The sequence below is a fragment of the Sinohyriopsis cumingii genome, chromosome 15 (genome assembly GCF_028554795.1).
Source record: "Sinohyriopsis cumingii isolate HCF-2022 chromosome 15, ASM2855479v2, whole genome shotgun sequence".
NCBI lineage: Eukaryota > Metazoa > Mollusca > Bivalvia > Unionida > Unionidae > Sinohyriopsis > Sinohyriopsis cumingii.
Window position 1 is genome coordinate 23868760 of NC_142975.1, and position 121896 is coordinate 23990655.

At 37.5% G+C, this 121896-nt stretch overlaps 1 protein-coding gene and 1 long non-coding RNA gene across 3 annotated transcripts; one reads left to right on the forward strand and one right to left on the reverse strand.

The window, feature by feature from the left end:
- Window positions 1-56290: 56290 nt before the first annotated feature.
- Window positions 56291-107027, reverse strand: LOC149781410 (cationic amino acid transporter 4-like). 2 transcript variants are annotated; one of them, XM_089935502.1, is made up of 7 exons: window positions 106807-107027; window positions 78211-78346; window positions 71109-71294; window positions 64661-66102; window positions 63115-63223; window positions 60297-60505; window positions 56291-58006 (listed from the first exon to the last, which is right to left on the reverse strand). In XM_089935502.1, exons 3-6 carry the CDS (start codon window positions 71287-71289, stop codon window positions 60315-60317), a joined length of 1923 nt encoding a protein of 640 aa, XP_089791628.1. In that variant the 5' UTR covers window positions 71290-71294; window positions 78211-78346; window positions 106807-107027; the 3' UTR covers window positions 56291-58006; window positions 60297-60314. The 2 variants fall into 2 exon arrangements, with proteins under 2 accessions (XP_089791628.1, XP_089791627.1); XM_089935501.1 differs by lacking the exon at window positions 78211-78346.
- LOC149781411 (uncharacterized) lies at window positions 106009-116696 on the forward strand. Its single transcript, XR_016414491.1, has 5 exons — window positions 106009-106017; window positions 107098-107169; window positions 109277-109432; window positions 111689-111791; window positions 112991-116696. It is a non-coding gene; the product is annotated as an uncharacterized LOC149781411 (long non-coding RNA).
- Window positions 116697-121896: the final 5200 nt, after the last annotated feature.

Below are 121896 nucleotides of genomic sequence, written 5' to 3' on the forward strand. Positions count from 1 at the left end.
AAAAATGTGTCCATTTTCTCTTAGGGTGGTTGTGTGGTCACGGAATAAGGAAAGAAAATGACTTGATAATGCCTTAGAACGATTCTACGTAATAGCGTATAACTTTTCCTCAGTGGTTTTTAATTTTATTTTCCTCCAGTGGTGACCGTGTAATACATTCGTCTAGTCGTAAGTCGTTCGCAGCGAGACGCTCATATATCACGACGTGCAATGGTTCTTTACCCCTGGTTCTTGCACTTTTTTTAGTTGTGATAGGAGGCGTGTTGATGTGATGTGATGTGATTTGGATTTTTAACGTAGCTTTAACAATTTTTCAGTCATATCGCTACGATGTCTGCAATGTGGCAGTTTATAGTGATGTCTAGCACTGGGGTGTCGTGCCGCAGACGTGTAGCATGATGTCCCACCCAGTCACATTATCCTGCCACCGGGCCGATCAGTCCTAACACTAACCTCTTAATGCTGAGCGCCAAGCGAGACAGCTGTTAGTACCATTTCTTGTAAGTCTTTGGTATGACTCGGCCGGGGATCGAACCCAGTACCTCTCGCATCCGAGGCGGACGATCTAACCACTAGGCCACCGCTCCGGTGGCATGTTGATAATGTACTGGCACAGTTATCGCCTAGGTCTTGACAGGGTGTGTCTATAGTAGACAACTTATAACAACCATAGGGATTACATAAGTCATTTTGTTTATTGTGTCTGCATTGGGAATATCAATTTTTCAAGTATTCTTGAGGTTTACAATTCTGAAAAAAATTAAACAGTGATTGGGTATAGAAATTTGTCGGTTTGATGTAATTCACCGTTGAGGGCTTTATATTGACAAGGAAAATTAATGGCATCATGTATTTTATGGATTTTATTTTGCAATGCTTAGTGTATTTCTATATGTTGGTTACGAATAAGGAGATGTGTATATTTTATTATTAATAACGTTTATTCAATCCAATTCGGTGGCCTATTTATAGTTGGAAGATCTGGAACGCCTGGCAGCATAGATTATAGAGATGACAACATTGGTAGCATATATCAAATTGGGCTGGCAACGTGGCATCATATCAGTGAAAAGAGTTGTGCAGTGTGGGATCGTATAGCATATAAAGTGGTAGCATGACCTGCAGTGTGGCAGCGGAGCTATTGTTATATGAGTTTAGCCAGCAGTGTCACAGCGTAGCTGTTAAATGTAGCAGCATAACTGGCCGTGTGACAAGTTAGTTGGCAGTGCGGCAGCGTAATTTACTTTCATTTCCTTAAAGCATATGGTTATATGAACGGTGGTCATTGTTGTTTTCTGCACATTATATATATATATATATATATATATATATATATATATATATATATATATATATATATATATATATATATATATATATATATATATATATATATATAGGTATATGGTAGTATTATCCATGATACTGATGTATCTGTATGGGAGTATTACAAGGTTCAATGGATCTATTTACGTCCATTGAATTGTCAGTGTGAGGTAACACTTTAACAGGGTCTACGTCTTTATTTGCTGTAGAATTTTTTTTATTTTCGTTTCATAATTTCTTTATTGTTGGCATAAATCGTTATTAGGTAGTTTTGCTTGATTTTCTTTATCATTCGCATACATTGTGTTAGGTGTAATCATGCAGTTCTAATTCCAATCATCCGATTGCACTCTCGTAAATCCAAACATTCAATCGCCTGTCGTAATTATTAGCAATCTACTACGATTTCCTAAATTGCAATCTTTGAGCTGCGCTCTTGTCAAAGAGTCAAATAAATACTTTTAATTTGCAAACATTCAACACAAATCTCGCAATCCAAACTTACAACTGCAATCTCGCAATTTCAAACACTGATTTGCATTCTCGTACTTATATATTCATATGTAACCTCTTAATTCAAAATATTCAACTGCATTGTCGTAAATTTCTAACATTTAGTTGCATTCTTCTAATTCTTAACATTCAAACTCCAATCTCGCAATATCGAAATTTTCCTTTGCAATTTGAAACATTGAACTCCAATCTCATATTTCCAAACATTCAATTGCATTCTTGTAATTACAATCATTCAATTGCATTCTCGTATTTCCAGCTTCGATTGCAATCTCGTAAATCAAAGCATTCAATTCAGTCTCGTAGTTCAAAGTATTCTATTCAATCTAGTAATACTAATTAAATGTACAATTCCATCACGTAATTCCAAAACATTAAAACCCGTTCTCCTATTCCATGAATGCAACTGTATTTCGGGGAATTTCGAAGCATTCCGTTGCAATCTCTTAATTCGTATCATTCAACTGCATTCTTGTAATTAAATTCAACTGCAATATCGTAATTCGAAATTTTCAATTCCAATATCGTAAAATACAGACGCGTGTTTGGTTGTAGATACTACTTGTGGACTTGTTTCGGCAGCAACTGTTAGCCTTGGTGTGCTTGGAATCAGGACAACATCCAACATTGCAGTGCACAAATTGGTATTGTTGTCGGAGCTATATCAATAGTAACTGGTGTCTCTGGTGGTGCGAGCAAATTAATTTCGATGCGACTACATTCCGAATATGCGTCTATTCCGAATTGCTTGGGACCACACAGAACTGATGTCAAGTTGGTTACTTATTCCTTAGTCCCGATTAATAAGGAATAAGTAACCAGTTACCGATTGAATAAGGAATAAGTAACCAGTTACTTATTCCCGATTCAACTATTTATACATACATTTGGTTACTGATTCCTTATTCACATCCAGCTGGGTATTCATTATTTATTTATAGTTCCAAAAATAATTGGTTATAACTTCTTGAAGATTAAAAGCCCTTCAGGGCATGCATTGGTGTTATTCTAACCCATTTAGAGAAATAAGAGTGCTCTTTGGTGCCAGCTATATATAGCTGACTAGAGACAAATCACGGACTATGTGGCGGAGGGGGTTAGGATATTGATAGGTATACATAAATTACTAATTTCAAATAGGATTAATTAGTTGTGTTAGATGTTGAGGTCGCGTCCTGTTTTGCATGGGGCGAAATATTTGTATTTGTGTTCGAAAGCTTGCTAATGGCTCAAGTAAACGTGAAACTACAAAAAACCATACAAGTGTGAAATTGGAGATTTCTCTTATGTGGTCATAATGTGGTTAGAGAAGAATTATTTCAAGTATCTACGGGTTTAGGAAGCCCTCAGTTGACATCGAATGTTGTCCTGAAGCCCTTGGAACTGGATAAACAAGCATACGGGTAGGTGTATGAAACACGCTCAGTGTGAGGCAAATCTAATAATACTTAGTGCGAATTAAACCCGTACCTAAACGATTTCGATTGCAACTTCTGATGAACAGTTTCTATTCAGGAATCTGTTCCAACATAAGCCAAAGTCATTGAAAGAATTTGTTTAACCGATTTCCAGAAATTGGAGCTACATAAAGGGGGTGGGTGGGTACAGCAAATGCGGCAAGCAGATAAACAGCAGAGAGGGCGAACAGACCACTGTGGGGAATGATCACCCTTTTCTTACCAAAAAAAAAAAAAATAACCAAATAAACCTTTCTCCGTGATGAGAAAAACAATGATTAATATATATTGACCAAAAAATGAGGTCCCCCGCCCTCTCTGCTGCTATAATTTAATCATTCTGAATCTTCCTGAAGTTTATCTTCATCTGTTTCATCTTCAGCTGTCTCATCTTCATCTTTATTTGTTTTATGTTTCAAGTAATACTCCATTTCTGATGGTGGTTTTTCTATTTTTGGATTTATGTTCTTTCTGTGTTTATAATATACCATTAAACTTCGATATCTATCTCCACCGCAATTTGCACAAATCTGATATAATCCTCTAACGCCGTTGTTACAACCAGCACAACTTCGTGGACCAGTATGAGGGTTTTTCTTTAAAATATAATTGTGATTTTTACAATATTCTCCACGGCATCTTTTATCACATTTGTTAGTGGTTCCTTGACGCAGCCACGCACAGTTATTCATTATATTAATGATATCTTTTTAATTAAATTTAATTTTATCATCACCCCTCTATCCAAAAATTTTATCAAGTCCAATACGATATCTTGTTCTGGGATCATGTAAATTTATTGTTATAAACCCGTGCTGGGTTGATTGTGCATGTGAAAAGAAATTTCTGAATTTAATTATATCCATGTCATCGCTACACCAAGTTTGATGAATATTTCGCAACGTATGCGTATCTCTGATCACTTTTGGTATTTGTATGTATCGCTGAGTAACATAAATCACATCAGTGTTTTTATGTCTGCCGCGTGAAAAAATTCTGGCAGGGTTTGATTGTTTGTCCAGCATCACATCATCGTATACAATTAAATTATTAATAAATCCATCTATATCATCCACGGACGGCGCTTCATCAATATCGGTTATAAACTCTATAACATCGTCCAGCAATCTTGCGTTTTCATTGAAATCTTTAAGCACATCATAACATCGTTGATCATCAACTGATGGTGCTACCAAATACAACTTATCCCATTTTAGCCATCTCATTATCAGATTAAGTAATAATTGCGTCTTACCCGATCCAGATGGACCTATTATTATCATTCTGATCGAATTTGGCAACGCAGGATGGTGTTTAACTGGCTCTTGTTTTCTTGTCGCTGAGAAATCAGTAATATCCATATATATATATGATATGAATCTATATTGTTTACGTTGCAAAGTTAAAACTCCAACTAATGATCTATCTACGGTTACAACAAAAAATGCGAGAATAGCGTATGGTGGAAGATGTGCAGTATGTAACAGAGAAAAGTTTTCGTTTTTACCCATGAAAGATGGTGGTGATATTGCCAAATTAATGTCAAAATTCCCAGGCACTCCATGGGCTAAATATCCTGGAGAAAAACATCTGCCAGGATATAATTATTGTGGTCCTGGTACTCGACTTGATATCAGGCTTGACAATCAGGATCAACCAAAACCAGGTGAGTATCCCATAAATGATATTGATCGAGCATGTCACGTTCATGATGTGGCTTATAAAAATAAAGATCTACAACATAGGCATATTGCAGATGTGAAGTTGATTCATTTGCTAGATTCCGTAAAAAATAAAAATATCAGAGAATCATTAGCTAATTGGTTAGTAAAATCTGCAATGAAAGGTAAACTCGTATTAGGGGCTGGTAATTAATAAATGGAATCAATTTATTATAGTCCAGGGGGATATTGGAGGGGTAAAGCAGCAATTAGTAAACTCGCTGATGCAGCAAAAGTCAAGCAATCTACTGCTAAAGCGTGGTTATCCAAACAAGCAATATGGCAAATTTACCTACCATCACCGAAACGAATTCAGCACGCTTATTTCGATGTTAGTGTTCCTAATGAAGTTCATCAAGCAGATATTCTGTTTTTACCACATGATACTGTACGTAGAAAAACATACAAATACGCGTTAACTGTCATTGACGTCGCAAGTAGATATAAAGAGGCAGAACCATTATCAACGAAAACATCATCTGAAGTAGCCGATGCGTTTAAACGAATTTATCAACGAGGACCATTACGATGGCCAAATTTATTACAAGTTGACCCTGGCAAAGAATTTCTTGGTCCAGTATCATCGTTGATGAAGCAACATAATGTCAAAATCAGACGAGGACACACTGCAATTCATCGTGATCAGGCAATTGTTGAACGATTTAATCGAACACTTGCTGAGCGGTTATTTGGATATCAATACGCGAAGGAATTCATTCAAGATAAAAGATCTCGCGAATGGGTGGCAAGATTACCAAGTGTGATAGCTGCATTAAATAATGAGATTACTCGAACGACCAACATGAAACCTATTAACGCAATTACCAAAAAAATATACCTGTACAACGAAGTGATTTTTCAACACAGCCAGTACTGGGTAATGTGACCGTAAGATAATTATATGAACCAGGTGAACTTGAAGGTGGTAAAAAAAGAGCGACTGATCCTATTTGGAGTATTACGGCACACAAGATATCCACCGTGACAAGATCCACTGGCAGACCAGCAATCTACAGACTAGATTCAACTGCTCCTCAACGTGGATTTGTGCGTGAACAACTACAAATAATTCCAGAGGACACTCAATTACCACCCAAATCACTTAACTAGCACCCCTGCGTCTATTACACTCAAGACAGGTCAACATCGTGTTTTCTCGTGTATGGCCAAGATGGTTATCTTTCCTATCTACGGTAAATTGTCTTGGATCATTTTTCAGATACCGCCATAACATTATACAATTACAACTCGCACAATGATTATTCTGCTGTTGTTTCAGCGCATTAATAAATCCAGCGTCAAGATCAAAGTTGCGTTTATTTTTTTATCACACTGTTTATAACCAGCTAATTTTTTTCTTATTATATCACCGTCAACATCATCATAATTAATCACTGACTCGTTCATGATAATCCTTCGTAGTTGAGATATTCTTCTAACTCTAGATAATGCGAGATAAACTAAGTTTGACCACTCGATACGATCATCGACGATCCAAACAACTGTATCAGAGATAGTTAATCCCTGAGATGAATGAATCGTCATCGCGTATCCTAGCGTCCACGTGGATTTATTTGTTTTTAGCGCATCTTCAACAACATTGATATCAACTGCGACAATATCATTCATTACTAAATTCTGTTTCTCGGTCTGTCCTGGTATATCAACGTCAATATTTTGCTGCCGTGTATCTGCTGGTCGATAACATAATGGAACTGGGAACGTTGGAAAATTTTCTTTATGTAACTGAAACAACCGCTGCTGAAGTGTGTCTCTGGCTATCTTTCTGCTTGCAACTATCAGATCATTTGGTCGCCATGTTTGTAGAGAGTCGTTCATGGGTGTTTCTGAAATCACTTCAAGCATTACTTCACATTGAATTTTATTCGACTGTAATCTGATTACTTTTTTAAACTCCCTTAATTCTGGATCAAGTGCTCTGTAATCATCAGACGCTTCTTCATAATAATCGACAAAATCTTTCAGCCATCCATGTGGAGATGGTCCAACAAAAGGTGGTGGTTGACCGTGATCGCCACACATTATCACAGCAGTATTTCTTGTTAATAACCAATCAAGAAACGTTTTTAATGTTTCTAACGGCACCGTGCACATCTCATCCCAAATGATGATCCGAGGGATATATTTCTCACCCATCCTCGAAGAAGTACATGCGTCACCCTTCCATCGAAAGAAGCTGTGATAAGTACACGATTGTACTCCTCGTTGTTTCATCTCTCGTGCGAGTCTATGTGTAGGAGTTAAAACGATCATATCTGAATTCTGAAATAATTCAATTGCTCGGGTCGTCTTACCAGACCCTCCCGGTCCGTTCAGATAAACAGTTTTATTTCTGGTTATTGGATCGTACACCGATGGTGCAGAAGAATTTTTCAGTGTTTGATATCTTTTACAATAAATATCTTTGATCGTAACATCAGCGGATTCGGAATAATCGATTATGTTTTCTTTTTTTATTCTCCACGAACCCCACTGTGCACAAGTATCGATATGTAGTTGTTCTAACAATCCTGAGTGTTTTTTATTGACATAAAACGAGTCCGTGGCAACTCTGACAGCAAACTTAGAAACTGTATTCATCATCGATAATAGATTTATCGAAACATGTGCGAGCATCGATGATCTTAAATGAGTGTACTGGGGTGACTCACCGTCAATGTAGCTCACAATTGTACCTAGTTTAGTTCCATTTGACAAGAAAGCTATTTCTCGATTTATAAACGTGTTTTTCTTCGTTGTATCAGCGATCATAAAATCTAACTCGGCATCGTCCATGATCAGTCTTGCACAACGTCGTTTATGATCGTATGATCCTCCTTGAGTGAACTTGTCAATTATTTTTCTGCCAAGATCTTTCGTAATTTTATTCTCGTAATCTGTTTTATCCGGGTTTTCATCATCAGAATACTGTTTTTGTTGTGGTAACCAAACTTCGGTTTGTTTCCGATATGATATAATTGCTTCGCTGATCGTCAACCGTGTTAACATCGCACAATCAAGCATGAACCGTAACAGTACTATTGGTGCCCACATTTTTTCTGAAAATTTTTTTCCAAACCAAATATAACAAATTGGATGAAGTCCCATAGCAAACTCGAATGACTCAATACGAGCGAATCCAGTCAGATTAAAATCCGGTAATGGTCCATTTATTGATACTCGTGTCATTTCATGCGTCGGATGACCGAATCGCTCAAAATACACAGAACAATTTCCGTACCCGAGAAAACTTCCGGGATAACACGCGACCATATCAACAGAAATAACATCTTTATAATTATATTTTGTGTTCCATAATCCACCGTGTCCGTATTCGACACAACTGGATACTATGTCATTGAGAAAATCAAATCTAGTTGGCTTCCACGAATTTTTCTTTCTGGCAAAATGAGCCGCAACTGACGGAACAGTAAAACAGTTGCTCAATAGTTCGTCAGTATCATCAGTATATTGTAGTGCAAGATTTTGCATTTTCTCGTGAAGAAGATCTTCTCGATAAATAACGCCATTAGGTCGTACAAACTGATCAAATTTTCCTTCCTCGTATGAACTCTGAAATAACCATACTGACACAGGATCGTCTTTACTTATTTCGTTAATAAAATCAAACATATCTTCGGGGTAAATTTTAACAGTTCGATTTCGTGGAAACACCGTTACTGCGCTGGTCCATGCGTGTGCGTTATGATCAATAATTTCGATCGAAGCACCTTTTGATTTATATTTTGATTCACACAATATTTCTCCTGTTATCGTCGCCAAAGCAGTTTATCTATAAATTTAGAGACGGGTGAAGAGAGAATATTTCAATCGATGTATGCAGCTGGCAAATATTTTGATATTGAAAGGTTTTCAGTACATTCTGTCGCGGAAATATAACGAGATCCGCTTTTTCTAAAATAATATGATCAAAGAATTATCTTCCAATATCAATGATGGAGATAAATCGTGAAGTTCGCCGTGATAGGCGGGAAGAAGTTGGAAGCGCAGTTGAAATTACTGCAACTAATATTTATATGAGGTTTGTGTTATAATGACCGGGTTCTGGCGTGAATGTTGAATGAGTAGCCTCCGAATCCCAATCTTCCGTAGATGGTATAACCGTAGAATCTTCCGTCGCTGTTAAATCTTCTGCCGGTACAACCTTTTTTCTGTCACTGTTAGTTTATTCAGTATTAATTTCGCGTATTCCAGGTGAAGTGAGGATCTGTTAATTTCGCCAGCAACACAATCAACAATAAATACATTTTCTTTTTGTGTTATTGCGGCCCAGTCAGCGTAGATTATTTCTTCATCGATATATAAGTAATTATTTTATATTTAAATCGTAAAATTATACCTGTAATTGAATTACCTCGAAACATATTTTGGGTCTGATAAGGGGGATAACTCCGTTGAGCATAACCATGTAATTGAGTTACTTCCCTTTGACCGTGTTTACGATCGTAAGCGGAAGTTTACTGTAATACATCTATTAGCGATGTATTTTAACTATCTACTTCGTAATTATTACTTGCACAAGGATATTTATGGTTTCTAACTTACAAATAGAGAAAAATAACTGCAGTTACATTACATACACTGCAGAGATACATTTATCATTTTGATGAAATGCGGAAAAACCCCAGAAAAATCCCCAATTATGGTTTTTTCCGGGTTCCTCCACTATATATACTGGCCTCTGCGGTGGCAAATTGAACCTTTCTGACCAACTACCCACATATAGTTTTTGGCACTATATATAGGGGGAAGTGATTTTGGGGTCCTATCGCCTCTAAACGTGCTAGAATGCGGTGGCAATCTAGCAAGTTATGGGGCCGCCTCCAAACTTACTAGAATGCGATGGCAATCTAGGAGTTATGGGGTTGTCCTGTCTTTATATGTATCCTTGAACTTGCTAGGCTGCGGTGGCAGACTAGGAGTTATGGTATTTGGGTATGTATTCTCTAAACTTGCGGTGGCAAGCTACGAGTTTATATGAGGATTGTGCTGTCCTTAATTAAGATTATATGTATCCTCTAAACTTAGTAGATTGCGGTGGCAAGCTACGAGTTTATATGAGGATTGTGCTGTCCTTAATTAAAATTATATGTTCCGTGTATCCTCTAAACTTAGTAGATTGCGGTGGCAAGCTACGAGTTTATATGAGGATTGTCTTCACCAAACGCACCCTCTTGAGCCTCTAGGCCGTTGTTTGACGGGTTAGGGGCTCTCATAGGAGGTTGTTGTTTCGTGTGCCCACTCAACTCGTAGAATGCGATGGCAAGCTACGAGTTCTGGGTTGTGTTGTCCTTAACTAGAAGTTTATTTTGTTTTGTTAATATAAAAATAGAATTATCAGAATAAAAAAAATTTCTGAATATATAAGCACCTCATCAGTTTCTGAATAAATAAAATATTTCAGATTAAAATAATTATTTCAGAATAAAATATTTCAGACTATAATAATTATTGCACAGCACGTCATCAATTTCTAAATAAATAAAATATTTCAGATTAAAATAATTATTTCAGAATAAAATATTTCAGATTATAATAATTATTGCACAGCACCTCATCAATTTACATAATTTTGAGTACCAACCACCCAATCAGAATTAACAAACTGATCAATTTACATGATTTTGAGCACCAACCACACCATCAGAATTAACAAACCGATCGATTTACATGATTTTGAGTACCAAACACCCTATCAATTTCTGAATAAATAAAATATTTCTGAATAAAATATTTCAGATTATAATAATTATTTCTGAATAAATAAATTATTTCTGAAAAATCATTAAGATTTCACATACAGATTCACTATCAATTCTTCTCCCCTCAGGTCAATTAAGTATCCAAGGTGGTCAGTTAGTTTAAAATTTATTCGTGTTAGTGCATCGTTATGACACCGCAGATAAACAGGATTGTTTGGTACCTGCACGATTAAATCCCCAGGGGGACTTGTGGTGTGAACGTGTATAAAATGTATCCTTGTTGAGCCTGATTTGATTTTCCAAGATCTATGCTATAGCTACCATCGATCACATCACAAACGAGATTAACTGCGATTGTCGATGTTATATTAACAATTCCTGGTGATACATGTCTGCCGCCGCCATGTATATCATTGTTATGTCTGAAAACAGTTGCTGGCGGGGCTATTTTTCTCCATGATTCGATGATTTTAGGAAAGTTCTCATTGATAAGATCGTTGAGTGATTTTTTTTAGTTCATCGATTTTAAATTCTGGTATTACAAATGTTGGTAATTGTTGTTCAGTTATTTTGTAATGATTGAGAAACCATGGTTTAGCTTTATAATTATCAATAATTTTATCACCGTGGTGAATCATATTCCAAATGATAGTTTTATTGGCGTATCTAAGATCTGATAATACCTGATTTAGATGTTTTATCATCTCAATGATTTGCTGTTTCATATCATCGCTGTAGCTGTCAGAAAAGAAATTTCGCAGTTTGTTGATTGATTGTTTAAATTCAAATTTAACAGGTTCCAAATATGATTTAATAAATCCTTCATCGACGAGTGGATTTGCTCTAACATCTTCGATAGTACGCACATTATTTATTATTTGAGGAAGACTTTCACCGTCAGGAGCAGAAAAATGAAGGCTAATTCCAGTCCACCTCCACGGGTATTTGCCTCGGTATTTTGGAGTTGTTATAAATTTCTTTTCATCTGTAATAAAATCACCCCGACGTGGTTCTGGTGGTCCATGATATTCTGGCGGGATTTCAGGCCAACCTAATACTGATCTTATCGATGATTGATAAATATCAACGGCGTAATCAGGTGAATGTATCTCAACTGTAGAAGATAGCGTCGGCTCATGAACATCGATTGATATTTTTGCTTCTTTTCCCGTTATTGATTTTATTCTACGTTGAAATTCTTCATTTATCTCAGTAATTTCATAACTACCAGTCGGCAATCCAACAACAATCCAGTCAGGTGTTCCATCATCTTTATTTTTATTAGCAAATACGAGCGAATTATTTGCCAGTGTTCCATTAAATGATTTCGATCTGATATTTGGCCAACTGTAATACACTCGCAATTGTGCTAGTGCAATTTCTTTTACTGGAATCGCAGTTGGAAAACTGACGTTAAATTCAGGATTAATCGAACTTACCGAGATCATCGTGGTCTTGTGCGGAGTTGTGTTTGTCACGATTTGCTGAAGTAGCTCTAATGATGTCATTATTTAATATACTTGTGTCTTTAATACCAGCACAGTTGTATACGCTAATCATCGCTGCAAACTCAGAATCAGATATAATTCCATCATTAAGACCTGCTGATAACAACGAAGATAACTTTGTGTATGCTACCGTCGCCGTGTGCAACTTTATTATGTAATCGGATAATTTTTTATTCGTACAAGTATTTATCTTTTTTGTAATGATATTTAACACACCTGCAATTGATGTTGTAGCTGAAATACAGATTGTTACAGCTACTGGCGCCATCATTGTTATCGTTGATAATAACACGCCTGTGGACACAGCAGCAGCGGATACTGAATAAACGATTACGTCAACGATAACTAATCGTCGTCGATATTTCTTTATTTTTACCGTATATTGTTCGACTCGATATTTTAAGTTCGCTTGCCATTCACGTGCCTGATTATACATGTACACGCCTGAGGTATTCATTATATCTTATGCAGTAACCAATTGAGGTGTTTCAGCTACAAATTCTAAACACCACCAGAAAGATACTGCGGTTAATTTCTTATCAGCTGTTTCCAGAATAAAAACTTCTTCGTTTCCGTTATTTAATACTATAGACACAACTCCAGAAAACCTGTCGTTGGAATGACGCCATGGGTACGTTGTAAAAATCTCGAATTTTGCAGCACTAAACACAGACAGCCTGTACACACCAGTGACTGTTGCGGTATATTTGATAGTTTTATTTTGCTGTGACCATGTTGCGAATCCAGATGACACCGTGCATACGATATTGGTAATATGCCCGGGAGTTATTTCGGCTGCAATTTTAATCAGACTAATTTTGTTAACAATAACAGGAATTCCACTTACGACATCTTCTAATGTTTTTTTAGTTGCATCTAGGTTACTTTTGATATCAACGAGTTTTATGTCAACGGCGTGCGGAGTGCCGAAGAATTTATCGATGGCTTCATCGGTTTTTTGAAAATTTCTTCGAAATCTTCCAAAAGCGCCTACGTGCACATCATACTCTGCCCGCAACGTGGATAATTTACTATCTACGGTGCTGTGCTCGGCTTGAAACGTGTATAATTTACCGTCAACGATATTGTAGTTGACGTCGACGTATTTTTTCGTCGCGGCATCTTCGTCGGATGTTGGATCTCTTAACACTACTATCTTGTTTCCGTTCATGCTGAGTTCACCTGTCATTGTGTCGCCTGTGCTTCTTACACGATTACCAACGCTTTTTGTAATTTCATCTCTGATGGTTTTAAATGATATACTTAAATCCCTGATTCTACCGCCGTCAGTAAACACAGGAATGTTATCCGTGACCGCACCGAGTACTCGTCGAATTATATCATTCCATTTGATATTACTCGTTTTTAGTTTTCCGTATCGGTCCTGAAAAAGAACAACCTCATCTGGGTCAACTCCAGCCAGGTTCATAATATCAGCGAGCTCATCTTTAGTCGCGTACTTCGACAGATCAATGTCGGATTTTTTTTCTTACTGGTAGAAGAAGATCTTCCATAAATATCAACCATTATAATAAGACCTGTTGTTTAAAACGAAGCGGTTACTTGTATAATCATGCACGACTTTATGTGGCGGTTTGGATGACTTTGATATAGCGTCGAGTACATTAATTACTTCACTGCCGCATATTGGCGGATCCGTCATTGTTTGTGTTGGTAGCGTTGAATACCAAACCGCTGTGTGAAGTGGTGCGACATACTTGATAAACTCACGAGATGGAGCTAGCTCGTACGAATCAAAATAAACGATTACACGTGGATCAATTGCGTATGCGGTCCAGTGAGTACCAGGTCCAGAACGTTCATCGAATTTAATAATACCTGTTTCAGCGCTGTTTGGTCGGTTTGGTAATTGATCTCGCATAAAAACACCTCTGAAGTTTTTATTTTTAGTTGTTTGGCGGAATCAAGTAAATCAAAATTTGATGCTGAAATTAACGAATAGATCCTGGAAGCCTCAGACCTCTTCCCCAACGAGACTCCGGTAATCTTAATCCGGTCCCTCTTTTTTTAATCCTCGCCCTGTTGCTTTCTTCAGAGCCATTCCAGCAGCGGTTCCAACAGCACCTAATGCGGCTGCTTTTGCTACGGCAGATGCCGCTGCGGCAATTAATGCTGGAATAGCCGTGAGAAGTGGAAAAATACCGCCTGTTTTAATTTAATCTTTAACCGCACCCACAGAGAGATTAAGTTTGACGCCTGTCTTTGATTGTTTAGCGACATTGAAATGTTGACGTTCTGATAATGATAATTTATTTTGACCGCCCGTGATCTGATCTCGCTTTAGTGATAATTTCATACCGCATCTTTTTGCTGAATTTGATTGAAGGTTTTTAATCTGACCAGGAGTCAGACTGACACTATCGTGATGATATGGCATTTTATAATAATACTTGTGTTTAATAACGTGATTAAAGATTTTCCACTGGTACATCAACGACTCTCATTCGACCACTACCACCTTCAAGTAACATGGCTTTGTCACTGAGTATGACAGCGATTGCTCTGTAGAAGGCACCACCAGCTGGCGGGTCAGTAACACGAGCTCGAAAGTGTATATCAACGACAGATTGCTTGGATAAATCAAGATGCTCCAGCGAAAAGTAATAAATCGGATACAGCTTTGTAAATTCATATTGTGATATTTGCAACCCAGTATCTACATTTTGATCACGTCCCATGAATGACATCAAACGATGATATGCACGAGCTACATGGTTTTGAGTGAAATTTAATAATATATCTTCTGATGGTTCCTGGTGCCCATTTATTCTTAACGAAACCTCGCTAACCCCAAGTTTATCAAATATCATATGTGAATGTAATTGGTTATTCAGTTGATTATCATTTTGCAACGCAATAAAAATATGTCGTGGTGCAGAAACACCCTGTTGTGATGCTATATTCCATGTGAATAAACCATTAACATTACTTTGAGCAGCATCTGTAGTTACTGTTAACCAATGATAACAATGACTTACCGCCTTGATCCGCAAAAGAGAGTAATTTTTGTTCTTCAGCAATAGATGGAATCATTACTGGCATCCACATATTTACTTTACCAGCATCAGCAGCACCAGCACCTCGCCAGATTGCATCATTATCATCACCTTTTCTAAATAACACAACTGTGTGCTTAGCTCCGAAGATAACTTTTCTAACATTTCTGCAAAATCCAAAGATGCGAGATAATGGAATCGCACACGAAAAACTTCCATCATCTTCTTTTAACATCAATCGGCATGTTGCAAAACCTAGGTTGTAATTACCATCAACCTTTTTTATGATTTCAAAAGGATCAGCTGGTCTAGCTTCACGGTCGGGGTTGTCAGCAACTCCAGTAACTACTGGCGTAAGTAATTTAGTATATTGATTATGGTTGGCGTTGTCGGTGATATCTTTAGCAAACATCATTGTTGGACCAGCTGATCTTGTGTAATCATCAGGATATCTCGCTAGACCAATTATTGTTGTAGCAACATCAACATCATTCTGAATTGATTCAATATTTCTTCCATCAATCATGTATGTGGCGCTGCTAAACAGTGCCATAATCCCGTTGTTGACAAAACCAACTCGCAAATTGGCATCATATGGCGTATCATCCGCCTTTACAAGTTCACCTTCTACTTCAATAAATGCGGGCAAGAAATATCTACTTGTATCCTGAACCTGTAATTCGATTCTCCCCCGCTGATTTGGTTGTCTTGCGTCATAGGAATAAAATTGATAATCACGTACTGATTCATCTTTGAGGACCGGTGCATCCATGTCAAATGCTGGGTCAGACATACGCTTGAACATTTTATTATAATTATCAATTTCCAAATGGTGATCTAAAGACCGCTTCCTGCTATTAAGTTTGCTGTTATATTTCTTTCTGCTTCTTCAGATAATTCCGCTAGTTTTTGATTTGCGGCTTGATTTATTATTTTACTGACATTTGCGGGCATAACTTCAGTGCTGGCCAGTTTTATTGGTTGCTGTTGATTTTTTCGTACTAATCGAGCTAGTCTGTCCTTGACAGTCGAGAACGCTTTACTGGCAAGATTACCAATGGCGCCAGGAATTTTATCACGAACAGCCTTAATAGCCTTCATCCCTAATTGTTTTGCAATCGGTATTGCTTTTGGAGCCATCCTTCTAAATAAACCCTGAACAACATCACCAAGTCCATCTCCGTAAATTATTTTGTAATTTGGCAGTCGTGAGTTTACTACCCTGACCATGATTAGTCCACGTTGAGCAGTGTGTATAATCATTTTTATATACTGATTAATTAATTGTTTAGTCGCTGTGATAATCATCGGCAATTTCATCAATAAAAAAAACGATAAATACTGCGATCCATAATACCGCCTTGAAATAATCTTCGACAAATATCAGATATTTCATTGATTATTTCTGAAGAATTGTTTCCTGCACGTTTTCCTCCAATTAGTATTTCTAGTCGTTCTACGTCAGAAAGAACACTGTTAGGACAATCAATAAGACCACTCCCCAGACCGCTTCCAGTAGCGCCAGGAGGATCATCATCAAGATCTTTTTCCTTAAATAATCTTAAGGGTGATCTTTCTTCTTTCCCTTTTGATTTTTTAAGCAGCTCCTTAGCCTTTTAAATTCCGACGTCAACCTTTGCTGCGGTGAAGAAGATTGTTGTTGTTCTATCTGTTGCAGAGGTTGAGAAAGCTGATAGGAAGGCTCTTGCTGGGGGGATTGCGGTGGAGAAGATTGTTGTTGTTCTGCATCATATTCGTTTATTTTTTCAAGAAATTTAATATATCTTTTATCTTTAAGAGCAGCTTGATTTTCTCCGTAATATATACGAAAAATCCATTTGTACCAGATTTTATAATGTATTTTACTCTTAGGTTTATATTCATGTTTTAAATATTTATGTTTTACTTCAAGGTTATCCACGGCAAACTTTGCTAATGCACCGACGTCTTTAATTTTTTGTATATAATTAATGCTTTCAAGGGTAAATTTTTCACCCAGTATAATTTGTTCACCCTCTTCCTCTTGTCTTAGTTTTGATTCAGGACTTTTCATTTCATCTATGTCAGCACGAACTCTGCCAATACCTTTAAGTACTTCATCATAAGGTTGTACCGCAGCTATTTCGGTTGGGAGATCTCGTAAAATCTATTTTGTTTGTTTAGTTCGTTTTGCTATTTTTTCAGTTTGTTCTGCGGTTTGTTTTAATACTGGAAAAATACCCTTTTTCCTCTCCTTATCCTCCTCCTCAACATCTCCCCATATAGTTTTTTCAGCAGCCGCTGCAGCTTTTTCAGTAGCTGTAGTGACGGGTTTAAATAACTTTTTAGTGTCTTCTTCGTACTCAACTTGTGATTGTTGCTGTGCTTGCAGGTTTTCTCTAAATGAATCTCTAACAGGAAGAAATTTCTTTATTGCTTCTAATCTTTCTCGAGCTAATCTAGCGGTGTGTGATTCCTTGGCTGGTGGCATTTATTAATACGATAATTTTTTAATTGATAGCAGCAGAGGGGGCGGGGACCTAATTTTTTGGTCAATATGTATTAATCATTTTTTTTGTAAAAAAAAGGGTGACCATTCCCCACAGTGGTCTGTTCGCCCCCTCTGCTGCTAGATAATATCTTAATTATACAAGTGGGCCAATACGTCTCCTCTTTAAAGAGTTTTGACATGGACTTTTCACTGACATTTTATCTCTAGGTGGTAGTGTCGAGCCACGAAAGAAGTCCTGATGAATCTCATCGAGAGGAATCAGCAAATAAAGGGGACAACCTGTGGGCACCGGGTATGAAAAAGACGCACAATCTGGATCGATTGAAAAGATTGTTATTATGGAACCCCTAACTAGAATATATCGATTTCAACGTCTCTCTGAGAATAGCTAGTTAGGGATCTCTTCCAACTGTATGAAAAGTTTAAAGAAAATTCGTCGGCCCGATTTCTTGGAATCCGGAGATGAATATATGATAGTTGTAACAAAGTCCATTAGCAAATTACCTCTTCAGTCCATATCTGGTTCCTATAGTTCGCCAATAAAACGACATAGACATTTATTATTGCACAATATCTTTTAAACAAATATATATTTGACTCCCAAAAGCATTTTTGACTGTATTTGTCTAATGCAAGCGGAAAACGTAAGAGGGTCTTTACGGATAAAAGCAGTTATTAAAACCGTTATAATCTATGAACTGATTGCAACCAAACTTTGCGATACTTGAACCCTTACTCGGAGAATTTTGATTTCAACCCCTGTTTGACAGTCGGTAAAGAGTAACCAATCCCAACAGTAGGAAACCTTAGAAGAAAATTAGTCGAGACGACTTCAACGAATTCGTGGTTAAATAAAAGAGGTCGAGGACACCACATGCGATCAGAATATTATACCTTACGTTTACAGTTGGGCGGGCCTCTACGTCTCCTCTTTAGAGAGTTCTGACAATGGACCTTCCTTGATATTTTATATCTGTGCGACAGAGTCCACCCACGAAGGAAGTCCTGACGAATATCGTCGATAGGAAACAACGATGGGTACCGGGTATAAACAAACACTAAAATGTTCATAGATTGTATCAGACTTTTGCGCTAACTGAACTTCTACTAATAGAATTTTGATCACATGGTTGATTTCGGGAAGTCAAAGATGCTTAAAGAGGGGACGTAAGGGACCCACTTGATACGTAAAATGAGACATTCTAACGGCATGTGCTGTACCGGCCACATTTCTCTAGCCGAGAATTTCTTGACAGTGGCTCGACAAATTATTTTTATGTTTCCCTACTGTTGCAACAGATCCCGAGCTAGATATTGTCCAACAGGCGTTGAAATCAAAATCCCTTAAGTAGTCGTCAAATTACTACAAATTATTGATATATTAGATCAGAGTTCTCAAACACGCGACCCGCAAGGCCTTATCCTGTGCCCGGAAAATGATTGGTGTCACAAGGTGTCATGAGAGATAACAAAAATGGTAAGGCCCTTCGGCCATCAAAAATCCCCTAATGCGGCCATCAGGGTGGTTAGAGTATGATATCCCTGTATTAGATGTACATTGAGCGTGTTTTTCAAACCAGGTACTCACAGGGTACCCCTTAATTAGCTGATTCCTCTGGAACAAATTCGTGGTGGGTCGACGCTGACCCATAGAGATTAAGTGTCAAAGAAGTGTCTATGTAAAAAATTTATTTAAAAAATCTTTTTACTGCATGCATTGTATCCAACCCCTTGATCTAGCGGACAATTTCGTGAAATCGGTTCAATAAATATTCATCAGACTTTTCCTACAGTTGGAACACATACATAGCTAGGCATTCCCGAAGAGACGTTGAAATAAATAGTTTATAAGTAGAAGTTCAGTTGGTAAACATATATTGATACAATTGATGCGTGTTTCTGGTGCTTGCACCCGCAAGACGATCCTTATTTCACCAATTCCTCTTCACGAAATTTATTAGGACTTCCTTGGTAGGTAGACTTCCTCCATTGTAAATAGGGGACGTAATGTCTAAACTGTATACATCGAATAAAATCTTCCAACGGTATGTGTTGTATGCGACAAATTCTCTACAAACATTTCCTACTGTGGGAACTGACTCCAAACTAGATGAAATCAAAGTCCTCTAAGTCATTTTATAATTAGATCAAGTTTTAGCTCAATTTGATCCACATTTTGCGTGTTTTTCACAGATGGTACCTCCTAAGGCGCCCCTTTATTCGCAGTTTCATCTCCACGAAATTCGTCAGGACTTCCTTCGTAAAGATCTCTATCTCCTAGAGATAAAATATCCATGGAGGGTTCATGTCAAGACTATATAAAGAGTGGATGTAATGTGGCCCACATGTATATAATCTTACGGCATGTGATCTGCTCGACTTCCTTTCTTTAGTTTCTCGAAATCTGCTTGACTAATTTTCTTTACACTTTTTCTGCTGTTAAAAAGGGTTCTTATTTCGAAACAGTATATGAGGCGTTGAAATCAAGATCCTCTAAGTAAGGGTCCCATAAGTACAAACTATAGATACAGTTTATACACATTTGCGTGTTATTCATACCCGTTACCCCCTAAGGCGCCCTTTATTTTGCTATTTCGGCTCCACGAAATTCGTCAGGACTTCCTTTGTAGGTGGACTCTATTTCCTAGAGATAAAATATCAATGAAGGGTCCATGTCAAAACTCTGTAATGGGGGTACATAATTTCCCAATTGTATACGTAATGTAAAATCTTCTTACAGCATAAGTTGGTATATATATATATATATATATATATATATATATATATATAAGTATAGACGGTACAACAAAGCGCTCTAACACTTAAAATTAAACGTAAACGTTAATGAAACGAAAATTACTTCTTGGATCGCCTCTACCACCTCTATATAACATGTCAAAGAAAAGTAAATGTCAGAATTCTTTAGGAGGGTACGTAATATCCAAACTTTACTTGTATGATATGATATCCTTACGGCATGTGTGATACCGAACTTCTTTTTCTAGCCGAGAAAATCTCAAAATCGGCTGTACGAATTTTCTTTAAACTTTTCCTCATGTTGGAAACGATACCGGGTTAGATATAGCTGAAGATGCGTTGAAATCAAATTCCTTTTAGAAAGGGTTTAAATATTACAAATATTCAACGAATCTGTCCATATTTGCGTGAGTTTTGATACCCAATAATCATAGGAACCCGCTAATTTCGCTGATTCTTGTCGACGAAATTCGTCAGGGCGTCTTTCTTAGGTCGCCTCTATCCAACAGAGATAAAATCGTAAGGAAGGGTCCCTTTAAAAACTCTTCAAAGAGTGAACGTAATGTCCCAACTGTATACGTAAAATATAATCTTCTTACGGCAGGCAGTGTACCCAAATCCGTTACACAGCCAAACGTTTCTCGGAATCGGCTCGACTAGTTTTCTTTAACATTTTCCCACTGTTGGAGCACTGTTGTTTATATTTGACTTAATTTATATCTTATTTAATTATTTGTCAGCTTTAAAATCTTTTTATTTTTTAATGTCATTATATGTCAAAATAATGTAGTTTCGTTTACTAGGAAATATTATTTTTTCCAGAAAATAGTTTGACCTTGAGTCTTCATTTTTGTAAACATAAAGCTGACCTGTTTCTCGACCTTAATTCAAAATTAGTAACAGTGACGCGAACAAGTTATTTTTTATTTATTTTTATTGTGGGAATAATAAGGTTGAGATCGTGGCTGTTTTGGATATATGACCCTCGACTTGTAAATAGCTTTTAGTGAAGCAAACAACTTTTATTCTCGGAGTAAGAAGGATACAGGGGCTACGTGATATTTTATATATAAACATAATCACGTGATCCTCTATTTTGCAATTAGACATTTCCAAAATTGCGCATTACTTAGATTTAATAGTGATGGTTAGAGATCGATCTCACAGTCTGGGCTTAAAAACGCTTGATGTCAAGTCGTTTCCTTCTGTTGTAGCCAGTTTTTGAATTATATGTTAATTTTTCTTCAGATTATTTGGATTCTTAAAGATTAATTCGTTTCTCTGGAAATATTTTGTTGTGCTCATACAGAATTCTTGAAATAAGACATTTCGTAAAAATATTTTTGGGATTTCAAAAACCTGAGGACAATTTCTTGTGTTTCTACAAGGAACTGTAGACAACAACATTGAACAGGATACAGCATACGTCATCGCCTTCCATCTTGGATTCTTCGTCGGGTCGGGACTGGAACTTGAAATCATTAGAAAATTTTATTATTAGGACTTCTAAACTTTTATTCGTGGATTATTCTTGGAGTTTCTTTTTGGCTTTGATTCTTAAAACCGTAAGTTCTTATTCTTTTATTTTTACAGCCTTTTCCCAGGGAAATAAATTATTTGTTAAATGTTTCAAAACTTGTTGTTTTCACTCTTTCTTGCGTTGCTGTTTATTCGAGCCTAAACATGTAACATAAGAATTGGGGGCTCATCCGGGATTTTTATTTTGGCTAAGATATTTTAGTAAACTCTGTTGTCTTTTTTTTATTTGAATTCCCTATGTTTTTGAAGTCTTAGTGAAATTGACAAACATTTTCTACAACGTCAAAAAAAGTGGAAATCTTTCTTTTAAATCCTACCCTAGAACAATAAGATCTTTTCAAAAAAGATGAATTTTTCAACTTTCCAGAAAATACGATATTTCTGAGGTAAAGGCTTCCTTAACGAAACAAGAAATAAGAAATATTTTGGTTCAGCATTTGGCAGAAAAGAATTTTTTTGGTTAAAAATGCTTTGCTTTCGATCAGTAAGTGTGTATCAGACTCTGACATAAAAGTGAAGGAATTAGAATTAAAGTACAATATGGAATTGGAGTTGAGGAAGCTGGAGCTTCAGAAAGAAGAAAGAGAAAAACAAACGCAATTACAAGAGGGAAAAAGAGAAAGAAAGACAAATGCAGTTACAAGAAAGAACAAATGCAGTTACAATATGAGAGAGAGAGAGAGAGAGAGAGAGAGAGAGGAAAAAATTGGAGGCGTTGTGCATAGACAACCCGATCTATGAACTTACGATTGGCAATGTTCAAGGATCTAGGCTCCCGACCTGTCATACTTCCGATTCCCGATCATCCAAGCATTGTAAACTTGGGCTCAGGTAAAGGAAGATAACAAACCTTTACGTAAATTAAAATTACCGGAAGCCATTACAGATATCTTCCGCGAAGAATTTCAGAATGAGCAAAAATGTGACGCGTCTCTACGTGCAAACGCGAAGAAAGCATTATCGGGTACCGTGAGGAAGTGTAAGAACGGGGGTTCCTCTAAATTCCTTACTCGAAAAGGTTTAATGTATAGGGAATACTCTACACTTTATAGGAAGTTTATAGGAAGTTCTTGCAACTGGTGGTCCCCCATAAATCCAGGTCGCATGTACTCGAGGTCGCTCAGGAGTCGAGTATGGCGGGTCATTTAGGCATGAAGAAAACAACAGAGAGGGTATTAAGAGAATTGTATTGGCCTGGTGTCAATAGCGACGTAGCGCGGTTCTGTCGCTTGTGCGAAGCTTGCCAGAAAACTGTCTCTAAGGGCAGGGTAACTAGAGTACAGTTACGATATTGCGCTACCAGATACACCGAAGCCATAGCTTTGCTATCGATTGAAACCGAACGTGTATCCGAAGCGCTCGAGGACATGTTCAGCAGGGTCGGAGTGCCCGAAGAGGTTCTTACGGATTGTGGAGCGCAATTCACCTCAGATCTCATGGCAGAAATTAGAAGGTTGTCGTCCCTTAAACAGTTGCGCACGACACCCTACCACCCTATGCGCAATGGTTTGGTCGAGAAATTCAACGGGACGTTGAAGCAAATGTTGCGACGGAACAAACTTAAAGACCTAATAAAGTTTCCTACCTTAAATAAACTCAGCATGTTTTTCTTTTCTTCTATGTTTTCTAATTTCATGGTGTTTGTGTTCGTAATCTTATCATTATATATGTTTTTTTATCTTGTAGGTGTTGTCTAATGTTGTGAACGCTTAGTAAAGATTAGGCGCTATGCAAAGTCCTCATTATTATTATTAGTATGTGTGCGGAAAGACCTAAGGATTGGGATATGTATCTGAACGCAATTCTATTCGCGTATCGTGAGGTTCCTCATGAAAGCTTAGGCTTCTCAGCGTTTGAACTATTGTACGGTAGGACAGTTCGTGGTCCTATGCGCATTTTACGCGAACTATGGTCAGACGAAGTCGCGGACGAAGAAGTCAAGACTACTTACCAATACGCACTAGATTTGCTCGAACGATTAGAGAGTACATGTCGAATGACGCAAGACAAACTCGCGAAATCTAGTCGTAGGTACGCGAAGTACTACAAGCGAGGAACACGGAGTAAAGCGTTTGATGTAGGCAATCAAGTGTTCGTGCTTCTCCCAACGAATAAAAATAAGCTGCTATTCCAATGGAAAGGGCCATACGAAGTCAAACAGGTGAAAGGTGAAATGGACTATATCATTGACGTGGAGGGTAAGTCCAAGATATTTCACGCCAATATGCTTAAACTCTACCTAGAAAGACCTAGACAAACAATAGATAAAGGGGTCTTGAATGTAGTATGTATGCGTAGCGGTGATAAAGGATAAGTCGTGTGACGAATCGGAATCGTCTCCAGTACAGAAATGCCCCTTGAATACCCCATTGACGTAGGGAAAGAAGGTATTGACAGATCAATGTATGCCCGGATTTATCAGTGGGTCAGCGTACACAGATATTGGAGGTTTTGTCCCAATACCCTGACGTGTTTACGGACAAACCGGGTCGTACTGGATTGATTCAACCCGAGATCAAGTTGAATACCTCTGAGCCGATTAGGATTAAAGGATATCCAATACCCTTTAATGCGCGGGAGACAATCAACGAAGAAGAGGGGAAAATGTTAGACAAGGAAGTGATCGAACCTTCCAGTTCCCCGTACTCGTCCCCTGTTGTGTTAGTCAGAAGGAAAGACGGGAAAAACCGTTTTTGAATTGATTTTCGGCAATAGAAAAAAATCACCGTGTTCGACGCAGAACCAATGCCAGATATGGAAAGTTTATTTTCGAACTTGGCAGGTCATGAATACATTCCCAAATTAGACCTTACCAAGGGGTATTGGCAGATACCAATCGCTGTAATGCCCGCGAGTTAACGGCATTCGCGAATCCGAAAGGTCTTTATCAATTTAAAGTTATGTCTTTCGGTTTAGTCAACGCCGGTGCGTCATGCGTTCGTCTCATGCGCAAACTGTTAAACGGTATGGAAAACGTCGACAGTTTTGTAGATGATATCTTTGTTGATACACATACATGGGATGAACATGTTAAGGTATTACGGGATCTGTTCGATAGACTTCACACTGCAAATCTTACAGCTAAGCCCACCAAATGTAGTACAGGGTATTTTAGCCTAGAGTGTTTATAACATTTCGTGAGTGGATTAGGTCAGTTGAAACCTCACCCAGATAAAATAGGACCAATCAAAGATGCACCTAGACCAGAAACTAAAAAACAAGTACGATCTTTCCTATGTTTGATTGGGTTTTACAGGAAATGAGTCCCCAATTTTGCGGCTATTGCCAGCTCAATAACAGACTTGGATAGGAAAGGGCAACCGAATAAAGTTCCCTGGGGTGTGTGCCAGGAAAAAGGATTTAATGTTTTAAAACAGAAACTGGTAAGTGCACCAGTCTTAAAGTTGCCAGAATATACAAAACTTTTGTGCTGAGGACTGATGCGTCCGATACGGGTCTTGGGGCTGTTTTGGTACAGGAGCAAGAAGGGATGCAATTGCCCGTTGCTTATGCAAGTAGGAAATTGCTCCCTAGGGAGCAAAACTGCTCCGTGATTGAGAAGGAGTGCATAGCCTTAGTATAGGGGATAGGAAAATTCCATACATACCTTTTCGGGAGGGAGTTTACCTTACAAACGGACCATCAGCCGCTCTTATACTTGAACAAAGCAAAGGTCGCCAATGCAAAATTGGTGCATTGGGCGTTGTCTTTGCAACCGTATTGTTTCCGGATCGAGGCGATTCGAGGATCGGAAAATGTGGATGCTGAATTTTTAAGTAGGGTGTAATTAGCAGATCATTTTCGTTCAGTATTCAAATTGGAAGTTTTAACAATTGTTTAAGTTCACATTCCGTGATTTTTCTAAAAGTGTTACCACTTTATTTTAGGGAGGAGGTATTGTCACGGAATTAAATTATTTTATTTATTGAATACATGTACTCGGGTTTCGTTTTTTGTTACAACGATACCCGAGGATGATTTATGTGTATTGTGTCGTATTTCGAAATAGTGAGTTCGGTTCATCCCATGCCGCACGTGCGAAGTGCTCTCGATGGGACGAACCAATGCATATAATGCACAGACTATGTTTGTGTATAAATACTTCACCGTACGTAAGTTCCTTTACAATACAGAATAGTTTTGTCAGCCGGCAGTCTGCTTCAAAAACTTGCACGTCTTCAGCTGTCGAGGTATGTAAGTTTATTAATTTCTAGTTTATAAGCTATAACTACTGTATTACCACGTTTATTTTTTAATCTTTGCTAAGTAGCTTTGGTTTACGCAGTATAATGCACATATTTCTATTCTCGTTTTCTACTTAGCAAGGGATTTATATTAGTATTGAAAAGCTACATTTTTCAAAAACACTGTTTAATATAGTAGGATTCTTATCGAGCAAGATTAGGTTTATTTTTGAACCTGTCATTTTGTATTTATTGTGCTGATAATGTAAATATATATAACTTACCGTGTATAACGTCATTACGTTATTATGCCCGTATCATGTATAGTAAACGGTATTGGATATATTTTCAGCTGTCTGTGACTGGAGCGTCTGTGACCGAAGTGTCTGTGTCTGTGACCGGAGTGTCTGTGTCTCTCTCTGTGACGGAGTGTCTGTGTCTGGAGTGACCAGAGTGTCTGTGTCTGGAGTGACCGGAGTGTATGTGTCTCTGTCTGTGACCGGAGTGTCTGTGTCTGGAGTGACCAGAGTGTCTAATGTCCTCCGTGTCCGGAGTGTCTAATGTCCGGAGGGTCTAATGTTCGGAGTGTTCCGAGTGTTTCGAAGTGTTCCGAGTGTCCAGAGTCTGTAGCAGCTGTGAAGCTGAACTGTAGCAGCCGTGGAGCTGAAACAAAGTGTGCTGATGACGGAGTGTGTCTCCGTACATGTAATTTGTTAGCCGTGGGCTAATTTTGGGGTTCGTAAAACCCAGTGTATCTTTCGGGACTGTAAAGATAAGTTGTATATCTGTCCCTCTTTTTCATCACCATAATTTTGCTACCTGAGTGAATGTATTTTACTACTTGAGTAAAATTTTACATCGTTTGCTACCTGAGTAAACTATATCCATCGTTTCATTGCCAAATCGTTGTGAACCATTCACCCCTTGTCTTTGTATTTGCTAAATTAATTTTTTGTATTTTTCATCAAGTCTGTGCGTTCTTATGTTAATTAAATCCAATATTCGGATTATATATACACGCTCATATTCATAATTAATTGCTTATGCAAGTCATCCATTATTAAACCTAGTAGTTATATCATCGTCAAAAGTGTTCTGTTGTGACTCCGAAAATCCCACCCGGTTATCTTGTTACACCATGGTGCGCCCTTATTTCGCTGTTTTCTCTCGACGAAATGTCAGGACGTCCTTGGTTAGTGGACTTTATACCCTAGGATTAAAATATCAAAGAAGGGTCCATGTAAAAATCTAATAAAGAGGGGACGTAATGGCTCAAATGGAAACGTAAGATATAATCTTACAGCATCTGTAGAGTTCTGATTGCTTTATCTACCCGCGATGTTCTAGAAATAGCCTGGAAAAAAGTTTTTTTCTAATTTTCCTACTGTTAGAACGAATCACTACTTTCGTACTGTTCAACAGGCGTTGAAATCAAAATCCTCTAATCAGAAGTTCAGTTAGTACAAACTCTTTGATTCAGTCTTTTAATCTGTGCGTGTTTATCATACCTGGTATCCGTCGGACGCACCTTATATCGCGGCTTGCTATCGACGAAATTCGTCAGGACTTGGTTTGAGAGTTGACTCTATCCCCTAGAGATAAAATATAAAAGAAGGTTCCATGTCAAAACGGTATAAAGATATAATGTTCTCACGCCATGTGTCTTACTCGACTTTCATCTAGCAGTAGATTTCTCGAAATCGCCTCGACGATTTTTTTTTTAATAAAAAAAACTTTTAGAACGTGTACCTAGTTAGATAATATGCAGGAAACGTTGAAATCAAAATCCTCTTAGCAGGTGTTCAATTAGTACAAACTATCGATGCAGTATATTAATATTTGCGTGCTGTTGTTTTTGTTGGTTTTTTTTCGGGGGTGGGGTGGGGGAATACCAGATACCCATAGGGCGTCCCTTATTATGCTGTTTCCTGTCGACGAAATTCGTTAGGACATTTTTCGTGGACGGATCTCTATCCCCTAGAGATAAAATGTCAAAGAAGGGTCTATGTTATAATCTTACGGTATGTGTCGTACGAGACCTCCGTCATCTAGCTGATTTCTCGAAATCGGCTCAACGAAATTTCTCAGGACTTCTTTCGTTACTACACTATCTTCTAGAGATAACATCTCGAGAAGGGTCCTTGTAAATTCTCTTTAAAGATGATACTTAACGACCAGTAAGGTATCATCTTCTTGCGTCATGTGCTTTACCTGCCCTCCACTCCCCTTTATAACCCCAATTTCTGGAAATCGGTTACAAGTATGCTAAGTTCCCCAGTTCCAAGGACTTCAAGACAATATTCAAGTCAACTGAAGGCTTCTTAAACTCGTAAATACTCCACATAATTCTCCTCTAAGGACATGACGACCACACACGAGAAATCTCCAAGTTCACACTTGTATGGTTTTTTGTGGTTTCCCTTTTACTTGAGTCATTAGTAAGCTTTTCGAACCCGAATACTAATATTTAACGTTATGCAACACAAGACACGACCCAAATGCCTAATACAACTAATTAATCCTCTATCAAATTACAAAACACGTATTCCTATTAATATCCTAAACGATTACTACATATAGTCCGTGATCTGTCTATATTTAGCTTCATATAGCACTCTCCAATCAGGTTAGAATTACACCACTGCATGTCCTAAAAAGCTTTCATCTGCATTAACTAAGTGGCAACCAATTACACGCTGAATTGGGAATAATGAATAAATAAAAAAAACTGTGTGAATAAGGAATAAGTATTAAAATGTATGTGAAAATATTTGAATCGGGAATAAGTAACTGGTTACTTATTCCTTATTGAATCGGGAGTAAGGAATGAGGAATAAGTAACCAACCTGATTTTGCTCCACACAGAGTAGTCTCAATACGATCAGTAGGTTGCAGTACTCAGTACTCGGTTGCAATCGAGGATAAAATAATCAGTGCCGCTTGTGCTGGCAGAAAACCGAGTGTGATTACTGATCATTACCATAGATTTGACTGTCCGAATGTATCATCACTTACTCTCTCTCTGCTGGATTTTCGTTTCTACAATCACTGCATAATAGAGCAGTAAGAATATTCGACTGTTTGACCTAGCAGCAGGGAGGGCGAACCATACAAATTTTAGAAGGTTCCAAATGTCGAAATAACGTCTCTACAAGGAGGGGTTTCAACTAGAAATAACGTCGACTACGTTTCAAGAGGAACTCTCATAGAGATGAGCCTCTTTGGGAGGTCCTCCTGAATTAGTCCAAATGTGGTTTCTGGTTGAAAAACCCATTAATGGCGCTTCGATTACAAAAACTGAACCAACTCGTTGTCGTCGCCTTCCCTGCTGCTATGAATTAAAAAATTGTTATGCCAAATAATGGTACACCCGGAATCTTACACAGCTAGACTAGCCAGAGAGCGAGAAGAAGCACTTAAGAAATATATCCCTGTAAAAGATGAGTTCAAAAAAAATTACAATTACAACAAGAAGCTAAGGAAGGTTTTGCAGAATCAACTGTACTATTGTTTAAGCCTGTTACCACATCATTATCGCGTACTGCTCAACAACAAAATGTTGCGACAAGACGACTAGCAGCCGCAGCTGAACGATTCACTGAAGCAGCTGCTAAGGCGGCCACTATCAGGGAAGTTGCAGCAAGACCGCCCGGAGAAGTTTTTGTAGATGCGTCAGAAACGCTACCTGGAGCCGAAGCTCCGCCGGAATACAAACCTGGTAAAGCAAAAATCAGCGAGGATGTGGAAAAAAATATTAAGATGAAAAATTACGATAACGCGGCTGATCTTGTAGGTGAATTTAATAATCATGAACACTACCTGGAGCCGGGTTAGCCATCATTAAAGTATGACCAATGGCAAGGGTTGGTGTTTACTACACATAAAGGTATTCAGCGGGTCACGGCAAAATACGAAAATGAGATTGAACAATTTAAGAAAGATGTTGAAGCAAGGGTCGCTGCGAGCCCTTTAGTGACCGCAGATCTGTCAACACCGTTAAAAACGCCATTAAAAACAACACCGATAACAACACAGCCGACTAGCATAAAAAAACCGGATCAGGAATAGTAACACCATGTCCTGGAAACATAGTACAAGATGTGCAACGGTTAGAAGTTCTCATAGGAGGAAAACGAGCTGGAAATAACTCACCAGAAATAATTAATGAAGCAGCTGATATCTGTCGGCGATTATTTCAAGGCGGTGTCATGGACACTATTAAATACCGAGAGCTTATTGATGAACTCGTTGATGACTACAGCGATTAAACAATAGCAAATAGCATAACATGGTCATATACAACAGACACTATACGCCTATGCAGGTCAGAGTAGTAAACGCACGATTACCAGTCTATAGAGCAACCTACGGAGATGGACTTGGCGACGTGGTTCAGGGGTTATTTGCGGGGTTAGCACCAAAAGTGGGTCCTCTTGCAAAACAATTATCGATGAAAGCCATTAATGTTGTTGGTGAAAAAGCTCCTGGTGAAATTGTTAGTGCTGCTGGTAAGGCGCTCACGGCAATCAAAGAAAGACTAGCACGGTTAATAAGACGAAAATCATCACCGGTGAAATTACCAAGCACGGAAATTATGCCCGCGGATGTCAGTAAGGTGATAAATCAAGCTGCAAATCAGAAACTAGCAGTGTTGATGGATCAAGAATCTGACGCACAAAGAAATATAACAGCGAATTTGATAGCAGGAAGTGGACTTCGTGTCCGACGACGATAATCACCATTTGAAAAATAGGCAATTGTATAAAATTTCAAACGCATATCCGACCCAGCATTTGACATAGATGCGCCGGTCGAGCGAGACAACTCAGTGAGTGATTATCAATTTTATTCCTATGATGCAGTCAAACCAGATCAACGGGGGCGTATCGAACTTCAAGTTCATGATACAAGTAGATATTTCTTGCCCTGTGAGGCGTTTATTGAAGTAGAAGGTGAACTTGTAAAGGCGGATGGTACTAACTACGGCGTCAATAACCGAGTTGGTTTTGTCAATAATGGAATTATGGCATTGTTTAGTAGCGCCACATACATGATTGATGGAAAAAATATCAAATCTATCCAGAATGATGTCGATTTTGCTACCACAATAATTGGTCTAGCAAGATATTCTGACTTTACAAGATCATCTGGGCCATCGATGATGTTTGCTAAGGATATTACCGACAGCGCCGATCATATTCAGTATATCAAGTTACTTACACCAGCGGGTACTGTAAATCTTGATCAGCTAGAAGCTGCCAACCCCGACCGCGAAACTAAACCAGCTGCTAATTTTGATATTATAAGAAGTGTTAGCGGGACTTACAACTTAGGATTTGCAACACGCCGAACAATGTTAAAGTCAGACGGGAATAAATGTTTTTCGTGCGCGATTCCATTAACTCACATCTTCGGATTTTGCAGAGATGTTAGAAAGGTCATCTTTGGAGCTAGACACACAATTGTGCTTTTTAGAAAAAATAGTGACAATGATGCAATCTGGCGAGGAGCTGGTATTGATGGTGATGCTGCTGCTGGCAGAGTAAATATAACAAAACTTTCACTGTGGATGCCGGTATTAACTCCGTCGGTCACGGAAGAGCCGCGATTACTCTCTTTTATGAATCAAGGTGGTAAATCATTGCTATCGTGGTTAACAGTGACTACAGACGCCATCCAAAGTTCCGTCAAAGGTTTATTTACTTGGCATATAGCATCACAGCAGGGTGTTTCTGAGCCACGACATATTTTTATTGCGCTGCAAGATAAAGCCCGATTGAATAACCAGAAACGATCTCATATGATATTTGACAAACTTGACGTCACCGATGTTTCGTTGAGGATAAATGGACAACAAGAACCATCCGAAGATATATCATTAAAATTTGCAAATAATCATGTAGCGCGCATATTATTGCTGGCTGACGTTCCTGGCGCATAACATAAATATAGATACTGGGACGTTAATATCACATTTTGATTTTACAAATCTGTATCCGATTTATTACTTTCCTCTGGAGCATCTTGATTTATCCAAGCAATCTGTCGCTGATATACACTTTCGAGCTCATGTTGGTGAGCCGCCAGCTGGTGGTGTTGACCCTAGTTACGAGCAATCGCGGTCATACTCAGCGACAAGGCAATGTTACTTGAAGGTATTAGTGGTCGAATGAGAGTCGTTGATGCCCCAGTAGAAAACATGTAGACAATTAGATCAATCACGTCAGGCGAAAAAATTACAATCAAAAAACGCGAGCGCATGTGGGGCAACGATAACACTAAAACAAGATCAAATCGCTAGTGGTGGCCCAAACAAATTATCGCTGACTAAAACCCAACTAAAACATTTAAATAAAGCAAAGCAAGCAAGCGCCGGTGTTCAACTTGATTTCGCTCCCAAAGCCACCAAGGATATGATTAAAACTGGTGGCATATTTCCACTCCTTGCCGCATTGCCAGGGATAATAGCTGCTGCTGCCCCAGCTGTCGCAAAAGCAGCCGCGTTAGGAGCTGTTGGAACAGCTGCCGGAATGGCTTTAAAGAAAGCAACTGGTAAAGGATACCAAAAAAAAAGTACGGGGTCTAAGACTCCCAGGAACCCCTCCTTCATGGTACCCCAAACGCCGTTGACAGACGCAGCGCGTCTCGTACCGATGTCAAATTTTGATTTGCTCGATGCTGCTAAACAACTTAAAATAAAAAATTTCAGAGGCGTCTTCATGCGAGATCAATTACCACAACAACCGAATAATCCAGAAACTGGAATTATTAATCTCGATAACAGCGATGGTCCAGGAACTCACTGGGTTGCTTACGCGATACATCCACGTGGAATTATCTATTTCGATTCGTACGGGTTAGTACCGCCAGTTGAATTTTTAAAATACGCACATAGAGTACGAAGTACTCCCACTTCCATTCCAGTTTGGTACTCAACGCTACCAACACAAACACTAACAGATCCACCAATATGTGGTCGTGAAGTATTAAATGTGCTTGACGCGTTATCAAATTCAACCAGACCGCCCCACAAAGTCATGCACGAGTATACCGCGGGCCGATTTAACATTTTAAACAATCCCTAAAGAATAATGGTTGATATTTACGGAAGATCTCTCATCGAAACAAAGACAAAAAAAAAAACGCGATATAGATTTATCAAAATATGCGACCAAAGATGAAATTGACAATCTTTTAACGTTATCCGGGATAGATCCAGATGAGGTTGTTATTTTTCAGGACCGATACGGAAAACTAAAAACCAGCAATATCAAATGGAATGACATAGTTCGCAGTGTTCTTGGAGCTACCCCGGATAACATCCCTGTGTTTACTGACAGCGGAAAAATCAGAGACTCAAGTATATCGTTTACAACAATCAGAGATCAAATCGCAGCAAGTGTTACTAATCGCTTAAAAAATACCGGTGACACAATAACAGGTGAACTCAACATGAACGGGAACAAAATAGTGGTTTTAAGAGATCCAACATCCGACGAAGATGCTGCAACGAAAAAATACGTAGACGTTAACTACGGTGTCGTTGACTATAAAATATCCACGTTGCGGAACGAGTATGACGTTCACGTGAACGCGTTTGCAAATCTCCATAGAAATTTTAGAAAAATTAATGAAACCGCAGAGGAATTCTTTGGCACTCCGCTCACCGTTGATGCAAAACTTTCTGATATCAAAACCAACATTGACACGATCAAACAAACACAGCAAGATATCGTAAGTGGGATTCCTGAAATGGTTAATAAAACCAGTTTGATTAAAGTCCCACCTGGAGTTACTCCCGGGCATATTACCAACATAGTATACACGGTATCATCTGGATTTGCAACATGGTCTAAACAAAATAATACTATCAAATACACCGCAACAGCCACTGGAGTGTATAGGTTTTCTGTGTTCAGTGCTGCAAACTTTTTCCGGGGTTGTGACTATCATATTAAACAAGGGAACCGAAGAAGAGTTCATACTGGAAGCCGCCGACAAGACATTAAACGCAACATCTTACTGGTGGTGTTTGGAATTTGTAGCTGAAACTACTCAACTGGTTACTGCGTAAGATAATAAATGACATCCTTAACAGAGTTTACGACGACAACATTAGATGCTCAGCAATATAGATACGATCAAGTACGCGAATGGCAATCAGAGTTAAAAACCCTCATCGACAAATACACAACGCGAGTAGAGAAATATAAACGACGAGCAGTCATCCTGGATGCTCTAGTATACTTAGTACCCGCGTTAGTTGCATCCACCGGAGTAGTATTATCAGCGCTAACAACTGCAATCGCAGTAACAATATGCGTTTCATCAACAGCGGCAATTGCAGGTGTTTTTAATATAATCGCGAAAAAAATATCCTCATGCACGAGCACAAAATTGCACGATTATGTCATACAACTAAACACAGCAACAGCAGCATACTCAAAATTATCGTCGCTGATATCATCAAGCCTCAACGACGAAACAATATCAGATTCCGAATTCGCGCTAATGGTTAAAATATACGAAGACTGAACCCGCTATTTGAAAACAACAAAGATAAATAATGACGGAATTACTTCAACAGATAGCCGAAAATACAAGCCCCAAAAGAACTTCAATGATAACAGTAAGCTCGACTAAACCAGAATTTAGTATTAATTTTCCAACTGCGATTCCCGTGAATGAAATCGCACTAGCACAATTACGAGTATATCATAGTTGGCCCAATATCAGATCAAAATCATTTGGTGGATTACCCGCAAATAGTTCGTGTGTGTTTGCAAATAAAAACCGACCCGATGGCACTCCCGACTGGAACGTCATTGGGATACCAACTGGGAGCTATCAGATCGAAGAAATAAATGAGGAATTACAACGTCGAATAAAAAATATAACAGGAAAAGAATCCAAAATAACAATAACTGTTCATGAACCAACGCTGTCTTCTGCAATTGAGATAAGCACCCCCGACTACGCCGTGGATATATATCAGAGTTCGATCAGAACAGTGTTAGGATGGCCTGAAATCCCACCCGAGGCACTACCGATACCACCAGAACCAAAAAATCTAATTATACCACGGACAATAAATCATACCACGGAGTTTTACGAGGAAAATTTAATGCAGCTAAAAAACGCAACGTTGGGTAGTATATTTGAATTTCACAGTAAGGATAATATTAAATGGGTTTTTACTTATGAACGAGCTCTCCAAAGAGGAACAGCTAAATACATGACTATACGCCTAGATGAGATCAATGATTACTTCAAATTCATTGATCAAGAGCATAAAAGACAACAACAGCGACTACGGCAACTTTTCCAAGAACATCTTTTTGATAAAACTTTACGCAGCGAAATTATTAAACAAACTGAGATATTAAATCACCTCGCATACGATATGGAATATTTTAACCAGCGATTAATTCAGGCGATAATCGATCATGTTGACGGCGTAACCAAATATAAGCAACAATTTTTAGACTTCTTTAGAATACCAGAGGCGAATCTACTGAATTTTAAATTTCCCTGGTATAACGCAACTGAGCTAAGAAAATCAGTCAATGATATCATTGATGAGTTCTTTCCCGATATACTCGCAGAATGGGGAAAAACACTACCACCGGCAACTATTCTCCGGCACAACAATGGCTCGGAAGGGACTGTATGACATGTATCCCCGGAAATCGTAAATATAACTTCTGTGGTCGTGGTCAATCTTGTGTGTGATGTCATTGATGGCAGCTACAGCACAGACACAACATTATCAAATCAAGCCCAGCAAGGATTTGTTCTTTATTCATTCACCCCGAAAGAACCACCTGGATTTCTGATTGTGCAAGAGCCGATCAATCCGGTCTACTTGCAGTGTTATAATCCACTGTTATAAAAAATAAATTTCAAACTAACAGATCAATCAGGTCACCTTCTGGGTGTAAGGAATGAAATAGTTAATATTAATTTACTTGTAAAGTCTTAAGACTTTTATCCTAAAAATCTACTATTTTCAAGGATCTCATTCAAGAAAACAGTAAAAAAAATAATTCTCCTGACAGTCAAGGTGGATATTTTTTTTTACTGTCGCTCAGAATTATAAAAAATTTATTTTTTACTGAAATTCTGTCAATTTTTTCAATTCGGAAAGGTAATTAACTAGTCAAAATCATGGAAATCGACCGATTTGCTAATTTTGATAGGGTATTTACTAGTAAAAATCATGGAAATCGTTGGACTTGCTAATTCTGAAAGGTAATTAACTAGTAAATATCATGGAAATCGACTGAAATTCACAAGCAAGTATAATAATTTTATTTTTGTGCACGAGCAATAGTAAAAATATTTTATTTATATATATTTTGTGCACATCGACTGATTTGCTAATTCTGAAGGGTACTTAGCTAGTCAAAATCATGAAAATCGTCCGATTTGCTAATTCTGATTGGGTGTTTACTAGTCAAAATCATGCGAATACAACGTTTTTCAGTAAAAAGCAACAAAAAAAAATATTTGCAAGAAATTTATTTTTTACTGACAGACCCTGATTTCTAATTAATCAAGCGAGTATTATATAATGTACCAACATGTGAAGGTTTTCATACACGACAAGCAAGTACTTGAAAACTACATCAAAAAAGTGTTTACACAGTTTCTAGTCGGCCCAGTTGACTTGGTTATTGATGTGTACAGCAACGAGGATTTTTTATTGAAACAATCGCAGCTGGATAAACTACAGCAAGAACGTATTTCTATGGTCACGTGTGATAAAGATAAGATTCTAAATTACGCGCACTCTTGCATTAAATCTGTATCAGATTGATGCAGTCAGATTGATATAAGTGAAAATAACTCATCAGATTGATACAAGTAAAAAAAAATATTATCTAACTCATCAGATTGATGCAGGTAAAAAATATTTTTTTTTTTTACTTTCGATTTCATTTTCACGTACTTGACTTCATTTCCAAGTATCCTTGATGAAATCGCCTTGATAAAATCACCTAACTTTCGATCGTTTCACAATCTGATATAAATTTTTTTAGTTGCCTTACGCGAGTATTAATTATTTTTTTGATTCGTATTCTTGAGATAATGCTGATATAATTTTTTCAATTGCACGAGACAACGAAATAAATTCATTTATTGTGCTTTTTCTACCGTAGCTAGCGATTTATATAACTCCGTCTGGATTTTCTTTATAAATCTGTACTGAGCCGGCAAAATATACCGTCCTTCGCATTTAGCCTCATACAGTGTTTCAAAATCAAACATGATTTTTTTCAGGATTTAATTCATCAGATATATTAATTCCGTTTCTTCTAATTTTTTAATAGCAGAAATTACATCATTGATATTTTCGTAATTCATATTATTATATATACCGTATATTTAAAAGAAAAATATTTTAAACCAAAAATAAACAGTAGCGGGGGGGGGGGGACTCTGAGAGAAACATGTTTGATTTTATTAAGCAGATAGGTGAAAACGATCCTGTGTCAGTGTGGTTATTTTCGAGTTCAGATAATGAAAAATATGATCAGTTTGTACGCGTTAACGGTGAAATATACCGTAAAGAATCTCTTCATGAAACAATGAGAAAACTTGCTCAGAGATACTCAAAAGATACTGACTGATTACTAACTAATTGTTTCACTGTTCCATCAGTTGTAGCCCACGCTGCCAGAGAAAAAAATTCGTGGAAGCCAACCCGAAGTGAGTTTCTTGAAGATGTACAATTAAATTGTTGTGAATACGGACATGGCGGATTGTGGAATACCAAGTATAATTACAAGGAAATGATATCAGTTGATATGGTTGCGTGTTATCCAGGAAGTTTTCTCGGGATGGGAGAGTGTTCTGGATACTTTAAAAGATTTGGACACCCCACGAACTCGATGACGCGAGTGGCCATTAATGGACCATTACCCGATTTTGACCTGACAGGATTCGCTCGTGTAGTGTCATTTGAATTCGCTAAGAGTCTTCATGTTATTTGTTATGTTTGGTTTGGTCGGCACTTTAGTGAAAAGCACTGGGCACCAATAGTGTTGTTACGATATATCCTTGATTGTAAAATACTGATATCGTTGACGGTCAGTGAGGCAATTATATCATATCGGGCACAGACTGAAGTTTGGTTACCAACACCTGAACTGGTTGATTGCGAAAGTGATGATTGCGATACATTAATCGCCAACCTCGAAGAGAAAAGAAACGCGAAGGATCTTGGTAGAAGAATAATTGGCAAGTTTACTCATGGCGGTGCATATGATCATAAACGACATTATGCACGACTAATTATGGACGATACTGAATACGATTTTATAATCGCTGATGCAACTGTGAGAGATATATTTGTAAGTCGAGAAAACGCTTATTTATCTGACGGAACTCGACTGGGTACGATCGTAAGTTATTCTGATGGCGAGTCACCTCAGTATACTCATTTAAGATCTTCAGTGCTAGCTTATGTTTCCATCAATTTGCTATCGATGATAAATAGATTCCCTGACACTGCAGTTAGAGTTGTACGGATTCGTTTTACATCAACAAGAACTACCTGAATTCGATAACTCGTTTTACAACTGATGATGCATCATGGGGTTCGTGGAGAATAAAAGAAGAAATGGTATATGATTATTGTCAGTCCGCAGACTTGAGATCAAAGACAGTTATTATAATTCAGAATTATTAGAAATGTCGAGTGCACCATCTGTATACGATCCAGTATCCAGACACAAGACTGTTTATCTCAATGGGCCGGGAGGGTCTGGTAAGACGACTCGAGCGATTGAATTATTTCGGAATTCAGATATGATCATGTTAACACCTACACACAGACTCGCGCGAGAGATGAGACAACGAGGGGTTAACTCATGCACTTATCACAGCTTTTTCAGATACAAGGGCGACGCATGGACCCCTGATCGAATGAGAGAGAAATATATTCCAAGGATTATAATTTGGGACGAAATATGTACGGTACCGTTAGAAACATTAAAAACATTTCTCGATTGGTTATTAACAAAAAATACAGCTGTGATAATGTGTGGCCATCATGGCCAGCCACCACCTTTTGTTGGTCCATCTCCACATTTGCGGTTAAAAGATTTTGTTGACCACTACAAAGCAGTGGCTGATGATTATAGAGCGCTATATGCAGTATTAAACGAGTTTAAGAAATTAATCAGACTACAACCGAAAAAAATTCAATGTGAAATAATGCGTAAAATAATTTCAGAGACTTCAATGAGCGACTTTCTGCAAACGTGGAGACCAAACGACTTGATAGTGGCAAGTAGAAAGATAGTCAGAGACACACTTCAACAGCGGTTGTTTCAATTACACAAAGAGAAGTTTCCAACGTTGCCAGTGCCGTTGTGTTATCGACCAGCTGATACGCGACGGCAAAATATTGACGTTGATATACCAGGACAGACCGAGAAACAAAATCTCGTATTAAATGATGTTGTTGCAGTTGATATCAATGTTGTTGAAGATGCATTGCGCGCTGATAAGTCCCCGTGGACGCTAGGATACGCAATGACGATACATTCATCTCAAGGACTGACTATCTCTGATACAGTTGTTTGGATCCTTGATGATCGTATCGAGTGGTCAAACTTAGTTTTCTTGGCTGTGTCCAGAGTCAGAAGAATATCTTAACTGCGAAGGATTGTTTTGGATGAGTCAATGGCTGATGAAATTAATAATGAAAACAACAATGATATAATAAGAAAAAAATTAGCTGGTTGCAAACAGTGACAAAAAAATAATCGAGAATTTGATCTAGATGCTGAATTTATCATGACACTGAAACAACAACAGAATAATCACTGTGCAAGCTGTAATTGTATAATGTTGTGGCAGTATTTGAGTAATAATCCAAGACAATTCACCGTAGATAGAAAAGATAATCGTCTTGGTCATGCACGGGAGAATGTGATGCTGACCTGTCTTGAGTGCAACCGGCGTAGGGGTGCTAGTTAAGTGATCTGGGCGGTAATTGTGTGTCCTCGGGAAGTACTTGTAATTGTTCACATGTCAATCCACGTTGAGGAGCAGTTGAATCCAGCCTATGCTCCAGATAGGATCAGTCGCTCTTTTTTTACCACCTTCAAGTTCACCTGGTTCATATAAATATCTCACAGTGACATTACCCAGTATTGGTTGTGCTGAAAAATCAAGTCGTTGTGGTATATTTTTTTGGGGTAATTGCGTTAATAGGTTTCATGTTGGTTGTTCGAGTTATTTCATTATTTAATGCAGCTATCACACCTGGCAATCTTGCAACCCATTTACGAGATCTCTTGTCCTGAATGAATTCCTTCGCGTATTGATATTCAAATAACCGCTCAGCAAGTGTTCGATTAAATCGCTCAACAATTGCCTGATCACGGTGAATTGCAGTATGTCCTCGTCTGATGATGACATTATTTTTTTTTCATCAGCGATGATACAGCACCTTGAAATTCTTTGCCAGGATCAACTTGTAACAACTGTGACCATCGTTGATAAATTCGTTTAAACGCATCGGCTACTTCAGTTACTGTCTTTGTTGACAACGGTTCTGCATCTTTGTATCTACTTGCAACATCAACTACAGCTAACGCGTATTTATTTTATTTGACGTCTTTGGATTTTAACTGTATCATGTGGTAGAAATAATATATCAGCTTGATGAACTTCGTTAGGAACACTAACATTGAAATATGCAAAGTGAATTTGTTCAGGCGGTGGTTGGTAAATTTGCCATATTGCCTGTTTGGATAACCACTTTTTAGCAGTAACGCGTGTAACTTTTGCTGCTTCAGCGAGTTTACTAATTGCTGCGCTACCCCTCCAGTATCCTCTTGGGGAATAATAAATCGACTCCATTTATAATTAATTACCAGCACCTAGCGCTAATTTACCTTTCATTGCGGATTTTATTAACCAACTAGCTAACCTCTCCTTGAAAGATTTATCAGTGATGGAATTTAGCGCGTGAATTAATTTCACATCTACGAGATGCCTATCTTGTAGATTTTTACTTTTATAAGCTACATCATTAGCATGACACGCCTTATCAATAGCGTTTATCGGATACTCACCTGGTTTTGGTTGATCTTGGTCATCAAGTCTGATATCAAGTCTGGTTCCAGGGCCGCAGTAATTATATCCTGGAAGATGTTTTTCTCCTGGGTATTTAGCCCACGGAGTCCCGGGTAGTTTTGTTAATTTTGCTGCAATATCACCCCCGTGTTGCTTTTTTTTTTTAACCTGACATTGGCTTTGACTTTGGCGTTGGCTTTGGCTTTGACTTTGGTTTTGGTTTTGGCTTTTGCTTTGGTTTTTCACCTGACTGCGTGGAGATAAACTTAAATTTCTTTGTACCGCATCGTTCGCACTTGCCCGTAACCGCAGATCTGTTATTTTTTGTTGTAATGGTTGTTAGATCACTTGTTGGCGTGCGCGCCCTGCATTTCACACAATATAAATCCATATTTATTTTATATTATTCTAATGGAGATCACTGACTTTTCGGCTACAAGGAAACGAGAACCAGTTAAGCATCACGCAGCGCTACCAAATTCTGTTCGTATGATTATTATAGGTCCATCTGGGAGTGGTAAAATACAATTACTGTTGAATTTAATAATGAAGTGGATGAAGTGGGATAAATTGTATCTGGTAGCTCCATCTGTGGACGATCAACGACACTACGAAGTGCTAAAAGATTTTAATGAAAGTGCAAAATCGTTAAATGAGAACAGAGACGATGTTGTTGAATTTATTACTGATGTTAATGAAGCACCATCTGTAGAAGATCTTGACGGATTTATTAATAATTTAGTTGTTTACGATGATGTAATGCTGGATAAGAAGTCCAATCCTGCCAGGATATTTTCCAGAGGCAGACACAAAAACACATGTGATTTATGTAACCCAGCGGTATACACAAATTCCTAAAGTGATCAGGGATAACTGTAATATTATTACTGTCTTTAACGGAGTTGATACTCACACGTTACGAAATATTCATCAGACCTGGTGTAGCGGTGATATGGACATGAATAAATTTAAAAATTTCTTTAGTCGTGCTCAATCAACCCCACACGGATTTATAACAATAAAATTACACGATCCTAGAACATGGTATCGAGTTGGTCTTGATAAAATTTTTTAATTTATAGCAGCAGGGAGGGCGACGACAATGAGCTGGTTCATTTTTTTAATCGAAGCGCCATTAATGGGTTTTCAACCATAAACCACATTTGGACTAACTCAGGAGGACCTCCCAAAGAGGCTCATCTCTATGAGAGTTCCTCTTAAAACGTAGTCGACGTTATTTGTAGTTGAAACCCCTCCTTGTGGAGACCTTATTTCGACATTAGGAACCTTCTAAAATTTGTATGGTTCGCCCTCCCTGCTGCTGACCTTATTCGCTACCATATGGGGACACAGACAGCAGTACGAGACTCTAACCCCCCATGACTGGCTCACCTGCGTCACGTGTGTCCACACCTATCGCCTGAAAAAATTAAAGTAATCAAACATATGTGGGTCGCGTGGGGTATAGCTTGTTATGGATGTTAAAGGAAAGGGCAGGTGTCAGTGGACCCATAGGGGGTAGCAAATAAGGCAAAACACCCAATTTCGTACTAAGAGTTATCTCCTTTTTATTATACTTACGCTTCCAGCTATAGGGGTACATGTTCTCTCCGCATATGTTTACGGCGTGTAAAACACTTGGAAAAATTATTTTTGAAGCTTGCTTGAGACACAAATATTAAGTGGTGACCAGACAAAAACCATGTATAGCGGTTAGCTCCAAGACAAATATTCAAAATATGCAAAAATATTCTAGAGAGATTTAGCAGCTGCTTCTCTCCTTCGAGGCATTTTGGAATTGACACACATGTTTAGAGTTTTTTTTACTGAAGAAATAAATTACTGCTTTTTCTAACATTATATTTAAATGTAATGAACAGATGCACGAAAATTGCTTCTAGTCCATGGCTTATGAATCACTTTATAATTACATTTTATATTTTGCGTAAGGTTAGATTTTTAAAGAAAAATAATTTCAAAAGATTTCTTCCTCATCTGATGTTTACAAAAAATTATATATCCTAAGTACCATTAAAATAACTTTCAACTCCCTTTATTCTGAGTATGATTGATGGGTGTAATTTGGGTCATAGATTATACAGCCTGACCTTGCTTTAGATATGCACCTATCAAAATCCCGCATTTTCCGTTTGCCATTTTCTATGGAGGGGGATTACCGCCATAATTCTATGCATGTATTTTCTAATCTTCCTTGATGCATTATTGTAAATAGCTGCTTGCAAGTGTTACTTTCATAATTCTATCAATGTATATTGTATTTTCATTGAAGCAAGCTGTAAATGGCTGCTTGAAAGTGCCTAGATCTACTTTCCATTTTCATTCTTGTATCTTGCAATATGCCAACTATTGAATTGATTCTGTAGTTTGTCATATGGCAAATGTTATGTCAGTTATTACAAGTTTTAAAATTCTATTTATAAACAATTTATAAGCTATATCACAAGTTACACAAATTGCATTATCCAAAATCATTTTTTTTTACATGTATCTTCTACAAATGTGATTGTTTTCTGTTAGAAGAATAAGACACCCCCTACATAATTTTCTAAAAAACTTCTAAAGTTTTTAAGGCTAGTCACAGCTCAGGCTGTTGTAGCATCCACCACCCCACATAAACATCTTCATTTGTCTGTGATTTTATCAGTATATTATCCTGTTTAAAATATAAGTTAATATTGTCATGACACAAAAAATATCAGCACAATACAACTATGCAATAAAGCAAAATAAATAAAAACAACGTACAGTCCTATGTTTAAATTTTCATAGGAAATATCATAAAAAAGTTCAATTTAAACCGGCATTCATAATAAAATATTGTTAGATGAATTAGTCTGAAACAAAAATTATCTTACAGGTAGGCAGTTATAAGGGACAAATACCTGGATTGTTTTGTTACAATTGTTCTTATAGATTTATTTGCCAATCCCTTTTGTTTTTCACTTTCACGTGAATAAAACATGAATGAAGACAAGCTTTTCACACAATCTGGCTTTTGGATTGGACATACACTCATCATTGCCAATTCTGTGGAATTAAAACTGCAAATTCTGGATTGGCCAAGACAAATTACCTTTTGTATACCACATACATTTGTATATTATGACTCAAGAACAGTCAGGTTATATTCCCTAGTGTCTGTTTCAAAAATTAATCCCCAAAAACATTCCATTACAGGATCTGTATTCAATATAAATATAATGTACAAAAATGCTCACTTTTTGGAGAATTTATTTTGTGGGCAATACAAAAAAAAAGTTGTTTGCACATGCTATGAGTAAAAAAAAACATGAAAAGGATTAGATTTTATTTGCTAATTTGTTATTTCTGATACTTTGACCTTCACAAAACATTTATCTTTATGAACCTGAGATGAAATTTTAAATTTGGCCTCTTATCCCTAATGTATATGCCTTTGAATAAAGGATAAGGTAAATTCCATAATTTAAATGTCTTAATCACTCAGCAGAGAGAGAGAGAGAGAGAGAGAGAGAGAGAGAGATTCATAAGTAAATTAGTTTCTTCACAGAATAATAGAAACCACTAGCCAATTTCTGACTACAGTTGTAAGATATCTGAGCAGAAAGTAACAACTGCTTTATAAGCATGCAAGTCATTATAATGTGAGTTATAGGCCCCCAAGTACTATTCCTCAGAGAAGACACAAGACTGGGTTTTAGAAATTAAAGCCACACAAGTACCAGTTTGTTACTATGTGAAAAATGGTGTCATTATGAGAAAATGGAGACACTTGATGTACCTGCTGGTGATGAGTGGTCAGTGAGCAATCAAATGTTGGTGTCAGTAAGACTTATCACAAGATCCTGAATCAATTTTATTTGCTGAAAATTAAAAGTGATTATTTATAAGTACCATAGATCTTGTCACACTTGCCATATGGTAGGAAATCCCAATCAGAAGATATCTAAGGCACGTCTGCAACATATTCCTGCATTTGACCATTTGACAAGCCATTTAACAGAAAAATGGTAGACTGTCGGTTCCTTACCTAATACCAAGTCAAGCAACCAATACTTATTGACCATAAGGTGTGCGTCCGCAAGATTTCCATAGTCTATTCCTTTGAAGAATATTATAGCAAAAACTGTTCTAAAAGTTTAGGCAATGTTTTTAACACTTGTTTGCCTCCCCAGATCGCTCCAGCAAATTTTATATTTGATTATTTCCAACAAACTTATGCATGCATTAGACATCCAACAGTTTATCTATCTGTCACCTTGAAAGTAAGAGGGCTAGCTCAAGACTCTCTGAAAACACTCTCACCTACCCAGGATACATTTATACCATTATAATGAATCAAACCTTTTTTTTTAAAAAAAAAAAAAACAGTGATCTCTAAAATTCTACCCTGTGTAATTATCGAGTAAGATCAGTAGAGTTTATTCTTTTATTGATACTTGCTGAAGACTGGAACATTTTTGTTTTTACTTTTACTATCAATATTTTTCGAATCGATTGCCCAAATGCCATGGAGAAAAAGGTCACTTCTGTCGAATATGGCCAATTTACTGCATAGGGGCTCATTACAAATAATAGTAAGGGTATCGAGCAATGAGGACTGGGGGTGGGGGTGGGCTTGCAACATGGACCTCATACAAATTGTAATTCTGGTCAAATACAAAAATCGTCCCCCAATCCCTTTCCTTTCAGAAATGGATCATACAACTTTGTAAGTCCTATCCAGGACCGCGGACAGAGTAGGACAAATTCATCGGGACTACAACGGTCAGGGGGTCCACCGTTGTTTCAATTTGTGATTCATTGGGACCTATTGGATAATTTTTCCTTAGGCCCACAAATCCCTTCCGCTGCCCTGGTCCTCTCTGATGCTTTTTGCGCTCGTATCTCCTTTTCTGTTTTACTGTATCTACTTTTCTGTTTTACTGTATCTACTTTTCTGTTTTAGGCAGGTTAATGAACTATTTACTCATGATTTTTAAATAAACTATTTCTGTGACGGGTGTACAGATGTTAACCATTTAAACATTTGTCTGCAACTTTCTTCACGAACATACACTATGTTCATGACAATCGCTTAAAAGTTGCCCTATGTTGATTGCGCATGCGTTAAATATTGGAGTGGAAAACCCCCAGATTCGACTTCCTGAAAAAGGTCTATGTCTACCGTACTGTTTCAAATCAAATAATGCAAATATCCGGTCTCAGATATATTAAATCTAGATTCAAGCATCCAATAATCATCCTTTCATATGAATATTCATCAAGTGGAATAAATTGGAGTGGAATCGAAATACTTTAGCTGTTAACATTGTAAATATTAGTCCGAATCTCCTCTGACCCTTGTCACCCCATTTTTGATATTGGGACATTCATTTTTGGGGGTGTAGGGTCAGAGTCCATTCCCCATCGAAAAGTTGGAATTCGCCAACACCATTTGGTGTCGGCATGGGGTAACCGCTTACTAGCCGGCCCAGCAAACTTGAACGAACTTTCATCGAGATATACATGCATGAAATCGACAGGAATATGATTTATTTTCTCAAAAATCGTTAGAATAGCATTCGTCATGTCTTTAAATTGCTGACAGATGAGACGAAAGTAATTCGTTGCTTAAATTTGACTTGGATCTGGCCCTTTGCATCCCGAGTCACATGACTATACAAATCTCGCAACCTACATGTCCTTAGCGGTTACTAGTGGTGGTGTGGTATTATGAGGTTGTACCTTCTTACAAAGTATCCGCTTTATTTGGCTATCGTTATCTTGGGGGTGATCGCCCTCGGTATTTTTGCCCGGATCGAGTAAATTTTAAAATAAAGTGTGAAATTATAGATGGAATAAATATAGATCTGGCAAATATATAGAACAGAATTACACGAGTACCCCCCCCCCCATTCCCCCCGTTCATGGAAAAACACAAATTTAATCAATTACATAAACAACTGTGATAATACATTACATTAGGAAGATACACTATATTTTGGAATAAATCTTTCATCGAATTTCAAACACAAATATATTTATCTAAATAACCGATCTATTTAAATGATAGAATGTGTTCGTCATTAAACCGAGTGAACGATCGAAGTCATTGCCTTGTACAACTTCATAACCTGCTTGTTCCGGTCCACTCAAACTTCGCTATGGTGGTTCTCCTATGTCCTTTCGCTTTTTTCCTTTTCCGACCTCCTTACTGTTTCGCCTCCTTTCGGCCCTCAAACTTTGTGTGGGTAGGTGGATACGTAAGTACGTAGATACGTAGATGCTTGGATAAGTAGGTACATGGTTACGTCCCCTTACAAAATAAACAGAGACAACCTAAATATTCCTACTGGGAACAGATCATTACTCCCTCTCGTTATGTCAGATATCGTTCTATCGGAATTCAAACAGACCAAAGACTGTATGGTCAAGCTAAACATGGCAGACAATAAACAAACATAGTATCACGAGATTAATGTACTTCCTAATGGCTATTTCATTACTGATTCCCATTAACATTACACGAGACATAACGGTTCCGTTCTCGTCTCAATTACACAAATGAATGAATGAAATTGATTATATAATTTAACTACGTTATTTTCAGCGAATACACACATTCAAGTCTCCAGCATAGACGAAATCATCTAAGATCGGTGAATTCAAACGGATTCTTGTAACTCATATCAACTAAAGTAATGCATGAAATTTTAGAATACCCAATTCCTGTACAAACAAGACAAAAAATTCAAACAATTTGTCAAACTTATATAAAGATCATTGTACAAATTCAGATACCTGAACTCAACTGTCTATACGCATATCATGAATATTGATATACGAAATTAAACCAATAAAATCATGCAAAGATAAACAAGTAAATTCAAGCAAATCATTATATTGGTATCAACGAATTACATGAAATTGCCGCAAATACATTGTGCTTCAAACCTTGATCGCCTCTACGGCCAAAATTGTGTCAGTTATCTTTCCAGACATCCGGTCCCTTTGACCAATATTTTACGAGAGAATCTCTTCCAAATCCAGTCTCGGAGTCCCTTATGTTTTCACTCTTGCAGGGAAATTGCAGACTGACTAGATTTCTTTCGATGAGGGCAATTTAACCCAAAGGAATTTTCGTGTGGGAACCACGCCCCTTATTTAGCGTAACCAATCAGGATTAAATATATTTACCGCTTTTTATAACAAGGCGCCAAAATTGCGGTCAGCATGACTTAAAAAATTCCAAACAGATCTGGAAAAACTCAGCTTCTGACAGTTCCCATATACATTCTAACTTAACTGTCCCTTTTCTAGTCATCCAACGACTAAGTAAACGAAATTTTAATTAAGAATCACTTCCTCTCTCGACACAGACATTAGAAATCATTGCAGTATAGCGATTTAACAAGCACCTGTCCCTTTCCCCACAAACCTAATTAATTGTTCTCCTTCCCCAAGTTAATGCACTCTTTATAGATCGACAGAAATTTGCATCATTACATATAGGCCCCCTTGAAGAGTAAAATCAGGGATTTTTTTACTCTCCAAATTTAGGAGATCTAACCTGCTTCATTTACACGTCCTCAGGAGAACCTTCACTTCAGACGTACCTAGTCTACTTAATCATTCAGCCCCTACATTCTCGTTGCCCTTAATATAATGTACCTGGACCTGGTACTGTTGTAGAAATAATGACCATCTCATTAATCGTCCATTTGTTAACTTAGCTTGAGCTAAATAGGCGATTGGTTGGTGGTCAGTTTCCAAAATAAATTTTCATCCATACAGGAAAGGTTGAAATTTAGATATCCCAAAGATAATTGCCACGCATTCTTTCTCAGAGCTCGAATAATTGCTTTCTGCAGTTTACAATTCCTGCTACTGTATGCAACTGGGAATAAGGTTCCGTCATGCTCTTGTAATAGCACTGCCCCACAACCTCTATCACAAGCGTCAGTACGTAAGACAAAATCTCCTCTCACATCAGGCAATTTCACTATTGCGTCTGACGTCAGTCTGTCCTTCAAAGTCTCAAATGCTCGTCCACATGTGTCTGTCCATATAGCTTACGTCGGAGCCATTCTCCGAGTCACGTCAGACAATGGCCTAGCAATAGCGCCGAAGTTAGCAACATATCAACGATAATACCCTGCCAGTCCTAAGAAAGATCGAACTTCCGTCTTAGTAATCGGTCTTAGGGTGTCATTAAGTTTGTCGACCTTTGAACTATCTAGGGTTAACGTGTTTGTACTGAGGATATGACCTAGGTAGGTTAGTTTCCTAAACCCTACATGGCACTTAGATGGTCGTGCGGTCAGTAAATCGTCCATAAAGTTTGAAACTCCAGTCCCCCTTAAAGGTTCAAGCAATTTTCGCATCACACGCGTGAAGACAATCGGCGCATTCTGGACCCAGAATGGCATGACTACCCACTGGTAGGTCCCATCTGGAGTGGCGATCGCAACTTTTGATCTGTCTTCATTTCGGACTGGAATTTGCCAGTATCCGTTGGACAGATCGATTTTCGAAAAATACTTCGCGTTGGTCACCCCGAAAAATATACAAATATGGACTTAGGATCAGGTAACATTTCTACCTGGAATTCCGTGATCCTGTTCAACTTCCTGTAATCGACTCAAAATATGTGTGTATCGTCTTTCTTCTGTACCAACACGACATGAGAGCTATACGCCGACTCAGTTCGTTCTATAATTCCCAAGTCTATCATAGCTTGAATTTCATTCGGACAGTTTCGAATTTCGCATAGAGTAGCGGATAAGGTTTGAACTCGACTGGCTTCTCATCCAGAAACTTCAGGGTGAACTCCTCCAACTCCGTCTTGCCCGGTCGTTCTGTCAACATGCTTGAGAAGTCTTGGAGTAACGAATCCACTTCCTTTCGTTGCTCTGACATTAAGGTCCCGTCAAGGATAACGTCCATGTAGGTTTCTTCCCTCGTCAAAGGACAACTAGGGAATACTTCCGCCTCTCCTCCGTTTTCGTCGGGTTCTTCAGTCACAACTATAGCAGCCACGGACTAAGTGGGTGTCCAGCTTTCATGGTAACCTTTCAGGAGATTTACGTGGTACAGCTTCTTCTTGTCTCCTACCCGGATACGGTAGTTCTTCCCACCCTTTTTAACGTTACCATGAATGGTCTCATCCATGAGACTTGAAATATGTTGTGCTCTAACGGCAGCAGAAACAACACCTTGTCACCCACTTCGAAGTGATGTTCTTTCGTCCTGCTTCTTTCTACCGACGGCTTTATCGGACCTATTAGAGAAAGGTTCGTCAATCAGTGGGGTGGTTCCTAGTGGCACTGTGCGATGGGAGGTCTTAGGTGCCACCCGTTGACACTTGTCACACGACAAACAAAACCTCCTAACCTTCGCGTACACAACTGACCAGTAGAACTCCCTCACTAACCTATCTCTGGTCTTCGCCACGCCCATGTGGCTTCCAAGTAGAACCTGATGTGCCAGCCTAAGCACTTCTGCTCGCTTCGCTATGGGAACAACAACTTGTTTAAACGTATCGGTCCCTTTCCTGGCGTACCGGTACAAAATATCGCGTTTCGTCGCGAACTTCACCTCGCCATCTGGCAATTTCCGTATGGAATTATCCTTTGCGTACCTGCATACCTTATTGAGACAAATCTTCCTTCTGTAGTTTCCTAAACTCGAGAGGTAGCAAACTGTCTATGAGCGAAGTCGTGGGACTTAGCGGCTTTGATCCTGACTTCCGCTTCATAGCCCTCGTCTCAACGGACATCACGTGTACAGGTGTACACGTCATAGGGTTAGGCTCTGGCAACACATACGCAAACCCTAATATTACGTCAGGAGACAGTCACGTCAAAAACGCTACTTGAATTCGTCGCTTTACATACGGCGAATCAAGATCAATGTTAACGACCGTGATCGAATCTTTCGTCTTGTCAGCAAACTGGACTTCAACCGTCTCGCCTGTGTATTCACCAAGCTTGAAATATATACTATCTACCAAGGCCGGATAACTACAACCGGTATCATATAGCACGGTTGTTATCTCACCATTAACCGTAGCTACCCCTGTGTTAGTCAATTCCACTATTTTCTGTTTCTCAACATTCGGAGTTACCGAATTAATCCTTGTCGGACGATACTTCCTACAATCCTTAACGACACGGGCTGGTCTGTTTCAGCCGTAACACACCAGCTCACCTTTCCTCCCTGTGGTATCCTTCTGTCCCCCCCCCCCCGAGTCTTCACCGACCCACGGAAATGTTCTCGGCAGGGATTTCCGGCCCCTGGCCTCCCACCATTCTGACCATTCCGTATTTGGGGTACCGCCTCAGTGGTCTTTCTATACTCGCCGATGCTAGGTCGGTCCTTGCCACCCCAGGTGTGCGCTCTCATATAGCTCGGCCATCACGCTTATATCTTTCAAGGTTGAGAATTCACGCTCCATTAAGAACACTATTAAATCTTTTCTGTATGTACTTAAGACGTGCCCTTTCAAAATGTCCTCGCTTATGCCTTTATACGTTAGCGCGGCACCAGACATTTTCATACTTTTATTAAAAATTACGCGTAAGCGGCTATGGAATTATGCGTGCGTTTTGGTAGTTCTCTTAGGCGAATCTCTGAAGAGTTTTCGAAACGTTTCCGCCAACAGCTCATAGTGGCGTAGTAGCGCTTTCTTCAGAGCGACGTTGTAGTCGTCTACCTTTTCGGTGTCATATTATGGTAGACGTCTTTCGCGGCTCCCTGTAAGTATGCCGAAACATTGATATCCCACTGGTCTTTCGATAACTGAAGAACCAGTGCCAACTTCTCGAACTGTGTCAAAAAGTTATCAATGATTTCGTCCTTGTCATTGAATATGGACATGGTGATCTGTATTGGTCGTCTGTCTTCATATCGCCTACTTGTGGGTCTCGTTCACGCTAGTCTGCTTGTCTTTCTCTCTTCCAGCTGCTTGTTTAGCTGCTTGTCTGTCTTTCTCGCGTTCGCGCGCGGCTGCTAGCTGCTCCTTGTGTTCTCTAACACTCCACTCAACAAATTCAGCTAACTGGATCCCTTCGGAAGTCAAGTTCGTCCTTACCAATCGACTCAGATTCTCTAATTGTCTGTGTCGCCATCCTGGTCTACTTATATGGTTACACAAGAATGCAGTCCTTTACCTGCACTTAAGTTTAACTGCCCTACTCGAAAATAGCCCCACACGTATTTATCCTACTTCTAGTATGGCCTACTAAATTAAACCAAACTATTCTTGCACCAACAATTAATAAACGGGCAGTACACAGCGGGAATATCTCCCCGAAATCGGCGTAACGCTTACACACTGAAAGCGTAATTACTACTGCAGGACTGGCCTGATTATTTCTTCTCTCAAGAGAATACAAAGGTAATTCATCACTTTACTTCACAAATTTAGAATACGACCCAAACCGCAAGGAATTTGCCTCAATCTCTTACAATATTTTCATCACAATATGAAAAGAAATGGTAAGAAAAATTCATGCACAGAATTTTATATTAAGAAAATAAGCAGACAATGATTCGATTCACTCTGATCGCTATTTCTTGACAAGAACTATTGAAATTATCACAGTTTAGATACTTATTCTATTTATATTTGCTCAGACTCTTTACTCGAATAAAATGTTCTGATTCCTAGATGAGCGTTCACTTTGTAGCAGTTGTTACTGGTGGTGTAGTATTATGAAGTTGTACCTTCTTAAAATGTGTACCTTCTTAAAATGTGTCCAAAATTGTGAACGTTGACTTTCCAGACTCCCGTTCCATTTGACCAAATTCAGTCTCAGAGTCCCTTATATTTTCACTCCTGCAGGAAAACTGCAGACTGACTAGATTTCTTTCTATAAGGGCAATTTAACCCTAAGGAATCTTCGTGTTGGAACCACGCCCCTTATTTAGCGTAACAAATCAGGATTAAATATATTTACCACCTTTTATAACTAGGTGCCAAAACTGCGGTCAGCATGACTTAGAATTCCAAACAGATCTAGAAAAACTTCTGACAGTTCCAATATAAAATCGAAGTTAACTGTCCCTTTTCTAGTCATCTAACGGCTATGTAAACGTAAGCTTAATTAAGAATCACTTCCTCTTCCGATACAGACATTAGATATCACTGCAATATAGCGATTTAACAAGCACCTGTCCACATAAACCTAATTGTTCTCTGGCCCCAACATAATGCACTCTTCATAGATCGTCAGAAATTTGCATCCTTACAATGTCAATGATATCAGAGGTCATACTGTCATGTGATATCAACAATAAACAAATTTTCATAGTTGTTGTACAGAGAATTTTGACATATTATATAGAAGTCACTTATCTGGGCATTTGTTTTGTGTAAAATTCAAGCTTTAAATCATTGTTTAGAGAAATAATATCAATTGGGCTTCAAAACACTGAGACGTAAAGGTGTCTCTTTTGTTGTGCCATTCTGGGAATTACATTTTAATGTTTATTCAGATTATTTGGATTCAAAAGGATTAATTTGTTTCTCTGGAAATCTTTTGAGTGCTCATACAGAATTCTTGAAAAAAGACATTTCTTAAAAATTTTATTCAGATTTCCAAAGCCGGAGTGATATTTCTTGTTTCTACAAGGAACTGTAGACTTCAACACAGTACAGGTTACAGGATATGTCATTGCCTTCCATCTTCATCAGGACTTGAACTTGAATTCATTAGAGCATTTTATTATTAGTACTTCTCAAAATTTATTCGTTGATTATTCTTGAATTATTTTTGGATCCGATTCTTGAAACCATAAATTCTTATTCTTTTTATTTTTATAGTATTTTTCCAGGGAAATAAATAATTTGTCAAATTTTTCGAAGCTTGTTGTTTTCACTCTTTCTTGTGCTTTTCTTTATTCGAGCGTAACCACATAAGACTTGTAATATGAAACTGTATCAGAGTTTCCATGGAAACAGAATGCCAAAAAGAGATGATCTGTATCAAAGGTTATCTTGATTTGGAAGGACAGTTGGTCTTTTTCAATTAAAATTTGGTTTAAAACAATTACATTTTTAAATGTTACTGGTTATAGAACTACTCACTATTAATTGAATTAGTGTCTGGGAATATTTTTTAAGTGCAACAATGAATGAAATTATATTGTCTTTTTACTCTCTCGATTATTTCCATGAGTAATTATTTAATAATGCATTTATGAAATGAATTGAATAATGTCCAGCTTTTGCAAACCTTGATAAATATACACGTCATTGCAACTAAGCATATATTAATGGATGTATCCATCCATCCTCCTGTCCATCCCATACATTATTATGTACATTTAATTCATATTGTGTGATTAGCTTCTTGTAGTATGGGCCTATACATCTGTCTTTTTTTGTAAACACCATATTACATAGCTAAGTTTGGTCTATGATTGTAGATAATAATTTGAGATAAATATTAGTTGTAGAAACAAGTTTACATGTATTTGAGTGCAGGTCATTTGTTTTCCATTTGGGAAATCCTATTCTACCTGATGTTTGCAATGATCTGTACTTAATTTTTAGTAATGCACTTGATCTTGTTTACAACTTAGAATGCTCTGGAAATGAACTTTAGACCATCATTCAGGTCCTTTTATTGTATATTAGATATTATAATAAGGCTGTTTATATTAGAATTGCTCAATTCCTATCTTCTCACCTGAAGTGGAATTAGTCTTTTAGTCATGTTCACTTTTAATGTGGGAGGATTTATGTATTAAAATTATTCATTGAAATTACAATGTGCCCATTAAATCACTATTTTGGGGCAAAATCACTATTTGGGGATTATTGTGAATTTCTGGTGAGACATTTTGGATTACAGCATTGGGATGTATCAATACTGTTACCAAATCAACACTATTCCAGATTATTGGTACATCAGCACATTCAAGATTTGAATTCATTCGGAACAGCACTGGAGGTAATTTTGAATACTCTATATGTTTGGACGTGTAATAAAACTTTTAGGGTTATGTAGGATTTAATGCACAATACTATAAGTTCTTTTTAAATTTTAAATCTGTATGCTAGGCATAAAAATAATATGTTGAATTTGGCAAAACTTGTTGGTTTTCTCTCTTTTCTATTACATAGTTTAAGACCACAGAGTCGTAACAATTTTCAAACATAAATATCACTTTTGTTATGGCATATACCATAACATTTACAATTAAGAAAAGGAAACCATTTCTTTTTATAATAGAATTCTTTCCTTCAGTAAATTTGAACATTACGATTTGCAGTGCATCGAAAAATGATTTATTTTCAATGGCATAAATTCTGAGATATGGTTAAGAGAGAGGGAAATACAAGACAGATTCCTACTAAAGACACCTGAAATCCTGCCATTTATAAAATACTATTCAATACATTCTTGCATACAGTTTTTATTTGGCAAATCAAATATGACTATATTTTTTGGAAAAATATTTAACAAGAATATACATTTTAAACAAAACTACCAAAATATTTAATCTATATACAACAACAATTCAAGGAAAAAATAAACCATGTACAATATAACACATATACAATATAGACTTCTCACACTTGTGTCTATGCTAGAGATAATCAAATTGTATCATAAATACAATTTAAGTCAGTAAAATATGAAATATTATATATATAGTGTAGTTCTTAAGTAGTTAAAAACATTAGTCATCAAGTGTACTTGTTAAGTAGTGAAGAAATTAGAGTCATCAAGTGTACTTGTTAAGTAGTGAAGAAATTAGAGTCATCAAGTGTACTTGTTAAGTAGTGAAGAAATTAGAGTCATCAAGTGTACTTGTTAAGTAGTGAAGAAATTAGAGTCATCAAGTGTACTTGTTAGGTAGTGAAAATATCATGGCCATCAATGGTACTTGTTCAGCACTGAAAACATCCTTGCAACGTAAATTAAATGTTGAGAGAGCTTGAAACCAAAAGAAAGAAAAAGTAGCATCAAAGAATTAGACCTTCTTTATTACATTCAGTAGTGTCAATTTATAATGTGAAATGGGATAATTGATCATGATTCTGATGTAAATTTTGTGTACAGCACAATTATATCTAGCTGTACCTCTGACAATATCCAGATCTAAATTATGTACATAAAGTTATCCATATCTAAAATATATACCTGACAGTATCCATATCTCCATTATATACATGGCAGTATCCATATCTCCATTATATACCTGACATTATCCATATCTAACTTATATAACTGACATTATCAATATATACATTATACCCATGACAGTATCCATATCTACATTATGTTCATGACATTATCTATATCTAAATTATGTAACTGACATTATCTATATCTAAATTATATACCTGACATTATCCATATCTCCATTATATACCTGACAGTATCCATATGTACATTATATACCTGACATTATCCATATCTACATTATATACCTGACATTATCCATATCTACATTATGTACCTAACATTATCCACATCTACACTATATACCTGACATTATCCATATCTTCATTATATACCTGACATTATCCATATCTACACTATATACCTGACATTATCCACATCAACACTATATACCTGACATTATCCATATCAATATTACATACCTGACATTATCCATATCTCCATTATATACATGACAGTATCCATATCTACATCATATACCTGACATTATCCATATCTTCATTATATACCTGACATTATCCATATCTACACTATATACCTGACATTATCCATATGTAAATTATGTACCTGCTGTTATCCATATCTATATTATATACCTGACATTAACCATATCTAAATTATGTACCTAACATTATCCATATCCAAATTATGTACCTAACATTATCCATATCCAAATTATGTACCTGACATTATCCATATCCAAATTATGTACCTGACATTATCTATATCTATATTATATACCTGATATTATCCATATTTTACATGACAATATCAGCATCTATATTATAAACCTATTATCATATCTATACTACATACCTGATATTATCCATATCTAAATTATGCACCGGACATTAACCATATCTATATTATGTAACTGACATTATCTATATCTACATTATGTACCTGACATTATCCATATCTAAATTATGCAACTGACATTATCCATATCTAAATTATGTGCCTGACATTCTCTATATCCAAATTATGTACATGACATTATCCATACCCAAATTATGTAACTGACATTATCTATATCTAAATTATATACCTGACATTATCCATATCTACATTATGTACCTGACATTATCCATATCTAAATCATATACTTAATATTAACTACATCTAAATTATGAGCCTGACAGTTTCATGTCTAAATTATGTATCTGACATTTTTGATATCTAAATTATGTACCTGACATTGTTCATTATCTAAATTAGGTACCTGATAAAATTTGGTTTGAAAATGTTGTACAAGATGTTATGTGGATTGTCGGGATGGGCTGAGAAGTGCTTGTTTTCATACAACCTTTTATAATGAAATAATATTCACAGTATATATCATCATAAACTGGACAAAAGCATATTCCAAATATAAATAAAACTAACCTCTTAAAATTTAAATTAAAATGTAATCTCCAAAGTAGCGATGTTATAAACAGCAGTGGGCACAGACTGATCCAGTTATCATATATCTTGTTTCCAGAAGCCCGTTTACTGCCTAAAATATAAAACAATAAAAGAGTCTATGTTATTGCCAATATGATGTCACAGGATACCAATAATACCAATAATGAAACACTGACAAACAAGAAAACAACGACATGAACAAAATCGAGAAAAAAACGTTCAAAAGAAAAATTAGATGAAAGGAGAGGCCCACTGCATTTTCTTGGACTACAAACCCCAATAGGAGGTGAATAAAATTCAAAATACCAATGCTTATCCCCAAGTCCACAATATGGTATCTAAAATTCACAATATCATATGCAAAGATTTAAAATCAATATCCATATGAATGTTTTAGACTCATTTTCGGTGATGCCCTTAGCTAATTATTAGTCTTATTGAAAAACACACATATAAGGTACAAAACTTGTTCCAGTCAGAGTCCTATCCACACAGCATGCAAAATAACAATGCTGATTAGATAATTGTGTTTAAAGTTTTAATCTGTAATCCACATCCAGTAAATAAGCAGTGTTTTACAAATTAAGGTGAATGATAATGCCTCAACAAAAGTCCTTGATTATGTTAAATTACTAGTCATTATTTCACCCATCATGATTACTGTCTGGTATCATTCATTTGTATGTAGCTTTTGAAATTATCTTTCAATACCTAATGTACTTTTTATTCTGCATAATGTAAATTAGAAACCACCTTCTATATATATATATATATATATATATATATATATATATATATATATATATATATATGCCTTGTTTATCTGGTAGGTATAATGGTTGTACCTAATTTGCATTATCTCCAAGCAAATATATATTGCCTGAATTTTTCGCTTGCCATCATGATACTGTAATGACCATGGCTTGAGTCACAATGACTTGGATAATACTTTCAGTCTTTGCTTCTATTAAGTTTGCTTTTATAAGTATGGTGCATATGAATATGAATTAGAATGCTCACTTACAAAGCATAGCAATTATATTTATCTCTAATGTCTATCGACTGTCAAACTAGCTGCCTATCCTGGCAACCGATCTTAACATGTGTAACCAATTTTCGAGGTAGAGGTTCTTTCGGTAAAACGTCTTTGAAAGTCTGTCATAAAGTTTTCAGAGTGTACTGTTTAGCTTATCTGCTACAAATAGTATGCTCTTATGCTATTACTATTTGTAATCTATGTAAAATACCTGCAAAATCATGACTAGGAAAGTCCATGTATATCCTTATATCACGATGTCCGCCATTTTGGATTAGCATGAGTGTTTCGTATTTAGAGATTCTATACTTTCGCATTCGCAATTATTCTCTCTAATGATAGTAGGGTACTGTAAGAAGGTAATTTGCATGTTTTAGTGATAACCTTATTGCAATACAGTTGTACTGATGTATGCATTTCATGTTTTGATGTGACAGTACCGGTCGTCTGCATCAAGTGTAAAACCCGCGTCTACATGAATTGATTAAATTATTCAAGACTTAAGTTATCATCATAAAGTTTAATTTTACATAAGCTTGATCTCATAAAATGTTCTTATTCATTTCATAGACAAGTCATACAGTATTGAAATAATTCTTGTTATGTAATTTATGTATTTGTAATGTTGACATGGTATACCATGCAAAACTGTATTGTTTACAATGCAATACACGGCACACCATACAAGACACTGATTGGTTGCATCGGTTGCTGTCCATTCATCGATTGGTTGAATTGTGTCATGTGGTGTCTGGGAGAAGGTTATAAATAGGGGAGTGCTGTCATTGTTGGTCAGACAACTGACGAGTACAGTCGGCGCCAAAATCCAAAGTGACAAAAAGAAACAGCAAAGTGTCAAGTTAGTACATTTTGGAGCTTTATAAATAGCACGTTTTGCAATATCGAATAAACAAGAATAATATATTTATTATAACAAAAATAGATTGTAATAGTTGTCTCCCACCACACCTGACAGTCCCCCCCTCCCCCTTTTCAGTTTGTTATATTAGAATTACATAATCTGGTTGTACACAGTAACTATAGCTCTTATTTATTATTTATTTATTTTCACAATTCATTAAACATTGTCAAATTGTTCTCGATTTTATGTTGATGATATAACCCCTCTTCCATCGCCCCAAACCCAAGCTTTTGATCTTTTCTTACATAACTCTATCAGTTCCTATGTACAAAAATATCTAGCACCCTTAAGGACCAAAAAGGGCCTTACAATACTATCAAGCCAGCCATACATGCTTATTTTTATTGCTTAACATATCCTCCTCGTCTCTTCTTTTATATGAAAATACCGATATCTGCTGAGAAAGAGATCACTCTATTTTACCTAGAATGTAACACTGTATCAGTACTGTTCGGGGATACTTTGCTCCTTGGCATTCAGTTGCAGCTGGACAACCTCCTCTTCCAGTTTGCCAAGAGTATTAGGAGACATTTCTCCTTCTCCACTGTATGAGACAACGTGACTGTATGCCATATGCTGGTTCTGGAGCTCCCAACTGTGATGCCGTCCGTAAGCAAAGTATAAAACCAGCCCTGAAGGAGTTAAATATACACTCTTATATGACAGTGAGACTTCATGATGCACAGTTTACTTTTGGTGAATTTAGGTCAGAGCCACATGACTGTCCATACAGCTCAGTAGCTCCTATTAAAACCTAATTGTGTGGATTGATTGTGTGAGTCCAATTGCAGTATTTATGATTGGAGACTGGTAAATTATACAACGGAATAAAAAAGAAGGGGTCTGTCCCGTCGTCGGCAGGTGCCGTTTGCTGTTGCTATGTTGGTAAATATGGTGTAGAGTTACGGGTGAAATGTGTCTTAAAATGAAGATTTGACTGGCCTAAGGTGGTATGGTGAAAATAGTTCCTGTATTAAGTTGCTAAGTTAAATAGTTTCAAGGCATGACATACTGGCGCTACATTACGGAAAGTTAATGAGGAGAAACCATGCAATTGGTGGTTGACAGGCAACTGGGAAGTTGTGAGATCTGTGGTCATGTATGAATTAGAGTAAAATTATTTATACTTTGGACGCTTTGGTATTTCCACGTTACAACAGTAGTTGTATGGAAGTCTTTGGAATCAGAAAAACATGAATTTTAGCGGAGTTCACGCCAGGGTTTGACATCTCTTGGTCAAGAATCCCCTTTGACTTGTTACAGTATGTGTGTGTATGTATGCACGTGTGATTATGCAAGTATATATATATATATATATATATATATATATAATACTATCATACAGGTTAGAGAATTTTTGCACCTGAGTGTATATAACACTGATCTGGTGACATTTGATGATGTGTGCTTAGTCGTGAGGGAATATGGGCTCGTGTGTGCAGGCAAGGCAATGGGTGTTACCCGCGGACCTGGGTTCGAATCTCCATAGAGTACAAAATTAAAAATTCTCTAACCTGTATGATAGTACTATTTTTATTAAAATATTAATTCTGCCTATTTATAATCAAGCATTCTTCTATAGGAATCCAGGGATTGCACTTTCCGTTATGTTTGGTGTATATTTATAATTCTCTCTCTCTCTCTCTCTCTCTATATATATATATATATAATACTGCATGCAGTTTTTGTTCTCCATAATCACATAACCTTTACAAAGGGGTGGAAGATAGAAGTCAAATTATGAAAATGTATCCTAGATATCTACCTTCATCCAAATAATGAAGAACTTACGGTAGTAATTCAGTTCCCATAGTAAACCTATGCAAACAACATGATATTACAAACTTTTAAGTTCAGAGTGATGGTGATCAAACCTATATTTATCAGTATAGATGAAACCTGGATGAGAACTTCTGGGTAGAGAAAAGGATATGAGCCATGGCATTTTTTTTAGACTTGCATGTGTTTAAAGTCATGTGACCAAAGAGTCAGGTGCTAATTTCAGTAATGAGTGTTCCCAGCTCAAGACTGTCAAAGGACTGAAATTACATCAAGAAAACAAAATGTCTCTATTTTTTCAGTTACAACTAGGATAAGCTCTTAAAAGATTCTTTTTCCTCCAAAATAACTTTCATTATAAACCAATTAGTATCATGTGTCCTGAAAGTGTCCACTAAGTCTGATTTCACTGTTTGTTATACGATGTTTATTCTCTCTGTCTCTCTCCCACACACACACCCACACACTAAAAACACTCACTGTGAATACAATGAGCCATATGTGTATGCACGCTAATATGTTGAATGGCACATCAACATAACTGTGGCATTATGGTGTCAATCAAAAGTAATGTTTGAAAAATGTACACAGGACAAAAACTGCACATAACCTTCAGGAAGTAAAGACTTCCAAATTGACGTAAATACGAAGTACTACAACAAGAAAAAAAGGTAAAAAAATAAAATTATTGTACAATGTATATCAAATAAAACAGCACCACTCCAGTGGCCTAGTGGTTAGAGCGTCTGCCCCGGATGTGGGAGTTTGTGGGTTTGAACCCTGGCCCAGTCATACCAAAGACTTCTAAAAATGGTACTAACAGCTGCCTCACTTGGTGCTCAGCATTAAAAAGTTAGTGTTAGAACTGGTCAGCCTGGTGTCAGGACTTGGTGGGACATCATGCTACATGTCTGCGTCATGATGCCCCAGTGCTAGACATCACTTTAAAACTGTCACACTGCAGACATCGTAGTGATATGACTGGAAAATTGTTAAAGCTACGTTAAAAATCTAAATCACACACATCACACTCAAATAAAATATAAAGGCACCACTGTACCAGGATCTCTATCTAGATACCACAATAAAGTCACCTGCTATGCATGATTGCCATCATGGTCTGAATTTTCTGAGCTGTCAAATGTAAGTATCGATGACTATCACTTATATTAAGAAGTTTTCTCCAAGTTTTCTGTTTCCTCCTCCTCGAAGACCATCCCATATTTCAGCTTCTATTTAAATACATGACTCTGTGCAAGTCAAACCAGCTACTTTTTAAAAAAATACAGGTGGTGAAATCTTGAACAATTCAAATCAGAAAAAGAAACTATAAAGAATAAACCTCATCATTCCGTTTACCTAAGTATAGGATGAGAAAACTCGTACAACTGAAATCATATGAAGAAAAAAATTAGATTTCAAAATAAAAAAAGTTAAAAAAATATCCTTGTTAAAAACTCACCGATGATAAGCCAAATTCCAAGACGAATCCATGTAAGGTACGAGAGTTTCATCATCAGGGCAATATTGCACAAGATGCTGGTTGTCGGTATTAGTGGAACAAAAGGAATCTGAAAAAAATGGAATCATATAAGAAAGAACACATAATCAACATTTTGTTAGAATTTGTCCAATTTTATGATGTACTATATAAACACAGCTTTCTGCCTTAAAATTCACATTGCAAATTGCATCACGACTGCAAAAGCAGATAATACATTAAAAATAGCACAATGTTGTCTTTCACGAGATTGCCTAAACAATAGTTTTGTGTCATTTTGGTTTTATTTCATATGCATTAAATTATGTGAATTACAGTTACCTGTTAATGTCAATGTCTGGGTTTTCCCGATTTAATAATTTTTAACTTAATGATTTTAACTGTCTCAAAGCAAATATTCTTTTTGCATTTGCCAAACAAGACATGGTTTTAACTCAAAGCTGTAATACTCCTCATGAAACATTTACATACCAGGTAGTGTGCCTCTGCACGCAATAGTGTTTAAAACAAAAGCATCTTGCAATACTGCTAAAAAGGAAGTTTAGTATAAATGTTCATACAATAAGAAATATTGATAAAAGAAAGTGTGAAATAATTAGACAAGTAAATTTCTTATACCTTGCATAAATAAGCCTAGTCATAGAAACAACTAGTTAGAGTATTCTCACCCATCTCGCGCTGTTTATGGCCCCCACCCTTTTAAAAAATCAGGCATCAAGTATATAAAAAAGGCACATAACTTAGTAATTTCATTCACTAATTTTTCAATTAGATTTTAAAACTGGACACAGATGACACGTTTCTTTTTGCTGAAATGGACCAATCTAGAAGCCAGAAAAGGACAGTAAGCAGTCTGTCCACTTGTTTACATCTAACCCATTTGTTGCCATGGGTTCCAGGCACTTTCAACTTGGCATTTTGAATCTTTTCTTTAGTAACATGGTCGCCATATTTTTATGGTGAGCATATGTTTCCAAGCAAAACATGTGATGTAGTTCTTTGATAATCTCAGTAATTTCGTAAATACTGGAGATAACTATATTTAAAAACAGTAAATAGCAGTTCCTCCATTTTTTGGCTTAAATTGTTTTAGAAATATTAAAAGCAGATAACTGCAAATACTGGATGCAGATGACACATTTCTTTGAACTGAAATGGACTGTTCTAGGAGCCAGAAAAGCACAGTCAGCAGTCTGTCTACTTTTTTACATCAAGAGCTTCCATTAGCTTTGACACACCAAGTTAGTCGACAGTGATATGGACCCCTTGGCAACAGTCAGGTTAGAAATTATAAATCAGTAAATGAAATTACTAATTTTTGTGCATTGTTTTATATCATTGATGTTTTTTCATTTATAAAATCGGTAAAGTAAGGGGTACAAATAAACAGGATGGTGTGCGAATAATATAGTTTCTCTTTTGTATCATGACTATGTAATGACAAATATCATGTGTGTAATGACAAATATCTCTGTAATGACAAAGTCCTTAGGCTATAAACCAATACCTGAAATGTTAAGAATGCGTCGTTCTTTTCGTGAGCGATGAGAACTAAAAAGCAAAGGATGATGAGTGACCCAAAAATTGTAACAAGGATGATGGACCACCATGTTCCAGAAGCAAGGTATGTGTATCCAAATATCACCGTGGCATTGAAACAAACAATTCCCACAATCAACAGAAAAACAGCCAGTAGTGCAGCATTCCCAGGTTGGAATGATTTTAAAATAGGCAAAAACCTAAATCTCTGCTTTAATTTTCCAAAATCATCATGACTCCTGGATTTCTTGATGATGGAACTATCTTCAGTCATGGCATTTTCATCTCTAGTACTTACATCCTCTTCTGGTTTGAGTTTGAACTGACATTTGTCAACAGGGAGATAGCGTAGGATAATAACACTTGCAGAGACGATTGTGTATGCAGTAAGTGTTCCAATTGACATGAATTCCACTAGAGTTGTAATTTCAAACAAGAGTGCCATTATTGCTGAAAGCAAGCCGAAAATGAAAATAGCCACAATGGGAGTCTGAAAATGAGGGTGAACATATGCAAAGAATCGGAAAAGTAATCCATCAGAGGCCATGGAGTAAACTGCTCTTGGCAAAGAATATGCAGATCCAAGAAGAGAAGTGGTTATACCAAACAAGGTACCTATTGCTACAATGTACTTGGCCCATTCTGCACCCCGTGTAGCAAAAGCGATGGGAAAGGCCGCATTGGGGTCTACTAAATAATACGGAAGCATTAAAGTTAAAGAAGTGGTCGCTAGGACATACATACAAGTAACTAATAATAATGCAACAATAGTTGCAACAGGAATCGATTTTTCTGGATTTCTCGCCTCTTCACCAGATACTGCTATTCCTTCAAAGCCAATGTAAGCATAAAAACATGTTGCTGCTCCTGCTAATGTCCCACCAAATCCAAAAGGCATGAAACCACCATGTTCACTCCAGTTTTTGGTATCAGCAAAATAAAATCCAATGCACACCAAGAATATAATAACTACAGTATTAATAACAGTGAAGAGACTATTAAAGTTGAGAGTAAATTTGGCCCCTGTTGCAATAATTGCAAAAATAATTACTGTTGCTGTGAATGCAACAAAATCGGGATATTCAGATAACCAAGGGCTCCCATGACTCAAGTATCCAACATTTCGCAACGTGCTATTCCGAATGGCACCGTTAAAAAGAGAATCCAATGCACCGCTCCATGCTCTTCCTACAGATGAAGCCCCGAGAAGGTGTTCCAATATGATATTCCAACCAATAATGAAGCCCCATATCTCTCCGATTGTTACATAGGTATATGTGTAGGCTGAACCAGCCTTTGGTACTCTGGCCCCGAACTCAGCATAGCAAAGTGCTGATAAAATGGCGGCAAATCCGGCAAAAACATAGGAAAGAACAGTACTTGGCCCTGCCATCTCTCTTACAACGGTACCTGAAAATAATTATTCCCATTTTATTGTTTTGCGGTTACAATTGGTATATTTTATTTTTATAGGACTATTTATTGTGTGAGATACTAAACCATAGAACTGTGTAGCTGAGGACAAACAGTCAAGAAATATGTTAAGAGGTACAGATGGAACTTTATTTTGACAACCCATAATACATGGTCCATTGTTAGTTAGATAATAATCTGCATGTCTTACGAAAAAATAGCTGGGCCTTACAGGTTTGGATAGCACATAGTTTCGACAGGCGTTTAATTAAATATGAAGGTGAAAGGTATGCCAGTAAAAAAATAAGCATGATGGCAATACATAATACTGTCTGGAGACCATTTTCATTCCTGAAACGATATATAATGGAAAGAATCTATTTATCCCAGACATTTTTCCAATTATAAATATGGTTTAGTTTTGTGGGGTTTAACACAAATTTTCAGCCCATGATAGGGTCATACATGTCAGTCTATATATTTTAGAATCCCCATAAAGATTCATGAAACAAGCACCAACCTACAGGAAACTACTGTAAATATTTCTCAAATATCCACACTGGTCGAGCTGAGAATCGAACTGACACAGACAGAGGTGAGATGTGTGAGTGACTTTTAAAAGCAAGTGCTTTAGACCTCTCAGCCAGCTGAGGCCCCTTGTCCAATTACAGATTCCCATGATTTACACATATATTTGGAACAATTTAAATACTTTTCTTTTATGAACAAAGGGACAAAGGGATTGGCTGCGTATACATTAATTCTTCATTAACCAAATGATACACTGACTTCATATACATGGCAAGCAGAGACGGAACACACAATTCATACTATACAAATTCATTTTTTTCAGAGGGGTGGGCGAGACGGTACTTCATGGTATGCATTTTTATATCTTATAAAACTCAAAAATTTAAAGCTCCGTCAATTTACCTTATTATTGTTTATACCTTTTAAACAATTCTGAACAGGATCTATCTTGTTTGGAAATTTCTGCTGTTACAGATTTAGCTTTTTTAACATGCACTATATCCATCATTATAAAGACGTGTTGTTAATCCTTATACATACATACATGCATGCATGCATGCATGCATACATACATACATATATACATGCATGTATACATACAAGGTTCTATCAAATTTTTAATTCATGGACAGTGACAGCAAAATATGTGCATGTTGACTAACTCCTGGTAATTATAAAATATTTCATATTATACAAAATGTATGCTATATCAAATTAGTTTTTTTCCCCAACAAGGTTCAAAATACGAAGGAGGTTTTGTATTTATTATATATCCCATTTCCACGCATTTTAAAAATGTTCAGCTTTACTGTATGAACAGAAATTGTAAATGAAGTTGGATTTTTAAAAGTTCAATTCACATCTAAAAATATCTACAGGCGGACATCAAAGAAGGTACCTAAGTTGTGTGGATATAGGAATATGGATTAAACGATAGAGTTTATCCAAGCCAAATGTGCAGACGTTCTGACCTAAAATGCAAGTCTGAGAAGGACACAATTCAACTGAAATGGCTTTCACTGACTTGGTTATCCAAATGTCAGACACACACACACACACACACACACACACACACATATATATATATATATATATATATATATATATATATATAAACCTCCACAGAAATACATAAATGTAACAAAGATCAACTGATGAAACTACTGCGAGTATTATCAAACAGTCAGAGAGAAGAAAGAGGGAAACAACAAATAATATTTAAATGTGTGAATTTTGTAGATTTTCTCACAACACATTTGCGAAGTCAGTGTGACAAGTAACATTAAATTGATGAACATGTCTATGTGCCATGTTAAATTACTAGAATGCAGTGGTTCTAATATCCGTATTTGGGGAATGATTGATTTTTAATTAGGATTCAATAATTATGGTCAGACACAAAGACGAGGCAAGATGAATTTGGGGTCCAAGAATAGGAAAATTACAGTTGAAATGATGCAGAGACAATTTTTGTACCAGCAGAAAAAAGTGTCATAAAATGAGACTTTTCAGAAATCGCTTTATTAAGAAAGCGCAAAATTATGAGGAATTTTTCAAACCTGGATAGGTGTTTGCTAATTGTCAGTGGTTAGATAAATTTAACCCTGACTGGCTAAGCTAAATAAGGGGTGTAGGTTCCCCTGATGAAATTCAATGTTTTAAGTATACCCCATCATAAGTTTAGACAGCCTAAGTTTCTGTGGGAGGTAATAAGTTCTTAGCTCCAGGAGAGTAGCAAGTATTGTCTTGTAAAAACTGTCCAAGAGACAGTTATCTGGAAGTTAGAGGGACACTGAACCTTAAAAGTAAAGAGAGGTTCTGCTATAAGTGAGGCTTGAAAACATAAGGTATTCGTCTCAATCTCATGCAATTTGTTCTTTGACACGAGTTGGTAAGTATTTGTTTGTATTTATTTGTTTTAAATTCATACATCAATTTTTCTTTGATATTAGTTTGGAAGATAATTGTTTGTATTCTTTTGTCTTGAATGTTATATGACTCATTTATTCTAAGAATTTCATACATTATTTTCTTGAAAGACTCTTTAAATAATTGTTGAATATATTGTGAATCATGTAGACAGTTGGAAAGGAATTAAATTTTACTATGTCTGTAAATGTAGTGTTAATAAATTGTTAGTTAGCAAATTGTGTAGTTAAGACAAGAAGTGAATTTCATTTATTAATTTGTATAATCAAGATGTGAAATCTTTTAACAGAGAACTCGAGTGTCTGTCGGAGGATAATTAATCAAGTTTACAATTTATAGTTCACCTAGGGGCGAGTAATGCGAAAAGAGGTAATGTTCCATTTTAAAAATTAAAGGCTGGAAAATATTTAGGATGCCTATTTATTTTATTTTAAAATGGAAATAGCTCCATATATGCACCATCCAGAGAGGGCAGAGAAGAGACAACCAACTTATGGTTGATGGCCCAAAAGAGGCTGGAGAGAGAAGAGCAAAAGGAATATCTCAAGAGTCAACTCTAACCTGTCACAAACGTTGAGTTCTGGAGTGACTGGCAAGCAACCGGGTCATTTGGGAATGCTGGATAACTGAGTTCAATTGCTCATTCTATATCTTGATGAAATTTTTCTGAGCAATATAAATAGAATGGCTAATTGCATTTTATATAAACTTGGTAATTATTTCTAAAAGATCCTTCCAATGTCATGTTCAATTTCATTTTGTTTATATAAGGGATTAAATTCTTATGTTCTGCGTAAGGGGACTTGTGTTGTTAAGTTCTGTATCTCTACTCAGGTCTCCATTTATTCCATGTATAAATTTTCTATTTTATTTTAGTATTTACTTGATCCGGGAAAAAACACTGTGGTCGATCGTCTTATTGTCTTATTGATAACGATAACCACCACCACCACATTACACAATAGATGTATTGTCGGAACACAAATGCTCCAGAGCAGTGCCTGAGAATCTGACTATAAGACAAAATCGAGACCCACAGATGTAAGGATGAATGGACAAGGATAACACTATATGCCTCAACCATAATCTTGGTGAAGTATGATAAAAAGACTTAGCATGATGTGCTGGCGAAAACAAACCGATAATTTTTAAAATGAATTTTTCTGTGAGGACTACTGGCAACAATAATCAAACAGAACTCAGCAAATATAGTAAAAGCCACTAGGTTCATGATGAATTAAACAAAAAAGCCTGTTTCTATTAGCACACTGATGTTACTGCCAGGATAGAGAGGACAAAATCAACACAAGCTTGGTTAAGCAAAGCAATATAATCCATCTACCAAAAGAACTATCCATAATACAATGAAACAATGACACTGTGACCTATAATCAATTGTTTCTTTGATTCCAAATGATATATTGGATATCCTAAACATGACTGGACATGGTTAAATGGCGAGTAATATGGGCGGGCAAAGGTGGTGGTGGGGGGTAAGCCTTTTGGCGGTTTCTTTTATGTTTAATGGTAAAGGAATAAATTACAATTCATATCATGCCAAGGACATCAGAATAAAATGCTTCAAAAACGATGAACGACAAGGGGTGTGTTGGCCAGGATTCAAACCAGATCCCCTTACCCTGATTCCTATATATATATTATTTTGCATCTCTCTACTGCATTTACAACAGTTGCTGTCTTCGTGAATTTATGCTGCCATTCAAAATATTATTTCTTTAGTATTCAAAGTTTCCCTCATTTTCATCTCTTTTTTTTCCCAATAAATGAATACATAACTGAAAGAGGGTATGTTGGGAGATCCTAATGTGATGATTTTAGAGATACAATCTTTCAGTGATTATTATTAAAGCATGTTGACAAACAAATTATTCACATACCAATGTATAGATATTTTATCCTACTCTTATTATTAGAAGAGAGTTCTATTTATGTATTTGAGGATTAAACATGTTTTACATCATTCATGAAGATATAAAGCTTAATACTCGATTATATCCTTAGTGAACAGATTCATGAAGTCACGAAGTTTCATGATTTCATCACTCTTCACATTCTTGAAGATATAAAGCTTAATACTCGATAATATCCTGCATGAATGAAAAAATGAATAGATTCATGAAGTTACAAAATTTCATGATTTCATCATTCCTGATAATGATTTTCAATATTTTATAATAAAATATATTTATAAAAATTAATAACAAGTCATCAAAAATAACAAAGCTATATGGTAACAAATGATTAAAAATATTGGAGAAAGGCACAAGGGTGCATGAATACATAAATAGTCCATTTCGATTGCTATGAAGCAATAACTTATAGTTTTCTATGTGACATGATGCGATTTTAACCAGTCTAAATGACTGCTTTAAAGGCTAAATACATTTTTTAATTGCATAGTAACCAACGTGAATTAAAATACTAACTGGTCTAGCACAGTCATTTTTTTGTTTTTGTTTGGTTTTTGTTTACAAATGTATAAAAATATCTATCATATTTTCCACACGGTTCAATGTCTATACCTGTAAGGATGAAGAGCCCTGCTCCTACCATTTGCCCTATTCCAAGAAGAGTAATATCCCAAGTCGTCAAGCATTTTCTGAGCGGCGTATCAGTAAAATCGTCTCCTAAAGTTTTTTTCCGGTTCAGAGTGCTCCAGAAACTGGTGATCTTGTGTAAAACTAAAGAAAACGGCGTTGACATTTTGTCTGAAAAGAACCAACAGAGACCCCAAACCTGTAAATTATGTATGTATCCCAGAAAATAAAAACCCAGCAACAGAAAATATTCCCTTAGAATGCTAAATATAACATGATTAGATGTCATATATATATATATATATATATATATATATATATATATATATATATATATATATATATATATATATATATATATATATAAAGAAATAAATATAAGATTTTAAATCACAATCAGTAAGTAAAAACATACAAAAAAGGAACTTTTGACATATGCATAAAAATTATTACGAAAAGAGTATGAATCTTCCCAGTACACCTGCAAATCATATTTATAAGAATAACCATATTACTTTTAAAGGTGACAACGAAAAAGTGATTCAATTTTGACAAAACACACATATATGTCCAAACATTGCATCTCACCTGTCTTGCTATGACGATTAACATATGGCTGTTAATACGCTTTTAATTCAGATGCATATTTTTACGATTACTATGCCGCCTCACAGCGTCTCGTGATCTTCTAAAACTGTTTTCGAGATGATATTGGTGAACGTTGCTACTGCCTACTTAAACTGTTTGAAACTGGGGTCAGCCTCATTTTGAGTTGTCACTGATATCATCTCTTGACCAAAAACAGTTTACAAATAAAAAATCACATTATCTAACCTTCTGATTTAATCTATATTTTTTAAATATTTTTTTTTACCTTGTGCAAATTCTTAAGGAAACGATGTAAAACTATAATCAAACCTGCTGATTTTAATCTATACTTTAAAAATAGCTTATGTTACTTTGTGCAAATTCTTAAGAAAATTATGTAAACACTACAACAGACATTTCTTCAAAATGCGTGCAGGCATGTGTGGACACTAGCATTTCGAGAGAATCAAGAGTGTCACATGAAGAGTAGACTTTTTGCTATCACATGTAGTCACTCAAAAGAGGTAAAATGGCACTGGATCTACGTTACTAAACTGCCAGAAGTTCTAGCGTTCAAAATGCAGTCTAAGGCATTCTTTTGAGATGGTACGAACTTGCCGAGTGTGCATTACAGGATGCGATTATTGGATGTTATATGAAGAGATTACCACCAGAACGTTATGAAAATCTAAACATTGCTTTCTTGCTTTCTACGCAAATGATGATTAGAGGAAAACAAATTACGTACTGAACCTTCGACTTACCACGACTAGATAGTAATGTATGCTGACCGAATATGCGAAATGATGAACATTTAAAATTTAATTAAAGTAAGTTATTTATCTGCAAGCTAGAAAATGGACGACATATCAGAAAAATAAAGATAAACTTTCAGGTAATATCAGCTATTAAGGTGCTGCATAATTTGCCAAGAAAGCAGCGTTTACATTTTCATCCGACTATTATGATTATGAGTTATATTTACGTACTTAAGACATAAACATCTTGTATGAATAAGAGTGAACTGATTCATAAAGTCACTACGTTTCATGATTTCATCACTCCTGTAAAATATGATGTTCAATGTTTTATAATTACAAATAGTTATAAAAATTAATAACGAATCATAAGAAATAAATAACAGAACTATATGTTAACCATTGCTTACATATAGTGGGAATACATTATTCATTCCCATAACGTCAAGTTTGAAAACTATCTCTCAATTTGCTTGATTTGTTTACTGTGTAAAACCGGCTTGGTATATAATTTTAAAAGTTCTACTGAGTGCGGCCACCACCATCACCAATTAAAATAGAATAAAGGAACAGGAAAACAAGAGCAAAGAAATAATACCAAGAAGAGGAAACGATTAGCAAACCGCCAAGCCGTGAACAAAGGAATTGCACAGAACAAAGGAACTCTCAAACAAAGGAACGATAGGAACACGTAACAGAAAACAAAGGAAAACAAAGGAACAAATTAAAGGACAGACTTCTAGCGGAGGAGCAGACTGGGTTAGGACAAAAACAAAAGATAAGTCATCATTCAATGCTATACGCAATTTAAGTAGAAGAATGCAAACTAGGTCCAAACAAATGGCTCTATTCAATCCAAACATGCGAACACACAAACCACCAAACAAAACTCTCATTAAATCAGTAAAAATATTGGATGTATCACAACTCCAAACAGCACCAATAAAGCATGTAAAACAAGCAAGATTAACGCAAGTCGTACCAACCACAGCAAACTCGAATTCAACCAACATCACACTGGGACCCCAAATTCTGGTCACAAACACAGACCAAACAAACCACAAACCAGCAGACATAACTAACACACCCCCACCCCACCAATAGAAACTACCAGAAATACAAAACTACACTCCAGGGAACAATATAAATACAATGCCAATACTATCGCCAATCCTCTTCAAGGAAACGGAAAAACCAAACACAAATGAAGATATAGACACCACTATTCCAAACCTAACAAATGAATTTGACAGTAACCGACATACCTTAAACTCCCCACAATTAGACCACATAACCATAACCAGCACCCCAAAATTCACCAAAAATGAAATAACCAATTCTAGAAACATGCAAACAAACCAACACAGGAAATCAAGCAAACAACAATAAATCAAAACATTAGGAGAGAAACTATACACTCAAGCCAAACTCCTGGACCATCTGGGATAATAACAGCAAGGGAACCACAAACCTATGGGAACAAATCCAATGAATTAGACACTACAAAACTACCCAGCAGCATCACTAATATGGCAACCCAAAGACCCCAAACAACCCAAAACACCCAAAACACATACCTAGGTAATGGCAAGGGCCCACTAAAACCCCAAAACAACCAAAAAAAACCCCCACAAGTAAGGTTAAATCAAAACAGGAAATAAAACAACAACATAACCCCCAAAACAAAATTTACAATTATCATTCCATCGAACACACCATACACATAAGCAGCAGGTGCAACAGAATTACTAGTCTAAGTACCAATAGTATTATGACAGCACTGGCCAAAATTCACACTGGACAATTCAAACTGATAAGACCAAGGCGAAACTACCTGATTGTCCAATGCAGCACAATTCAACAGGTGGAAAAATTCATCCAAACTGAAACTATAGGCCCAATAAAGATCAAAGTAGAGAGACACCATAGCACTCAGAGGAAAACACGAGTCACTTCGAACTCCAAACACAGTGAAACCACAACTAATCTGGCTGAACCCACTAAAACCACTATCTTTAAAAAAGTAATAGCACTAAACGGATACAACAAGGACATAAGCAATGAACTCCTACTTCATAAACTCACAGCAAATGGAACACAGACCACCAAAGTATATCGTCTTAAAAATCACAAGGGACAAGGAACAAACAAAGCAGTTATAAAGGCTACCGAGCCAATACCCTCAATAATAAAACTAGGACAGTCAGGAGTGTGTCATAAGCTGGAAAATTACATAAATAGGCCAAGATTTTGCACCAAATGCCTGCACTGGGGACACTATGCCCTCAAATGTAGATTCAAACCAAGATGTAAGTACTGCGGAGGTCAACACAAAGGAGAATGCCACACAATTAAACAAAAATGTGCTAACTGTAAAGAAAACCATTATCCTAGATTGGCAGAATGCAGATTTGCAATAAAAGAGAAACAAATAGTGGACTTAATGAACGAAAAACACCTCAACTACCATTCTGCCAAAAACATTATTTGTAAAAACAACCCCAACACACCAAAATCTACCTCTGAAACAATCAATGAGCACCAAAACTCTCCATGCAGATTCAGAAGGGAAAACATTGCACCGCAAAACATACCCTCGAATCAGGAAACAAAAGAACAAAAAACTACAACCCACATTGTAACAAACCATGACCACCCTGATAACACTCCAAATACAAACAAAACTGTCGCCCCAAACATCCCCAAACCTAACACACACCCCAACACAGAATTAATACAGGAAGTAATGAACCTAACAACAGGAACCCTAATGCAAGATCTCAGTAGCATAATGAGAACCCTCAAAACCATTTTCACCATACTAGCTGATTGGACCACAAGACTAACAGATAAAGACAACGTCAAAAATGAATAGTACAAAAAATAATAAAATCACCATCTGGCAATGGAACTGCAGAGGAATCTTTAAAAACCTATCAGAACTGCAGAACAAACTGAATAATACGGCCGTAAAACCAGACGTAATCTGCCTACAGGAAACCCTCATAACACAAGAACACAAACGCCTGCCCAAACTACAAGGCTATACCCAGGGAATCTTTAAAAACAGACCCATGGGGCAGAAAGGGGGTGGACTAGCAATCTTTTTAATAGATACACTAATCTACTATGAAGTAACAGAAGTACCCCCTAACCTAAACATCAACAATAGCATCGAAATAATGTCAGTAATGATAAATATAGGAACCACAAACATTCAAATAATAAATGCATACGACCCAGGGGGTACCTTCTGCCCTACCAACCTAATCTCACTAAAGGCAATCACTAATAACAACAACAACAATCTAATGATCTGTGGCGACTTCAACGCACACAGTGAATTATGGGGAGGTAAAAAGAAAGATCAAAGAGGGAAAATGGTTGAAAAATGGATAACTGAGAACAATCTGGTCATCTTAAATGACGGGTCGAACACTAGATTAAACCCTGAGGATGGCACTCTCTCAGCCATAGACATAACCATCACTACCCCAAAATTGGCTCAAATCACAAATTGGTGGGTGGATCAGGAAGATACATTAGGAAGTGACCATTTTGACATCACAATCAATATTCAAACAAAACCTCAACACATTCAAACGAAACCCCACCTAAATGGAGGTACCAACAGGCAGACTGGGACCAATTCCAATTATTACTAGCTAGAGTAAATCCAGATAACTTAGAAAGCCCTAGTATTGACATGTATTATGATAACATAACAGACACATTTATAGAAGCAGCTAACCGATGCATACCAAAGACAACTAATATCCAAAATAAAAACCCTGTACCATGGTGGATTAAACAGTGCACTAGAGCACATAAAGACAAAAAAAGGGCCTTAAATATAAACGCACCAAAAATTATATCTACTTCCAGCAATATAAAGATAAAGAAAAAGCACTAAAACAAACTATAAAAACTGCTAAAATTAATCTATGGCAAACCTTTTGCTCTAAACTGAGTCTAAAATCAAACTCAAAACAAATATGGGGCAAGATAAAAGCCATCAAAGGGAAAGCAACTACCTCAGCCCCAAAAATTAAAAATGCCATAACAAATAAAGATAAGGCAACAGTAGTAAAATTCCTAGGAATGTTCTTTGACAACCACCTCACATGGAAACAGCACATTGAACAACTCACCCAGAATTGTAACAAAGATCTCAATTTACTCAGGAACATCACAGGGACTGACTGGGGATCCAACCAGGAAACCCTCCTCACGATATATAAAAGCCTAATTAGATCAAAACTGGATTACGGTTGCCAAGCATAAAACTCGGCTAAGCAACCTGTACTACAAAAACTTGACACTATCCAAAGCCTTACTATTATGCACAGGAACACTCCCCTCAACATCATTAGAAGAACTACAAACACTAACAGGAGAACTACCCTTAAAATGATGTAGGCAAGAACTGCTCATCTGATACTCCATTCGATTAGATACCCACCCAGACAACCATGACACCAAAAAAGCTATAAATAAGTGTAAAGTTGTCTTCAAACCCAAAATCATACCCATCACACCAAGTGACAAAGTAATCCTTGAACTAAGAGAAAAGATACCTCTACTAAAAAAACAGGTAACAAACAATACAGACCAGAACAAATCACCATGGTTACAAAAACCACCAAAGATTAACACTGAAGCTACCAAATTAGGCAATAAAGAAGGACAAGAAAACTTACTAAAACCTGTACTGGTAAATGAAATCAACCAAAAATACCTGGACTATGTTAAAATATATACCGATGGATCAAAAACAAACAACCCACCAAGAACAGCAGCAGCAATAGTCATCCCTCAATTCAATATACAAACGGGATCCAGATTACTTGACTATTGCTCCATTTACACCACTGAATTCTGGGCTATACTTGAATCACTACAATGGATCAAAGACAACCAAATACCTAAAGCAGTCATTATAAGCGATTCCCTAAACGTTATCAAATCGATCCAAAATCGCAATACACACTCTAGGGAACAATTCCTCGACAGAGCATGCCAATTAATCGACGATATCACCACAGCACATCAATTAGTCGAGCTCATGTGGATACCGTCGCACACTGGAATCTCTGGCAACGAAACAGCAGACAATGTTGCAAAAACCAAACTAGGAGATCAAAACTCTATCGAGCTCAACTATAGCTCTACAGAAGTAATAAGCTTCGCACAAACATATATAGACCAAACATGGCAAGATTTTTGGAACTCCTCCACAAAAGGTAAAAAGCACCATGAAACCCAAAAAAACGTAGATAGGAACATACAGCTACCTAAGGGTACCTATTTAGAACAGAAAACCATAAACAGGATAATAACTGGAAAAACTAAACTAGCAAGCAGTTTTGGAAGGTTTATAGGACCCAAACCAGCAACCATTAACTGCTTTAACTGCCATATCACCGAAGATCTACACCACGTATTCAATATATGCCCAAAATATCAACCCGCTCGGAAAATATTTATCAAAAACCAAAAAGAGATTGGATCACCACACACATAACCAGAGTTACTTATGGACTTTAATAAAAATAAACAATCAGCATATCAAAATAGAAATCAATTCATAGACTCAGCAGGACTTAGGAACAAAATATAATTACTATCCCCACAAAACCAAAAGACCCAGTAACTAGCTAAATAAATTTAGAAGCCACCACATAAAACCCCATAACATATCATTCAATTTTATAAAAGTATTAAATAAAGAATTCACTTACGAAGCACCTATAAAAAACTAAGGAAACCGCAAAATCGGATGTCCTAGATGTCCTTAACGAACCGAGTAATCAGCTAGGATTCCGGTCCTAGATGTCCTTAACGAACCGTGTAATCGGCTAGGACTCCGGTCTCTTGCTAAATAAAGTATAAATAATATTCAATCTCTAAAAACATTAATCAATAAATAACTTAAAGAGGTAATATCTAAAAACTTATAAATAGCATAACGTAGGAAACACACCCTAAACACCTCGACTAGTAATACCATAATAACCTTGAAAATCTCTCTTCATACATGATTTCTACTAAGAACCTCTATAAACAGCATAGAACATCCCTCCTCCTTTTAGAACATTTTGAAGAAGAAAAAAAAAATCCCGTTCCCGAGCTCTCCTTCCCACTAATGACAGCCAACCATTCAACTGTAGGGACCTTTATGGACCCACAGATTGAGGCCACACTATCAGGGTTCCTTGAATCCATAAAAGCCTGGGGGAGGTGGCACCATCCCCTTCCCCAGGAACAACTAGCAGACTGCGGTGCAGTCAGAAAAAAGTGGCACATGCACAATTGTGCGCACGCCACTATAATTAAACTCAACAACAATAGTGGGAATACACACCATTAATTATCGGGGTCATTAGATTTAAACATGTGGGACCAAAACTTAAAAAAGCTTTTGCGCAGGATAAAGCCCTTTGAAACAAATTATAATTTGAGAAGTTTAGGATATATAACTAATTAAATTTTGGCACTGAAGGGAAAAACAAAATAATGGAAATGAGTATGTATGTATGTATGTATGTATGCAATATTCATAGCTCTTATCGTACCCTTGAAACACCAGTTAAACTAATGCAAATGCTGGTAGCCTTCTAGATTAAACAATAATTGCTAGTAAGAAACTTCACATAACCTTGCTGATCACTAAAATTTCAATGTAAGTTTAAAATAATTTACAGTTTTATGAATATCGGACATCTAATGGAAATTCAGCTGTTACCTGTTTGGACAAAAATGATTCATTACAAAATAGGGAAAAAAACAAGACTGCTCCATTAAATACATTACTTAGAGAACCGAGATGTTTTAGGTTATCTAGGTTTTATATTTCAAAACGGAGAATGCACAAGCAAAAGATCGGTATGCAGCCAGCAATTCAAATGTTATCTCAATGACGTGGCATAACGGCCGCTGGTGTTCATGTTTGCACACTGATCTACAATATTGTCTAGTTCATTCTCCTATAGTATCAGAATAAAAGAAAAGTTTGCCTATTCCGGAATATTAAACTATGCCAAGGGTAAATTTTCCTCCTGTTCGCCACATTTTGCAATAGTATTTGTTAGTCGTCAATTCTGAAGTTAGGTGCTCTCTCTCTTCTTTTGCCGGGAGGGCTACTTAAGATAAGAAATGTTATTCAGCGTTTGATAAATAGTGGGTTTTGCATAAATCCTCATTTGAAATTAAATTTATAAACAGGTCTAATTTATTGGATGAGTTTCATGCATTTTATTTGAAATGAATTCTAATGCATCATTCTATTGATTGCGGTACGAGAAATACTGTGTTTTTACGTCTTATGAAGTGATGCGACTTTCAAATACATTCGAATGCCTCCGTCGTTGTGCATGACTCGATTTTACAAGCCCTGTAACACAATGGAAGCGAATCAGCCTTGAGACAGCCAGTATAATTGAAAAATCAATGTATCGTGAAATGACTAGTTCCGTTGACCTCATCTGTTTGAGAGAAGTAGAAGCATACTGCACATGTAGAAAATAGCTTTCTCATATAATGCTCAATATCATTGTATACAAGTCTTTCACTGTTTCTACATGTTTTGAGTGATCATGTACATGTTGACTCTTTATCGATTCGTACCATATGGCGGTTTGTGGAACGAAAACCTTTTTCTGTTCATGTGATTTGTACTTACTGACATTTAATTTTAAAAAAGCAAAATGCGACAAGCTTATACTTTGCATCTGAAAAATGCATACCTACTGTACTTAGCGCTTGAACGTAATCCTACAGCGAATCAGACGAATGCTTTCATGCAGACATATTTAACACATTAGTCAAATCGTGAATAAATGAAAACATTGCCCACAGTACATATGTAGAAATTATGTTGATGATATCCGTTGTCATAGTGACCGTAACTGAGTATGTCTTATCTGTAGTACTACATTGTAAAGGCTATTGATTTTATAGTGCTTAACAGAACTGAACTTCCTTCAGTAATTGAAGACTACACTCTTGGAAGACACAATATAAGTAGGGAAAAACTGTCTGGGTTAAGCTACATAAGTCATTGCGTATAAAGGAATGGAAAAATCACAAAAAATATTATTTTACTAAAGCGTCCATTAAGATTTTAAACAATTGTTATTGTGGGTATTCGTCTATCGTTGGTGCATGCTTCTCTCTCGGGGAAAATGACTTGCCTATGGTGAATAAATCTTCAAATCTCCCCATAACAAGGGCTATACATGGATACTATCATCCTCACGAGCGCACGCGACGGTAATAAAAGATTGCAAAGGCTCTCTTGACGGTGTAGTCTGAGTGTGAAACATCATTTCTCCTTTTGGAAGTCAGAGTAAGAACAAAGTCACAGATTCTTCACAACAGACGACAAACACGTTCTGCTTAGAGTATGTACTTAGGTGTGCATCAGCCCTCACTGATACGTGATGGAATGTTTTTTTGGTCTGTTGTTTTTTCTTCTTGTTTGTACCTCTGTTCTAACTCGTGTCCTTTGCAATGATCTTCATTACCATTTTCTGGAAATATTCTGTCACTGAGTGGAACGTTCCATTCTAGATGATTCAGAGGTTAGAGTCAAGACTGTATTTTGTAACTCAAATTAAAGAAAACATGTTTACTTTAATAATGCTTTGAATACTTAATCCACACTCAGAATGAAATATTAACTGTTTATTATTTGTTTACAAAATAAACATTACTGGTACACAAAGAACTTGATTTTGGAGAAGGCCAAGTTCAAACTACAACTGTACATAACATATACTGATGGAGAAAAAACTGACAAGCAATACAACAATAAATGTGCATAACAATATAATATTCATTGCGGCCAGAATAACTAGTCGAGGAAGAACCCGGGAAAATAAACGTAAGAACCACCGACTCACGGGAAGCTACTGGCATCTTTCTCACATACCCTCACTTGCAAAGCACGAGACTCTAACCCACACGGGCATATGCGAGATGTCAGTGATCGGTAAAGGCGAGCTCTTTAGACCACTTGTCCACCTGGTGCCCCTGCCAACTTTGAGAACTAAACCTATGATACTTAAGAAATTGTTTGAAATTTAAAGAACCATATTCCTCCAAATCCAGAGTTCACATCACAATGTTAAAACCTTTGCGCCCATCAGCAGAACATTTCCAATTATTTCTCAAAGTTTCAAGTCAGTAGTTTCAACGATGTAGCACAGTATAAGCTTCATTACCAACGAAGAGACGATAGACGGATGGACAAGCAGCAGTAGAGACGGACAGGACGACATAATCACTACCTTTTCCCACAATGTGGGGTAATAATAATATTAATATCAATAATAATAATAGTTCACTAAACACAGTACTAACTGCAGAAAGTAATTCTGTATTGGAAAAATTTCTCTAGTTACAGTATCCTTACATTATTATATGTTTAAGATATTAATGTACAAACTCCGTGTTTTGGGTTTGTTTGTTAGACGAGGCACCTATAGGACTCATGGTACTAAGTCAGTTCCCATAGTAAACCTATACGAACACAACTGATATTAAAATTCAATAATTTTAAATATCTGAGTGCTCGTGATCACACCTATATTTATCAGTATAGATACATCCTGGATGACAGCTTCTGTGTAGAGAAAAAGCTTGAGCCGCTGTATTTTCGAGACCTACATGTGTTTGAAATATATGCTTTCAAAGGCAGGTGCTAAGTTTAGTAATGAGTCACTATGAGTGTTCCAAACTCAAGACTGTTAAAGGACTGAAATTCCATCAATAAAACAATGTCTCTGAACTTCTTTCTTCTTCAGTTACAACTAGGATAAGCTCTTATAAGATTCTTTTTACCAACATCTAACTTTCATTACCAACAAATCCTGGTCATCCAAACTCACAAAAACCTTTTTTTTATATAAATATTTATCTTTACCCATTTACAGACTGGTTCCTATTTTTCCTTACAATTAGTACCGCGTGTCCGTCAGGAAAAACCGATTTGGATCTCAGTTCAGAAATCATGGATATCATCTGATACTTGATGCTGGTATCAGTTTAATGCCACCCTTTCAGCACATGAAATGCTATACATGGTGGCCAGTCAATTTGATGATGGATGAACCCAGGAAAACAGCGGACCTTCTGGAATCGACTGGCAAGCTTTATTACATACTCGAGACTCGCGGTGTTACGAAACACCCAAATCCACCCCAAATCGCATTGTGTCTCTCAAAATTGCAACGCTCCCCTCCCTCCCCGATTTATAATAAACCTGTGATTTACTGATACGTAATGAGTCAAGTAGGATTATAATTAAGATTAAAACATTTTGTTTTAATTTTTAAACAATTATTTTTCCACAAACCCATTTTTTGCCAAATAAAAAACAATCAACCTACACCTTACTTACCAAATTCGGTAAATGTTTAAGATTAATGTGAGTTATTTGACTTTATGAATACGTACTTATATAAAGACATTAGGTGTAGGGACAGAGACAAATGAAGACGTAATCAACAAGACATATATACATATCATATACTGTTGTATAGTTTTAATTTTATACTTCAAATATATAGTGATAGCTTCGAAATATGTGGCACCATCGTAAAATGGCAAGGGTAGAAGCATATAGCAAGGATGTGAAGTTTGGTAAAGTCGCAAGTGATAATGAACAAAAACAAACAACTTTTTTAGTTTGCATTTTTACACAGTTCTATTGGATTAGATCGATTTAGACTGATGAGAAAGCTATAAATTGATATCAAATTTGTCAAAATCGGTGGTTGTTTAAGATTGTTACGACTTATTTGCCTATATGAAAAACATTCGTATATGCAGGCATTAGGCGCACGGACTGACACAAATGAAAACATACTTAATAAGATATATACACATATTAAATACTGGTGTATAGTTTTAATTCTATGCTTTAATTCTTCACTGTTATATTTCTATACAAAATCAGAGCCACGTGTTTAACAAAATCTCTATTCAGCCAAATTCAATTTTACGTGATCATCACGTATCAGTTCCGACACTGTATTGATCAAAAACCAAACATTACTGAGTTAATTACAAACAACTAAATCCAAGGTATATAATCTTAATGTTTCATGAGCTCGTCTCTCATTTTGAAACAAAGCTTAAATACTGCACATTTCTTGTTTTCATTTGTGATTTTTTTAAAAGGGAATCATGGCAGATTTCAGTATAAAAAAACGCATAGCCAGGTTTACATGTGGTGGATGCAAATCAAATTTGTTCAATTGACTGTTAAATGTTCACTGTGTAAGAATTGGTATCATAGAAAATGTCGGACGATGAACTGAAAATGTGGGGAAAGACTGATCTGGACTATGTGCGTTTCGTGTCGTACATTGGATGGTAAAGAGTTTGACTACCTGATGGGCATGCATCGTCTGCAGAATGTAATTATCAGTAATTATTTATAATTTGTAACTACATGCACGAATTTACATATTTTAATTTGTCTAATATCTATATTTTTTAAAACAACATTTGTGCGATAATTATGATACAACCTGATCACACGACATTGCAAATCAATCACACCAGGTGAATTTCATAACATGATGTAAGTTAGTCTTCACATCAGATGGGACAAGAATGCATTCACGTGTATATAGTGTATTGCACTTTCTGTGTGAATACTGTTGTTAAATGATTCAATTACTAGAATGTTATATGGCCCACGTGTTTTTTTTTTTTCAATGTCTATTTCCACTCACTGCTGTATTAAGTTATTGTCAATCAAAATTTGGAATCTTTTTATTATTAATTGTAATATATTATATTTCATTTAATAATAATGCAGTAAGTAGTGAATAGGGATACCGTAGGGTCTGTGGGACTTATTAAAAACACCCCTGGGACACTATAGGGTCTATGTAAATTTAACATTAACACCCCTGGGACTGTATAGGGTCTATGTAAATTTAACATGGACAAAAAACCCTGGGACACTATAGGGTCTATGGGGAATTAGCATTACAGACCTTTCCTGGGACTGTATAGGGTCTATGTAAATTTAACATTAACACCCCTGGGACTGTATAGGGTCTATGTAAAATTGAAACGGGGAGGGTTTCTATTTTTTTTTTTAAAAATAGAAAAAAATTAAACAAATAAAAAATAAAAAAAGGGGTAGGCAATTAAAAGTCGATCTCTTTTCGAGAAATGTGGGTGGCCCTGAAAAGGGCCTTTGGGTTTATGTTAATGTATCCCTTAACATAAAGGGCATATGTGCAGGGCCATAAATCAGAGTCCTCTTGAGGCATCCTTGTCTTTCCACATAGACTCTTCGTATCCACAGACTGGTGTCTGACTTGTGGACAACTGTCCACTTGGATCGGACATACATTAGCATGTCCGTCCTAAGCATCATTGAAGACACAAGGGTGGATGATTCAACTGTGGTCCACATCTTGAGGCGCCGAGAACAGGTGAATCAATGCAGTGAACTGCGCTTATTTTATAGGGGCTGGAAGGATTGAAACGGATTGAGTTCATTCACCAATCCAAACACGCGTTACAAAATTCAGTTAACCCGCATCCAATCCGAAGAGAGCAGTCTGTGACGTCACGTGGTCTATATAGATTCGCTAGCACCTGTGTGCAGTCAATCGATGCGACAGTGATTCAACATGACGGAAACTCAGAAAACGATCCATTGGGGTGCACCAGCAGTGGAGACCGCCCAAGGGAACCCGGACTTACGTTCAGAAGAGGTAAATTGGGATTTTGTGGATTTTCTTACCTCGCAAGAATTTGTTCCGGAACCTTCGTCACCTTCATTACCGCAAGTGGAGAATTTTAGACAGAGACAGAAAGAAGAATTGGAGAAATTTATACAACGACAAAAGGAAGCGGAACAAGCTTTTCTCCTACAGCAACAGCAGCAAGAAGAAGAGGTAAGAAAAAAAAAACAAGAAGAAGAAGAAGTAGCAGCAAAGAAACAAGAGGGTGAAAATCAAACAGTTACGGTACTGTTGGACATTTTAGCGGAGTTAAGAAGTCTGAAACAAATGTATCAGACTTCTTTATTACGACCGAAGAGAATACGACCTTCCCGAGCTAAACACGTCAACCCTGTGACTAAGCCTGCCGTACCACCCTTAGTGATTTCAACCCAATCATCATCATCAACAGTACGCAGTCCAGAAGTAGGCCTTGGCCGTGGCAAAGGTTTAAGGCAGTTAAAGTTGATTGCTTAAACTCACCCCTACACCAAAGAAAAAGGCCCTTTTCAGGGCCACCCACATTCCTCGAAAAGAGATACACTTTCAATTGCCAATAACTAAAAAAAAGCCCCATTTTACCCCTATAGTATGTGTATATGAGTGCGTGAGTGTAGCTTCTTATTTTAAAATCAAAACCCAAAGACACTTACCTTGTATAATTAATTTATTCTTTAATCAATAGTTACAATCCAATTCACAATTCACAACAGAGCACTTTAAAAAGTTCATACACTTCTTCTGTTTCTTTGTTTACTCTCTCTGTTTTTTCAATTTCTTCACCGTCACAGTCTTTTCCTCCTCCTCCTCCTCTCTTCCCTTCTTCTTTTCTTCTCCTGTTTCTTTTTCTTCACCTGTCTGCTTTCTTCCTCTTTGTCTTCTTTCTCTAAAGAATCCCTCTCTTCTTCTGACTTCTCTTGTTTCTTTTTTGGGCAATTTGGAGACCAATGTCCTTTTTCTTGACAATAATAACAGGTATCTTGACTTTTGTCTCTTTTAACCCCTGTTTTTCTTTTTTGACGGTCTGGACACTCTGAAGACCAATGCCCTTTCTTCTGACAGATATAGCAAGTATCTTGACTTTTATCTCGAAAGGAAGGAGAGTAGTCCGTCGGCTGGTCTGAAGAAAATTTTCTAATGACCCCTCGCAAAGCTCTGATGAAACGTTCGATTTGGCTAGTCTCTTCCATCGTTGTGCTCGGTTAGAGAGTGAAATGAATAGTGAAAGGACAAGACACACACCCTTTTATATACGCTGGTCTGCCATGACTATAAATTAGCCTATGGTGTTTAAACTTTAGTCATTTGACGTTTTGCACTCAAGATGAAACGATCCAATTCATTTGAGAAGAAAGAAGAAGAAAGTAAGAGGCAGAAACGTGATCTATCGCCTCGTACCAGAGCTGAAGTCTTGGCACAAATTCATGCCAGTGATTTTGAAGAGGACATGAGTGAACCAGAATTCAAACCCTCTAAACAAAGTTCACCACCCTTAGTCAACCCTGAAAAGTACTATTCCATTCGAGAGACGGAAAAGCGCTCCTCTAGAGCTTACAAATACACGGTGAAGTTTAAAGATTTCAAGTCCGAAGTACCGTTAGAGAAAGCAGAAGGGTTCATCACCGGGGTGTGGGATTCTTTGCTCACCACACTCAAGCGACAATGTCAACCCAAAGAAGAAGATCGCTTGAGACTCTCCATACAACACGACGGTTTGAAATCCCCTGTTTGGATCGAGTTTAGCAGACCCGCAGAACTAACCGCTTCCAAAGTCATGGACAAGATTCAACACGTGCAACAATCCAATGACCAGTTTGACATCACCGATGGAAAAGCCACACTGGACATGACTCACGTCTCTTCTCCTCAAGGGACTGGACGCAATAAGGTGTTACTGGTGAACGACCTTCGCAGCATTAAGCGTAGCCTCGTCCAAATTCACAATTCTCAAGACCAGATGTGTTTAGCCCGAGCCATCGTGGTGGGACGAACCGACGCCAACAAGAACGACACGACAGAATGGAAAAAAGCCTGGGAGAACATTCGACAATCGGACCGAGCCAAACAACGAAGTGAAGCAGAACTCCTGTTACAACAAGCTGGCCTATCCAAAGACACACCCTGCGGCATTCCTGAGATGCAAAAATTGCAAGATGCCCTAGCTCCACGATACACCTTGAAAGTGCACCCTCAAGAAGTGCGCGGACCTCTGTTGTTTCGAGGCCAAGACGTTAAGGACGGAAAATACATTCATGTCTATTATCACGATGACCATTTCGATACCATTACCAGTATCACTGCATTCCTGGGATACGGTTATTACTGTGAGAAATGTGACTATGGCTATAACAATCGAGAACTACACAAGCATTGTGGATGGAAATGCTCAGGATGTTTGGCCTCTCCACCCTGTCTGGACGAAGGACAAGAAAGAGTACATTGTCCTGCTTGTCTGCGCACGTCAGCCCTGCCTGTTACCAACAACATCTCAAGACGCAAGGTTCACAGCAGAAATGTGCTTGTCAACTCCTGAGAGTGTGCCCTACGTGTGGACAAGGCCTATGTACCAATACTGTCAAGGCACACGTATGTCGAGGAAAGAAAAAATGTCACATTTGTCATCACATCGTGGACTTGGAACACCAATGCTACGTGCAAAAATACCAACCCCCACCAGAGAAAGAGGATGGTCACAAGAAGAAAGGCAATTTCATCTTTTTCGATTTCGAATGCATGCAAGAGACCGGCATTCACATTCCTAATTTCTGCGTGGCTCATCGAGCGTGCGAGAAGTGCATTCAAGAACCTATCTTCAGTCATTGCCCTCACTGCAGCAAGATTCCTGGAGGACGTGAAAAAATCTTTCGGGGACCGAACACGCTAGCCGATTTCGCTCGATGGGTCTTAGACCCCATCGACAAGACGTGGAGCCAAGAGGACATCGAACGTTACGGAGATTGTCATCGTCATGCCACAGTGATGGCTCACAATTTCTCCGGATACGATGGACAGTTTCTTTTGAGATACTATACGGAACATGGCACCGAACGTCCTAAAGTCACTTTGAACGGAGCCAAAATCATTTTCATGCAAGTGGGACAAGTACAGTTTAAAGATTCGATGAGCTATTTGGCCATGCCTTTGAGTCGAATGCCTAAAACGTTTGGAATGACAGAAATGGCTAAAGGGTATTTTCCTCACTTTTTCAATACCGAAGCCAATCAACATGCTGTTCTACCCCATTTGCCTGAGGCTCACTATTACGACCCCGACAACATGCGTACTGAACAACGAGAAGCTTTCTACGCTTGGTACCAGACTCATGCCTCCGACCCTTTTGACTTTCAGGAAGAAATGTTAAAGTATTGTCGTTCCGACGTGGACATTTTACGGCGTTGCTGTGGAAAATTTCGAGAACTGTTCATGGAACACGGAGGGGTCGATCCTTTGAAAGAAGCTTGCACCATTGCCAAAGCGTGTTCCTTAGTGTACCGGCAACGATTCATGCCTGAAAACACAGTGGCTGTCATCAGCCCTCAAACGACCAACTTTGTCAAACGTCAATACTCGGTCAAAGCCCTACGTTGGTTACATTACTTGTGCGACAAGGAAGACAAGTGGATTCAGCATGCCCGCAAAGGAGGGGGCGAAAAGACCATCGGAACGTATTCGGTCGATGGCTGGGACTTAGAAAACCCGAAGATCGTGTACGAGTTTAACGGTTGCTTATTTCACGGATGTCCCGTCTGTTATCCTGACCGCGGCAATAAAAATCAGTTTTTACAACGAACCATGGAAGACTTGTACCAGGCCACTTGTCAGCAACGCCTAAAGTTAGAACAGGAAGGATACGAAGTGGTGGAAATGTGGGAACACGAATACGATCACCGTTTGAAAACCGATCCCGAGTTTAAAGGCCTCGTGGAAAGTTACCAGTTCATGGACCCCCTGAACCCGAGGGATAGTTTGTACGGAGGAAGGACCAATGCCACCTGTTTGCTGTACCAAGCCGACGAAGAGAAAGGAGAAGAAATCAAATACTTGGCCGTGTGCTCGCTGTATCCCTACGTGTGCAAATATTGTCGCTTTCCTGCAGGGCACCCGCAATTGTTCACGGAACACATCGACCTGAAAAACATTCCACAATACGAAGGCTTGATCAAGTGCAAAGTTTTGCCTCCCACGAACCTATACCATCCCGTCTTACCTCACCATTGTCATGGCAAACTGATGTTTCCTTTGTGCCGTACTTGTGCTGAAACGTGCAACCAAGATCAGCCTTGTCAGCACACCCAGGAAAAACGGGCCTTGACGGGGACGTGGGTCAGCGTGGAATTGTTCAAAGCTCTGGACATGGGATACCAACTGTTAGAAGTGTACGAAATTTGTCACTTTCCCAAGACACAACAATACCACAAGGGTGACCCCACTCAGAAAGGCATTTTCACCGACTACGTGGATGCCTTTTTGAAACTGAAGCAAGAAGCCAGCGGCTATCCGTCCTGGTGTCACATTCCAGAAGACCAAAAGACATTCAAAGAGAAATACTATGAACAAGAAGGTATTCCTTTAGATCACATCGAGAAAAACGAAGGCAGGCGATCGTTTGCCAAAGTGATGTTAAATTGCTTGTGGGGCAAAATGGCACAACGACCGTGTTTACCCAAGACGGAGTATTTGACAGAACCTTCCCGCTACTTCCAGATGATTCACGACAAAACCAAATACATGAAACACGCGGACGTCGTTCGCGAGGATTTGATCTTGGTCAATTACGAAGAAGATCTGGACTTTGTACAAGACGACCCTTTTGGAAATGTCATCATTGCGGCTTACGTGACAGCTCATGCTCGCTTAAAATTGTACGAAGCTTTAGAACTGTTAGGGGAACGCGTCCTGTACTTTGACACGGACAGTTGCATTTACATCCATCACCCGAGTCAACAGCACCCTGACATCGAAGGAGACCGTTTAGGAGCCTGGACAGACGAGCATCCCGACGACAAGATTCTAAGTTTCGTCAGTGGCGGTCCCAAAAATTACGGCTACGAATACCGGGACCCACAAGGAGAAGTGCACACGACGTGTAAAGTGAAAGGATTGACACTGAATTATCGTACCAGTCGTGTGGTCAACTTTGGGGTATTGAAAGAAGCCTTGCAATCTGGAGAGGATGAACACTTTAAAGTGACCACCTATCAACCCATCAAGATTGTACGTTTACCCACTCACCACATCGTCAGTCGACCCTTGGAAAAAGTCTATCAAATCGTGTACCAGAAGCGAGTGCGACTTCCCAATCATTTCACCTTACCGTATGGACACGTCGGTATTGGTCTGTATATAAAAAGGAACCCTAGGCAAGATCGATAGTTCATTGTGACTACCAAGACCAAGCGAACAAGATGAATTCTTTCAAAGAAACAGAAAACAAGTTTAGAAAGGCACAATTCAAGTGTGGGGCTTCTGAAGTGGAATGCGATTGTGAGCCTTGCGATGGGTACGATGCTGTACGTTGTGACCTTAGCGATGCCGTAAAGCATCATGGGAACTTTGTTCTCACTACCCCTATCATGGAAAGTGATGCTGTGCGTGTCAAACCTGAGGGATGCGAAAGCGATGCCGCTCGTCCTCTTGGACATTTTAATGGGTTTCGTTTTAAAGGTGGATGTTCACCTTCACGTCTACCCCCCTACGGATGTCATCCAGCTCTGAGCAAACTCCTGTCCATGTCACCCAACCCTCATCGAAATGAACCTGTGAAAGACGAATATTCGTTTCCTGTGCGTTTGTCGGAATACTGCGACTTTGAAAATCGTCTTCAATCGTTCAAAGGAAAATGGCCTAAGTATCTGGGAGGCCCGACCCCCGAAGAATTAGCCAGAGCCGGACTGTTCTACTTGGGCGAAGGAGATAAAGTCAAGTGCTTCAGTTGCGGTGTGTCACTTCACCACTGGGAACCGCAAGATTCGGCCTACGTAGAACATGCTCGATGGTCACCGAATTGTCATTACTTACCCTTAGTGGGACCGAGACATTAAAGGAACTTACCATGTCGTTGACGAAGAAGAAACCAGTTTGGCTAGGAGTCAAATGTTGGACATCACCGAGACCAGTATCTAAACTTCATTTCAAAAACGATATTGAATCATTACCTAAAGAACTGCAAGAGAAGATTTACAAGGAAGTTTGGCAGGGGTTTACCAGAGTGAAATCTCAATGGGTGACTGTAGAACTTTTGTGCCGAGAAATTCACAAGAGGAAAGTGAAAAAAGTCAACCAGTGTGCTAGATTTCTTTGGGTCAAGTGTGCATTCGTCCTATTGTATTACTCTAGACCGTTTACATCAAAAGAGTTCAGTGACATTCTTGGACGTTACCCTGAATGGCAGTGGTCAGAAATTACTCACTATGTGGATTACTTTTGCTCTAGGAGAAGATTGTGAATTGTACGGACTGACCTATTCATGGATTCTTTGCTAGAGAACATTCGTGGCTTGCCTGTGGAGTTAAGAGAAAGGATTTACCGAGAGCTGGTCAAAATACAAGTCAAACGTAAAGAACAGTTGCATCCGTTACGTCACCAGATCTTTAACCACTGGTGCCTGAATGGTATAAGAGCACTGATTCGTCAGAAATTGTTTCAGTGGTCAGACCTTGTTCAATACTTCCAGGGCCCCGATGATCGACGTGTTGATGATTTTGGTTACTTCGAGATTCACCTAGTGCAACGCATTGAGGAAGACAAGTTAAAGGATTACCGACATATTTTACGTGGAATCTACTTTGCGGAAGAGGAAACTTCCAAACGAACTCTGACGTTTCGGTTACAGTATGCAACATTTAAATTCCCCACTGGAAAACGAAGATCTCTGGCTAGAAAATACGTGTATTCTTTCCGAAACAAAGAGACTATAAAAACAGGCTGCCATGCCACGACTTTTATCACATGTAATCCAACAGGTTCCGTGGAAGGAACTCAATGACCATATTCAAACCCTGGATCATTACCATCGATTATTACAAGAACTGTATCCAATCAATTTGGGACGACGCATAGTGTGTGTCTTAGTGACTTGTTTTCTGGGATTTCGTTTACCAGCCGATTCCTTGTGGACTTTTTACAGTACTTACCACCCCAATGGCCTTAAATGGTCACGAAAGACTCCTTTTGCTCAAAGCCTTGCGTTTTCATCTGGATACTTCTCGACCTCTACGGGAAAAAAAGATTCGTCAACTTTTAGCTACCCAAGACGTGTATGACGATGTGTGTGTAGCTTGTGACTTACACCCCCATTGGACAGATGTCCGTGCCTGGAAAGAATGGGATTTTGAGGCTTGGACCCAAGAAGTGGCCCAGTATGCACGAGAGTTGTTCAAGGAAAAAAGTTACTTTTCAACCAGTGTTAGTGACGGTGCCAGAAGAACCCGTCACCCAGGACAGGACTGTCGTGGACACGCCTGAAAGACCCTTTCGGGAGGAGACTTGTGTGACCTTACCCTCTATAGAACTGGTCAGAACATTACCCAAAACATGTTGTACAGACACTTGTGTTTATTAAACGTTGATGGTTATCATGTGCCTTTTATCGTTGTACTTAAGCCTTTGGCTTTTATGTATTTTTGTCTTTCGTGTTCATGTTTAAAACATTCAATAAACGTGTCCTGAAAAAAGTATATAAACTCTTGTCTTGTTTGTTTTCGTGTCAAAAGTGACATTCCTAACACTATGGCTACCTCTGCTGTCTCTCCTCCCTCTTCCTCCACTGTCAAAGTCATCGACGAACACTTAGATCGTGCCAGTTGGGAGGCTTTGTATCTTCGCTATCCCTTTAACATGCTCATTGCTGGACCTAGCGGCTCAGGCAAAACCAAATTCGTCAAACGCTTGATCGAACATAAACATCATTTGCTCGATCGACCACCTCAACGCATCGTGTGGTTTTACAAAGAGTGGCAATCGGCGTACAGCCTCTTGCGAGAAAGTCAAGGCGATTCCATCGTGTTTGTGGAAGGCATTCCTAAAGAAGACGACGGCATCGTCTCTGACTCCCGTCAAACCCATTTGGTCATTTTCGACGACATGTTAGGAGAAGACGAAGAAGAAATTAAACTGTGGATCACGCACAAAGGGCATCACCGTAATGCCAGTGTCCTTTACATTACTCAAAATTTGTTTCAACAAAGTAAAGCCCATCGCACCATCAGTCTCAATGCGCATTACCTGGTCTTGTTTAAAAGCCCTCGAGATAAATCACAAGTGCAAGTCTTAGCCAAACAGTTAGGAACACCTTGGCTGACTCAGGCGTACGACGATGCCACCCAAACACCACACGCCTATTTACTCGTCGATTTGAAACCTACTACCCCCGATGATCTGCGATTTCGTACCCACTTGTTTCACCACTGGTGCCAGGACGGAGGGCCTGTCCTGTACACGTCTCCGTCCTCGACTTAACTTCACTCCACAAAAAAATCTATAAAAACCTCAGACCCTTTTCGTCTGTCTCACACAACGTCAACATGACGTCCCTTCAGTCGCATCTTCCCGTCAAATTGATTCGTGCCTTGTATGGCATCAGTCGAGAAAAAAAATCCACAAATATGAGCTCGTGTCTTAGAAGCTAGTCTCAAAGAAGTCTTACGATGGTTCACGGTGACGGCTAGTCAATTACTCCAAGGGATCATTCAGATTCCTCATCAAACCAAACGCTTTTTTGATCGAAACAAAGTTGCTTTGACCCAACTGGCCGATCCCGCATCGACACTCAAACCAAAAAACAAATCATTTTGAAATCTGGAGGGAGCGGTATTCTAGGAGGGGTCATCATTCGCTCTCTCTTAAGATGGGATCCTAATGCCCCCAAACTTCTCCCCAAGAAAAAAGTCAAACGAAGATCCAAGAAGAAGAAAAAACCAGGTCCCCAGGGAGAACTTCTCCAGTGGCGGGACCCTCCTCTTACCAGACACCACCCCGGAAAAAGAAAAAAAGCCCCCAGAAAAAGAAACAGAGAAAAAGTCCCCAGAAAAAGAAAAGTCCACAGAAGAAAACTAGTCGCAAGAGAGGCACTTCGGTCAGGACGCAACCTTACACTCGCAAACCACGACCTGCCACGACGGTGACCGCGTCTCCGGCAGCCTCACGTTCATCCACTTCCCCGTTGATGACACCAAGAACTGAAGTGTACTTGGAGACGTTGATCACACCAAGAACTTCTCCGTTGATGACCCCAAGAACTTCCCCAGTGGCAGGACCCTCCAATTTAGTGACAGTGGCTGCTGCTCACAAAGTACCTGCTCCCAAAATCAAAGTTCAAGAAAGATCGGGCATGTTACAAAGTTTACTGGATTTGTCCAAGCAAGAACTGGCTCGATTTAGTCCGTTGCGTACCCCTGCACGACGTGTCATGCCTGTCCTGAAGTTGATACGACGTAAAGACAATCAGTGGCGACGCGTTCCAGTATAAAAAAGGCCTGTGACCAAGTCGGGGGTATTAGTGTTTTTGGTGCTGAAGACTCAAAGATGTCACCCTCCAGAAAACATCCCTCTTCTAAACAGCCCCAAGGAAAGAAAAGAAATGGACTGCCTCCTCGTTTAGTCAAACATGGGGACATGTTATCTGTCCTGTCCAAAGCTTCTCCACCTCTACGAAAAAAAACTCATTCAATCAGCCTCCAAAGAGGTCATCGATACCGTGTGCGAATGCTGTTTGAACGTCTTGAAAGGCACGATCCCTTTGTCCAAACACCAGAAACAATGCTTAGGCAAACATCGTCACGTTCTGCGCCAAATGGTTCAAAAGAAAATCCCCATTCGTCAAAAGAAGAAGACGTTGGTCCAACGTGGAGGCATTTTACCCCTCTTGTTAGGCCCCTTACTGAAAGGAGTCTTGGGAACCATGTTGGGAGGACTGGTGGGAGCAAGATAAAAAAAGCCCTCTGAAGTCCCAAGATCTCAGAATCGACCCCTGTCAACCCCATGGAAGGACGAAAACTAGCTTTAGTGCCTTACAAACGATGGATGGAATACCATTGTTGGCAAGAACAACGCACCCCGCATTTACCTCCCAATCCCAATTTGAGCGAGATGTCTCACATACAACACGAATTGCAGTCCTTGATGGATCGCCAAGATTTGTCCGAAACAGAAAAATCGCAAAAGTACGGTCAACTCTTGCAACGACTGCAACTCTTTCACCAGAAAGCTTTAGACGAAACAGCTCTACCCACTCTGAAAAATTTTAAGACCTTAATGAAAAGTCCAGCACCATCATCACTACCACCACCACCACCACTTCTACCATCCCCAGAGGTCACCAGAGATGCTACCCCACGAAGACCTGAGGAAGACGAGATGCGAGAAGTGTTTCAAACACCGTCAGCAGCACCCATTTCAAGTAAGATTGCAGCATCCTTGTTGACCCCGTCCCCCACACCCCAACGAGAAGAAATGAAAGCTTGGGTTAAAAAGATGATGTCCACTCCTCCTTCGACGGAAGTGAAAAAGAAAGAAGGGAAGCCAGAAGTGAAAAAAGAAAAGAAGACCAAAGCCATTCCATTGCCACCTCCACCACCACTACCTTCGAGTTCTACTCCCGTAGCCCATCGGACACGTAAATCCGCTTCTAAACCACCCTTTCGTCCCACTCAAAGTAGCATCACCGAAGAGTAGGTAACTTATTAACACACAAACACAAAAAATGGAAAAAGTCTTAGCCAGCATTTACTACGATCCCTAGCATCCTGCAGGTTACGCAGGAGTTCAAAAATTGTATCGTGCTGCCAAAACTCGACTGAAAAGTCTCCCTCAAGTGCAACGATGGTTACAAGAACAAGCTACCTACACTTTACACAAACCCATTCGACGCAAGTTTGCCAGAAGTCGCACCCGAGTGGAAGGCATCGATCATCAATGGCAAGCCGATTTAGCCGATGTCTCTCATTTGACCAGCTACAATCGTGGCTACAAATATTTGTTTTGTGTCATCGACGTCTTTTCCAAATTTGCCTGGGTCGTAACCCTTGACTTCCAAATCGAGCAGCGAGTTAGTGCGAGCCCTGCAACGAGTGTTGAAACAAAGCGGTCGTCACCCTCTTCGATGGCAAACGGACAAAGGTACCGAATTTCTGAACCAAGCTTTCCAAAAAGAATTAAAGAAACGTGACATTCATTTTTTTACCACCGAGAATCCCGAAACCAAAGCCAGCATCGTGGAACGTTTTCAACGCACTTTGAAAGAACGCATGTGGAAATATTTTACGCATCACCACACTCTGAAGTACATCGACATCTTACCGCACCTGGTGCAAGCGTACAACCAATCTTACCATCGAAGCATTGGACGTGCCCCGCAAGACGTGACTCCCGACAACGAAGTGTTGGTGTTTGAGCGCCTGTTTGGTACGTCCCCGACGAGGGCTGTCCCCAAGAAAAGTGGAGAGTTGGCCGTAGGAGATTGGGTGCGCATTGGCAAAACCAAACGCACTTTCGACAAAGGTTACTTACCTAACTGGACGACCGAATTGTTTCGCGTCACTGGACGAGTACATGGTCGTCATCCTGCCGTCTATAAATTGGAAGACATGAACGGAGAAGTGCTCAAAGGAACGTTTTATTTGCCCGAGTTACAACGTGTCACCAAAACAGAAGACGACGTGTACGACATCGAAAGCATTCTCGAACGCAGAACCCGTAAAGTGGGCAAACGACGTGTCAAAGAAGTCAAAGTACGTTGGAAAGGATATCCACCCAGTTTTGATTCTTGGATCGACGCTTCGCAAGTCATCGACTATAAAAAGAAGTGACCATCATGCCCTTTCACACAGACGCAGCTACGTCGACCACTCCTTCACCTAGTTCTTCTCTGCAAGATTTACAAAAACAACCTTTGTGGGTGTGGTGCGGAGAACGTGTGCCTAAAACGCAAATCGTCTTTTTCTGCCAAATCTTCGTAGTGTATTGAGTCATCGGGGCAGCCATCGCCAATTTGAGTTTGCAACAAGGAGACAAACAACTGTGGACCATTTTATTGAGCAGTTGCATCGGTTACCTGCTTCCCAATCCCTCCCTGAAATTCTCCTCGAACGGGAACCACGGGAACCTTGTGTCCAGTGCCAGTGTCAGTCACCACTCCAACAACAACCACAACCAGAACCCCATTTTGGGCGGAGACACGCCTCTGACGTCCAGTAACCCCTCGGACAGCCACAGAACTCTGGAATTATGAGTCACCAAAACCAATTTTACTTAACCTTACCCAGTGACAGTTCCATGGAGGTGTTTCCCCACAACACGTTGTGCTGTTACACGGCCAAATTACCTCAGGCCATCCCATTAGATCACGAAGCCCAATGGGAAGTGGCTTTGGTAGAAATGATTCACCCAACACAAATCAAAAACATCACTGAAACTCAAAACACTTTTGACGTCGAAATTCTGGACCCAACAGTGCAGCAAACCATGATGACCACTTCTCAACATAAATCACTTCCCAAGACCCCAATACCCCGCAGCAGCAGTGACACTTCTCCTCCTTTTTACGTTTATCACTTTAAAATTAACTCAGGCCATTATTTTAGTGGTCAACATCTGGTGGAGGTCATTGCTGACAAATTCTATGCAGCATTTGACAAAGTTCTGACCGGACTAAAAAAACGTGTCACCATTGAGTACCACAAACCGTCTCACCGTCTACTCATCAAATTTGAAAGTGAGGAAAAAAGTATACGTATTAAATTTTGCCCAGAATTGTATGACATTTTGGGTGGAGACCTCAATTTGGTCACGGATAAGCACTCCAAAAAGATTGAGAAAGCAGAGATTGACAACAACGGGCATTTTGCGAGGTATTTTCGTTTCCCGGTAGAACTGAACCAGGGACTGAATTTAATCTTTATGTACTCCGATGTGGTGGAGTACAACGTGGTGGGACACACCTCCGTGCCGTTACTGCGTGTCATTCCTTTCAAAGTAAATTCTGCCACGGTCACTGACGAGGAAGGTGGAAACACTTACCACATTCACCGCGAATTTGTACATCCTCATTATTTGCCTGTCAGCAAGTCGTATTTGGACATGGTCAACATTGCTATAAAAGGAGATTTGGGACAAAATATTCCATTCACCAAAGGAAAAGTCACGGTGAAACTCCATTTTAGAAAACGGTTCTCTCACGATTCGTAAGTCATGTATCCAGTGTACCGAGGGGTTGCTCGACAGCGAGGACACGGTTTAGGAGATATGCTAAAATCGGCCTTTCTTTCGGTGGCTCCGGTGTTGAAACCGATGGTGACACGCGGATTGCACGCCTTGAAAGATGCTGCACTGACACAAGGCAAAGAATTTCTCCAAAATGTCATCATCCACAAACAAAACCCCAAAGAAGCCTTCATGAGGGCAGGCAAAAATGTCTTGCTACAAACGGATAAAGACCTTTTGGGCCGACGAGACACACCTATAAATGCCCCGCACGCTACCGAGTCAAGCATTCAGCAAGGACAAGGCAGAAAGAGACGACGAAGAAAACACCCTTTCACCAGACTTCACACGTCTAAAGCTAGAAAGGCAAAGAAAAGAAGAACCGTTCGAGACTTAGACGCTTTCGATTATTGAGACACAGAAAAAAAATGATGCACCGAGAGTCATGCGCTTGTTCCAAGTCGGAACTGGATCTGTTTGCCATGCCACCTACCATGATGACGATGCAAGAATCCCAATGGGTGGAATTTCACCCCGTCTCCTCATTGACAGATTCCGCTCCCATCGAGTTTGAAATCAAGGGACAGCCCGAAGATTACATCGATCTGAATAGCAGTTACTTGTACTTGAAAGTCAAAGTTCTAGATAAGGATGATGGTGGAGTAGAAGACACTGAGAATATAGCTCCCGTCAACAATTTCATGCATTCCTTATTCAGCTCAGTGGACTTGTACTTGAATAACAAACTGGTCAGCAGCAGCATGGATACTTACCCTTACCGTGCCTACCTGGAAAATCTCTTGACGTACGGAATAGATGCCAAGAATACTCATCTCAATGCCTGTGTGCTATGGGAACCTGACGAAGCGAAGGAGTTTAACACATTAAATAAAAGCAATGACGGCTTTGTGGAAAGACGAAGCAAAATCTTAAATAAGAAGAGTTTAGAACTGATGGATCGTTTGCATTTGGACATGTGGTTGCAAGAGAAATATTTGCTGAACGGGGTAAATGTTCGCTTGAGACTGAATCGTAGCAGTGCCGCTTTCCATTTGTTGGCTGATAGTTCTGCCAAAAGCAAAATCGAGGAGGCCAAACTCTACGTACGACGCGTGGAAGTGTTACCTAAAGTGGGAAACGACATCAGTCAAACGTTGAGCAGAACGACCGCCAAGTATCCCATCCAACGCGTGGAAGTGAAAACGTTCACCATTCCCCGTAACCATCATTCCATGATCGAAGATCATCTGTTTCAAGAACAGTTACCCAAGCGTTTAATCCTTGGTATGGTCTTGAATTCAGCCTTCAACGGAGCCTTCGCTGAAAATCCTTTCTACTTTCAACACTTCGACGTGAAGAAAATCGAAGTCAGTCGCGATGGCATGACCTTGTGTACCCGTCCTTTCGAACCTGACTTTGGTGACACAAAGATGAATTACTTGAGATCGTACTTGTCCCTGTACGAAGCCACCGGACAATTAGGGACCACCACCAGTCACGGCATTACGTACGAGGATTACGCAGGAGGCTATGCTTTGTGGGCTTTCGATTTCACTCCAGACCAAGGCTGCGACGAGGGACATTTCCACCCTATAAAATCCGGCCAGATTCGTGTGGAACTTCAGTTTGCAAAGCCACTGGACGAGACAGTGAACGTCATCCTGTATGCAGAATTCGATAATACCACAGAAATCAACAGTTTGAGAGAAGTCATTCTAGACTATTAGAAGCTATGGAAGACTGTTATCCCTCTTTACCTAGTGGAGAAACTTTGGAGATGGAATGTGAGGAGACCGTGGAAAAAGAATCTCAAGACAAAGACGACGAAGTTATGATGAAGTCAAGATGGCCACAACAAGAAGCGCATTTAGTCTCCTGTTTTGTCAAACACTTGGTGGAAAAAATGACGGAATTGATCAAAAAAGAGTGCTATGGATGTCAAAACGATCATCCCAGTCAAATTCAACACGATAAATGCCTGATGCTGAGTCAAGAAGAAAAACTGGACGAGTATCTGGAGGAAGCTTGGAGTCTCATCTCGGACGAAGTCGTGTTGCATCAGTGGTATAAAGACTTGCGTGAACATTCTTGTCCACCATTAACCACTCAAGAGATCAATCGTATCGAAGCTCTCCTGAATTAGAGTGAGGAGACGAAACGAAGAAACGGTTATTTGTCAGACATTTTCAAGCAAAAAGTCAGGATCGAATTGATGACTTATTATTACCTGTGAAGAAGAAAAAAACAAAACATGGATAACTGGGAACTTTATTACCTTTTGAACCACAGTTCGTATACGGCTTCTTGGAATCGTGTCGTCTGTGCTAAAGATGAACTCCCTCATCGAAAACCTCAAGACCATCTAGCTTATGTGATCAACACGGACGACAGTCATCTCCCAGGAACCCACTGGGTAGCCGTCTACTTTCCTCAAGAAGGATGTGTGGAATATTTCGATTCGTACGGATTGCCTCCTTTGGAAGACGATATCATTGACTTTATGAGAAGAAATGCTCAGACCACCCGATTCAATAATGTGAAATTACAAGGCACAGATTCCCTGGTGTGTGGACAATATTGTGTATATTCTGCATCATCGCAGCCTGGGCTATTCCTTAGAACATTTAGTGACTCATTTTGATCCTCGTTCTTCTTCTAGAAATGATGTGAAAGTAGATCAATGGTTTTGTGACCATTATGCTTATCTTTTGTCTCTAGCTAGGAAACGTAGTGTCCATCAATGGCCTAATGACTTCCAACAGTGGAAATCACAATTTCATTCACAACGTTGCCAACCCTGTCCAAAATAATGTGTAAATTGAAACAAAATGTTTGATGTTATATTGTTGGATTATTGTTAAAAATGTTAGAGTTGTTTGTTAGTGTTAAGTGATTTTGAATAAAAAATGTTGTGTTTTGAAAAAAAATGCCTTTGTCTTTTGTTTGGCTATAAGATTGTTGATTCATGCTCTTTGACTTCTCTCTATCCCTCTCATGACACTCATTGAACGTTGCGGCTCGAAAACCGTAGAGGGATGTTTTCCTTCACGTCCGCGCTTTGACTTTAAGAACCGGGGCAGTTTCCAGTCTAACCATCCATTGTCGACTCATCCTCCTACGAAGATGTGCTCCAAACTAGCTAAGCTAAACGAAGCCTACGTGAATTTGCATAGGGTCAGACACAGTCTGATACAGAAGCCAGAAGAGATAGAGAATGTGAGAATGTTAAAAGTCACTGAAGACCTGATAGAAGAGCTCTTCAGAGAAGAAGTGAACAGGGAGAAAGAAGAATGGACAGAGAAGTACAGACTTCAGAGACAGCAGCAACAGCAACAACAGCAGCAGCAGCAGCAACCTGAACCTGACAGAGGCTTTGTCGATTGTCGTATCGACACCAAAGAGTTCTTCTTCTCTTTCCGAAGAAGCAGACCTATCGTCAGAAAGTCTATCCTCTGAGGACGTAGCATTCTTAGAAACTAAAAGATTGCTATAGCAAACAAAAAAACCCCAGCCCTTTTCAGGGCTACCCAATACTCTAGAAAAGAAATAACAATCGATTTGCCAATGTGTGTATGTAGAGTAGTGTGAATATAAACACTGACTCTTTTGTTGTGTGAGTGTATGTGTTTGTGTGGATAGTAGATCATGATCATATTTTTTTTTTGTTTTTTTTTTGTTGACGTGGAGAGTAGATTTGGGGTTTGATTGGATTGCTTTGCGTATGTGAATAGTATATTGAAGTGATTAATGAAAATTTTTAAATTAGTAATGGATAGTAAAAAAAGTGAGTGTTTGTTTTAGGTCCGCGCGTTGTTTGGTCATGATTTAGGTAAGATCAATTTTGTTTTAGGGGGATGTTTTCCATCACGTCCGCGCTTTTACTATAAATTGAAAATCACTGGGCAGTCTAGCTACCCTGTTCATTCGTTGACAAGACAATGAATACCAGAATTGTGAAACTGCTGGAACTCCAGATGCACCTGGAATATGCCAGGCGCATAGTAAATGAACTGGCCGCGGAGGCCATAGTAGAAGAGGCAAGGATAAAGAAAGAAGAGGAGGACAGAAGACAAAAGGAAGAGGAGGAAACGAAAATAGGAGAGAGGATGGCTTACAAGATACCAGAGACAGAGGATTGGGGTGATGAAGCTAATCATCCTCCCTCTGCGCTCCCAGTCAAACGAGTCAACTGGAAAGATTGGAGTAGAAGATGTGTGTGTGGTGCCAGGCCAGGAAGGTGCCAGCATTAACCAGATGTCACTGTAGTTAAAAAAAACAGCCCTTTTCAGGGCTACCCAAATCTCTAGAAAAGAAATAGTGTGTAGGGTTTCATTTTAATGATTTGCGTGTGTGAATAGTAGATTATGGGTTTGTTTATTGTTTCTTAGCGTATGTGGAGAGTATAGTTAGGGTTTTGTAACGGATCACGTACGTTTGTGTGGATAGTAGATTAGGATTTGAATAGGATTTGATTTTGATACTTGGCTTGTGTGAATGGTAGATTTTGGTTTGTTTATTGCTGCTTCACGTATGTGGATAGTAGATGATATGAAATGAGAAAAGTAGGGGGATGTTTTCCTTCACGTCCGCGCGTTGTTTGGTCATGATCTAGGTAATATCAATTTTAGGGGGATGTTTTCCTTCACGTCCGCGCTTTAACTATAAAACTAACAGTGTTTGCCATTGGAGCCCATTCCACGGAATAAGCAAAGAAGAAGATGCCAGCAGTTTCAGCTTTGTATAACAACCTTATGGGAAGTTGGTATTGGATGGTGGATGGGTTGAATGTAGCAGAAAGGCTTGAACAGGAATGGAGGCATGCAGTGACAAAAGACTTCGTCTCAAGACAAGTAACCAGCTTCCACTTAGCCATCGATATTGTGAAAGAAATGATAGAGGATGAGGAGAAGAGAATCAGAGGTTTCATTAACCCACCGTATGTGAAAGTGGGCAAGTTGAAAGAAGCCATAGTTTATGTGAAGAGTGTAAGGTGTTTTTTAGAAGACATTGTAGAATGGACAGATTGGTCTTTTGTGAAGTGGGGCTTAGACAAGCTTAAGAAAGCGGAAGAAGTAATGAGGAATGTGCTGACCGAAGACGTCAAGAAGACCAAAGAAAAGTGGTCAAAGGAAAGAAAAGAAGAAGAAAATAGAAAGAAAAAGGAAGAACTAGAGAAACTAAACGCTAACTGGATGAAAATCCAACAGAAGTTCCGAGCCATGGGTCACCCGGACTGGATACCGGAAACAGAAAAGAAGAAGAAGAAAGGAATGATGGAAAAAATAAGGGGATGGATAAAGAAGTTAAGGAGTTAGAAGAAGAAGAAGAAGAAGAAACAGAAAGGCCCTTTTCAGGGCCACCCACATTTCTCGAAAAGAGATCCACTTTTAATTGCCTACCCCTTTCTTACTTTTTATTTTTTTAATTTTTTTCTATTTTTTTAAAAAAAATAAATAGAAACCCTCCCCGTTTCAATTTTACATAGACCCTATACAGTCCCAGGGGTGTTAATGTTAAATTTACATAGACCCTATACAGTCCCAGGAAAGGTCTGTAATGCTAATTCCCCATAGACCCTATAGTGTCCCAGGGTTTTTTGTCCATGTTAAATTTACATAGACCCTATACAGTCCCAGGGGTGTTAATGTTAAATTTACATAGACCCTATAGTGTCCCAGGGGTGTTTTTAATGATAAGTCCCATAGACCCTACGGTATCCCTATTCACTACTGCAGTAAATTCAAAACGGTTGTTGGCTAGTAAAGTCTAGTAATCTTATGCCAGCCATCATACACATGATTCCAGCATGACGAGTTTAAAATACGTTCAATTTTCGATAGTGGCCACTTGATTTGCAACATCTGTGACTATACATAGCAAAAATAAATCCTATGCCCCTTCATCTGCCTAGAACAGGAGAAGGCATTCGATAAAGTTAACTAAAAATTCATATTCATAACTTTAGATTTCCATGTAAATTTCATGCCAGATTTAATATTTGCAGTGTGTATACATCTTGCCATGGTTTATCTTTTTCGGTGATAGTAAATCACAAATATATATTTATGATTGTTAATAAATATTTCATAAATACATAAAGCAATACATTTAAATTATACATTAAATATAATATTTCTTATAATCAGCCGGTTTGGATAGCGCTCACTTTGCTTTAGTAAAGCATTTGAACATCTTACTTTGTCACAATGAACGTTTATTAATAATTTTCGGCATATGCAAAATTAATGGACACAACTAAGGGTGCGTACGTATAAATTTTTACTAAAACAAGAAAAGAAAAAAAAAGAGAAAAAATCGTGTAAATCTTACCAAGGGCATTGAAAGCTAACTGTTACCCTGAATAATCGTTCTTTGTAACAGTTTCCAAATGTCAAACAGTAGAATAAATCGTCGATGTTCAAGACACGTGCGATGATATGCATATAGTAGATTCCTTTGATAAATAAAGGATTTGTAGCAGCAATTAATTAAATCAATTTTCATCATATTCAAAGTTGTTACGTAATTATAATCAAATTAAGGTCACGCTCAACCGTTCAACAATACAAGTTGATATAATCTTTGTATCTTCAACAGATATGACTAGTGTAATCTGGAGAAAAAACATTGGATATAAAAATTTCGAAAACTTTTTGAAAAGTACGAAGATAAAAGCAATTAATTAAGACAGACAACAAGGGACGAAATGAGACAGATATTGAGGAATTACATCATAGTTAGGCAAAATGATATATTACAGCGCAAAACATACCAGATAAACCAAGTGAAGATTATTTCGAGGTTTTAATAAAATCAATAGTGCTAGTAAATATATGTCATGAAAGAATTAAAGGGAAGGAAATTGAAGAGGCAAGTTATTGGAAAGGAAAACTACAATATATACATAATGCTACTTTTTTAAAGTATAATTTGCAACTTTGTGGCCTTTTTTTTAAATTTTGAATCTTTAAATGTCTCAAGGCTTCCGAAAAGGTTGGGAAAAAGCCAGCATCAGACCGGACTAAAAATATTATAAATGGCCAACTGGATAAAGTAATGTACTTACATATTATTCTTTTTCACCTTCTTAATACCGAATCAATAACGAATCAAGTTAATTATGAAGGAGTGTGTGTGTGTGTGTGTGTGTGTGTGTGTGTGAGAGAGAGAGAGAGAGAGAGAGAGAGAGAGAGAAACCACTTCTGTATGACAATAAAATATTTTCAACATTTGTTTTTGGTCATTTATATATTTTATAGGTCATTTATATGGAATCCTGTTAGGGCAAATCATTCCATCTCTCCATCGTGTAATATTTGGCCGAGCGATGAAGTGATGCGATGGAGCGATTTGTCATTTATTCCTTAAGAGATTAAAGTCGAAAGATATGATACTAGTAAATTGCATTTGTATTTATTATTAATCAAAATGATGAAGTTTTAAAGGGGAAAAAAAATCGGCGGCGAAGAGAGCGTTGTCATTTATAGGTGAGACGGTAGACAAAATTGGATTTGGTGTGGATTTCGGTGGATTTGCCTAGACTCGGGTGTAGATTTGTGTGTTTCGTAACACCCCGAGACTCGAACCTAAATGACAAAGGTGAGATATCAGTGATATGTAAAGGCAAGCGTCTTAGACCACTAGGTCACCCGGTAACGTAAAGACAAAGAAACCATGAGGTTAACATTAGACACTATTTACCTTCAATCACTTGTGCATGGAAGGCACTATAAAGGTATCCCAGTGGCTTCGCTAGGGGGGTGCGGACCGCACCGGGTGACACCATCTCAGAGGGGTGACACCAAAATGAAAAATTGCAAATTTTACAGAGCACACACTGCTCGGTCTAGTCGGATTTCATAAGCGGATAACCGATCATAGTTAAATACATGACTAGCAGGCACAGCAGTGGCGTCGCTAGGGGGATGCGGGCGGTGACACCATCAGAAGGGGTGACACCAAAATGACATTACTAAGGATTCTGTATGGTCTGTTACGGAAGGAGGACCATGGGGGTGACACCATGAGCTACCGCACTGGGTGACACCAACCCGAGTGACGCCACTGGGTATCCGTAAATTATGTGAATAAATGATGTCCTTGGTATATGACAGCTGACATACAAACAACTTTCGAAAGATAAACATGAAACTTAGCACTTAAATTTAAAACTAAATTCTACCTGCAAACACAGGGACTCGTATCGTTGCTTAACATTGACCTGTCATACATGTACTATATAATAACTAGTTATAAGCAAAGATACGAGTCCCTGTGCCTGTAACGTAAAGATTCGTATGACAACATGATTGATATAATTAACTACTTCCGGATCATGTACACCTAAGGTTAAAAAAAAAATAAAAAACTGTTGGTTTCAGTACCTACCTGCATACGTTTCAGAAACGAATATGTGTCCTCATTCTGAAAATATAATGAAACATCCCTTACAATTACATAACGTTAATTAAATGAAAACAACACTGAACTGCTTTCTGTGTAGTCGTGGTCTAGTTTGATGTGACTAGTACTGCTACTTTGGACTAAATATGGCGATATCGATTCGACTGCGGTTAAACGAGGTGTAATAATAAACAAATTCCAAAACAAGCACCGGATTCTCATTGGTTAGTTCGCAGGAAGTTGACTGGCAAAGCCCCTTACTAACAACACACTAAGAAGAAGAAGAAAAAAAAAAAAATAAAAAAAAAAATTGAAAAGTGTAGGAGAGAAAATAACGACGATCATGTGGTAAATTTTTACAACCAAAGTCTGTCAGTCCAGATTATTGACTGATCTGCACCTTAACTGTCATCAAGGCACCTTAACTGTCATCAAGAAACCTCCAGATGTAACGTATCTATCGCTGTCGACTGTAACAATTGTGGCAGAAATAGGCCACACACGAGAGAGAGAGAGAGAGAGAGCGTGTCATATTTAATCATCGCAATATAGGGTAGTATAAATTTGTTTTATCACATGCATAGCTTTCATTGTGACATTACAGCATACAACATTCAATCCGGATTGTACTGTATCACACCTTTAGGTTGATGTCGTCCAAAAATATACTTTAACATAGAGTTTGTCATGTATAATTCTTGGCGCATGTAAATAATGACCTTTGAAAGGAATATAGATGTATTTAGGATCCACTGAAGTGAATAACGTCAATTTAAATGTACGTAAAACCAAATTCTAAAAAATGACACACATTGCCGAAATAATCGGTGTTTAACGCATACATGCCCCGTATACGTTTTGCTATATATATATATATATATATATATATATATATATATATATATATATATATATATAAAGAACGTTTTACAAATGTGATGCTCATCCACATAAAATATAATGAATACACAACTTCTCAGAAATTACTCTGGGCCATTTCATCATAATTGATATAAAACATTCTAACACAGAAGGCCTTTCAGATTGTACCATGTTGTCTATGTGCCCTTGTACAGACCATTTTTTAATTTTTTTTATATATAAACAGCTGAATAAATTGAATTTTTGAGAGCATCCAATTATTTCAGATTTCTTTGCTAACTTCACTTGTTAATATTTAAATTAGGTGGGCAAACTCAACTGCAGTGACAAAATTAAGTAGAAGAGGGCCACTTTTATGAGAATATTTGATCATTTTGCCTTGTCATATTCCTGAAAATGTCTACTAGTGGAGACAAGTGATCTATAACCTTGTAACATATTTTATTGTCCAAAAGTTGTTGCATGGGATTTCTTTTAAAAATCGGTTAGTATATGTATGGTTATCATGTTTTTAACATACTAAAAAGTGCAGTAGAGTTTCTTTGTGTTGAAAGAGAGACTTTCAGTAAAGAATTCAGTAAAGAATGCATTGTCAGGTAGGATGGGTAAAATCACTCACTAAAAGAGCTGTGGGGTGCTAAAAATAATTTGTAAATTAGTTGAGGATGATACTTTTTAATATATTTATAACATGGTTTTTGTATGTATAATTTTCTTTTAATAACTGAAAAGAAAGTATAATCAAAATATAATCAGCAATACTGTTTGCCCTTTTCCAAAACTTTGCAATGGTTATGGTTACATTTTTGGTCATTAAGTATTTACTGTACCATCTGTCTTGGGCAAATGTCAACATTGGGTAAATTTATTTAGCTGGATAATGTGGACTGTATATTTTTATGTCTGGTCTTCAGCCATAGTATTCTATTCTTTTAGTGAAAAATGGTCTGAGATTGCAGCATAAGATTAAATGTTGAATGGCATAAAAAGTATATGACTTAATGAACAAATACACATGTGACTTTCATGTAATAATAGCAGAGTCCGTTTATGAAGATTCTGTTTTGACAGATAATATGCATCATAAATTTGTTTCATTTTTAGCCTGTGCAGTACAAATGTAGAACAGAGTTATACAGATATCCTATCTCTCTTGACGACACTGTACCATACAACCTTGACAAAGTTCCTATGAGGAGATGTGTTCATGTTAAGAGGACGACAATATATCTACATGGAACTAGAATAAATAATTCAGAATTATCAACCATATTGGAACCGTCACAGGTCTATTATATATATATATATCATAAATGTTCTAATTGCTAAGAAATGTTGCAGTCATTAATTGTTGAGTTCATCTGAACATGTTACATGTGGTTACGTTGTCTCACTTGATTTTCTTTTCTTCATAAATATTAAAAACAGAGGTGAGTGTAAGGCATCCTTGTCCAATGGACACACATAATTGTTTCCAAATATTTGCTTATTCATCATTTTATCCTTTACATGCTTGAGCCATATGCTTTGTTAAATTAAATTTATATCTAACACTTCACAAAATCATTTTCAGACCTTTACCTTAGGAGACATATCTATTGCACCAGATGGTGAAGATGAAGGATGGCTTTACAGGCACACATTAAAACATGAACATGCATATCAAGAATTGAATGACAGAATGAAAGATTTTTGCAGTGGATGGGATAATAGTAACAAGGCTCTAAAAGTAGGTTTTACTCCCAGAATATCGGCTGCATTTCATTGTTCTAGACAATAATTCTTTTGTAATACTATTATCAGTGTTGTCTCTTTTAATAAATTAGAGGGACCTTCTTATAGTGTACCCAGCTGTACTGATAATGAAATTGCTTATGTACAAGGTAAAATGCAAAGTGTTTTCAATTAAAACTGTCTTAAGTAATCAATTTATGCAATGTAAAAATTATGGCAACTTGTGATAGGTATGGATTTAATGGTCATTGATTTCAACAGAAATTTTGGTGTAAATGACTCTGATTGACATATAGCAGTGAGCTACCTTTTTTAAAAAAGAAATATTCAAGATGTATGTTATATACACTGATTTATTATCATATTATGCCATTCAACTTTACCACAGTCATAACAACAGTGTAGTCTCATTTATATAATCAGTTTTCATCTGACAGTTGGTTTTAAAGAATGACCATTCAGAAACCATACTTTGAAATATTTGCAAACTGCATGTTAACCAAGCACATATTTACTGCAGGTTTTTGTCAACAACAACTCAGCATGGGATTCCTCAAAAATCTTATTCTATGTAATTATGTCTATGGATTGTGTTTTTTGCACGGAAGGATATAATGATCATATATGACCTTTCAAAACAGAGTTAAAAATCAATCTCCTTTCAATGAATCACCATTTGAATTCTTGTGATTTAAAAAAATCATCTTGCAATAAAGATAATGATGGCACCTTTTGATAATATCAATACCACCCTAATTGAATTGTATTAATATGATTTAAATAGATCCACTTCTGTGAACAAGATCCAGATATTCCTAATAAAATAAACTCTCATTAGCATCACATTTACAACAGAATAACTTCCTGTGTTTCAGTATTATTTTCTTCATGGTACAAATCTCTTGTCAGTAGGCATGTGTGAACAGCTTTGAAAAATAAATCATACAAAAAACTCACACTGAATATGAAATGAAAAGCAGTGTTCTAATTCCATATTCTAATTTAACAATGCTTCTTTGAAAACGTGAAAGACATTTAAGATAGATGTTCTAAGGCTGTTCTTTACTAGCACCAGTTAGAACCAATGTACATAGAAATAATTTGGTTATTGTAACAAAAGCAGAGTGTAGCCTTTATATGTTTTGGAAATTCTAAATGCTGAATTACATAGTCATTTACAGAAAGCAAGATGTTGATATTGGGCTAACTGTAGTTTTATTTTATATGGTCATTTATTATCAGATGATGTTATTAATGTTAAAAAACAATTGAGCAATAGAGACAGTTCCAATGGTGGAACTGTCTCACCATGGACCTCACAGCAAACTTTTTTGTACTGGTTCCCCCCATTACTGTCAATTACTTTTTTCCTGGTTGGGCTGGGCCCCTAGGACAACTGGGCTACACAGCATGACACTGTACCTGCTACCACTGTAGTTATGCCACTTGACAGTTCTTAGTATCTTATATAACAATGACATTAGCTTCATTCAGTTTTTAATTATTTGTTTGTTTTCAGGCTATTTTAGATTGTGCTTAATTTTAGATTGTGATGGAAAGCTTCAGTATGATGGGCAAACTGAACGTGTACTCAATATGGGATGATTTTTTTTGTGCATTATGATGTGTTGGGAGATTTCATGTTCCAGTTTATTTATTCTAGGTACATATTGTTGGGTCAAAATTATCTATAATGTTTGATATTTGAGGCATTTCTTTCCAGAATATTTGCAAATTAGGTACATTTGTACTTTGACACTAAAGTGCTGGCATGGCCGTAAGGAATCTATCATATTTTCTATCATTAGACATTATTATGTCAGACAATAATTGATTTTTACTCAAGGTCACTGAGACATATTATTTGTTTACTGCTTATCTTTCAAGTCAGTATATAAAATATGTGTTTATGCATATGCAATCACCTATATATATATATATATATATATATATATATATATATATATATATATATATATATATATATTAAATGGAAATAATTTTATATTTGGATTTTCTCATTTACAGTTTTGCATTCTGGGCACTATACAATAACCCAGTGGTAACATATTTCCAAGCAAGACGAAATATATTAACATTTTAAACTCTTGATGCTGATTTATCAATATTTTGTTGTTTAAGAATATTATTATTAATTGTTACCTAAGAATTTGTATGATTTTGTACATGTTTGTTGCACACCTTTTTAAGAATGTTGTTTCCTGAATTTGTAAATAATTGTATTTTTCAGATGCATCATGTACACATTTTACAGTGTGTGGGCTTTCATCAGCAGTAATACAAGAGTCATGTGTTTCATTACCTACCCAGGCCACACTGGGTTTGAAGCATCTGTACGTCCTTACTAAAGGCATTTTGCTCCCATTTCCTCTGCACGATATCGCCATTAATATGATAAATGTTATATATTAGAATGAGAAGTGTCTCAGAAAAGATTCCAGACCCACAGATGTGTGAAAGTTCACACTTATATCTATTTTTTTTCCTTAATTGTCTGTGTATTTAAGTTTATGACATATTTATAGCTTCCAATTATGTTTATACATAAGTGATTTAAATGTATGAACAAAGTTAAAAATTATAAGTAGATATGTCTTTTTCTTTCCTGCAACATCTCTGAACTAACAGTTATATGAACTGCATAATATTTTGGGGTCATTTTGATCCTTCATTTATTTATCATGTCCCTACTTTACTCATAAATTGGCAGACCAGTCCTAATACTAACCTCATAATGCTGAGTACCAAGTGAGGCAGCTGTCTGTACCATTTTTATAAGTCTTTGGTATGACTTGGCTGGTGTTTGAACCTACATTTGAGATGGAAGTTCTAACAACCTAGGTCTCCTCAGCCATCCTTCGGGACCACTCTGGTGGCCTAGTGGTTAGAGCGTCCGCCTCGGAAGTGGAAGGTCGTGGGTTCAATCCCTTGTCGAATCATACCAAAGACTTAGAAAAATGATACTAACAGCTGCCTTGCTTGGCACTCAACATTAAGCAGTTAGTGTTAGGAATGGTTGGCCTGGTGTCAAGTTAATGTGACTGGGACATCATGGTATATGTCTGCGGCATGATGCCCCAGTGCTAGACATCACTATAAACTGCCACACTGCAGACTAGGTAGCGACATGACTGAAAAATTGTTAAAGCTACGTTAAAAATCCAAATCACACGCATCCTTCAGTGCAGTGAGAATATTTTGTCAGTTATTCAACTGAGTGGTAGTGCTGACAGAAGGCAAATAATTTTCCTTGTAATGCATTCGCAGCCTTGTAGATAAGGATTAAGGCTATTAATAGTGATTTCAGCCACAAAAAGGGTCTTACCAACAACACGTAAGCATAACCATTGTTATGGATATCAACACAGGAACAAGCACTACTAAGATCCTTCAAACACAGTACTTACGATCTGTGGTCTCATAATCACAAAGGTTAATTAAACAATGAAAAGCATGATCATGCCAGGTAATCTATAGCTGATGAAGGTGTCTTTCTTTGGTTTCATTATTTTATGTCTTCTTTTTGTTTCAGTTGCTCCAGAGGCAGTAATTTATGACAATGCCTGCAACTTGCATGCTTACTGTCTCAATAGAGACCCTGTTTTCTTTGCAAGGACACAGTTTGCAGTTGATGCTTTGCATTGCAATTGTATGTTCTTCATTCTGATTTTGCTCATGTATTGATGAGTTTTAGGATTGGAAACTATTAACTGCATCACTATGTAAATGCATTTCATTTAGTAATATTTGTACAAAAATTGCCATTATTATAATATGGCATATATTTGTGTATATTCAGTCACATGACCTGTTATGAAAAACTTACATTTTTTCAGTTGTTTAGAATGTAGTTAAAGTTGAAATCATGTTGTTTATTGTAAGAACTAGTTTCATACTTGCTTTAGTGCACATAGTGGACACCACAGTTTTTCAGAAGTTGGTAAAATTGACATCATCTTCAAAATAAGTGGTATAACATGAAATATGCATGTATCATTATTTTGTATGTTAAAATCTGTTGAGTTTGCAACTACTGGTAACAATGAACTTTGACATGGGTTTTTTTCCCACATTGTGCTAGCATTGTTGCAGTTATGTGTATGTTGTTTAATTTGTTCGCAGTAATATCATGAGAAAAGAACATCATGGGATATCCATGTGAGCACTCTCTTCCTTGTTCATTTTGTTACACTTTTCATTAAAAATGTAATGGTCCCTCATGACTGAAAATCCTGTGTCTTACGATTAAGAAAAAATTGTCAACTTTTAATTTTGTATTTCTAAGGTAATTATTTGCTGCAATTTGTTTCTTACTTTCAGTACATTTATAAGCATATTTACTACCATTATTTAGTTTTATTGATCAAATATGAGGAATGTATTTTGATCAGAATATTGTTTCATATGAACATTTTTGTTTCTTATATTTTAAAAGGTAAGAGATTTATTTGTACATTTCAGGCTGCTTCATGGGATATAAATCAAAACTTTATCATAATTTCAAAAGTGTCAACACCCAGATTGTGAAACAAAATAATTCCAAGTTGAAGAAGTTGAAGTCCACGTCGTCATACATGAGTCCACACAATTTTCATGTGTCCTTGCATTTCTTCCTATGGAACTCAACAGGGAAATGAAAGTTCATAATTAATTTTTTGTTTAATTATAAGAGGGCACAAGATGATTATACTGAATCTGAATTAAAATATGACTAAAACACAAATTTCCATTCATGAAGCTTATTTCATTTTTATTCATATTTTTTAAGTTGTTCCATAGGCATTAGTGACATTTTCAATATCAAAATTTTTCAAAAGATTATTATTTACAGTATACTGAGAAATTTTTAGCTCAGGAAAATGTACTGATATGTTTTGCAATATTCTTCACATTTCACAAATAAGGGTAAATTCTTTTGGCATTTTATAGGAAAAAAAGATGTGATTCATGTGTCTGTGTTATAAGCAAATGTTTTAGTGCAAACTTGTTCAGTTGAGATATCAAATTTGTAATGATGTATATGTAATTTCATTGCTGGATAGATGTGTATAATGGCAGGCTTTTCCTATCTATACACAGGAATGTGCATGTGGTCAGTTTCATCTGTTCTAACATTTTTTTCTGCTCAGACTTTTTGTTCTTTGTATAGTCTTTAGCATGAAATTGAATGTAGTAGAAGAATTCAAATATGAAACATATAAGTGTTATATATTTCCTTTGCCTTTCATAGTTGTCAGGGTAACTATGTAAAATCTAGTCATTGTATGTGGCACATGCTGTCCCTTCCTTTTATTTTTCCAGATTAATTTATCTACTTTGAGTAAAGGCGACAAATGGTTTTAATATTAGCATATCAGTAGACTATAAGTTTGTTTATTATGGTGATTGCCTTCTGAACTGTTTTGTAAGAGTTGTATTGCCATAGTGTATGAATCTTATGTGTTGCAAATATTTAATTAGAAGCTAAAAAATATCTAAAATACAAAGCAGTTCGAATTGTTTGTTATTCATTATATTTTCATCTATAGTACTATCTCTTCCCCCTTCTCTTTCTATTTTCAGGAAATATTTGGCAGTATTTTGAGAAAGTTCATTCTTGATGTGACATAAAGGGGTCATAAAAAGGACATTAAAGTTATACAAAGGCTTCATTTCCCACAAACATACAAGACTGCTCCGGTGGCCTAGTGATTAGAGCATCTGCCTTGGATGTGGAAGGTCGTGGGTTTGATCCCTGGACATTAATTAATCAGCTTTTGTTCCATCAAATGTGACAGTACTGACGCTCATGTGGCCTAGTGATTATAGTGTCCGCCTCGGATGTGAAAGGTCATGGGTTTGATCCCCAGCAGAGTCATACCAAAGACTTACAAAAATGGTACTAACAGCTGCCTCACTTGGCGCTCAGCATTAAGAGGTTAGTGTTAGGAATGGTCGGCCTGGGGTCAGGATAATGTGACTGGGTGGGACATCATGCTACATGTCTGTGGCATGATGCCCTAGTGCTAGACATCACTATGAACTGCCACACTGCAGACATTGTAGCGATATGACTGAAAAATTGTTAAAGCTACGTTAAAAATCCAATTCACACACCTATAAACATACAAAGCATACTTCTGAAAATTATATGCCACAATTTGGAATACATTATCGGAAGTACATATGTCTGGTGCTAGGGTCATGGTAATAAATGTTTCTGGTGCTTTGGTCAAGGAAGGAAATACGTCTTGTTCAAATATCCGGGAAGTTCATAAACCTGATTCTAATGTCTGGTGCTCAGGTCTAGGAAGTTCATGTGTCTGGAGATAAGTTCTAGAAGCACACATGCCTTGTGCTAAGAAATCCTGGATGTACAAAAATTTGGTGCAAAAGTCCTGGAAGTACATATCTCTTGTGCTCAGGTCTAGGAAGTTCATACATCTGGTGCTAAGACCCAGGATGTGCATATCCCAGATGTTTGGACTCTAAGGTCACAGAAAGGAGCAAAATCAACAAGAATCCAGTGCTTGTATTGGAATTTGTTTAATATTATACCTCGTTAAATGCACCACCAATTTTGCACACTGTTCATATAAATATTTAACTGTAAGTTATTTATAACTGCCAGCCAAGTAAAGTTGCGCTACATATATAGTATAGTGGGATATAATAATATCAATACAAGTGTTTCTAATGGGTGAAAAATTCCAGTATTGCCAGAAACTCGACTAACTTGTTCCATTATGCACTCAGAGCAAACAATTTTTTTCTTTGTATTTTATGCTCAAGCAAATTGCTAGTTAATGTGCATTAAGAGTTTGAAAGTAGCAGATTTCGTAATATAGTGCCAGCTGTTTACCATTTATGTTCTGGTGTGTATTGTGTACATTCGCACAGTAGATCTGGGTTACATAGATCTTTCTTAATTTTAGGTAACAAAGCATGTAATAAACAATAAAAATGAAAAAAATTACAATGAATGGGATTCACATGGTTCCCACGTTTTTCTAAAGATACATTTCCTGGGGTTTTCCAAGATGAAATTACATTTTTCAAGGTTCACATATGACCATTACTGAATGGAATTAAAGAACATTTTAGATTATAAAATATCAAGGTGCTCAAAAAACATAGAAGTCAAAAAAGATGATCATGTACAAAACCAAAAAATGTATCACATGAAACTAGTTTGATTATATCCATATAAATTGACATGTAAAGTCATTTCAATGTACAGAATAAAAATTTTAACTTTATTTTGCTGCATTATGTTGCTAAGTGGGAACAACATAATGAAAATAAATTATGTTTTGTTTCCTTTCAAACCTTTAACTCTAAAGAATTCTTTAACAATATATATATATATATATATATATATATATATATATATATATATATATATATATATGCATGTCATAGAAAGTAACATTTTCTGTTACAGTATATAAAAAGAACAATAAATACAAATAATTCGAATCTTGTCCTGTAATGAAAAGAGTTTATCGCTGAATTTATCTGTGCCAATAAAATTCCAAGCAATTTTTTTTTCAAACAACCTATAGTCTGGCTCTACATCCCCGTTTGTTTGTACCCCCCACCGATTTAAAAAACGCGAAAGTTTAAAGTGATAAAGGTGCACAGAACCAAGTCAATTGAATCATTGACTTATAATTTCTAACCTGACTGTGACCAGAATGTCACTAATGCTGGCATCGCCTGCACCATTTCATGCTTAACGGACTTTCCAGACTAACACGGCGCCATATTGCGTACACTATAGGTTAGTTTATTTCCATCAGACGACATAATGACGTAGTTCATCCTGTTCGGCAACTATTGAATAATTGCGTAAATTACATAACGTTGAGAGTTTGGAATTATATCCCTCTGCATACATGGACACAGAAATTAAACCGCTTGTTAAATCCACATGAAAAGCAAATTTGTAGTTGTCATTATTTTTCATTTGCTTGATTCGACATTGTAAATATCGGAAGCAGACGACTTATGTATGTATATCTGTATCCGTAACACACCCCTTTGCGGAATATGGACTTGCCCAGAAATTGGAAATGGATCCGAGCATGTCCGTCTATTATACTGAAAACTTCCGTTAAGCATGAAACGCGCTTAAGTTGAGGTGTTAGGGCCATTGTACTCAGAGTCAGTTAGAAACTCTAAATCAATGAATGAATTGACTAAGTTCTTTGCACTTTTTATCACATTAAAGGTTTCCATTATTTAAATTGGGGGGGGGGGGGTTTACAAACAAACGGGTTTGTTTTATCAGACTTATAATCTCCTAAAGACGATCTGGTCAAATATCCATCATTTAAACAACAAACAACAAAAAAACATTTTCAAAAAGGGTTGATTTAAATTTTGACAAATGATCTTTAAAATTATATACTGTTGTATAAACAAGGACTGAATTTTCTGTAAAATCAACTTGTCTTCTTGTAATTCGTTAAACCAGTCACCAAACTTTATTGATACAGGGGCTCGTATCGTTTTTTAATACATACCACCATGTCGGCCAATTCTGCGCGTCGGGTAATTCTGCGCAACGATACGTCATTTCTGTAAACATTGGATCACGTGTTATTTTGGGTCAAAAATCCAATTTTCATAAAGAAAGAATGATCTCAATTTAATTAAGAAAAGCGATATTCATAAAGTGTAAAAAAATATCCGGCATTCCGACTCGAAATGTATATGAAAATGTGATTTCTAAATGTCAACATGAAGAACCGCTCCATGACTTTCTTGAACCGGCAATCCAGAAAATCCGATATAGTAGGCCCTATGTATCTTTTAGAATCATACAAATAAATACATTATAAAAAAGATGGAAGTGTATACCTTGAAACTATACTGCATTTATATCCAAGTTTTCAGTTTTGCAAGTTGTCCCATACGTACAATATCGTCTGCTACCCAACGTGTCAACTTGCTGCTAAAATATCAATACTCAAGAAATTCACCGACGTATAATCTGTTTCCAAATTCTCCATCAGCAGGACGTTGTAAACGCGTTATATCCTACTCATTGTTGTTTCTCTTCGACATTATATATATATATATATATATATATATATATATATATATATATATATATATATATATATGTTTAACTTTACTAACTTTTTACAAGATCGGTTTTGTTTGATTAATGTATCTTGCCATTTATTGGCATTATTATGTTAAATTTTTTAAACCTAGCTATAAATCTGACCTAATTACTCGACTGAAATGCTGACAGAAACAATCAAAAGTAATGCATTTCATTTTTATTGCCCGATTAATAAATATCACATCTTTCTTTTCAACGCTGTACGCAGAATAGGCCGACATATTGCGAGTCAGGAAAACACAGATGTGGTATCCCGTGTCCAAAATTAATATTATTTTGAACAGAATATTCTGGTGACCACTGCCTCTTTTAAAATGGTAAGAATTGCTGTATTTTATTTTCGTCAATCGGTCGAATTCGGTATGCGTTTTGCTTCAGTATTGGAGACGGAAACCTTATGTGCGCAGAAATGCCAGACAACATTGTAATACAAGGAACGACAGTTTCTCATTTCAGCTCTGAGATTCAACAAGTTGGACTTCACATTTGGCTTAAAACGAATAGCAGTCAATCTTCTAATCGAGTTTCCTCCGAATATTCCCACCCCTTGTTTCATAGTTGAACATTTAGGTTGGGGTGTGGGGTCATTGCAGCTGCATATCGAAAATTTGGAATTTGCCGCCACCTTGCGGGCCTAGAAAATTAAACTTATGTTATATCGACTCATACCTGCATGAAATTGATAGGAAAAATTGTTTTATTTTTTTCACAAATGGCAAGTATTATAAACGTTATGTCTTTAATCCGTTGACAGACTAGGCGAAACTACGGCATAGATAAAACCACAGGTGCTCGACGCGAGCTTGATGTGGGGGTGGGGAGGAACACAATAATCTGAAGGAGAAAAGAAACATACAGAGTGACAAAAATACCTTAGATTACCCTCATGACCCGTTCTGACATAGGACCCTCTCTATCATAATATATAAGAGAGAAGGTACGTAACTTCCAAATGCTTCGTTGCATCAATGACCCTCGATTTCCTTCTGCTATTTCCGTGTTTAAAGGCACACGACCATACTCTATGGCTCGTTTTACTCCTGAGATATTATTCTTTTCATCAAGCCATCATTTACGTTTATGCATTGTACCAAATTGAATTTACGGGCTCGATTTTCGCGAATATTTACTGCTGAGACAAGTCCGAGCTCATGTGATAATAAGTATAACCTTTTGAGCCAATCATATTTCGGCGTTTACGTGTGTGCCGCATAGTTTACCTATTTTGAAAACAGCCTCATGTATACGATGTATGTGCAGCGAAGAAGACAATGTCTAGTTCTTGCATGGAACAAGATTCCTAAAGTTGAATCGAGTTAATGGTAAGTAAAAACTTACTTTTGCATCTACCACTGTTCTTTAATTCATGATGGGATGCATTGTAGAGTCGCAAACATGGTACATGTAGTTCTTTTCACCGGTTTTGACATGTGTAAGCACTTGTCTCAAGAGACAAAGTTCGCGAAACTGAATTACTAATTGTTGTGGAAATACATATACATATGTACAGCATGAAAGTCACGTGAGCAGAGAATATGAAAATATTCTAGATTGTTTATTTTGCGGATCATTTTAATGCTCGTGATTAAACATTGTGTCATTATTGTTCTTACCAAAGAGCATGCAAAATTAAGTGTGTCTACATAAGAATGCTGCTTATGGCCAATACATGTATACTTACCTGTTTATGAACTACTGTCTAGTGCCATTTCATTTTCACGACATACAGACTCCATATTGTTGTACACTCCATCAAAGTTTTGAGAAAAAAATATATGGAATTATTTTTATTATATTTTATTATTCTTTCACACACTCACTTCTAGATGCTGCAGGATACTTAACTGAACGAATGGGACATCACTATTGCCATAACGTTTCAGCCATTTCTTTACAAATGTAATCCATTTACCCACCAAACTTTATTTAATTGTGCATGACGACAATTCATAAAGTTTGTTTCGGGTTGTCTACTCAGTAACAATACTATTTATTTTCATGATGTACCTGATGTTCGTAATGATGGAAATGATTGCAATCTTTAAAAGAAGAACCTAATTAGATATTAAATTCAAACTATGAATATAATACATTAGTAATATCAAGCAAAAAACTATTGAGATACTAGATACAAATTTGACATACTTTAATAATGTCAACCAGCAATCAATAAGCATTAGTGCTTAAGAAATAGTCAAATGTTATACACTTTATAGCATTCCAGTTGTGTCTCTATTATGATCATTAAGACATTTTGTCAATATTTTCTTTCTGTCGCAGGAATGTATCGAGGTTCGAAATATAAGTGTACATTCACATACTAGAGAGCTAGTAGCCTTTAGATACAACATGTTCTGTGACTTTTTAATTGGAATGATTATATTATCCCTAGTAATGCATGCTGGATGTACATTACAATATTACTATGGATACCTTCTTCTTGAACAGTAGATTCACTGGTGCTCAGCGGTCAACATCACACTCCTTTTACTCCTTTTACACAGACATCTGACAAACTCACAATGAGCATAATATATATATATATATATATATATATATATATATATATATATATATATATATATATATGCTGAAAAAATCACAGTCAAATTCTCTTTAGCATTACATGATTATGTTTATATTTAAATCACAGTGTTTAACATTAAACATACACCTAACGTATTACTTGAACTAATAAAGTGAATTAAAAAAACAGAACCCAATCACTATGTGCATACATAAAAAAATTGACGTAGCTGTTGCTACTACAGTTATGCTTGTCAATGACATAATAAGCGTTTCATAGCCTTGAACGTATTATATAATAAATAAAATAAATTAAAATGGGTACGAAACGTACAATTACCATCATTTATCTGATATGTGATGTTATCACTGAGTTGCTGAATTTTGTGGCATCTTTGATTAAATAAAATGTTTTCAACTATACATGTATAACTAGTTCACCTTATCATTTAAACATTCAGTGACAGCCTGGAGGGCTACTGATCCACTTGTATGCATTTTATGCAAAAAAATAGCAGCAATCCAATAATCAAAAATTTAATTCGATGTAAAACATGTGCACCTAAGACAACTATGACCATTATTCCAACACACAGGCATGTGAACACAGGCACTTATATGTATGTACAATTAAGGCAATGACAACTTTATTCAATTGCTCGTTCTATATGGACATAGGACACAATTAATTTTACTATATGTTCTCTACATTTGTTTCTCAGTACTGACCTTTCCACTGTGTGACAATCAATACAAATCATATGTTAATCTAAAATACCTTCAAAGATGACTTCACA

What these genes read in the sequence shown, in the direction of transcription:
- LOC149781410 (XM_089935501.1), bottom strand. Translation starts at nt 71,289, where the DNA reads ATGTCAACGCCGTTTTCTTTAGTTTTACACAAGATCACCAGTTTCTGG. An exon ending in AGGGCTCTTCATCCTTACAG is followed by an intron (nt 66,103 to 71,108) that starts GTATAGACATTG and finishes AATTATTTTCAG; the next exon opens with GTACCGTTGTAAGAGAGATG. An exon ending in TGGAATTTGGCTTATCATCG is followed by an intron (nt 60,506 to 63,114) that starts GTGAGTTTTTAA and finishes TAACTCCTTCAG; the next exon opens with GGCTGGTTTTATACTTTGCT.